This window comes from Pristiophorus japonicus, chromosome 26, assembly GCF_044704955.1.
Source record: "Pristiophorus japonicus isolate sPriJap1 chromosome 26, sPriJap1.hap1, whole genome shotgun sequence".
NCBI lineage: Eukaryota > Metazoa > Chordata > Chondrichthyes > Pristiophoridae > Pristiophorus > Pristiophorus japonicus.
Genome location: NC_092002.1, coordinates 3,252,194 through 3,360,105, shown reverse-complemented (window position 1 = coordinate 3,360,105; position 107,912 = coordinate 3,252,194). Strand labels below are relative to the sequence as shown.

At 49.0% G+C, this 107,912-nt stretch overlaps 4 protein-coding genes across 13 annotated transcripts in view; 1 reads left to right on the top strand and 3 right to left on the bottom strand.

Annotated features, from left to right (window-relative positions):
- The window catches only part of LOC139239121 (BRD4-interacting chromatin-remodeling complex-associated protein-like), a 111,216-nt gene extending 102,427 nt beyond the window's left edge, over window positions 1-8,789 (bottom strand). For 3 of the 4 annotated variants that reach the window (XM_070867660.1, XM_070867663.1, XM_070867666.1), the window contains exon 1: window positions 476-562. The gene's annotated coding sequence lies outside the window, so the exon portion shown is untranslated. Of the gene's footprint in view, window positions 1-475; window positions 563-8,769 lie in introns of those variants that run through there. The other variant, XM_070867661.1, reaches the window with a different exon arrangement.
- Window positions 8,790-26,836: 18,047 nt separating this feature from the next.
- LOC139239119 (zinc finger protein 541-like) lies at window positions 26,837-88,387 on the top strand. 6 transcript variants are annotated; one of them, XM_070867657.1, is made up of 18 exons: window positions 26,837-26,899; window positions 29,492-29,781; window positions 35,314-35,495; window positions 38,527-38,651; window positions 39,144-39,271; window positions 48,493-50,377; window positions 52,946-53,010; window positions 58,703-58,877; window positions 59,886-60,155; window positions 61,204-61,549; window positions 69,588-69,666; window positions 70,218-70,360; window positions 71,272-71,375; window positions 72,951-73,026; window positions 74,915-75,003; window positions 77,075-77,227; window positions 81,693-81,877; window positions 84,666-88,387. In XM_070867657.1, exons 3-18 carry the CDS (start codon window positions 35,426-35,428, stop codon window positions 84,847-84,849), a joined length of 4,077 nt encoding a protein of 1,358 aa, XP_070723758.1. In that variant the 5' UTR covers window positions 26,837-26,899; window positions 29,492-29,781; window positions 35,314-35,425; the 3' UTR covers window positions 84,850-88,387. The 6 variants fall into 6 exon arrangements, with proteins under 6 accessions (XP_070723758.1, XP_070723759.1, XP_070723757.1 ...); XM_070867658.1 differs by having other exon boundaries at window positions 35,314-35,732; window positions 48,493-49,729; XM_070867656.1 differs by having other exon boundaries at window positions 35,314-35,732; window positions 69,603-69,666.
- A 341-nt stretch (window positions 88,388-88,728) lies between these two features.
- On the bottom strand, window positions 88,729-93,463 carry erh (ERH mRNA splicing and mitosis factor). Its single transcript, XM_070867659.1, has 4 exons — window positions 93,390-93,463; window positions 91,260-91,347; window positions 89,703-89,823; window positions 88,729-89,459 (listed from the first exon to the last, which is right to left on the bottom strand). The coding sequence occupies exons 1-4, from the start codon at window positions 93,390-93,392 to the stop codon at window positions 89,357-89,359; spliced, it is 315 nt and encodes a 104-aa protein (XP_070723760.1). The 5' UTR covers window positions 93,393-93,463; the 3' UTR covers window positions 88,729-89,356.
- Window positions 93,464-101,890: 8,427 nt separating this feature from the next.
- Window positions 101,891-107,912, bottom strand: part of LOC139239054 (E3 SUMO-protein ligase ZBED1-like) — a 9,330-nt gene continuing 3,308 nt past the window's right edge. For both annotated transcript variants that reach the window (XM_070867561.1, XM_070867560.1), the window contains 2 exons: window positions 107,369-107,504; window positions 101,891-105,974 (listed from right to left, as the gene is read on the bottom strand). In XM_070867561.1, coding sequence (XP_070723662.1) covers window positions 104,005-105,974; window positions 107,369-107,504 — 2,106 coding nt within the window. In that variant the 3' untranslated portion in view covers window positions 101,891-104,004. The remainder of the gene's footprint in view (window positions 105,975-107,368; window positions 107,505-107,912) is intronic.

Sequence of the window (107,912 nt, the reverse complement as noted above, 5' to 3'; positions counted from 1 at the left end):
GGGGAAGAGCGAGGAGGGGGCGGGAGGAGGGCAGGAGGGGGAGTGCCCCCAATGAGCGGCTGAGCTAGCTGGGGCCATGGAACGCGGAGACATGTATCAAGGTTCTATCCGCATGTATCCCAATAAAGGAGCTACATTGTAGCCGGCCCTGGCCCGGGAGGGCAGCAGCGACGGGCTGTGTTTTCACACAATGCTGCGGGGTGGGGGTTAAATGAAGGAACATTAAAGGTGGTTTGGGGAGGGGGGGGGGAATAGAGTGGGTGTTTTTTTTTTAAAAAAGAGAAAAAGGATAATGGTAGATTTTTTCTGTGCCTGGGACTGTTGTTGTTTTTCTCTCTCGCTCCTTGTCTGTCTGTGGACGGGATTTCAGGGAATGGAGGGAGAGAGTGTGTGAAAGGGGCGGGTGGGTGAAGAGAGAAAATAAAAGAGGGGAAAGACATTGAGGAGAGATTAGTAATGCTGGAAAGGAACTCACCGTCATGAAGAGCGCCTGCCTAACGGGGTTTCCTCGCCATCACACCAGGGGCTAACATGACTGTAGGGAGGTCAACAACAACAGCTGTTCCTGGACTCTCCTGAGCAGAAATACCCAGAGCAAACCCCCAGCCCCCTCTCCCCCTCACATGGCAGCACAAAAATACCCCACTCCCACTGTTGCAAAAAATATCCCCTTGCTGCCCACTTGTATTTTAATTGCACTTTTCCCCCTCTTCCTGCACTCCCTCTCCTCCCCCTCGGCCTGATTTTAAAAGCCAGCCCTTGGTCCAAAGTGCGTGGGTTGCAAACTCCACGGTCCCCGCTCTTTGCTGATTTTCTTTCAATTTTATTTGCCTTTTTTTTTTCCCCCAAAAAATTAAAAGTCAAGGCAGATTTCTGGTCGCCGCCAAGCCAGGGGTCCTCCGGGTGCCAAATCAATAGCTGATGGCCGCCCCTGATTGGCCAACGGCGTCCTGGGATTGGCCAATGGCCTCCTCGGATTGGCTCCCGTCCGCCTCCCGTTGGCTGCTGAGCCAGCGGGCTGAGGGCGTCCTCCGATTGGCCAATGGCGTCCTCCGCTTGGCCGCTAGCCGCCTCTGATTGGCTGCTGATCCGAGACGCTGAATGCATCCCTCTTGTTGGTTGATGCTCAGCCCCCCTCTCCCAATTGGCCAATGGTCACCTTTCTTTAGCCAATAGTCACCTCCGATTGCCTGATGAGCCCGAGGCCGACGGCCGGCTTCCATTGGCTGACGCAAGTACAAGTGGTGCCCTGTCAATAAGCAGTGGGGCGTGGCCGCTGTGTCTGATTGGACGGTTGATACTGATTGACGGGCCCTGGATAATTATGCATGAGCAGTGGGCGGGGCGGGCAAAGTAGACAGGCACGCTGATTGGCTGTATTTGAAATCCTGGGTGTCCCAGGATTGGGCTGTGTCTAATTGTGTCTAAAGTGTAAAGCAAGTGGGAAAGAGACAGAACAGTAATACAGAGGCTGCCTGCAGCTAATGAGAGATCAGAGCAGTCCCTGTGCCCTCTCCCCTCCTGGGCTGCACTTCCTCCCTGCTCATAATGTCACTTCAAAGCTCATTAAACATACAGCAAAACCTGCACCTACCGCGGTGCCTTGTTACAGTTCAACACAGTTAACATCATGGATTATATCGAGTGTACGGCACAGAAAGGGGAATAGATAGGTGTTTCTGCGGCCGCAACCGAGACTCCAGGATGGTATGTTGCCTCCCTGGTGCAAGGGTCAAGGATGTCTCGGAGCGGGTGAAGGACATTCTAAAAAGGAAGGGTGAACAACCAGTTGTCGTGGTGCACATTGGTACCAACGACATAGGTAAAAAAAGGGATGAGGTCCTACGAAACGAATTTAAGGAGCTAGGAGCTAAATTAAAAACTAGGACCTCAAAAGTAGTAATCTCGGGATTGCTACCAGTGCCACGTGCTAGTCAGAGTAGGAATCGTAGGATAGCGCAGATGAATACGTGGCTTGAGCAGTGGTGCAGCAGGGAGGGATTCAAATTCCTGGGGCATTGGAACCGGTTCTGGGGGAGGTGGGACCAGTACAAACCGGACGGTCTGCACCTGGGCAGGACCGGAACCAATGTCCTAGGGGGAGTTGGGGAGGAGTTAAACTAATATGGCAGGGGGATGGGAACCAATGCAGGGAGACAAAGGGAAACAAAAAGGAGGCAAAAGCAAAAGACAGAAAGGAGATGAGGAAAAGTGGAGGGCAGAGAAACCCAAGGCAAAGAACAAAAAGGGCCACTGTACAGCAAAATTCTAAAAGGACAAAGGGTGTTAAAAAAACAAGCCTGAAGGCTTTGTGTCTTAATGCAAGGAGTATCTGCAATAAGGTGGATGAATTAACTGTGCAAATGGATGTTAACAAATATGATGTGATTGGGATTACGGAGACATGGCTCCAGGATGATCAGGGCTGGGAACTCAACATCCAGGGGTATTCAACATTCAGGAAGGATAGAATAAAAGGAAAAGGAGGTGGGGTAGCATTGCTGGTTAAAGAGGAGATTAATGCAATAGTTAGGAAAGACATTAGCTTGGATGATGTGGAATCTATATGGGTAGAGCTGCAGAACACCAAAGGGCAAAAAACGTTAGTGGGAGTTGTGTACAGACCTTCAAACAGTAGTAGTGATGTTGGGGAGCGCATCAAACAGGAAATTAGGGGTGCATGCAATAAAGGTGCAGCAGTTATAATGGGTGACTTTAATATGCACATAGATTGGGCTAGCCAAACTGGAAGCAATACGGTGGAGGAAGATTTCCTGGAGTGCATAAGGGATGGTTTTCTAGACCAATATGTCGAGGAACCAACTAGGGGGGAGGCCATCTTAGACTGGGTGTTGTGTAATGAGAGAGGATTAATTAGCAATCTCATTGTGCGAGGCCCCTTGGGGAAGAGTGACCATAATATGGTGGAATTCTGCATTAGGATGGAGAATGAAACAGTTAATTCAGGGACCATGGTCCAAAACTTAAAGAAGGGTAACTTTGAAGGTATGAGGCGGGAATTGGCTAGGATAGATTGGCGAATGATACTTAAGGGGTTGACTGTGGATGGGCAATGGCAGACATTTAGAGACCGCATGGATGAACTACAACAATTGTACATTCCTGTCTGGCGTAAAAATAAAAAAGGGAAGGTGGCTCAACCGTGGCTATCAAGGGAAATCAGGGATAGTATTAAAGCCAAGGAAGTGGCGTACAAATTGGCCAGAAATAGCAGGGAACCCGGGGACTGGGAGAAATTTAGATCTCAGCAGAGGAGGACAAAGGGTTTGATTAGGGCAGGGAAAATGGAGTACGAGAAGAAGCTTGCAGGGAACATTAAGGCGGCTTGCAAAAGTTTCTATAGATATGTAAAGAGAAAAAGGTTAGTAAAGACAAACGTCGGTCCCCTGCAGTCAGAATCAGGGGAAGTCATAATGGGGAACAAAGAAATGGCAGACCAATTGAACAAGTACTTTGGTTCGGTATTCACTAAGGAGGACACAAACAACCTTCCGGATATAAAAGGGGTCAGAGGGTCTATTAAGGAGGAGGAACTGAGGGAAATCCTTATTAGTCAGGAAATGGTGTTGGGGAAATTGATGGGATTGAAGGCCGATAAATCCCCACGACCTGATGGACTGCATCCCAGAGTACTTAAGGAGGTGGCCTTGGAAATAGCGGATGCATTGACAGTCATTTTCCAACATTCCATTGACTCTGGATCAGTTCCTATCGAGTGGAGGGTAGCCAATGTAACCCCACTTTTTAAAAAAGGAGGGAGAGAGAAAACAGGGAATTATAGTCCGGTCAGCCTGACATCGGTAGTGGGTAAAATGATGGAATCAATTATTAAGGATGTCATAGCAGCGCATTTGGAAAAAGGTGACATGATAGGTCCAAGTCAGCATGGATTTGTGAAAGGGAAATCATACTTGACAAACCTTCTGGAATTTTTTGAGGATGTTTCCAGTAAAGTGGACAAGGGAGAACCAGTTGATGTGGTATATTTGGACTTTCAGAAGGCTTTCGACAAGGTCCCACACAAGAGATTAATGTGCAAAGTTAAAGCACATGGGATTGGGGGTAGTGTGCTGACGTGGATTGAGAACTAGTTGGCAGACAGGAAGCAAAGAGTAGGAGTAAATGGGTACTTTTCAGAATGGCAGGCAGTGACTAGTGGGGTACCGCAAGGTTCTGTGCTGGGGCCCCTGCTGTTTACATTGTACATTAATGATTTAGACGAGGGGTTTAAATGTAGTATCTCCAAATTTGCGGATGACACTAAGTTGGGTGGCAGTGTGAGCTGCGAGGAGGATGCTATGAGGCTGCAGAGTGACTTGGATAGGTTAGGTGAGTGGGCAAATGCATGGCAGATGAAGTATAATGTGAATAAATGTGAGGTTATCCACTTTGGTGGTAAAAACAGAGAGACAGACTATTATCTGAATGGTGACAGATTAGGAAAAGGGGAGGTGCAATGAGACCTGGGTGTCATGGTACATCAGTCATTGAAGGTTGGCATGCAGGTACAGCAGGCGGTTAAGAAAGCAAATGGCATGTTGGCCTTCATAGCGAGGGGATTTGAGTACAGGGGCAGGGAGGTGTTGCTACAGTTGTACAGGGCCTTGGTGAGGCCACACCTGGAGTATTGTGTACAGTTTTAGTCTCCTAACTTGAGGAAGGACATTCTTGCTATTGAGGGAGTGCAGCGAAGATTCACCAGACTGATTCCCGGGATGGTGGGACTGACCTATCAAGAAAGACTGGATCAACTGGACTTGTATTCACTGGAGTTCAGAAGAATGAGAGGGGACCTCATAGAAACGTTTAAAATTCTGATGGGTTTAGACAGGTTAGATGCAGGAAGAATGTTCCCAATGTTGGGGAAGTCCAGAACCAGGGGTCACAGCCTAAGGATAAGGGGTAAGCCATTTAGGACCGAGATGAGGAGAAACTTCTTCACCCAGAGAGTGGTGAACCTGTGGAATTCTCTACCACAGAAAGTAGTTGAGGCCAATTCACTAAATATATTCAAAAGAGAGTTAGATGAAGTCCTTACTACTCGGGGGATCAAGAGGTATGGCGAGAAAGCAGGAATGGGGTACTGAAGTTGCATGTTCAGCCATGAACTCATTGAATGGCGGTGCAGGCTAGAAGGGCTGAATGGCCTACTCCTGCACCTATTTTCTATGAAACAGCCCAGCAAGTCCGTGCCAGTGTTTATGCTCCACACGAGCCTCCTCCCACCCCTCTTCATCTCACCCCATGAGCATATCTGCAATACACTTGGAGTCATCCTCGACTCCGAAACACTGCCTATGAAGATGATGATGAATACACTTGGGTAGGACAACGGAATGGTTCAGTAGCTCGGCCGTACATGCCAAGGCTTCCGATGAATCCCGTAGGTGCGGCCGTGATTGTCCCGATCCCGAACAGTGACTCAGCACACTACCCGTGTACCTGTGCGAATCACCGCCGCCGTTGCTGTGGATACAGACGTTTCTGCATGAGCATTAAAGGTAAAACATCGCAAAAATTCAGATTAGGTGTTACAAATTCTTAAACTTGTCCACTCGAAGGTTGAACACTTCGTGTCTTTCCGTGTCTGCCCCCCCAGTCATCAAGATCCACGGTGCGGCCCTGGACAACGTGGACCATTTCCCATACCTCAGGAGCCTCTTATCAACAAAGGCAGGCATTGACGGCGAGATCCAACACTGCCTCCAGTGCGCCAGTGCAGCCTTCGGCCGCCTGAGGAAAAGAGTGTTCGAAGACCAGACCCTCAAATCAGCCACCAAGCTCATGGTCTACAGGGCTGTAGTAATACCCACCCTACTGTATGGCTCAGAGACATGGACCATGTACAGTAGACTCCTCAAGTCACTGGAGAAATACCACCAATGATGTCTTTGCAAGATCCTACTGGGAGGACAGATTCACCAACATTAATGTCCAACATGCTGGCCAACATCCCCAGCATTGAAGCACTGACCACACTTGATCAGCTCCGCTGGGCAGGCCACATTGTCCGCATGCCAGACACAAGACTCCCAAAGCAAGCGCTCCTTCAGGGCAAAAGAGCCAAAGGTGGGAAGAGGAAATGTTACAAGGACACCCTCAAAGCCTCCCTGATAAAGTGCAACATCCCCACTGACACCTAGGAGTCCCTGGCCAAAGACCGCCCGAAGTAGAGGAAGTGCATCCGGGAGGGCGCTGAGCACCTTGAGTGTCATCACCGAGAGCATGCAAAAATCAAGCGCAGGCAGCGGAAAGAGCGTGCGGCAAACCAGTCCCACCCTCCCCTTCCCTCAACCACTGTCTGTCCTACCTGTGACAGCGACTGTGGTTTTCGTATTGGACTGTTCAGCCATCTCAGGACTCATTTTAAGAGTGAAAGCAAGTCTTCCTCGATTCCGAGGGACTGCCTATGATGATGATGACTTTCTGTGATCCCTGAAAATGCCTTTGTGATCCCATCCTCATCGCCATTATGTAATAATATCCCTCTATTCCCTTCTCCTTCATGTGTTTATCCAGCTTCCCCTTTAAATGCATCGATACTATTCGCCTCAACTCCTCCCTGTGGCAGTGAGTTCCACATTCTCACCACTCTCTGGGTAAAGAAGTTTCTCCTGAATTCCTTAATAGATTTATTCGTGACCAACGTTCCCGTGAAGTGGCGCAGTGGTCCGGAGGTCCCGCACAAGCCGGTCGCCGGCTTTCGAATGGTAAAACCCGTGCATCCGCGAAAATTTGAATGGTCCGCGCAGCCGGTTAAAGTGGCCGCACACCAAAAGAATAACAAGAGGGAACATTGTTAGTGGCTGTCTTGTATTTATGGCACCTAGTTTTGGTCTTCCCCACCAGTGGAAAAATCTTCTCTAACCTATCATAAGTGTAGTTAACCGTTCTGTTGACAGTTGCAGAAGCCATTTTGCACCAGGAACATGCATTTATCTCGTGCTTCACTCTCTGTAAACGTGAGCTCATCCAAATCGCTGTTAACCTGCAGGCTAACTCGCACCAAGTCCCGTTCACCCATCACCTCTGTGCTCGCTGACCTCCAGTGGCTCCCAGTCTGGCAACCAATCTTCCCTTTAATTTATTTTTGGGTGTGCGGAACACTAAAGGGAACATTGCTGACAACGCCACAATTTTAAAATGCCCATCCTCGTGTTCTCCTCGCCACCACCACTCCCCATCTCTGTAACCTCTTTCAGCTTACAACTCTCCGAGAAATCGGAGTTCCTACGATCCTGACCTCTTGTAAGACTCTGATTCCCATCGGCCCACCATTGGTGGCCGTGCCTTCAGCTGCCTGGGCCCCAAGCTCTGGAACTCCCTCCCTAAACCTCTCCATCTTTCCACAACTCCTCCTTTAAGACTCCTTAAAATCTACCTCTGTGGCCACCTGTCCTAATGTCTCCTTCTTTGGCTCGGTGTCAATTTTTGTCTCAAAACAGTCCTGTGAAGCAGCTCAGGATGGTTTACTACATAAATGATGGTGTTATATAAGTGCAAGTTGTTATCACATCATCGGGATCTTTCAAAGCATCTCAGAGTTAATTAGTCACTTTTGACGACAAACATAGCAGCCAATCTGCACACAGCAACATCGCATTAGCTGTAATGTGACGAAAGATCACTTTATCTATTTTGGTGGTATTTTTGGCCAAGATGCCTTGCTGTTCTTTGAACAACACTATTCACCTAATCACCGTTACAGGTAGAAGGAGCTTGGTTTCACATCTCATTCAAAAGCCAGCAGCTCCAGCAATACACTCCCTTACTGAAGTATCGACCTAGATTATCTGGTCGAGCTCTTGAGTAAGGCTTGGACCCACAACCTTCTGACTCAGAGGTTAGAGTGCTGCCAACTGAATCACAACAACAACTGGTATTTATATAGCACCTTTAATACAGTGAAACGTCCCAGGGAGCTTCACAGGAGTGCTACAAAACAATATTTGACACCGACCTGCATAAGGAGAAATTAGGGCAGATGGCCAAAAGCTTGGTCAAAGAGGTAGGTTTTATTGAGCATCTTAAAGGAGGAGAGAGAGGTAGAGAGGTGGAGAGGTTTAGGGAGGGAGTTCCAGAGCTTGGGGCCCAGGCAGCTGGAGGCACGGCCACCGATGGTGGAGCGAAGAAAATCGGAGAGGCGCAAGAGGACAGAATTAGAGGAGTGCAGAGATCTCAGAGGGTTGTAGGACTGGAGGAAATGACAGAGATAGGGAGGGGCGAGGCCATGGAGGGAGTTGAAAACAAATATGAGAATTTTAAAATCAAGGCATTGCCGGACCGAGAGCTAATGTAGGTCAGGGAGCACAGTGGCGATGGGTGAACCAGACTTGGTGTGAGTTAGGACACGGGCAGCCGAGGTTTGGATGACCTCAAGTTTACATAGTCACGGGCTAAGAAGGAAAAATAAACAGATAAATGGCACTATTTGCTCCCTACTCTCCGGAAGGGACTGTTTTATATGAGGCAGAGGTCCTCCCTCACTAGCATGGATGCACTGAGGGCATTGTACCAACTGACTGGGGGGGGGCACCAACATCAGTGTAGACTGAGATTTCACACTATTATCTATACAGCATTTGTGGGGGAGACAATTAGCGGATTTTCAAACTTCCCGTGCTCTGCGGTGTTGTCCCATCACTCAGTGTGTGCGCATTAAATTATGTCACAGGCCCTCACTCCGTGGGACAGGACTGGAGTCGGAATGAGAAAGAGCAAGATGATGAGGCGAGTTTTGTTACTTACGACTCTCTGCCATGGATGAATCAGAATGGGAGTTTTCTGCCAGCTTAGGAACAGGCCTGGCATCTGCACCCTCTCCTGACACTGTTACCTGCCTGGAGGCTTTTTGCAGCATCAATTTAAAACAGAAACATACCATCACCTGGAAGAAAACAGAACAGTGGTTATGTCACTGGACCAATAATCCAGAGGCCTGGACTAATGATCTGGAGACCAGAGTTCAAATCCCACCCCGGGCAGCTGGGGAATTTAAATTCAGTTAATTAAATAAATCTGGAACTAAAAAGCCAGTGACAGTAATGGTGACCATGAAACTAACAGATTGTCGTAAAAACCCAACTGCTTCACTAATGTCCTTTAGGGAAGGAAATCTGTCATCCTTACCTGGTCAGGCTGATACATGATTCCATGTGGTTGTGATTGATGCTTAACTGCCCTCGGAAGCCACTCAAGTTATACCAAATCGCTACAACAAAGTTAGCACTGTGGGAGTACCTTCCCCACATGGACTGCAGCAGTTCAAGAAGGTACTTTGCGGGTAATTCGGGATGGGCAATAAATGCTGGCCTTGCCAGCGACACCCACATCCTGTGAATAAATAAATAACATTATTCTTAAAGAAAATAGTATACAGTTTATTCCTTCTGCGAGCATGACTGATACTTTGAGCTTGGTGTATATTACAACGAACTAACCAGCTGAGCTAACTTGCCAATGCTCAAATGTATTGCGGCTAACAGTGGCACTTGTAGTGTTTGCTTGCAATGTACACAAGTATACACAAGATCAGCTGGGGCTCAGTGGGAGCACACTTGCCTCTGAATCAGAAGGTTGTTGGGTTCAAGTCCCACTCCAGAGACTTGAGCACAAAATCTGTCTGACACTCCCAGTGCATTGAATTACATCGAGTGTACAGCACAGAAACAGGTCATTTGACCCAGCGGGTCTATACATCTGTTTATGCTGCTAAGTTCCCGGTTGAATTTATTCATGACTATCTTATATTCAGGGCTCCTAAGTCAGTGCTGCACTATCAGATGTGCCTTCTTTCAGATGAGACATTATCCCGCAACCAATATCACTAAAATGTAATATCTGGTCATTAAGAACATAAGAATTAGGAGCCCCCCCAGACAGCAATGTGATAATAATTCAGGGTCGGCCATTTAGGACTGATGGAGAAATTTCTTCACTCAATCTTCGGAATTCTCTGGCCCACAGGACTATGGATCAATAAGATCATGGCTGATTTTCTACCTGAACTCCACTTTCCTGCACTATTCCCATATCCCTTGATTCCCTTAATATTAAAAAATCAACTCAGTGACTGAGCCTCCATAGTCCTGTGGGCCAGAGAATTCCAAAGATTGAGTGAAGAAATTTCTCCATCAGTCCTAAATGGCCGACGCTGAATTATTATCACATTGCTGTCTGTGGGAGCTTGCTGTGCTTAAATTGCCCGGTGTGCATCCTACGTTACAACAGTGACTACACTTCAAAATGATTTCATTGACTGTGAAGTGGTTTAGGACATTGAGTGCTATATAAATGAAAGTCTTTCTTTACTCTGCAGTGCTGCACTTCTGCAGAAAAAGGCATGATTGGTGATTCCAGGCTTAATGCAGCACGTAAAATATCTCATCAGTATGAGGCTCTATCAGTGTCAGCTATGGCTCAGTGGGCAGCTTTCTCGCCTCTGAGTCAGAAGGTTGCAGGTTCAAGACCCGCTCCAGAGACTCGAGCACAAAAATCTCGGCTGACACTCTACTGCCATGCTGAGGGAGTAATACACTATTGGAGGTGCCATCTTTCGGATGGGATGTTAAATCGAGGCCCCATCTGCCCTCTCAGGTGAATGTTAAAAGATCCCACAGCTACTATTTGAAGAAGAGCAGTGTCCTGGCCAATATTTATCCCTCAATCAACATCATTAAAACAGATGATCTGGTCATTATCACATTGCTGTTTGTGGAAGCTTGCTGTGTGCAAATTGACTCCCCCTGGTCTTCTTTAAAATAGTGCCATAGGATCTTTTACATCCACCTGAGAGGGCAGACGGAGCCTGGAGTTGTCTCATTTGAAAGACGGCACCTTCAATCCTTCAGCACTGCCCCTCCGACAGTGTGGCGCTCTCTCAGTACTGCCATTCCGACAGTGCGGCGTTCCCTCAGTACTGCCCCTCCGACAGTGTGGCGCTCTCTCAGTACTGCCCCTCCGACAGTGCGGCGCTCCCTCAGTACTGCCCCTCCGACAGTGCAGCGCTCCATCAGTACTGCCACTCCGACAGTGTGACGCTCCCTCAGTACTGCCCCTCCGACAGTGCGGCGCTCCCTCAGTACTGCCCCTCCGACAGTGCGGCGCTCCATCAGTACTGCCCCTCCGACAGTGCAGTGCTCCCTCAGTACTGCCCCTCCGACAGTGCAGTGCTCCCTCAGTACTGCCCCTCCGACAGTGCAGCGCTCCCTCAGCACTGCCCCTCCGACAGTGCAGTGCTCCCTCAGTACTGCCCCTCCGACAGTGCAGTGCTCCCTCAGTACTGCCCCTCCGACAGTGCAGTGCTCCCTCAGTACTGCCCCTCCGACAGTGCGGCGCTCCCTCAGTACTGCCCCTCCGATAGTGCAGTGCTCCCTCAGTACTGCCCCTCCGACAGTGCAGCGCTCCCTCAGTATTGCACTGGGAGCGTCAGCCTGGATTTTGTGCTCAAGTCTCTGGAGTGAGGCTTGAACCCATAATCTTCTAACTCAGAGGCGAAGGTGCTACCCACTGAGCCACGGCTAACACCTTTTTTTGTTCATTTATTGTCAGGATTTTCTGTCTTGCAACCAGAAATTGGTTTGCTGGTTTGGATCAGCAAATTTGTATGCAAGAATGTGAAAACCTTGGGCATGGATATTTTCCAGGGCTCACCATCTCTGCTGCTTTTCCAAGTTGCAATCACATTTTATTCTTGTATTGAGGCTTTTCTCTGGATAGTGTTCACCATTATTGCTGGCTCAGTCGCCAGGGAACGGGTTTGTAGACACTGAATGAACAACAGGCAAAGGAAGATGTAACGTAGAGCCCCCACTAGTGCTGCTCACCTAGTGCAACCGCTGATGTAAATACAATAAAAGGGTCATGTGACAAGTCACATGATGACAGTTTCCAGTAAGAGCCATCTTGTGTAATGTGTGTGTTTGTGATGTCGAAATAATATATCACAGAAAGAACTTAGATTTAAAGAAACAGAGGTCAACAATGTCTCTTGCATCTGGAGGCAGTTCCTATTCACTTCAGGGATTTATACAGCTCAAAGCATCGGGCTCCATCCACTTAGAAAGTGACATTTACAAGATGTTCGAGCAGGACTCAAGGATGACTCCCTACTGAGTAGAACAAACCCTCAACCCAATGCTTCATTGGAGATCAGGAACTGAAGCATGTAGGTGCCGAACCAATGCCACCTTGTTCTAGGCTGCAGACTATCTTTGGTCACACCGAGGCAAAGCTACAATAGGAACAGCTCAGGCCTTTCTCAGCAGCTCCCACCATATTGCTTCCAGTCCACCTTATCAATGGAACCCTACACCTGGAGCTTTGTCCCCATGGCCCACAATGGTGCATACCACGGAGACTGAGCGCCATATATACAATCTAAATCAACATTCCCATTGATTTTACAAAATCACACTTCCAGCAGGAAGCCAGGCCACCTGGAAGCTCCCATGATTTTCCGTCCATTATATTCCAGTGTGCAAGGCTGCCCGTTGGCAGTGTGCTTTGATAAAATTATCCCTAGCGTGTGCCATCACCGTGCACTGGCAAAGAAATGAGGCACCTTAAATTGTGTTCCGCATTCCCTTTGTGTCACATGATCACTAGACCTGAGTGAGTGAGGTCAACGGGAACTCATGCAGTGGTTCAACAAGGCCCACTATGGCCTTCTCAAGGGAAGTAGGGATAGGCAATGGGGGCGGAATTGCCCCGTTTTTTAGAGGCCCGTTAGCATCCTACTGGGGTGGAGGAGACTTTTCTGCTGGGGGAGGGGAGGCGCTACTGCCTCCCGGGAAATTGTCTGGGAGTTTGTGGAGACGTTGCCATGGCAGTGTCGTGCCCGTGGTTAGCTGCCCAGGCCGCTGCGCAACCGGCGGGCGATGGTGTGCGGCGACCCCTTACCGCCCCGCAGGGGAAATTGCCCCGCGGGCTGCGAGGTTGGCGCGAGTGGATGTCAATGCCAGGTTCGTGGGTTGGAAAGCTGGCCGACATCAGCTCTCGGGGCGCAACATAAGGGGAGGGCGCCAGCGCCCCGGGCCGCCATCTTTTTCAGATTGCCGGCTCGGCTCCAAGATGGTGGCCCTAGCGTGGTCCGAGCCGTCATTGGGCAGCCCGGCACACCGTCCCACGCTGCCCTGGTGGAGGCCATCAGAGGCATTGCAGAGTGCGCAGCAGCCCACCCCTTTAAGTAAAGAGGAGGGGCATTGGAGCATCCGCGTAGCGCTTGACTCACCTCCCCAGTCACACTGCGGGAGCCGCCCCCAAAGGAAATGGAGCACGCGAGATTGCGCTCCGCTTCCTTTGAGGGGCGGTAAGCCCAATTCAGCGGCGGAGGCGGCCCCAGATGCTTACCGCCCCCAATCGGGGCACTGGGCAAGTTCGCCCCCAATAAATGTTCCATGCCAGCATTGCTCACACCCCGAGAATAAATAACGGTTGAGGGATAAATATTGGCCGGGACACCACGAGAACTGCTCTCTTCCTCTTCCAATAGTGCCATGAGATCTTTTATGTCCGCTTGAGCAAAAGTCTGCATTTCCAGAAATGAACTACTCCCTCAGTGCTGCACAAAAGAGTCTGCCTTACATTGTAAAAATATTCGAATGAGGTTTGAACTCACGACCACCAGACTCAGAAGCAAGGATGCTATGATTGTGCCAAGAATGACACTTGTCAAGTAAATTTTTCTAACTAATTTAATTTACGCTAAACTTGTGTTTAAACCTTGAGCTAATTTACTTATCTTGCTTCTTCAGCTTCCCTGCCTCCGCTAGCCGCTGGAACTTCAGCAACTTTGAAAAGAAACTTCAAAATCAAGTAAAGATTTAGCAGACAAAAGCAAAATTATTAACGATTGAGCAGGTTATGTTAATCATAGAAATTTTTACGGCACAGAAGGAGGCCATTCGTGTCCGTACCGGCTGACAAAGACTTACCCAGCCTAATCCCACTTTCCAGCTCTCGGTCTGTAGGTTATGGTACTTTAAGTGCACATCCAAGTACTTTTTAAATGTGGTGAGGCATTCTGCCTCTACTACCCTTTCAGGCAGTGAGTTCCAGACTCCCACCACCCTCTGGGTGAAGAAATTTCCCCTCATATCTCCTCTGTACCTCCCCCCAATGAGACATCATTCGTCAGGAGACCCATGAGGCAGAGCATGTCTAGTGAAGTAAAGTCACGGGGTTAATAGTAATTGTCCTACTTCTACAATGTGTTAGGTTTAATCGTGATGCTGAAGATTAGGGATTGTTGAGGTACAAAACTCATGGGCAGCTAGGGTGCAGCATGTACCAGACTGATTCCTGGGTTGGAGGGATTGTCGTATGAGGAAAGATTAAGTAGACTAGGCCTACATTCTCTCGAGTTTAGAAGAATGAGAGGTGATCTCATTGAAACATACAAAATTCCTTACAGGGCTTGTCAGGGTAAATGTTTCTCCTGGCTGGGGAGTCTAGAACCAGGGCAATGTGGGATGGTGTGCCGAGCTGCACGATGACGGCCTGATCCACGCTAGGGCCGCCATCTTGGAACCGAGAGTCTCAGAATAAGGGTTGGCCATTTAGGACTGGGATGAGGAAAAATTTCTTCACTCAGAGGTTGGTGAATCTTTGGAATTCTCTGCCCCCGAGGGCTGTGGAGGCTCAGTCATTGAGTATATTCAAGGCTGAGATCGATAGATTTTTGGATATTAAAGGAATCAAGGGATATGGGGATAGTGTGGGAAAGTGGAGTTGAGGTCGAAGATCAGCCAAGATCTTATTGAATGGTGGAACAGGCTCAAGGGGCCGAATGGCCAACTCCTGCTCCTAATTCTTATGTTCTTATGTTTGTGACCAGTGCAGATTGTGATCAGACCTGAGCTTATGATTTGATGCTCCATAAAACCTACCCGTTTGACCAAGCTTTTGGTCACCTGCCCTAATATCTCCTTCTGTGGCTCGGTGTCAAATTTTCCTGTGAAGCGCCTTGGGATATTTTACTACGTTAAAGGCGCTATATAAATACAGGAAGTTGTAGGTTTATCCAGTTTTGCACGGTTTGCTTTTGTGTAGCAATCACCTCCTGCTCTAAGTTTATTTTGTTCTTGTGATCTCTCTTCTGCCTCCCCGACTGAATCAACTACCTTTAGAGAAAACTAGCAAATAAGTTGTGGCAGACTTGCACTAGCTCTGATATGCAATATGATGGCGAGGGTGCAGGGATGAATTCAGGGCCTCGAGTAAACTCTCCTTTAAGAACCATGCCATTCTGCAGCACCTGGTGTCGCTGCACTACAGGGTCATTCCACTTGCAGACTCCAAACTAAAGTTATAATATATATGTTAGGCACATGATCCTTTCACTATTGGGTCTAGGTTTGAATCCGATGCAAGCTAAATGGCCCATTGTATGAGGTAGCAGAGGGTGACACACCCTGGGAATTAAAGCCCAGCAAGATACAGCGGCAACAGGTGGAAGGCAACAGTGTAGATTTTCATCTCCTATAATTCATCCGCCGTCTGCCTCTCCCCAACAAGGGTTAGCCCATCAAAGGACCGCAGAGTGAAACAAACCCTACTGTCACTGTCCCAATTCTCAGATGAAATAACACTTTACGTCTGGGTTTCTTTCTGTGGCAGTGGCCTCAGCAAACTGTGTTGGTGTTAGCAAAGTGTTGGTCATTATTCTTAATTGGCTGCAATTCATGTAGCTTTAATTAAGTGTGATTTATTGATCCACAGAACAGTTCAAGGTCGCGGGAGATTTTCCTAAACCTACTTTAGATCTACATTTCATCTTGTTCTGACATGGTGCATTATCTTAAATCATTTATGACATATCACATAAATCGTCGGCTTCTCATTTCTCCTTGAGGTGTTTAGATTCAGAACAGCTTGTATTTTGCTACCATTCCTTTATGTCCTTCTGGTCAGTTCCTGCCTAGTTGGATAGCAAAATTGACCCCTCTTCCCCCCCCCCCCCACCCCCCGCGTCCCCCCCCTGCCCCCACCCCGTGCCATCGTCACCACTGATGGAAGAAGTTCAAAATGGCCTGGGACTCTCACCCACCAAAGTTTCCTCCTTCCTTGTAGGGAGAAAGAAATACTTGTGTCATGTATTCCACTGTCATTGTAACCCATGTATAAACTGACCTAAGTTGTACACCGTGAGAACACTGACCACTAGGTGGTGAACTTGTGGGAGACACTCCTAACCTGGACTTTCAGGTATAAAAGGGGAAGCTCCACCCACCTTCTTCACTTCAGTGCTGGCAAATAAAGGACAGGACACAGAGTGACCTTCTCTCAAGAATGGGCCTCGTGTGCATTTGTACTGTATAGTAAGGACATATTATTGGCGACGAGAAACTGGGATTTAAACCATGCGAGCATGGCCACTAGCAGCACAGAAGAGAGGTACTGTGTTGGTGATGATTGGGACGATTTTATTGAGAGACTACAGCAAAGTTTTGTCACTAAGGAATGGCTGGAACAGGATTCATCCGACAAACACAGGGCTCATCTCCTGACGGTTTGTGGATCCAGGACGTACTCCCTGATGACGGACCTTCTAGCGCCAGAGAAGCCGGTGGACAAGACTTTTAAAGACCTCAGATCGGGGAACACCTTAAACCGGCGAGCAGCATGCACATGGCGAGACACCGGTTTTACACGCACCGGCGGCGAGAAGGGCAAAGCGTTCCTGACTTCGTGGCAGACCTCCGGCGATTGGTGAGCCTATGGAAGTTCCCAGATGCATGCAGAGCGGAGACGCTGCGAGATTTTTTTATTGAGGGCATCGGGCACGCTGGGGTTTTCAGGAAACTGATTGAGACCAAAGACTTGACCCTGGAAACAACGGCTTTGATGGCCCAGACATTTATTTCAGGGGAGGAAGAGACCAGAATGATGTTTGACAAAAATCTTGGTTGAAATGCAACAAATGGACAGGGAGTCAACATTGTTAACGCGGTACACAGTTCTCCAGGCAGGCAGGGGCAATAGGACATGCCCGAGCATGTAGTCGAACCCAAAGGGGGAATTCAACAGAGACAATGGCTAGCTGAACGGCGATTCATGCCATCGCAAGGGACAATGCGGCCAGTAATGGGGCCATCAACACCTTCAATGGTGCGCTTAATGACAGATACAGAGAAAGTCAGAGACAATCGACTGGTAATGGACCTTTTGTTTCCAACAACGGCTCATGTTGGAGGTGTGGAGGCAAACACACAGCCAGAGCTTGCAGGTATCAGCAATATACCTGCAGAAACTGCAACGTCAGCGGTCACATGGCGCGTATGTGCAGGAAGCCTGCAGCCAGGTTGATGTACAAGGAGGACGGGCCCGATGTAAGCCCTACGAGGCCAAATAGACACTGGGGAAAATCGCTGGAAGCTGAAGTTCAGCGAGTTCATGTGGAGCACATATACAGTTCATACACCAGGACGCCACCGATAATGATGAAAGTGCTCCTCAATGGCATCCCAGTAGCAATGGAGCTAGGCACGGGGGGCCAGCCAGTCCCTGATGAGTATCAAACAGTTCGACAAGTTGTGGGCATCCAAGGCTAGGAGGCCAAAATTAGTGCCGATTGACGCACAGCTCCGGACATATACAAAGGAGATCATTCCGGTGCTATGCAGTGCCACATTAGTCGTGACCCACAAAGATTCGGAGAGCAGGTTGCCACTCTGGATTGTCCCGGGGGACGGTCCCGCACTGCTGGAGAGGAGTTGGCTTGCTGTCATGAACTGGAAATGGGGCGATGTCAATGCAATTTCTTCTGCGGAGCGAATATCATGCTCACAGGTCCTGGACAAATTTGACTCATTATTTCAACCCGGCATTGGCACTTTCATGGGAACCAAGGTAGTGATTCACATAAACTCGGATGCCAGGCCAGTACATCACAAGGCCAGAGCGGTGCCGTACGTGATGCGGGAAAAGAGAGAAGGTGAATTGGACCGCCTGCTGAGGGACGGCATCATCTCGCCAGTCGAATTCACTAACTGGGCGAGCCCGATCGTGCCGGTGCTCAAGGCGGATGGGTCGGTCAGGATATGTGGTGATTACAAGGCCACCATCAATCGGGTGTCACTCCAAGACCAGTACCCGCTACCGAGAGCGGAGGACCTCTTTGCAACGCTATCTGGTGGCAAACTTTTTTCAAAATTGGACCTGACCTGAGCTTACATGACCCAGGAGCTGGCGAGTGAGTCGAAGAAGCTGACCACTATCACGATACACAAGGGGTTGTTTGAGTACAACAGATGTCCGTTCAGGATTCGCTCAGCCGCCGCAATCTTTCAACGAAACATGGAAAGCCTCCTCAAGTCGATTCCAAGGACGGTGGTTTTTCAAGATCACGGGTTGTGATACTGAAGAACACCTCCACAACTTGGAGGAGGTACTATGCAGACTGGACCGGGAAGGTCTGTGACTGAAAAAGGCAAAGTGCATCTTCCTAGCTCCAGAGGTAGAATTCCTGGGGATGAGGGTAGCAGCAGATGGGATCAGACCTACTGCGCCCAAAACGGAAGCGATCCAGAGAGCACCCAGACCCCGTAACACGACGGAGCTGCATTCGTTCCTGGGGCTCCTGGACTATTTTGGTAACTTTCTTCCCAAATTGAACACGCTGTGAGAGCCACTACACGTGCTCCTACGCAAAGGTCGTGAATCGGTCTGGGGGGACAGATAGGAAAGGGCTTTGGATAGAGCAAGCAATTTGTTATGCTCCAACAATCTGTTAACGCTATATGACCCACGTAAGAAACTTGTTTTAACGTGCGATGCGTCGTCCTATGGGGTCGGGTGTGTGTTGCAGCATGTTAATGTCAAGGCTCAGTTACAGCCAGTAGCTTATGCCTCCAGAAGTCTGTCCCAGGCAGAAAGGGGCTACGGAATGGAAGAAAAGGAAGCGCTTGCATGTGTATATGCAGTAAAAAAAATGCACCAGTACCTGTTTGGCAGGAAATTTGAGCTGGAGACAGATCACAAACCCCTAACGTCCCTTTTGGCCGACAACAAGGCCAGAAATGCAAATGTGTCAGCCCGCATACAGAGGTGGGCACTCACGTTAGCTGCCTATGACTATATAATTCGGCACAGACCGGACACCGAAAACTGTGCCGATGCACTCAGCAGGCTCCCACTAGCCACCACCGAGGGGGCAACCGAGCATGCTGCTGAGATGGTCATGACTGTTGAAGCTTTCGAAAGCGAAGGCTCACCTGTGACAGCCCGTCAGCTCAAAGTCTGGACAAATACAGACCTGCTACTGTCTTTAGTCAAGAAATGTGTCCTGAATGGGGACTGGGCAGCCACGTACGGGGCATACCCTGAGGAATTTAAACCATTTCACAGGCGCAAGGATAAACTCTCGATTCAGGCCGATTGCCTACTGTGGGGAAACCGAGTAGTCATGCCCCAGATGGGCAGAGAGGTGTTCATCCGAGAACTCCACAATGAGCACCCGGGCATTGTCATGATGAAGGCAATTGCCAGGTCACACGTTTGGTGGCCAGGGATAGATGCAGACCTGGAACTTTGTGTTCGCAGGTGCAACACGTGTGCCCAGCTGGGCAATGCGCCCAGGGAAGCCCCCCTTAGCCCCTGGTCCTGGGCCGCCAAGCCATGGTCACGCATCCATGTGGACTATGCAGGTTCTTTCATGGGAAAATTTTTTTTGGCTGTAGTAGACGCCTATTCCAAATGGATCGAGTGTGACATTCTCAATTCAAGCACATCCTCTGCCACGGTAGAAAGTCTACGGGCAATGTTCGCTGCCCGTGGTCTACCGGACGTCTTGGTCAGCGACAATGGCCCGTGCTTTACAAGCATTGAATTCCAGGACTTCATGGCAGGAAATGGTATCAACCATGTCAGAACGGCACCGGTCAAGCTGGCCTCAAACGGCCAGGTGGAACGAGCAGTGCAGATAATCAAACAGGGAATGCTCAGAATCCAAGGGGGTTCCCTACAAAGCCGCTTATCACGCCTCCTGTTGGCCAATAGATCCCGACCACACTCGCTCACAGGGGTTCCACCCGCAGAGCTGCTAGTGAAAAGGACACCCCACCATGAAAGAAATTGTTGAGAGCAGGCGCTGGTCACAATGTGACTACCATGACAGGAATGCGAGGGTGCAATGTATTGATGTCAATGACCCTGTTTTTGTCCTCAACTACGCTGCAGGGCCCAAATGGCTCGCAGGCACTGTGATTGCTAAAGAGGGGAATAGGATTCTGGTAGTTAAATTTACCAATGGACAAATCAGCCGCAAACATGTGGATCAAACAAAAAGGAGGTTCAGCAACTCCATCGAAGAAACAGAGGAAGAACACGATGTAGAGTTCACTCCACCACACCGGAGGAGAGCCCAGTCACTGTGAGCAGTCTGGACAGACCTGAGGCACCGCAAATAGCAGACACTCAGGCCAGCGCCCAACAACCGGAGCCCCAACTCAGGCGCTCTACAAGGGAGCGTAAACCACCAGAGAGACTTAAGCTGTGATCCCAATAAGACTTTGGGGGGAGGTGATGTCATGTATTCCACTGTCATTGTAACCCATGTATAAACTGACCTAAGTTGTACACCGTGAGAACACTGACCACTAGGGGATGAACTTCTGGGAGACACTCCTAACTTGGACTTTCAGGTATAAAAGGGAAAGCTCCACCCACCTTGATCACTTCAGTGCTGGCAAATAAAGGTTACTGATCACAGAGTGACCTTCTCTCAAGTATGGGCCTCGCCCATTTGTACTGTATAGTAAGGACATATTAACTTGGGTTTCTACAGTGTCTTTCACAACCTCAGGACCTCCCAAAGCTCGTCACAGCCAATAAAGTACATTATGAAGTGTAGTCGCTGTTGTAATGTGGATAGCCAAGCTCCCACAAACAGCAATGTAATAATATCCAGATGATCCGTTTTAGTGATATTGATTGAGGGATAAATATTGGCCAACTCCCCTGCTCTTCTTTGAATAGTGCCATGAGATGTTTTACGTCCACTTGAGACAGCAGACGGGGCGTCGGTTTAACGTCTCATCTGAAAGACGGCACCTCCGACAGTGCTCCCTCAGCACTGCCCCTCCGACAGTGCAGCGCTCCCTCAGCACTGCCCCTCCGACAGTGCGGCACTCCCTCAGTACTGCCCCTCCGACAGTGCGGCGCTCCCTCAGTACTGCCCCTCCGACCGTGCAGCGCTCCCTCAGTACTGCCCTCCGACAGTGCGGCACTCCCTCAGTACTGCCCCTCCGACAGTGCGGCACTCCCTCAGTACTGCCCCTCCGACAGTGCAGCGCTCCCTCAGCACTGCATTGGCAGTGTCGGCCTGGATTTTGTGCTCAAGTCCCTGAAGTAGGGCTTGAAACCATAACCTTCCGACTCAGAGGCGAGGGTGCCACTCACTGAGCCACGGCTGTCACTGTGGGTGGAGCTGATGTCAGGTGTACATACTGCATCCCACACAAGAGATTGGTGTGTAAAATTAAAGCACATGGTATTGGGGCTAATGTACTGACGTGGCTAGAGAACTGGTTGGCAGACAGGAAGCAGAGAGTCGGGATAAACAGGTCCTTTTCAGACTGGCAGGCGGTGACCAGTGGGGTGCCACAGGGCTCAGTGCTGGGACTCCAGCTATTTCAATATACATCAATGATTTGGATGAGGGAATTGAATGTGATATCTCCAAGTTTGCAGGTGGCACTAAGCTGGGTGGCAGTGTGAGCTGTAAGGAGGATGCTAAGAGGCTGCAGGGTGACTTGGACAGGTTAGGTGAGTGGGCAAACGAGTGGCAGATGCAGTATAATATGGATAAATGTGAGGTTATCCACTTTGGTGGCAAAAACACGAAGACAGAATATTATCTGAATGGTGACAGATTAGGAAAAGAGGAGGTACAACGAGACCTGGGTGTCATGGTACATCAGTCATTGAAAGTTGGCATGCAGGTACAGCAGGCGGTGAAGAAGGCAAATGGTATGTTGGCCTTCATAGCTAGGGGATTTGAGTATAAGAGCAGGGAGGTCTTACTGCAGTTGTACGGGGCCTTAGTGAGGCCTCACCTGGAATATTGTGTTCAGTTTTGGTTTCCTAATCTGAGTAAGGACGTTCTTGCTATTGAGGGAGTGCAGTGAAGGTTCAACAGACTGATTCCCGGGATGGCAGGACTGACATATGAGGAGAGACTGGATCGACTGGGCCTGTATTCACTGGAGTTTAGAAGGATGAGAGGGGATCTGATAGAAACATAGAAAATTCTGTCGGAACTGGACAGGTTAGATTCGGGAAGAATGTTCCCAATGTTGGGGAAGTCCAGAACCAGGGGACATAGTCTAAGGATAAGTGGTAGGCCATTTAGGACTGAAATGTGGAGAAACTTCTTCACTCAAGAGAGTTGTTAACCTGTGGAATTCTCTACCGCAGAGAGTTGTTGATGCCAGTTCATTGGATATATTCAAGAGGGAGTTAGATATGGCCCTTATGGCTAAAGGGATCAAGGGGTATGGAGAGAAAGCAGGAACAGGGTACTGAGGTGAATGATCAGCCATGATCTTATTGAATGGTGATGCAGACTCGAAGGGCCGAATGGCCTACTCCTGCACCTATTTTCTATGTTTCTATGTTTCAATGATCGACTGGTAGAAATCACAACCCCAATTAGAGTTGCAACCCAGTGCACCACCAAACTGCCATTAAAAAGATATATGTTTAAAGCTACATTTACTTAATTCGTTAACTGTTGAGATGAAAACAAGTGCTGGATATAGTTCTATAGGCACTGACTCTCACTGGGGTACAGTTCCAAGGCACTGACTCTCACTGGGGTACAGTTCCACAGGCACTGTCTCTCACTGGGGTATAGTTCCACGGGAACTGACTCTCACTGGGGTACAGTTCCATGGGCACTGACTCTCACTGGGGTACAGTTCCATGGGCACTGGTTCTCACTGGGGTATAGTTCCACGGGCACTGACTCTCACTGGGGTACAGTTCCATGGGCACTGACTCTCACTGGGGTACAGTTCCACAGGCACTGTCTCCCACTGGGGTATAGTTCCATGGGCACTGACTCTCGCTGGGGTACAGTTCCATGGGCACTGACTCTCACTGGGGTACAGTTCCATGGGCACTGACTCTCACTGGGGTACAGTTCCACAGGCACTGTCTCCCACTGGGGTATAGTTCCATGGGCACTGACTCTCACTGGGGTACAGTTCCATGGGCACTGAGTCTCACTGAGGTACAGTTCCATGGGCACTGACTCTCACTGGGGTACAGTTCTATGGGCACTGAGTCTCACTGAGGTACAGTTTCATGGGCACTGACTCTCACTGGGGTACAGTTCCATGGGCACTGACTCTCACTGAGATACAGTTCCATGGGCACTGGTTCTCACTGGGGTATAGTTCCATGAGCACTGACTCTCACTGGGGTACAATTCCAATGGCATTGACTCTGGCTCCTGTCTATAACCCAAGTGGCCACTGTTCATGTGCAAACAAAGGTACGCAGGAATTGCTAGGGTCCATCTAGTTCGCCTTCTACAATCCTGGTAATCGCATGATACAACGATAATGGAGTTGATGACTAATCACGGCAATCAATCTCTATATCAAGGAGTCTACAACAGACCCAGACATGAGGTGAAGAAAACACAAAGTGCTGAAGAGCTTTGGGAATAGTTCTAAACTCATCTGTTTTTCCCAAGCATGCTATACTCACCACACATTATGTCTGAAAATACTCAAATTTACGATATCCTAAAATATTATTTTCTTAAAGAAATCTACCTGATTTTGCAGTTGAATGAATCAAGAACCTCGACTTTAGTCTCGAAAGGTGAATCTTGACAGGCTAAATGATGGCTATGTGTGGATTGAGAGTGCATTTGCACACAGGAAATTTCCCAAGCAGGAAACACTTATGGCCCCATTCCTCCCACCTTGTATTTTTTGAATAGATGCCCATAATAACAATCATAGAATAGTTACAGCACGAAAGAAAGCCATTCGGCCTGTTCAGCCCGTGCCGGCTCTCTGCTGCAAGAGCACCTCAGTAAGTCCCACTCCCCTGCCCTTTCCCCGTAGCCCTGCAAATATTTTTCTTTCAGGTACTTATCCAACTTCCTTTTGAAAGCCGTGATTGAGTCTGCCTCCACCACTCTTTTATGCACTGCATTCCAGAACCTAACCAAGAAATATTGGAATATTGTGTTCAGTTTTGGTCTCCTAATCTGAGGAAGGACGTTCTTGCTATTGAGGGAGTGCAGCGAAGGTTCACCAGACTGATTCCCGGGATGGCAGAACTGACATATGAAGAAAGACTGGATCGACTGGGCCTGTATTCACTGGAATTTAGAAGAATGAGAGGGGATCTCATAGAAACATATAAAATTCTGACGGGATTGGACAGGTTAGAGGCAGGAAGAATGTTCCCGATGTTGGGGAAGTCCAGAACCAGGGGTCACAGTTTAAGGATAAGGGGTAAGCCATTTAGGACTGAAATGAGGAGAAACTTCTTCACTCAGAGAGTTGTTAACCTGTGGAATCCCCTACCACAGAGAGTTGTTGATGCCAGTTCATTGGGTATATTCAAGAGGGAGTTAGATATGGCCCTTACGGCTAAAGGGATTAAGGGGTATGGAGAGAAAGCAGGAAAGGGGTACTGAGGGAATGATCAGCCATGATCTTATTGATTGGTGGTGCAGGCTCGAAGGGCCGAATGGCCTACTCCTGCATCTATTTTCTATGTTTCTATGAAAAGCGTGGAAATCACAACAGTACTGTATGTGAGCCGTGCTCACAACTAGTCTCTGGGCGACAAAAGACTTGCAACAATTGCTCAGAATGGTCCAGAGAATGCGCCCAATGACAATAATCCATCAGGTCAGTAGTTAATTGTTTGCCTGCCCAATTCCCCACTGCACTCAGACCCCTGGACTTCAACAATATCGCACTGTTAATTCTGTCCTACATTCGGAGTGATGCGCAAGTCCTTGCTTCACCATTGCCTGGATTGAAGCCCGTAATTTATTGCCACTGTACAGTATACTGTTTTACTAAATGAAGGTTGGTAAATTTTTTGATTTTGTATTATAGTGATAAATACAATCTTTCTCGACAGCAACTTGTATTTATGGAAACGTCCCAAGGCGCTTGCATAGGAGCGATTATCAGACAAAATGTGGCCACATAAGCAGATATTGGGACAGGCGACCAAAAGCTTGGTCAAAGAGGTAGTTTTTAAGAAGCATGAGAGAGGTAGAGTTTCGGCGAGTTTAGGGAGGGATTTCCAGAGCTTAGAGCCAAACAGGCACGGCCGCCGATGGTAGGGCGATCATAATCAGGGATGTGCACGAGGCCAGAATTCTCAGCAGTTCTAAAGTCATACTACATGAAATAGAACCTCCTTAGTTATAAAGCTTGTGATAGAAGCTCACAGGATATGGAATTTGTAACGTAAGATATTGGATTCAGGTTTAGTAACAGCCCTCACAGGATACAGGAGATTATGACAAAGTCTCTGATTATTCTGGATGGTGAATTGTAGTATTAATGTCTGAAGGTACACTTATTTCATTCAGAACAGGACTATGGCTCAACATGCCTTCAAGCACATGGCTCCTAAAGCCATGCTATAACTTCCAGTGCCTCTCAACACAAGGCTCCCAGCCCCTTTCAGTCCGACCACATGGCTCCCACCACAAATCTCATTCACTCCCACCACACGGTTCCAATTCCCGGATAGGACTCTGAGCCACTCCTGTTCTTCCACAAGGCTTACACAATTCCCGTTCCCTCCCACCACATGCTCCCCATTCCCTTCCACCAACATTCCCATTCCCTCCCACCAACCTTCCCATTCCCTCCCACCACATGCTCCCCATTCCCTCCCACAATTCCCATTCCCTCCCACCAACATTCCCATTCCCTCCCACCACATGCTCCCCATTCCCTCCCACAATTCCCATTCCCTCCCACCAACATTCCCATTCCCTCCCACCACATGCTCCCCATTCCCTCCCACCACATGTTCCCCATTCCCTCCCACAATTCCCATTCCCTCCCACCACATGCTCCCCATTCCCTCCCACCACATGTTCCCCATTCCCTCCCACAATTCCCATTCCCTCCCACCACATGTTCCCCATTCCCTCCCACAATTCCCATTCCCTCCCACCACATGCTCCCCATTCCCTCCCACAATTCCCATTCCCTCCCACCAACATTCCCATTCCCTCCCACCACATGCTCCTCATTCCCTCCCACAATTCCCATTCCCTCCCACCACATGCTCCCCATTCCCTCCCACAATTCCCATTCCAACCCACCACATGGTTTCCACTCCCTGAATCACGTGCTCCCTGTGTGCTCAGTCCATCACCCGTTCTGTGGGAGCACAACATATAAATCCCGTAGAAATTCGCTGTCCACTCCACCATATATTTAAAATATCGATTCGCCCCAAAATAAATTTTAATAATCTATATCAACGCATTGAAATAAATACAATTTTAATATCCTGTGCAAATATATTTTATAAAGGGTTGCCCGTTTCCCCCTATAAAGTCAAAAATGGAACATCCCTTGAGCGCGTGACCTGTTGCCACGCGCGGAGGAATACTTTTCAATGAGCTCGACATTTAGTTATTGACTTTTGTTCACGGATTCGATGACAATTCGATTGTCAGCCGCTGCAGGCGGGGTCCGGGGGGGGGGTCCGGGAGGGGGGGGGTTGTGAGGGTGACAGTTGGTGTTATGGGGGGTTTGGTGGCGGGACTATTTGCCGCGCGGGGCAGGGTGGGGCGGGGCGGAGGGTGCGGGCGGCGGGCCGCGGGCGCCAAGGAGTGATTGGGTCCGAGGTGGCGTCGACCGAAAAAGAGCGGGTGAGAAAATCAGCACTTTACACATTATAGTGCACAATATCCCGGGAATATACCCCTCACTGCACAATATCCCGGGAATATACCCCTCACTGCACAATATCCCGGGAATATACCCCTCATACTGCACAATATCCCGGGAATATACCCCTCACACGGCACAATATACCCTGTACACCCCTCAATATACCCTGTACACCCCTCACACGGCACAATATACCCTGTACACCCCTCACACGGCACAATATACCCTGTACACCCCTCAATATACCCTGTACACCCCTCACACGGCACAATATACCCTGTACATCCCTCACACGGCACAATATACCCTGTACATCCCTCAATATACCCTGTACACCCCTCACACTGCACAATATCCCCGGAATATACCCCTCACACTGCACAATATACCCTGTACACCCCTCACAGTGCACAATATACCCTGTACATCCCTCAAAGTGCACAAAATACCCTGTACACCCCTCACGCTGACCCCTCACGGTGCACAATATACCCTGTACACCCCTCACGGTGCACAATATACCCTGTACACCCCTCACGGTGCACAATATACCCTGTACACCCCTCAGAATGCACAATATACCCTGTACACCCCTCAGAATGCACAATATACCCTGTACATCCCTCAGAGTGCACAATATACCTTGTACACCCCTCACATACATCATAACACACCATAAACCCCTCACCCAGAGAAAGGGCGGGTGAGAAATCACGTTACAGCATTATAGTGCACACTATACCCCCTCACACACCCTTATACTGCACCTCGCACACCCTAGACCCCTCACATACTGCACACTACCCTCCACACACACCCTCACACCCAGCACAAACCCCCTCACCCAGAGAAAGAGCAGGTGAGAAAATCACCACATTACAGCACGGTGCAACCTGGGCATACCCTTCTACTGTAAAACACACCCACAAATAGAGTGGGTGAGAAAATTACCAGCTTACAGTGTACACTTCACCCTATACCCCCCTGCACCACACACACCCGGCCGAACCTTTCCCTGGTGTCCCAGTGGGCACCACGGAGGCCTCCCTAGACTTTGCAGCGTCCCTCTTTAACTGAAGGGGAAGGATGTTGCTACGCATCAGCACGACGTGACACATCCGCGACACGTTCCCGACCGAACCCGCCTCTACACCACCTCAAACAGCGTCCCAAAGCACTGGGAGGCGGAGTCACAGTTAAAGTGCCGCATTTTCCGCCTCTTCCCTATGACTCCCACCGGGGGGTAATTGAATTATCTGCCTGAAACGGAGCGGAGGGCAATTTTCCCCCTTGGTCTTTTTTATTGGAAGGAAAATTATATATTATTCTCACTTTTCTTTCCAGCCGGCACAAGTGATTGCTGCCAATCCTGGATTGGGAAATTTCCCCATACACAACACCAAAACTAACCCCCACACACATCTCCAACACACAACATGACAAGTCACACTGACATGTACTGTTGTTGTTTAAATTGTTCAGGCGCATCTATGAGGGAGGGGCAGAGAGCGATGGAGCGGAGGGAGAAGGATGGAGGGAAGGAGTGGGATAGAGGGAGGAGAGAATGGGTGAAGGAAGGAAGGGAGGGGGCGAGGACGATAAGGCAAGAGCAAAAGGAGGCGAGAAGGTACAGAGTCATTTAAAATAAAAAGTTAAAACAAAATAATCTTCGCTTGTGAGCAATTTAAAAAATAATCTTTATAAATAACTAAATTCATTCTTGGTAAAATCGCCTTTATTTTTTCTGATAAGATCTTTATGTGTTTAATATTTTTGTTATCACATATTTAAAAGGCAACATTGTACTTTTGAAAGAAGTATTGCTTCGAAAGTATTTAAAGTGAGGTAGTTTCTTCATTTTCTTGCAAGTTTAGTAAATGGGATGTGAATTGATTCAGACTGATAACAAAAAAAATACAATTATGTCAATAATACCTATTTAGATTTTTTACTTTTACCTTCTATTTTTGTTCATTCATTTCTTTTGGAATTTAGTTACATTTATTAACTATTTCATTTTTTCTCATTAGACTCTTTTGCCATTTAAATGAGTCTTGTCTTGTTTTGTGCAATTTAAATATTTTGTTATTTTTACGTTAATTCTCAGGATGTGGGCGCCAGCATTAATTCCCCATCCCCAGTTGTCCTGAGAAATGCAGTCCGTGTGCTGCGATATAATACAGCTTGAGAAGCTTGTTGGGTCACTGCAGAGGGCAATTAAGAGTCAGCCACGTTGCTGTGGGACCAGTGGTCACGTATGGGCAGATTTCCTTCCCTAAAGGACAATCTGACAGCTTCATGGTCACTTTTACTGATGTCAGCTTTTCATTTTCTGATTTAAAAGTAAAACTGAATTCAAATTCTCAAACTGCCACAATTTGATTTGGACTCGCATTCTCTGAATTATCAGTGATCTGATAATAATTGCTACTGACTTTTCTAAGAAATTTTGCTTGCGTTGCTTAACCTTTGGTCTTTTCTCTTTTATATTTCTCTCCTCATTTTCCTCTTCCCTCTCTTTCCCCACCCTTCTCTCCCTCCACTTCCCTTCCTCTCCATTCCCTTCCCAGTTTTCTTTCCTGGTCTCCTAAAGGAGCTGACTCTTGATGAGGCACAATGCAACCTGGGATACCTTGCCCAAATTGCCACTAGTAATGCTTGATCCTCAACATCTCAATACTTTCCACATCTGATACCCACACAGCAGCACTTTCCAGCCTGAATCACTGCAAATCTGATGTGGGGGCCAGGAGTTTCCTTCCAAGGAAGAATGAAAAATCCAAGGAAGCCTTGTTCTTGCACATCATCATCATCATAGGCAGTCCCTTGAAATCGAGGAAGACTCGCTTCCACTCTAAATGTGAGTTCTCAGGTGGTTGTGCAGTCCAATACGGGCATTACTGTCTCTGTCACAGGTGGGGCAGACAATGGTTGAGAGAAAGGGTGGGTGGGGAGTCTGGTTTGCCGCACGCTCCTTCCGCTGTCTGCACTTGATTTCCGCATGCTCTTGGCGACGAAACTCAAGGTGCTCAGCACCCTCCCAGATGCACTTCCTCCACTTTGGGCAGTCTTGGGCCAGGGATTCCCAGGTGCCGGTGGGGATGTTGCACTTTATCAAGGAGGCTTTGAGGGTGTCTTTGAAACGTTTTCTCTACCCGCCTGGGGCTCGCTTGCTGTGTCAGCTCGGAGTAGAGCGCTTACTTAGGGAGTCTCGTGTCGGGCATGCAGACGATGTGGCCTGCCCAGTAGAGCTGGTCGGGCGTGGTCAGTGCTTCAATGGTGGGGATGTTGGCCTGAGCGAGAACACTGATGTCGGTGCGTCTAGCCTCCCAGTGGATTTGCAGGATTTGCATGGCTCAGAGATGTGGCTATATACAGCAGACATCTCAAAGCGCTGGAGAAGTACCATCAGCGCTGCCTCCGTAAAGTCTTGCACAATGGTATCACACACACACAGTCTCTGCAAAAAAGTGGGCTCTTCTGTTGCTCAAGACTTTGACTTTTTACATGTAGATTGATAAGTGTGGTTCTGATTGTGGGCACCACCATAAGCAGAACTGTCATTTTCAGAGGAGGTGGATCAGCAGACAACGGGATGAGCGGGTGGTACCACCAAGAGAGCCATGGCATTGAGAGAGGAACAACAGCAAAGTAGTGAGTGTAACCTGGTAGCTTAAGCATCAAGATCAAGATGATTTTATTTTCAGAAGTATGGCTTGGTTTGTGGGGTTTCAGGCTTAATAATGCTGGAAAAACAAAACTTTATGATAAAATTAATAAATATGATATAGAGGTGAGGGAAGAAGACAAATGGGATGAAAATACTCGAGGTATGTCATGTAGGTGTTTTAAGAGCATAACTAGAGGCCATCAACATAAGATAGTCACCAATAAATCCAATAGGGAATTCAGAGAGCGGTGAGAATGTGGAACTTGCTGCCACAGGGAGTGGTTGAGGCGAATAGTATCGATGCATTTAAAGGGAGGCTACACAAGCATATGAGGGAGAAGGGAATAGAGGGTTATGCTGATAGATTTAGATGAGGAAAGACGAGAGGAGGCTCGAGTGGAGGCTGGTTGGGCTGAATGGCCTGTTTATGTGCCCTATATCCCATGTAATCCTGTGTAATTGTAGGAGCTGAGCTCAAGTCTCCATTAATGAAGTGTGGTGCAGAGTGCCACATGAGGGTTGCAACACTCTTGGGACTCAAATGAATTTCTGAACGTTCTGCCAAGTGAGAAGTATCTGAACATCAAGGCGCCTGCTTTTCATCTGATTTTGATGTTGACTTCCATGTTTGTGAGTGGAACTGTTTAATGTGGGAAACGCGGCAGCCAATTTGTGCACAGCAAGCTCCCACACACAGCAATGTGCTAATGATCAGATAATCTGTTTTTAGTGATGTTAATTGAGGGATAAATATTGGTCCCAGGACACCGGGGAGAACTCCCCTGCAAAATAGTGCCATGGGATCTTTTTCATCCACCTGAGAGAGCAGACCGGGCCTCGGTTTAACATCTTATCTGAAAGACAGGATACGCCAGAGGCCAGAATTGGAGGGACGAAGAGATCTCTGAGTTTTGCAGGACTCGTAAAGGTTACAGAGGTGGGGGGGGCGGGGGTGTGTGTTCATGGAAGGATTTTAACACAAGGATCAGAATTTTAAGATCATTAATTTATCTGGCCCCCAAACCTAGTATCAAACCTAAGCCGCCATCCTTCATGCGTGATCCCAGATAGTGATTGTCGGTAGCTATTTAGCATGGTCGGCATCATAGCTGGCTGTATTCTTGTCCTCCACACATTCTGACTTCCACACTTAGGAGTGGGATGGCTGGCTGATGTTGTTGTTCTTATAGCCCAAGATGCCAGAGGTTACTTGTAGGTCCAGTATAGATTAAATAGTCATGTATAAGATCGTGGAGGTCACTTCAGGGAGCAGCGAGAGCTGGCGCAGGAGGGCGACGACAGCGAAGAGTGACGTCATCAAGGTCCAGTTGGGTGATTGGAGCGTGGGCAGGTACAGCAGGAGCGGTGAGGTCGGGGCGACGGAGCGGCGAGAGACTGTGGAGGGATGTGATCGGGGCCCAGGAGAGGCGTGAGTTCGGGGCCAGGGGCCCAGGGGCAGCACGGGCCCAGCCCACACTGCGGTATGTGAGCGCACTGGGTCCGTGCAGCAGAGCTGGTCTCCAGTCATCTTGGATAACCCTTGCCACTGGACCAAGACCTAGCTCTGTCAAGCCCGTGTGGTGGCTGGTGTGCAATGACCACCAAACGTTAATAAAATCCACGCACAGGCATCTTCCGCCCTTCAGGATGTAGTTCAGGACCTGGAATATTAGATCCTTCATTGAAACACCTGTGAACTCATCCTTTTTTGGCGTGGAAGCAAGTCATACTCGCTTCGAGGGACTGCCTATGATGATGATGATTTTTCCCCCAATGTGAGAAAGCATAGATCAATTCTGACTGAAGCTCAGATTTCAGAGTTGTTCTGTGTACCTTGTGCAATGGAAGCATATTTTGTTGGTAGTTAGAGGGGAATATTACTGAATATACTAGTTTTGCTACTGGTGGTGGTTTTTCATTGTTGATGAGAATTTATTGAATTTTGTTTCACATTGATCATTGATGGGACTGTTGTAGTTCTTGGAAACTAATAATTAGAACCATTAATTTAAATAGAAAATGTTGTTGTTACAGCTCTACTTAAAAAAGTGTCCTAATTTCCACTGATAGATGTATCTATAGTAACACATACCTAGTACTATATTTTAATCTAAAGCACCTTAGCTGTAATGGTTTATTCGTGGACTGCAGATGCATGGTTCTCATGCTCGCTACAGCACTTCTGAACATAAATGACTCGACCTCTGTCGACAGGAACGAAGATCCACTTTTGGCATCTCTGTTCCAGGACCAGAGCTTTAACGTAAAAGGGCCTGAACACAGCTTTTTGTGAAATACAATTTTCTGTTTCTAGCTTTTCAGCTTTTAAAGATGTGGTATATATTCCTGGCAGCTAGTTAACGTAAGAATATAAGAAATAGGAGCAGGAGTCGGCCATTTTGTCCCCTCGAGCCTGCTCTGCCATTTAATAAGATCATGGCTGATCTTCTACCTCAACTCCAACTGCCCACCCGATCCCCACATCCCTTGATTCCCGGAATATCCAAAATATCGATCTCTGTCTGGAATATGCTCAACTCATTTGGTCAGGTCAGGTCAGTTCATTTTACTCATTTCCACACAATCCCTGTGTAGATGGGCCTGATGTGCAGGGAGCACACTAAGGTTGCAGGGCAAGATCTCTAGCAAGTCAGCAGCTCGCAATTAATGGTACACATTTACAATTTCCAAAGTAAAGGTTTCTGTTAGCACTAGAGTATAGCAACATTGATGGGCAAAAGCAGGACTGCTCTTTTCGAGGATATAATTCTGGAGCTGCTACTCCAGAAGTTGCTACAAAGAAGGGTTGTCCTCTTTAGATCAGACAAAAATCCAGTTGGTTGTTGATCAGTAGTTCATATATAAAATGAGGTGGGTTCACGTGTATGCTGTACTGAAAGGCAATGATAAAACTGTAAATTGAAAACAAGAGCTCCCTCTAGTGTAAGTCCTTTGTAATCTATTAGCATACAGGTATAGCAGAGAACAAGGCTATACAGTTAAGGGGTCAGTGCAAGAGAACAGAACATTTCTAAACAAGCAAGTGAGGGAAGATGAGGTGTTTTGTTTAAAGGTTGTTTATTTCCTCTATGATATTTTTGTAAACATTTATCTTCATGAAAAAGTACAGCCATACTTTATTAAATCAACATCTCTGCTTAATTGGCAGGAAAGAAAGAACTTGGATTTATATAATACCTTTCAAGGCCTTAAGTTGTCCCAAAGCACTTTACAGGCAATTAAGTACTTTTGAACTATAGTCACTGTTATAATGCAGGGAAGCGTGCCAGATAATTTGAGCACAGCAAGGTCCCACAAACAGCAATGAGATAATGACCAGATAATTTAGTGATGTTGGTTGAGGAATAAATATTGCCCGGGACACTGGCGAGAACTCCCCTGCACTGGTTTCTTTCTGTTCTGTTTCCCCCAACTGCTGTTGTCCAACGTACTTGAACGAGGAAATGATTTTACAATAAAGAATCTTTATTGGTTGTTTTGTTCCTCTGACTCCGGCCTTCTGTGAACCCCCCCTCCTTTTGGTCACAGAGCCTCGAGTCTCCTTGGTCCTCCTCTCTGGACTCCCTTCCTATGCTTCTCCACCTTTCTGTCCATCTTTAAAAACTCTCAAAACTCATCTCTTCGACCAACCTTTCCGGCACCCCTCCCTTGGCCAACTCCTATTTGTGAAGTGCCTCCGCACACTTCTCTGTCTTAAAGGTGGTACATTAAATGGGAATTCCTGCCCAGGCAATTCTGAGGCAGCTGTTGATTTGCTGGCAGGAGTTGATTTTTCCTCTCACTGTGTGCCTGTTATGTATGTAAACTTTATAATAGTGTAAGACTTGCCACCAGGGGACACACCTGTTGGAGACCCAAGGGTCACCTGCACACCCCGTGCAAGCAAGTATAAAAGGTTGTCTGCCATGCTGCTTCAGCACGCTGGAGTTTGATTAAAGAGACTAAGGTCACATCAGTTTGAGCTTACAGAATACAGTCTTGTGGAGTCATTCTGAACATAACAATGCCCGTGCCTGGTCTCTGCTCAGCATCTTCCAAGGGTAGAGCAGACACCACAAACTCATCGGCAATAGTGGGTTTAGCCCTATTTTTTTTACAACCCGGGAGCCTACAAATGAAATGTGATTGACATTATACACTGTAAACCCATTTATTTCTGTGAAGACTTAATGTGTTCTGCTTTTGTGGATTTTAATTAATCATAAAGATGATACTTGGTTGCAATAATTTGAAATCACAAGGACCATTGCAATTGTAGATTCTCTATATCAGGGTGGATGATGGAACGATTTTAGATAACGGTTTAGGGCTGTATCCACTCAGTGGGAGGGTGTGAGTTTGTGGCTGCAATTCTTCACCCAGCCAGCTCCCAATTTCACTTGACCTACCTGTAAAGGGGAGGTGCAGAGCAGAAGCAAGGCACTTCTCCACTTGGGCACGAGGAAGGAAATCAGAGGGTGAGTCATACTCTGATGCAAGTGCTAGCAAGCATTTTAAACCATGCTGTTTGCTTGTTTCATCAGAAACATGTGTGGCCTGGAGAGACATTTGTAGAAAAAGTTAAATACATTATAAGGAAAGAGGAATATAAAGGGAAAATTAGAAAATTAACTGTGTATAATTGCACCTTATTGACCTACCAGATTTCTGGAAATTAAATCTATCTCTAAACTCCTCTTTTATATTTGTATTTTATTAAAGCTGCAGCAATACACAAAGAGCAAAGAAGATGCTTCTGGTCAGGTTCATGCTGTGAAAATTAGTTACCTGCTGTTTAATTCTGCAGAGAGACTTTGCTGCCAAATCAGGAGCTATGGATTGCTACAGCTTCACCGATGAAAGCTCCCTCCAAACCGACATGCATCTGCCTTTGCTATCAGACAGTGAGTTGCCCATTGCAAGTAATAGCCAGAGACAAGAATTCATCCCAGACCCTGATGATATTATTTATGCAGGAATGACAAGTATAGAACTTGATTCTAACCTGGAGGCTGCAGAAATTCCTGGCGATCCATTTGCTGACAATTTAGATCTATCTCTGTATACTGTAGATAAAGGATGTGACTCCCCAAAGATTCCCAGTGACTCCACGGATACAGATTCTCCACCCATGTTGCTAGGTACTTGAATGTGCATGCGTTTTTTTTAAGTGCAGCAGTACTATTGTAACTATTTTGCTGCTGGGATAAATTTGTTTTCATTCTGGTTTGAAGTAAATCTCCAACCAAAATTACTAATGCAAAACTTATAAAATTCTGATAGGTAATAGATCTCATTAAAATTGTGTTGAGTTCTCTGATGGCCTGTTTGTTAAAGGAACTGCCTAATGGATTATTAGACCATGCAGATTAGAAGGTCCACACTCAATATCCTGTTTGTGCTAAGTTAGCCGGAGCAGCAGTACGCACTAACTTTCAGCATCCCCGCGCCAAGAAATGGAAAATTCTCCAGAGTTCCCAATCCCAATTGAATAAATTCTGCTGGAAAGTAAGAATGCGTGAATACTGGATATAAGACAGATCAGAACTTGCTTGTGATTCCCTCCTCAGTTGAATAGCCTGATAACATTCATTGTCTAGCCTTACACATAAAGAATAATACCAGAGGGCTGCCAGCACCCCTGTAACTGTCCATTACCACAAGTCAGTTCTTTCAAAAGAGCAGACCCAAGAATACGGGGAAGAATTAGGTACCTGGAATTTCCACAAGGGTTTTCTGATCTCCCTCCACAGTCTCGGCAGAAATCCATGAAAAATGGCGGAAGCGGCTGTTGATGCTGTTTCTCCAGGGTTGCCGGCTGAAATTATGACGGGAGATCAGAAAACTCCTGCGGAAAGCCTATCACATAATGTTTAAAAGTTTAACATTATAAATATATGCTCCACATTTATCTTCAGGTGTGGATCCTTGCCAAAAATAGTGGTCTACCTTTCACAAGACATCCAAACTGACCCAGCGCATGGTAAACCGACAGTATTACCCACTACTTAGAATAAATAATTTCCGGTACCATAGGAAATAGTTTCAACCTCTACTTTGTGTGTTTTATTTTGCTCTCCTTATTTAGCCTTGCTAAGCCAGGCACTCTTCTAAAGTGTGGGCGCTGGGGTTTCGATTCTGCTGATTTCGGGGCGGTAATGGCGGTGGGGCGGTAAAGTTTGTGCCCGGGAACAAATTGCGCCTCAGTCAGCAAAATTAATCAGCTGGGCCCTGAGTGTGGGGCGGGGTGCTAAGGGAGGCGTTACACACCTCTCTTAGGGCGCTAGGCCGGTTGAGCAAGTGAAAATCCCGAGCTAAACAGCCGGCCTCGGACGCTCTAAGAGGCCTGGGGGTGGGGGGGTTAAAAAAAACCCCTGAAAAATCCACCAAAAACATTCCCAATAAATAACTCACGCCACCAAAGCATAAATCGCAAAAAAAACCCAATCACACTTACCTGAGGTCGACATTACTTACCTCACAGCGGCCACTACTGCTAGGAACGCCAGCTTTCCTATGGGTCGGGCGGCAGCCAAAACTTGAGCCAGTGTCGCAACCCCACTGGCGTTGCATACTGGCTCGCCTCTTGCGGGCGGCAATGCTCCGTGCCCCGTCGGGCACCGAAAATCCTGGCGGGGTGCTGGAAGCTGGTCACTTGCCCGGAAGTGCTTACCGCCGCCATTGCTGTCCCTCCGGAGTGCTAACAAGGGCGGCAGAAGACCAAAAATCCAGCTCAAGGTGTTTTATTCATTCCCAGTGTCTGTAGGAGATGCATGAATGCAACTTGAATGACTTATCCCTCCCGCCTCTTGTGCTCCCACTCAGAGGCTCTCCATAATAGTACGGCTGAAATCAAAAACTAGCATGGTAGGTAATAGAGACTGCTGCCCATAATGCACAAGTGGTTTGTTAACACAGGTAAGGCAGTGTTCCTGCCTGGGAGGTTCCTGAAAGTCTGGTGTTTTTTCATTTGCTCTATTATCAGAATGCTGGTGCTGAAAAAGTTGCCCTTCCTACTTGCGCGTTTTATTATATAAGCAGCCAACACAGATTTTGTGACATAGTTTGTAGTACTGCTGCTAGATGCTGTGTGAAAATATTTTATGTAATGTAATGTTCCCTGCACTGAATGAATACAACTAAATCTATGCTTAAATATAATTTGCGATGTTTATGCTTTCACAGTACATACTATTTTGTTTTCCTCCATTTCTCTCTCCTCTTCTAAAGGTTGGGGTTTAGTTCCACAAGCGGTAGTTGTCTGGTGGTACCTCATAATTGGCCATTCTTTGTGTGTTCATTATCAAAAATAGGGGTCCCATTCCCCCGTCTTTCTCCCAGTTCCTGGCAGAGGAAATAATACTTGTAACACGACGCACAGATCCTGGTTGGGAAACTTCTGCTTGTAACAGAGAGCATTTAAATTAAATGAAGTGATAACACCTTCCATGCCACTTTCTGGGGTTTCTGCCAGGCAGATGCCTGCTCTGAAGACCACCCATGGAACCTGGGGCGGCCACTTTAGATTGAAGGATCTGTGCGAGGCAGCTAGCAATCTCCTGGGACCTCGGGCAAGTTTAATTTTTGATTTCTTCTATGCAGAGGGCGGCACCACAGCACTGGAGGTCATTTGCATTCTCTTTCCGACAAAATGAAAAGCACACTGCTCGACTTAGGCTGGAGTGAGGGGAGAAATAAGTTCAGCCCTGATTTATCTTGTTTGACAATTGAGCTTGTGCTCCTGCCCATTCTTGATAAAGGGCCTTTTAAACACAGGAAATGGTTTAATAGTACATCGAATATAAGCACAGAAACAGACCATTCGGCCCAACTAGTCTGCTGGTTTATAATTTAAATACATATTTCACCTGTAAATAGTTGAAACGGCAACAAAAAAGGAACTGAAATATTGCTGTTTCTCTCATCAACTTATAGGTATTAGTCCTCTCCCGCAAAAACATACTCCTGAGAAAGGCACAAGTAAAAGTGAAGGGAAATACGGAGGTCTGCAGAAAAGAAGGCGTCTCTCCACAAGGCATTCTCCACAGCAAGCATTCCAGGTTAGCACTGTTATTCCAGTAAGCCTGGCGTAAGAGACCCAACAACAGCTGCTTCGAGCAGGGCTGGATTTCATCTGGTTGCTGCCTCTGTTTTCGCCCCCGGAGGGGCGGCGGCGGCGGCGGCGAGCTCTTCCGGGCGTGCGGCCATCTTCCAGCGCCTCGCTGGGATTTTCAGTGCCGCTTTCAACGGGGTGCGGAGCATTACTGCCCGGAAGAGGCGAGCCGGTGTGCAACGCCCCTGGTTGCGACGCCGGCTCAATTTTGGGCTGCCATCCGACGCGTAGCGCTCCGTCGACCTCAGGTAAGTAAGATTAGATAACTCAGCACAGATCGGCGATGAAACGTTCTCGGTCTGTAAGGCTCAGGTGATGCATTTACCAACTAAGCCATTGGACAGGGAAAGGGGGCTTTTTGAACATGTATTTGAATGGGAAGTTACATATTCAGTAATGAGTTCAGGTAATTAACTTATTTCTATACTTTGTTGTCTAGGAGTGCAGCCAATGTGGAAAGTCATTCAGCAGTGCCAGTGCCCTGAGCAAACACTACCTGACGCATAGTCATGAACGTCGGCATGTCTGCAGGATCTGCAATAAGGCCTTTAAGAGACAGGACCACTTGTATGTGAACATTATTTAACTCAGGAATTCAAGTTACTTAGTTATTAAACAAAGTACACATCCCTCGTTCACACAGAATGAAACTAAATGCGCCATTTATTTTTATTCATTCCACATCAGATGCAGGTTATATTTGTGGGATGAAATTAGGCACTTCCAGTGTTCATGTAGTTAGCGGGCTGTGAGCATGTGAGAGTAATAGCTTCTGCATCACCCCACAAACAGCTTCGAACCAGCAGTGCCCCACAGACAGTGTCTGACCACCAGCGCCCCACAATCAGTGTCTGATCACCAGCGCCCCACAATCAGTGTCTGATTACCATCGCCCCACAGACAGTGTCTGATCACCAGCGCCCCACAATCAGTGTCTGACCACCATTGCCCCACAGACAGTGTCTGATCACCAGCGCCCCACAATCAGTGTCTGATCACCAGCGCCCCACAATCAGTGTCTGACCACCATTGCCCCACAGACAGTGTCTGACCACCAGCGCCCCACAGACAGTGTCTGACCACCAGCGCCCCACAGACAGTGTCTGATCACCAGCGCCCCACAATCAGTGTCTGACCACCATTGCCCCACAGACAGTGTCTGACCACCATTGCCCCACAGACAGTGTCTGACCACCATCGCCCCACAGACAGTGTCTGATCACCAGCGCCCCACAGACAGTGTCTGATCACCAGCGCCCCACAGACAGTGTCTGATCACCATCGCCCCACAGACAGTGTCTGACCACCATCGCCCCACAGACAGTGTCTGATCACCAGCGCCCCACAGACAGTGTCTGATCACCATCGCCCCACAGACAGTGTCTGATCACCATCGCCCCACAGACAGTGTCTGATCACCATCGCCCCACAGACAGTGTCTGATCACCATCGCCCCACAACAGTGTCTGATCACCATCGCCCCACAGACAGTGTCTGATCACCATCGCCCCACAACAGTGTCTGATCACCATCGCCCCACAGACAGTGTCTGATCACCATCGCCCCACAACAGTGTCTGATCACCATCGCCCCACAGACAGTGTCTGATCACCATCGCCCCACAACAGTGTCTGACCACCAGCGCCCCACAGACAGTGTCTGATCACCAGCGCCCCACAGACAGTGTCTGATCACCATCGCCCCACAGACAGTGTCTGACCACCATCGCCCCACAGACAGTGTCTGATCACCAGCGCCCCACAGACAGTGTCTGATCACCATCGCCCCACAGACAGTGTCTGATCACCATCGCCCCACAGACAGTGTCTGACCACCATCGCCCCACAGACAGTGTCTGACCACCATCGCCCCACAGACAGTGTCTGATCACCATCGCCCCACAGACAGTGTCTGATCACCAGCGCCCCACAGACAGTGTCTGATCACCATCGCCCCAGACAGTGTCTGATCACCATCGCCCCACAGACAGTGTCTGACCACCATCGCCCCACAGACAGTGTCTGATCACCAGCGCCCCACAGACAGTGTCTGATCACCATCGCCCCACAGATAGTGTCTGATCACCAGCGCCTCACAGACAGTGTCTGATCACCATTGCCCCACAGCCAGTGTCTGATCACCATTGCCCCACAGACAGTGTCTGACCACCAGCGCCCCACAGACAGTGTCTGACCACCAGCGCCCCACAGACAGTGTCTGATCACCATCGCCCCACAGACAGTGTCTGATCACCATCGCCCCACAGTGTCTGACCACCAGCGCCCCACGGACAGTGTCTGATCACCAGCGCCCCACAGACAGTGTCTGATCACCAGCGCCCCACAGACAGTGTCTGATCACCATCGCCCCACAGACAGTGTCTGATCACCATCGCCCCACAGACAGTATCTGATCACCATCGCCCCACAGACAGTGTCTGATCACCATCGCCCCACAGACAGTGTCTGATCACCATCGCCCCACAGACAGCGTCTGATCACCATCGCCCCACAGACAGCGTCTGATCACCATCGCCCCACAGACAGTGTCTGATCACCATCGCCCCACAGACAGTGTCTGATCACCAGCGCCCCATAGACAGTGTCTGACCACCAGCGTCCCACAGACAGTGTCTGATCACCATCGCCCCACAGACAGTGTCTGATCACCATCGCCCCACAGACAGTTTCTGACCACCATTGCCCCACAGACAGTGTCTGACAACTAGCGCCCCACAAACAGTGTCTGACCACCAGCGCCCCACAGACAGTGTCTGATCACCAGCGCCCCACAGACAGTGTCTGACCACCAGCGCCCCACAGACAGTGTCTGACCACCAGCGCCCCACAGACAGTGTCTGATCACCAGCGCCCCACAGACAGTGTCTGATCACCAGCGCCCCACAGACAGTGTCTGTCCACCAGCGCCCCATAGACAGTGTCTGATCACCATTGCCCCACAGACAGTGTCTGATCACCATTGCCCCACAGACAGTGTCTGATCACCATTGCCCCACAGACAGTGTCTGATCACCAGCGCCCCACAGACAGTGTCTGATCACCATCGCCCCACAGACAGTGTCTGATCACCAGCGCCCCACAGACAGTGTCTGATCACCATTGCCCCACAGACAGTGTCTGATCACCATTGCCCCACAGACAGTGTCTGATCACCAGCGCCCCACAGACAGTGTCTGTCCACCAGCGCCCCACAGACAGTGTCTGATCACCATCGCCCCACAGACAGTGTCTGATCACCAGCGCCCCACAGACAGTGTCTGATCACCAGCGCCCCACAGACAGTGTCTGTCCACCAGCGCCCCACAGACAGTGTCTGATCACCATTGCCCCACAGACAGTGTCTGATCACCATTGCCCCACAGACAGTGTCTGATCACCATTGCCCCACAGACAGTGTCTGATCACCATTGCCCCACAGACAGTGTCTGATCACCAGCGCCCCACAGACAGTGTCTGATCACCATCGCCCCACAGACAGTGTCTGATCACCAGCGCCCCACAGACAGTGTCTGATCACCATAGCCCCACAGACAGTGTCTGATCACCATTGCCCCACAGACAGTGTCTGATCACCAGCGCCCCACAGACAGTGTCTGTCCACCAGCACCCCACAGACAGTGTCTGATCACCATCGCCCCACAGACAGTGTCTGATCACCATCGCCCCACAGACAGTGTCTGATCACCAGCGCCCCACAGACAGTGTCTGATCACCAGCGCCCCACAGACAGTGTCTGATCACCATCGCCCCACAGACAGTGTCTGACCACCATCGCCCCACAGACAGTGTCTGATCACCATCGCCCCACAGACAGTGTCTGACCACCATCGCCCCACAGACAGTGTCTGACCACCATCGCCCCACAGACAGTGTCTGACCACCATCGCCCCACAGACAGTGTCTGATCACCATCGCCCCACAGACAGTGTCTGATCACCATCGCCCCACAGACAGTGTCTGATCACCAGCGCCCCACAGACAGTGTCTGATCACCAGCGCCCCACAGACAGTGTCTGACCACCAGCGCCCCACAGACAGTGTCTGACCACCAGCGCCCCACAGACAGTGTCTGACCACCAGCGCCCCACAGACAGTGTCTGACCACCAGCGCCCCACAGACAGTGTCTGATCACCATCGCCCCACAGACAGTGTCTGACCACCATCGCCCCACAGACAGTGTCTGATCACCATCGCCCCACAGACAGTGTCTGATCACCAGCGCCCCACAGACAGTGTCTGATCACCATCGCCCCACAGACAGTGTCTGACCACCATTGCCCCACAGACAGTGTCTGATCACCAGCGCCCCACAGACGGTGTCTGACCACCATTGCCCCACAGACAGTGTCTGTCCACCAGCGCCCCACAGACAGTGTCTGATCACCATTGCCCCACAGACAGTGTCTGATCACCATAGCCCCACAGACAGTGTCTGATCACCATCGCCCCACAGACAGTGTCTGATCACCAGCGCCCCACAGACAGTGTCTGTCCACCAGCGCCCCACAGACAGTGTCTGATCACCATCGCCCCACAGACAGTGTCTGATCACCAGCGCCCCACAGACAGTGTCTGATCACCAGCGCCCCACAGACAGTGTCTGATCACCATCGCCCCACAGACAGTGTCCGACCACCATCGCCCCACAGACAGTGTCCGACCACCATCGCCCCACAGACAGTGTCTGATCACCATCGCCCCACAGACAGTGTCTGATCACCATCGCCCCACAGACAGTGTCTGACCACCATCGCCCCACAGACAGTGTCTGACCACCAGCGCCCCACAGACAGTGTCTGACCACCAGCGCCCCACAGACAGTGTCTGATCACCATCGCCCCACAGACAGTGTCTGATCACCATCGCCCCACAGACAGTGTCAGATCACCAGCGCCCCACAGACAGTGTCAGATCACCAGCGCCCCACAGACAGTGTCTGACCACCAGCGCCCCACAGACAGTGTCTGACCACCAGCGCCCCACAGACAGTGTCTGATCACCATCGCCCCACAGACAGTGTCTGATCACCAGAGCCCCAAAGACATTGACCACCAGCGCCCCACAGACAGTGTCTGACCACCATCGCCCCACAGACAGTGTCTGACCACCAGCGCCCCACAGACAGTGTCTGACCACCAGCGCCCCACAGACAGTGTCTGATCACCATCGCCCCACAGACAGTGTCTGATCACCATCGCCCCACAGACAGTGTCTGATCACCAGCGCCCCACAGACAGTGTCTGACCAACAGCGCCCCACAGACAGTGTCTGACCACCAGCGCCCCACAGACAGTGTCTGATCACCATCGCCCCACAGACAGTGTCTGACCACCATCGCCCCACAGACAGTGTCTGATCACCATCGCCCCACAGACAGTGTCTGATCACCAGCGCCCCACAGACAGTGTCTGATCACCATCGCCCCACAGACAGTGTCTGACCACCATTGCCCCACAGACAGTGTCTGATCACCAGCGCCCCACAGATAGTGTCTGACCACCATTGCCCCACAGACAGTGTCTGTCCACCAGCGCCCCACAGACAGTGTCTGATCACCATTGCCCCACAGACAGTGTCTGATCACCATTGCCCCACAGACAGTGTCTGATCACCAGCGCCCCACAGACAGTGTCTGATCACCAGCGCCCCACAGACAGTGTCTGATCACCAGCGCCCCACAGACAGTGTCTGATCACCAGCGCCCCACAGACAGTGTCTGATCACCAGCGCCCCACAGACAGTGTCTGATCACCAGCGCCCCACAGACAGTGTCTGATCACCATAGCCCCACAGACAGTGTCTGATCACCATTGCCCCACAGACAGTGTCTGATCACCAGCGCCCCACAGACAGTGTCTGTCCACCAGCGCCCCACAGACAGTGTCTGATCACCATCGCCCCACAGACAGTGTCTGATCACCATCGCCCCACAGACAGTGTCTGATCACCAGCGCCCCACAGACAGTGTCTGATCACCAGCGCCCCACAGTCAGTGTCTGATCACCATCGCCCCACAGACAGTGTCTGATCACCATCGCCCCACAGACAGTGTCTGACCACCATCGCCCCACAGACAGTGTCTGATCACCATCGCCCCACAGACAGTGTCTGATCACCATCGCCCCACAGACAGTGTCTGACCACCAGCGCCCCACAGACAGTGTCTGACCACCATCGCCCCACAGACAGTGTCTGACCACCATCGCCCCACAGACAGTGTCTGACCACCAGCGCCCCACAGACAGTGTCTGATCACCATCGCCCCACAGACAGTGTCTGATCACCAGCGCCCCACAGACAGTGTCTGATCACCAGCGCCCCACAGACAGTGTCTGACCACCAGCGCCCCACAGACAGTGTCTGACCACCAGCGCCCCACAGACAGTGTCTGACCACCAGCGCCCCACAGACAGTGTCTGATCACCAGCGCCCCACAGACATTGTCTGATCACCAGCGCCCCACAGACAGTGTCTGATCACCATCGCCCCACAGACAGTGTCTGACCACCAGCGCCCCACAGACAGTGTCTGACCACCATCGCCCCACAGACAGTGTCTGATCACCAGCGCCCCACAGACGGTGTCTGATCACCAGCGCCCCACAGACAGTGTCTGATCACCACCGCCCCACAGACAGTGTCTGACCACCATTGCCCCACAGACAGTGTCTGATCACCAGCGCCCCACAGACAGTGTCTGACCACCATTGCCCCACAGACAGTGTCTGTCCACCAGAGCCCCACAGACAGTGTCTGATCACCATTGCCCCACAGACAGTGTCTGATCACCATTGCCCCACAGACAGTGTCTGATCACCATTGCCCCACAGACAGTGTCTGATCACCAGCGCCCCACAGACAGTGTCTGATCACCATCGCCCCACAGACAGTGTCTGATCACCAGCGCCCCACAGACAGTGTCTGATCACCATCGCCCCACAGACAGTGTCTGATCACCATCGCCCCACAGACAGTGTCTGTCCACCAGCGCCCCACAGACAGTGTCTGATCACCATCGCCCCACAGACAGTGTCTGATCACCAGCGCCCCACAGACAGTGTCTGATCACCAGCGCCCCACAGACAGTGTCTGATCACCAGCGCCCCACAGACAGTGTCTGATCACCATCGCCCCACAGACAGTGTCTGATCACCATCGCCCCACAGACAGTGTCTGACCACCATCGCCCCACAGACAGTGTCTGATCACCATCGCCCCACAGACAGTGTCTGACCACCATCGCCCCACAGACAGTGTCTGACCACCATCGCCCCACAGACAGTGTCTGACCACCATCGCCCCACAGACAGTGTCTGACCACCATCGCCCCACAGACAGTGTCTGACCACCATCGCCCCACAGACAGTGTCTGACCACCATCGCCCCACAGACAGTGTCTGACCACCAGCGCCCCACAGACAGTGTCTGATCACCATCGCCCCACAGACAGTGTCTGATCACCAGCGCCCCACAGACAGTGTCTGACCACCATCGCCCCACAGACAGTGTCTGACCACCAGCGCCCCACAGACAGTGTCTGATCACCAGCGCCCCACAGACAGTGTCTGATCACCATCGCCCCACAGACAGTGTCTGATCACCAGCGCCCCACAGACATTGTCTGATCACCAGCGCCCCACAGACAGTGTCTGATCACCATCGCCCCACAGACAGTGTCTGACCACCAGCGCCCCACAGACAGTGTCTGACCACCAGCGCCCCACAGACAGTGTCTGACCACCATCGCCTCACAGACAGTGTCTGATCACCATCGCCGCACAGACAGTGTCTGATCACCATCGCCCCACAGACAGTGTCTGACCACCATCGCCCCACAGACAGTTTCTGACCACCAGCGCCCCACAGACAGTGTCTGACCACCAGCGCCCCACAGACAGTGTCTGACCACCATCGCCCCACAGACAGTGTCTGACCACCAGCGCCCCACAGACAGTGTCTGATCACCATCGCCCCACAGACAGTGTCTGATCACCATTGCCCCACAGACAGTGTCTGATCACCAGCGCCCCACAGACAGTGTCTGACCACCATCGCCCCACAGACAGTGTCTGATCACCAGCGCCCCACAGACAGTGTCTGACCACCAGCGCCCCACAGACAGTGTCTGACCACCATCGCCCCACAGACAGTGTCTGATCATCATCGCCGCACAGACAGTGTCTGATCACCATCGCCCCACAGACAGTGTCTGATCACCATCGCCCCACAGACAGTGTCTGATCACCAGCGCCCCACAGACAGTGTCTGATCACCATCGCCCCACAGACAGTGTCTGACCACCATCGCCCCACAGACAGTGTCTGACCACCATCGCCCCACAGACAGTGTCTGACCACCAGCGCCCCACAGACAGTGTCTGACCACCAGCGCCCCACAGACAGTGTCTGACCACCAGCGCCCCACAGACAGTGTCTGATCACCAGCGCCCCACAGACAGTGTCTGATCACCATCGCCCCACAGACAGTGTCTGATCACCATCGCCCCACAGACAGTGTCTGATCACCATTGCCCCACAGACAGTGTCTGATCACCAGCACCCCACAGACAGTGTCTGACCACCATCGCCCCACAGACAGCGTCTGATCACCAGCGCCCCACAGACAGTGTCTGATCACCAGCGCCCCACAGACAGTGTCTGATTACCATTGCCCCACAGACAGTGTCTGACCACCAGCGCCCCACAGACAGTGTCTGATCACCATCGCCCCACAGACAGTGTCTGATCACCATCGCCCCACAGACAGTGTCTGATCACCATCGCCCCACAGACAGTGTCTGATCACCATCGCCCCACAGACAGTGTCTGATCACCAGCGCCCCACAGACAGTGTCTGATCACCAGCGCCCCACAGACAGCCATGAGACGATTGACCAGTTAATCTGTATTTATGGGTCTTGGTTGAATGTGGAATGTTGACCTGAATCACCAGAACAAAAAACACCGGGGACTAAATGGGGGTGGTGCTAATTTGAAAATTGTTACCCATATCTAAAGTCCTTCCCGAATACTAAATGTGTATGTGAATTAATTCTGAGGATGGGTGTCGTAATATCAAGTTCCTGAGACTGGACTTGCCGCATTGGAAAGATTTATTATTGATCCGTTAAAGGAGTTGTTGGTGTTAGTGGCAAGCATTTACTCATAGATTACTTCCGACAGTTTATTTTTAAAGTATTAGTTTTAAGTTACTCGACCATAGGCCAACACCCCAAATTCTCAGTTGGGACTAAATAAAAAGGCTATTGATCGCTTTCTAAACAGACTGATTCCACTGATAGCATTGTTACTCAGTTACACAGTCTACACCATTTAACCTCTGGAGCCTGGGTTTGAATTTAGGCCAGATTGATACGATCAAAGTGTCCTCACCCCAGTGGCTATAAGAATTCCACATGAGATATGTTTGAGATTGTCTGATCATAGTTGCTTGTTGGCCAGGCCCATAATTGAAATCACACAGAAGTTAGGTGGTCAGCAGATTGTAGAATGCATGAGTGAAGGCAAGAGATAAACTAGATGTAGGTTTACGGCTAATTTCAACGAATGATCCAGGGATAGGCAAGAGTACTTGATTGTTCTTCAAACATCTGCCTGATGATTATGATACTGACTTAATACTTATAGGTTAGTTGTACAATGGATGATAATAGGGTTACAATGTATTGTCATATTACTAGTTAACGAATGTTAGAAGCAAAATGTAGGTGCACTCAGTGAAACATTTTATTCTGCACTCTCTCCTTAGGTCTGGGCATTTGCTAACACACCAAAAAAATAAACCTTATGTTTGTATGGAGCATGGCTGCGACAAGAGCTATTGTGACTCACGATCCTTGCGACGTCACTACGAAGTCCAGCATGGCTTGTATTGTCAGAGGGAGCCCTTTTCTGACAGCAGCTCCAAAGATCTGGATTCGACAGAGAGCATGCTGTACCCACAGAGTGGACATACTCAGACTCTTCAGTGTGAAGCAGCTATGGCACAGAGGCCCATGCCACAAGCTGAGTCTCTTTCTCAAAGATCCTCTCTGCCCAACAGAGAACTGCTGAGGCCGCTAAACAGCAGCGCAAGCCGAAAAATACCCTGTGAAACTGGAACCAGTGGAGGCAGTATTACGTTGCACTATCCCACACAAACCCACGCTACAGCAAGTCCAAGTATTTGTTTGTCTGAACGGTCAGGCACCGTTAGACAAGCCAAATATAGCATACTGCAAAGAGAGCATTCTTCTGGTTTAAACTGTAACACGACTGACCCATTCAACAGAGTAAACCCTTCTCATTTTTCTGTAACAAACCCCAGTGTCTCTTGTGTAGAAAGTTTAGACTCTTATGTTATGGATTCAGTGATTCCCAGTAGACCCTCACAGCCTGCCCAATATGCTTTGGAGTCGTCAAGACCTGCAAGTTGGCCGCAAGCTGTGAGCACAAATCACACATTATCAAGAAACGAAACTATTGCTACCAGACAGCAAACGGGTCAAGATCTTATGTGGACCAACAATTTGGCAACTTACAGCGGCAGTAAAGGAAGTTATTCTTATATTGTCCCCAATTCCCAACCTTCTGAAGAAGTTTCTGCCACTTTTTCAAGTGGTGCTTTGCACAAGCTTGACTCATTTGCCCAGGCCTTCACAAGACAGAATTTGGATATCCAGTCAAATCCCTCTATTGCAAAGACCCAGGGTGAAAATTCAGCAGTGTCTGAATTTGATGCTTGCGGAAATGTCTTCAGGCAGCTTTTGAGTTACAAAGCGAATTTAAACCAGTGGCAAGCCTTTCCTGAGCAGAAACATCAAATACTGCAGGAACAGTACTCTCTGCACCAGCAACATCAACAACAGATAGCAACCTCACTCTTTACACAGGTCTACATGGGAGATCAGGAGGCCTCCCCAATGCAGAACCAAGAACATTTTCAAAACCATATGCTCCAGCTGATCTCTGATACCCAATACAATCTGTCTCAATCCCAAAATTCGGTAAGTCAATCAAAGGTAATAGTTACCCAGTCCCAGCATGTACTTTCCCAGAAAATTCCATCCCAGACCCAGAATAATGGATCCCAATCGCATCAGCCCTCAGAATTAGTGCAAGATTTCCAGCATTCCTTGAGACAGGAAACCACTTCTCCATTTTTACAGTTTCAAACCTCAAAACAGTGCCAGCTCTCCAAGAACATCCTCCCTTGTTATCCACTACAGACAACAGGCACAGAGCAGCAGGCAGGAACTGGTTTGCCGCCTGCGTTAAGGGCTGTCTCAGAATGTCACAAGAAATCCAAGAAGAGTCCATTCAAAGCACAACGCCCTCCTCAGTCAGTGAGTGAAGAAGAGGTTGTTCAGAATCAGCTCCAGTCACAGTCAGAGCAGTTGGAGGGTTGGTCACTTCTGCCCTGTAACAACAAGAGAGGCAGAATCTCTAATAAGGATGTGTGCATAAAGCATTACGCTGTTGCAGGTAAACCCAGTAAGAGTGTGTCAGTCTCTCGAAAGGAGCGACAGAAGTTAGATCCCAATTGCACTGCTCCTCCTAGTCAGGTGGCTATGAACTCCTTTTCTGTTCAGAATTCTTTGACGAGGAGTATGGAAGACTGTCTTCAGAAAGCATCTTTTCATGATAGTGTCCAGGTAATTAACTTAATTTCTCCTTAGGCTTTCCATTTTTCCTGCCTTTTACTCGCCTCCTCTCCTGACTCTTACTAGAGTGCAGTTCTACAGGTGGCGGCAGCCCTCCAGTACCTAGTCCCAAGTATTCCACTATTCATGGGTAAGCCTCGACAACGAATGCTGGCAGGCAGTTTGACTGTGGGGACCTCAATCGACCCTGATCCTATTTCCCCCCCCCCCCGACATCCACACATTGCAGCAGGAGCAGGAACCCTGGCTGATATTTCCTCTTCCTAGCCAAGGACACTGAGAGCAGTGCCGAGAAATTTGCCTCCTTTGCGCCTCTCATTAGCGCCTCTAGGGGGTGGGGGGTTGATAACGGGGTGCTATCGGCTTTGCGACCGGGTGTGGCGAGAGTACCGATGCCCGCGAAATTCCCGTCAAGGTTTGCGGTGGTAACCCCAAGCTCCACGATCTCCTGCGTTCAGAAATCACGACGTCATCTGGCTGCGTAGTGCCCCGCACCCGAACTTCGGTTCCTTTCCTAGCACCATTGCCGGGCGACAACACCGACAGCTGCAGGAGGTGTTGCTAGGGAGGCCGGGCGCTTGGGAAGTGGTAATTAAAGGGGATGATGGTTGCGTGAAAGCATTTTTTTTCCTAATGCCTAACCTCCATTTCTGAGCATTTTGTTCGGCTGCGATCTGCTGGAGTGCTTGGGGCTGATCGTGCCAGATCGCGGCTGCTGTCAGCGATGATCGACCTCGTTTCAATGCAGAGCCTTAAGCGATGGTCCACCTCTTGCTGGCTTTAGTGCTCCAAGAGAAGTGGTCGCGCTTGATTTAGTGCCCCATTTTCTTCCTGGAGCGCTAAACCGGAAGTTCCCTTCGGAGTGTCCCTCACATAGCGCCCAGTGATACTTTTGCGCTACCCAAAGTTTACCACCCAAACGGGGCGCTACATAATTTCTATCCCCTGGTGTAGTGCTCCAACTGTAGTCCCAGGTGAGATTAGTGAATGCAGCACAGAACGGGAATTGAACCTGAGATTGGTAACCGCACCGAGCATTGCATGGCCATAAGGGGGAAGCTTTCTTGGGCTTTCTGACATTTGTTGCTATGGTAACTGTTAGCCAGTGGAGCTGAAATTCCGTATGGGCATAATGCCATCACGTGAGCTTCTGCACTGCCGCGCACAGAGGGAAGTTCCACGGTGCTAGTATGCTCCCAGTGCAATATTTATCCTCTGTTGGGAGTACAGAGGCCTGGGAGTGGGATATCCTGGGTGGGAGCATAAATAGGCAGTTACAGCTCCTCAAAGTGGCAAAGTTTGAATTAGGACATTTTCTGTTGAGTTTTGTGCTGGTATGAGGTAGGGTCTGTAATGCCCAGGGGGTAGGGAGGACAGCCTGTGTCGGGTGAATGGCAGCAATACAGCAGGACTGTTGAAATCAAACAAAAAGAGACAAATCGATTCGAGCCAAAGAAACCCGCAATAGTGCAACACTGAACAAATAAACCCCTGCCCACAAATAAGAACTAATCTCCCCAAAAGTTGATGGGCAGTTTTAAAACTATTTCTGGTGGCTGTGTGCCTGCAGGAGTGTGCTTTACTCCGGCTTTTATAAGCGCACAGCGCTGACCTCCTGCCAGTGGGGCAACACATCGGAGATCCGGAGCGGCAAGGGCACAAACCAATGGCCTCATGAGGCTTCCAGCACGGAGCAGCGCAAAGCCTCCTATCGCTCCAGCTCATGCCTGTTGGAAAACGCATGGTAAGCACACAGAGCCAAACCCACTCTGCATCCAGACCACAAGAGTTTGAATTTCAGTCCTTCTGTTCTAACCAAATTCTGATTTGTTTTTGTTTTGTAATATCTTCATTCTCTGAGAGACAGGATTGGTGGAAACCAACACCCAGGCCATCCTAACAGGGCATGAGGTGACTCGCGTATGATTTTCCATCCCTTTTAGGCAAGCTGAATGTTTCCCTACGTCCGAGATCAGAAGCTGACAACATAGAGGCACCACTGTCAGAGCAAACCCATAGTGCGTTTCTGTGGGACACAACATTTTAGAGCATAATCAGTGGGGGTTTTTAACCACGAGTACTGTATGTATTTTGTAAAAATGTTGAAACTTTACTTTGCGGGGAGCCCCTGGAAATACTGACATGCTCCTGGTCCTGGGGACTCATTACAAATTTCGCCATGCCCTCAGCAATCTGCTGCCCTAAATTCCCAAAGACTTGTCAGCTGCCTGAAGGAAAACAATGAAAGGGACACAATATGCTGCAAAGTGAAGAAAGACAGAAAATACAGAATTTGCAAGACTCTGTGCCTGGAGTGTGCAGTACACCTGGCCCCAGGTGGACAGAAATCTGATCATCCCAGGCCTCTTGGGGATCACACGCCCCAACTTGAATACTTGCAGAATAAGAAGTACTGAACAGTACTTTAAGTTGAGTAACATAAACCACATGTTTAATGTTTTTCGATTCTATGTTCTGCAAAACCCTCGATCTGAAACATTCCAGCCTGTAAAACTCTCACAACTGTTGTCCTGTATGTAATGAGCTTTGACTTTTCAGGGTGAAGATATTTACAGCCTTTCCAGCATTCCACAAGAGGGAGATGGATCTTCACCAGTGTTGTGGTATGATTTTCTTTTGTAGAAAATATGTAGAGAGAATGCACATCTCCTTCTGCTGTTAGTTTGTTTGATTTGGCGGGGAGGTTGGGTACATGGTAGCACAGTGGCAGTCCAGTGCTATTGAGTAGTGGGATCTACCCTGTGTCCCTGCACAACGAGTTGTTGATTTCAGTGCTGCCACTGTGGTGATTTTGAGTAACGGGCAGTCGGTTCCCCACAGGGCACTCTCTCATTCTGTCTGATATCTAGTCAGAGATATTAAGGGAATCAAGGGATATGGGGATAGTGCAGGAAAGTAAGAGATGAGGTAGAAGATCAGCCATGATCTCACTGAATGGTGGAGCAGGCTCGAAAGGCCGAATGGCCTACTCCTGCTCCTAATTCTTATGTTCAGAGGCCTGGGAGTAGACCACCATCCTGTCCTCTGGTGAGAAATAGTATGAGGTGGTGAGAATGGACCATGAGGGACAGCAGAGGAGAAGGATAATAAAAATGCACTAATAAAAAGATTAATAATGTAGCGTGATTTCAGAGTGCCAAATTTCCTTGACTAGCACTGTCGGGGATAATTTGGGCAGAGTGCACCCTGAATGAATGCCTCTAATACCAAGACCTCTTGGGTCTAATTTAAAGAATTCTGGCGCATGCGGAGGCACATTATTTAGTGCAAGCCCACAGCTTGGAGCAAGTCCAGGTACCTCTGGGCCCCAAAGGTAGCAACAACATTAAAGGGGCTGGTGCAGGAGGACCCCTGTCTCTTTGCATTTTGTCCGAAGCCTAGGAACTTGTACAACTATTGATTTTAGAATACTGAGATGAGAGGGAACCAAGCGTAGATTTTTTGCTTTCAATGTTACTAATGAAGTGTTTTTTTAAATACCAGTATGTGATTACAGTATTCCTGTAAAATCATTTTCCCCAGATACACTTTCCCAGAAGCTGCTGTGCAATTGTGTGGAGCTGAAGTAATGAAATGCACCTAAACATACTGCAGGAAGCAGTAGTGCCAGGTTTTATATGGACAGTTAGCCCTGATCTGCACCTGACGCCATTAGATAAAATCTGCGTGTAGACCCATTTGTTACCCATCTACATGTAAATTACATTGCTGCAGCCTCTTGAAGTGCATTCAGGGATGGACACCAGGAACGCTGAAACAAAAGTTCACGGGCACCGATGCAGAACGGGGGAAAGAGATTAGTGCTCAATTGTCTTTGATACGTCCTTACTATACAGTATAAATACACACGAGGCCCATGCTTGAGAGAAGGTCAGTCTGTGACCTGTTCTTTATTCCTTAGCACTCAAAGTGATGAAGGTGGGTGGAGCTTCTCCTTTTATATCTGAAGGTCCAGTTTAGGAGTGTCTCCCACCTAGTGGTCATTGTTCTCACAGTGTACAACTTAGGTCAGATTATACATGGGTTACAATGCTGGTTGAATACATGACACCACCTCCCCCCCCAAAGTCTTATGGGATCACAGGTTGAGTCTCTCTGGTGGTTTACGCTCCCTTGTAGAGTGCCTGAGTTGGGGCTCAAGTTGTTGGGCGCTGGCCTAAGTGTCTGCTGTTTGTGGTGCCTCAGGCCTATCCAGACTACCCACAGTGATTGGGCTCTCCTCCCTTTGGTTCCGGTGTTCGGTCACCTGTGGTGGAGTGAACTCTACATCGTGTTCTTCCTCTGCTTCTTCTATGGGGTTGCTGAACCTCCTTTTTGTTTGATCCATGTGTTTGCGGCAGATTTGTCCATTGGTAAGTTTAACTACCAGAATCCTATTTCCCTCTTTGGCAATCACAGTGCCTGCGAGCCATTTTGGCCCTGCAGCGTAGTTGAGGACAAAAACAGGGTCATTTACATCAATACATCGTGCCCTCGCATTCCTGTCATGGTAGTCATATTGTGGCTGGCGCCTGCTCTCGACAATTTATTTCATGGTGGAGTGTATAAGGGATAACCGGGTTTTGAGCGTCCTTTTCATTAGCAGCTCTGCGGGTGGAACCCCTGTGAGCAAGTGTAGTCGGGATCTATAGGCCAACAGGAGGCGTGATAAGCGTCTTTGTAGGGAACCCCCTTGGATTCTGAGCATTCCCTTTTTGATTATCTGTACTGCTCGTTCTGACATGGTTAATTCCATTGCCTGCCATGAAGTCCTGGAACTCAGTGCTTGTGAAGCACGGGCCATTGTCGCTGACCAAGACGTCCGGTAGACCGTGGGCGGCGAACATTGCCCGTAGACTTTCTACCGTGGCAGAGGATGTGCTTGAATTTAAAATGTCACACTCGATCCATTTGGAGTAGGCGTCTACTACAACCAAAAACATTTTTCCTATGAAAGGACCTGCGTAGTCCACATGGATGCGTGACCAAGGCTTGGCGGGCCATGGCCTGGGGCTAAGGGGGCTTCCCTGGGCGCATTGCCCAGCTGGGCACACGTGTTGCACCTGCGAACACAAAGTTCCAGATCTGCATCTATCCCTGGCCACCAAACGAGTGACCTGACAATTGCCTTCATCATGACAATGCCCGGGTGCTCATTGTGGAGTTCTCTGATGAATACCTCTCTGCCCATCTGGGGCATGACTACGCGGTTTCCCCACAGTAGGCAATCTGCCTGAATCGAGAGTTCATCCCTGCGCCTGTGAAATGGTTTAAATTCCTCAGGGCATGCCCTGTACGTGGCTGCCCAGTCCCCATTCAGGACACATTTCTTGACTAGAGACGATAGCGGGTCTCTATTTGTCCAGACTTTAATCTGACGGGCTGTCACGGGTGAGCTTTCGTTTCCGAAAGCTTCAACAGCCATGACATCTCAGCAGCAGTGGTGGCTAGTGGGAGCCTGCTGAGTGCATCGGCGCAGTTTTCGGTGCCCGGTCTGTGCCGAATTGTATAGTCATAGGCGGCGAACGTGAGTGCCCACCTCTGTATGCGGGCCGATGCGTTTGCATTTATGGCTTTGTTGTCGGCCAAAAGGGACGTTAGGGGTTTGTGATCTGTCTCCAGCTCAAATTTCCTGCCAAACAGGTACTGGTGCATTTTCTTTACCGCATATACACATGCGAGCGCCTCCTTTTCTACCATCCCGTAACTCCTTTCTGCCTGGGACAGACTCCTGGAGGCATAAGCTACCGGCTGTAACTGACCCTTGACATTGACATGCTGCAACACACACCCGACACCATAGGACGACGCATCGCACGTTAACACAAGTTTCTTACATGGGTCATATAGTGTTAATAGAGTGTTGGAACATAACATTGCGTGTCTATTAAAAGCCCTTTCCTGGCTGTCCCCCCAGACCCATTCGCGACCTTTGCGTAGGAGCACGTGTAGCGGCTCTAACAGCGTGCTCAATTTGGGAAGAAAGTTACCAAAATAGTTCAGGAGCCCCAGGAACGAACGCAGCTCCGTCGTGTTACGGGGTCTGGGTGCTCTCTGGATCGTTTCGTCTTGGACGCAGTAGGGCTGCTACCCTCATCCCCAGGAATTCTACCTCTGGAGCTTGGAAGACGCACTTCGCCTTTTTCAGTCGCAGCCCTACCCGGTCCAGTCTGCGTAGCACCTCCTCCAGGTTGTGGAGGTGTTCTTCAGTATTGTAACCCGTGATGAGGATGTCGTCCTGAAAAACCACCGTCCCTGGAATCGACTTAAGGAGGCTTTCCATATTTCGTTGGAAGATCGTGGCGGCCGAGCGAATCCCGAACGGACATCTGTTGAACTCAAACAACCCCTTGTGTGTCGTGATGGTGGTCAGCTTCTTCGACTCACTCGCCAGCTCCTGGGTCATGTCCTTGTCCCTTGCAATGGCGTGAATCGCCATTCAGCTTGCCATTGTCTCTGTCGAACTCCCCCTCTGGGTTCGACGACATGTTGGGGCATGCCCGATTGCCCCTGTCTGCCTGGAGAACTGTGTGCTGCTTTAACAATGTTGAATCTCTGTCCCAACCATTCCTTAACACAGTACCTCTCGTCTGTTCTGCTAGTGGCCATGCTCGCGTGGTTTAAATCCCAGTTTCTTGTCGCCATTGATACGTCCTTACTATACAGTATAAATGCACACGAGGTCCATGCTTGCGAGAAGATCAGTCTGTGACCTGTCCTTTATTCCTTAGCACTCAAAGTGATGAAGGTGGGTGGAGCTTCCCCTTTTGTACCTGAAGGCCCAGGTTAGGAGTGTCTCCTACCTAGTGGTCATTGTTCTCACAGTGTACAACTTAGGTCAGATTATACATGGGTTACAATGCTGGTTGAATACATGACAGTCTTCCTCCCTTTTCTGGGCGCAGTTTGGGAACAGAGCAGTGGAAAATCTACCCTCTGGTCTCCGTCTCACGAATCGGCCTCCAACAGGTCTGCAACGAGACTGATCACAATATAAATTGGGGGAATTGGAGGTTATTTCAGTCTCACTAATGGCCCAATTAACAAGATGAGATGGCCGTAGGTAATTTCTCTTGCCACAACTAAGGAAAAATTAGAAAGAAAGAGACTTGCATGGTACAACACATTTCTCAGAAACACGCCACAAGTGTCACATTGAATGAATTCCTTTGAAGTGCAGTTACTGCTATGTAGGCACATGTGGCAGCCATTTTGCACACATTGGTACATCAGTCATTGAAGGTTGGCATGCAGGTACAGCAGGCGGTTAAGAAAGCAAATGGCATGTTGGCCTTCATAGCGAGGGGATTTGAATACAGGGGCAGGGAGGTGTTGCTACAGTTGTACAGGGCCTTGGTGAGGCCACACCTGGAGTATTGTGTACAGTTTTGGTCTCCTAACTTGAGGAAGGACATTCTTGCTATTGAGGGAGTGCAGCGAAGGTTCACCAGACTGATTCCCGGGATGGCGGGACTGACCTATCAAGAAAGATTGGATCAACTGGGCTTGTATTCACTGGAGTTCAGAAGAATGAGAGGGGACCTCATAGAAACGTTTAAAATTCTGACGGGTTTAGACAGGTTAGATGCAGAAAGAATGTTCCCAATGTTGGGGAAGTCCAGAACCAGGGGTCACAGTCTGAGGATAAGGGGTAAGCCATTTAGGACCGAGATGAGGAGAAACTTCTTCACCCAGAGAGTGGTGAACCTGTGGAATTCTCTACCACAGAAAGTAGTTGAGGCCAATTCACTAAATATATTCAAAAGGGAGTTAGATGAAGTCCTTACTACTCGGGGGATCAAGGGTTATGGCGAGAAAGCAGGAAGGGGGTACTGAAGTTTCATGTTCAGCCATGAACTCATTGAATGGCGGTGCAGGCTAGAAGGGCTGAATGGCCTGCTCCTGCACCTATTTTCTATGTTTCTATTCCTATTATTGACTTATTCATTGATCCAGCTGTTTAAATTTTACAGATTAATTTGTTATTTGGGATTGAGTTTGGGTAATTATTATTGGTTCTCCCTCTCTCTCTGGCTGTGTGTGTGATCTTCAGAACAGCTTTTGTTCCACACCCAATAACTGAGTTTGCTTCAAGTGCAGCACACCAATCGGCTTCTGCACGAGAAAGGTAGTTTTAATATTTCGGGTTTAATCCTTCATCAGACCTGGCTGTTTCTCGTTTAGAGTTACACCCAAAACGTTAGCCTTTTTTTCACATGCTGATCGACGTGTTGTGCATTTCAAACATTGTATTTGAGACTTCCAGCGTTAACATGTTTCCTTATTTCTTGATTATACCTAATCTTCAATCCACAGCACGGATTTGGTGAGTAGCAGCACTTCCCAGAATTTAGAAGAAAATGCAGAAAACTTCAGATGCGCGAGGTGCCAAGGCGTTTTCCATTTTCTAAAGGGTCTAAATTGCCACAATTGTCCACTAGAAGGAATGGGAAAACAGTATTCGTTAGAAGATGGCGTTAAGTCACAGAAGGTTAGGAAAAGAAAGACTTGCATTTCTATAGTGCCTTTCACGACCACCGGCATCCCAAAGCGCATTACAGCCAATGAAGTACTTTTTGAAGTGTAGTCACTGTTGTAATGGTAGCCTAATGGTTATGCTACTGGACCAGCAGCCCAGATAGCTGTGAGTTCAGATTTCACCATGGGAAGTTTATGAAATTGGTACTCAGAAAAATGGCCACAAAAGTTGCTAAGATTATTATAAAAACCCACCTGTGCAAAGGGACCAATCTGGTTTTTGCTGCTATTTCTTCTGTGGCTGGGGTCCACAATTTTAAAAAAATTTGTTCCGGGATGTGGGCGTCGCTGGCAAGGCCGGCATTTATTGCCCATCTCTAATTGCCCCTTGAGAAGGTGGTGGTGAACCGCCTTCTTGAACACCTGCAGTCCGTGTGGTGAAGGTGCTCCCACAGTGCTGTTAGGGAGGGAGTTCCAGGATTTTGACAAAGGAACGGCGATATATTTCCCAGTCGGGATGGTGTGTGACTGGGAGGGGAACGTGGAGGTGGTGGTGTTCCCTTGCGCCTGCTGCCCTTGTCCTTCTAGAGGTCGCGGGTTTGGGAGGTGCTGCCGAAGAATCTGTAGCGAGGTGCTGCGGTGCATCTTGTGGACGGTACACGCTGCAGCCACGGAGTGAATGCTGAAGGTGGTGGATTGGCTGCCATTCTGGAAGCCATTACACCTCAACTCACTCCGTGTTCTGGGCTCCACTGATATATTGGCTGAGCTTTCACCTCTTACAACGTGTTGGAAACAGCAATGGCCCGGTGCAACCATCGCTATCCACCATAAGGTGGGAAATCGCTGAGTCATTTCAGCCCGCCCCCACCCCTAGTATATTAATTAATTGAAGTATGTATATATATTTATATGTGCATATATATATATAGATAGCAGTAGATTTTATTTTATCAGCTTGAACCATTATAACAGGCTATTTTGTAATCGCTGGAAGTAACAGTTACAATTCTAACTTTAGGTGACTGATAATGGAATTGAGAAAATGGAGCATGGTGGATTGTTTTTTCAATATCTAGAGGATAAACTCAGTGCTCTTCTACTAAAGAAGCCATTGGAGGAGAGTGTGCCGATGCCTCTAGTGATCCCAGTCTCTGTACCTGTAACATCTGCTGGTTCCACCAAAGCTAGCAAAGTTGGGAAATCAGAACGCTCACCGATTGCACCAAGGAAGTTGGCCACAAACAGACTGACTGATTTAGCCATGTCCTCAAATGACAACTCTGCTCAGGTGAGAATGCTCTTGCAAAGGTAACCGTAGTGCAGTGCATGGCAGCACATAAACAGCTAACAGATTTTGAGTGTCAACCCAAGCAGCACGTAACTTTGAATGAAAACAGAGGTTGCTGGAAACGAGCAGCAGGTTCGTCAATATCTGATGCAGGAAGATGGATCTACGTTTCAGACGAGACCTTCCATTCGAACTTGTGGCTTTTCTTATCTCTGAGTGACTCAAGCCTGTGCCTAATGCAGTGCATAAGAACAAGTGCTTCATTCACTGCTCACCCAGAGTCTTTTTCTTATCAGGCTAGAAGTTATGTGATGACGTATTAATATTTGTATGCTGACATCACACAGTATAATTTCTAGGGTACAATGTGTCCTTTATGTACCACTGAAACAAAAAACATATTACGCTTATTTCAACCGGTGTTTTTATGGTATTTCAAAGCTTTTTGGAAGGAATTCCCACCCCTCGCAAACTCTTGTTTTATTTTCCTTTTGGTTTAATTTGGACATTGTGAAAAAGAATATCGCTCGGAGTGTAAAACCGTTGGCCAATTCGCTATTGCTCATTTTGCACTACCCCTACTGTATTTTTAGCATTCGCTGTCCACATGGTCAACGTTATCCCTTTTCCTTTTATACTGGGGGTTTTCGGTTTTTGGATTTTTGGTAACCATAACAATGAGGGGAGATTTGAGGGGGGGGGGGTGCCCTATGAGAAGAGATTGAGTTGACGAGGCCGATATTCTCAAGAGTTTAGAAGAATGAGAGGTGATCTCATTGAAACATACAAAATTCTTACAGGGCTTGACAGGGTAGATGCAGGGAGGATGTTTCCCCAATGAGAGAACTCCTTTGCTCTTCTTCAAATAGTGGCCATGAGATCTTTTATGCCTACCTGAGCGGGTAGACAGGGCCACAGTTTAACGTCTCATCTGAAAGACTGCATCTCCCGACTATGCAGCACACTCTCAGTATTGCACAAAAATGTATATTACTTCAGAGAGCTATATTTTGAAATGTCCATTACTTCCGAGATTTCTATTTTGCAGGTGACTGAAACTGGCAAACAAGCAAACGTGAACTGTAGAGGCCACGCCAAAAAACAGCGAAGGAAACGATCTCGTCCAGAGCCCCTGTTTATCCCATCCCCATCCTCAAACCAGACTGGGGTGCTGCCGGGGATGGTGTTGTACCAGAGCCATATGCGTTCCCCTGTTTGCTTAGCCGATCACCTTCTAGAGAACAACTTGCAACCTCCCCCATACACGCCACCCCCAATGCTGAGTCCCATCCGTCATGGCTCAGGACTTTACTTCAACAGGATCTGTTGTTTGCCAGGGAGCAAGGCACCACACAACACATACACTCCTAAAGGAATCCTGGGCAGTGTTATAGGTAAACTGCTTTTTTTAATGCTTTACTAACTTTGTCTTTACAAAAGGCTTAAACTTGTGTTCCAGCCAGTTAACTTCCTCTGGTAGCACACTGCTTAAAATGTTTATGTAAATTTTATTTGTACTATTTTAATGCAGTTGCTAACTCATTTAAAATAAATGATGATCATGTTAAAATAAAAGGTTTACTGATTGCATTCAAACAAGCCACAAAAGAATTTTACATGAATATGTAAGCAGTGTCTACTAGAGGAAGTTAAATCCATCCCAGTGTAACTATTTGTACAGCGCTTTTTTTGATAGACATACGTCTGTCAAGCCCCGCCCCCTGTCAATTCTACCACCCCCTTCCCGGCCCCGAATCATTCCCGCCACGTGGTGCCGAGAAGCGGGACCTGAGGCCTCGACTCTCTCACCCTGAACTCTCTCTACCCCGACTCTCTCACCCTGAACTCTCTCTACCCCGACTCTCTCACCCTGAACTCTCTCCACCCGTACTCTTTCACCCTGAACTCTCTCTACCCCGACTCTCTCACCCTGAACTCTCTCTACCCCGACTCTCTCACCCTGAACTCTCTCCACCCCGACTCTCTCACCCTGAACTCTCTCCACCCCGACTCTCTCACCCTGAACTCTCTCCACCCCAACTCTCTCACCCTGAACTCTCTCCACCCGTACTCTTTCACCCTGAACTCTCTCTACCCCGACTCTCTCACCCTGAACTCTCTCTACCCCGACTCTCTCACCCTGAACTCTCTCCACCCCAACTCTCTCACCCTGAACTCTCTCCACCCGTACTCTTTCACCCTGAACTCTCTCTACCACGACTCTCTCACCCTGAACTCTCTCCACCCCGACTCTCTCACCCTGAACTCTCTCTACCCGACTCTCTCACCCTGAACTCTCTCCACCCGTACTCTCTCACCCTGAACTCTCTCCACCCCGACTCTCTCACCCTGAACTCTCTCTACCCCGACTCTCTCACCCTGAACTCTCTCTAACCCGACTCTCTCACCCTGAACTCTCTCTACCCCGACTCTCTCACCCTGAACTCTCTCCACCCGTACTCTCTCACCCTGAACTCTCTCTACCCCGACTCTCTCACCCTGAACTCTCTCCACCCCGACTCTCTCACCCTGAACTCTCTCTACCCCGACTCTCTCACCCTGAACTCTCTCCACCCCGACTCTCTCACCCTGAACTCTTTCGACCCCGACTCTCTCACCCTGAACTCTCTCCACCCGTACTCTCTCACCCTGAACTCTCTCTACCCCGACTCTCTCACCCTGAACTCTCTCTAACCCGACTCTCTCACCCTGAACTCTCTCTACCCCGACTCTTTCCCGGCGGCCGTTGTGCTGAGAGCGGTGGCCGAGAAGGAGGAAGAGGGAGAGAGAGGCTGGGGGGGACAGTGAGACTGGAGGAGAGAATGGCTGGGGAGGACAGTGAGAGGCTGGGGGACAGTGAGAGAGAGGCTGGGGGGAGAGTGAGTGAGAGAGACTGGGAGGGGAGAGACACAGGTGCAGGGGGTGGCAGGGGAATCAGAGGGGAGAGAGAGAACTCAGTGAAGACAGATCACGTTCTTCCAACCCTCTACAAGGGACATCTTTGGAGTGGATGATATCCAGAAGTCACGGCACTGTCACTATTCACTTCATACCCAATAAACCTGTTAACAATCCGAACGCAATGTTTGCCCCATCTATGTTGGGGGGGGGGGGGGCGAGGATGTAGGATGTACTTGGTCTGCGGTAAGGCACTTCAGCTGTGGGAGGCAAGCACTTGCGCTGGGGTACGGGACATCGGCTGGGGGAGGGATGTACTTGGACTGGGGTAAGGCATTTTGGCTGGCCCTTGGTGTCTTCTGGGGAGCTCTGTCCTCTGTCACTTCAGGAAGTCAAAGTGGACCGAGTTACAATTTGTAAAGTCAGTGAGACCTTGGGATGGGCGGTTCCAGTTACACATTCCTGTGAAACTTCAGGGTGTGGTTTATCCTCCAAGGGGACCAATCATAGACAAAGGGTGAGGCATGGTGGCCATTTTTGCAGTACAAATAAGCACATCCTTAAATCCCTGGGTGGTTATTCCTGAGGTCTCGTCAGATACACTGCAAAACCATTTAGGAAAAGCAGGGTCCCTTATAAATTTACACTTTTTTAAAGTGTATTTTAGAATTGTTGACTGAGGGATTTCAGTAGTGGGGAATGGAACACTTTTGCACATCAGGTATCCATTGTCAGGTTTATGCACTTCAGGGCAGGTATAGCACAGGTTAGATACAGGATATAGTGTCAGGGCAGGTATAGCACGGGTTAGATACAGGGTACAGTGTCAGGGCAGGTATAGCACAGGTTAGATACAGGGTATAGTGTCAGGGCAGGTATATTAGCTTGGATGACGTGGAATCTATATGGGTAGAGCTGCAGAACACCAAAGGGCAAAAAACGTTAGTGGGAGTTGTGTACAGACCTCCAAACAGTAGTAGTGATGTTGGGGAGGGTATCAAACATGGAATTAGGGGTGCATGCTATAAGGGTGCAACAGTTATAATGGGTGACTTTAATATGCACATAGATTGGGCTAACCAAACTGGAAGCAATACGGTGGAGGAGGATTTCCTGGAGTGCATAAGGGATGGTTTTTTAGACCAATATGTCGAGGAACCAACTAGGGGGGAGGCCATCTTAGACTGGGTGTTATGTAATGAGAGAGGATTAATTAGCAATCTCGTTGTGCGAGGCCCCTTGGGGAAGAGTGACCATAATATGGTGGAATTCTGCATTGGGATGGAGAATGAAACAGTTAATTCAGAGACCATGGTCCAGAACTTAAAGAAGGCTAACTTTGAAGGTATGAGGCGTGAATTGGCTGGGATGGATTGGCGAATGATACTTAAGGGGTTGACTGTGGATGGGCAATGGCAGACATTTAGAAACCGCATGGATGAACTACAACAATTGTACATTCCTGTCTGGCATAAAAATAAAAAAGGGAAGGTGGCTCAACCGTGGCTATCAAGGGAAATCAGGGATAGTATTAAAGCCAAGGAAGTGGCATACAAATTGGCCAGAAATAGCAGCGAACCTGGGGACTGGGAGAAATTTAGAACTCAGCAGAGGAGGACAAAGGGTTTGATTAGGGCAGGGAAAATGGAGTATGAGAAGAAGCTTGCAGGGAACATTAAGACGGATTGCAAAAGTTTCTATAGATATGTAAAGAGAAAAAGGTTAGTAAAGACAAACGAAGGTCCCCTGCAGTCAGAATCAGGGGAAGTCATAACGGGCAACAAAGAAATGGCGGACCAATTGAACAAGTACTTTGGTTCGGTATTCACGAAGGAGGACACGAACAACCTTCCGGTTATAAAAGGGGTCGGGGGGTCTAGTAAGGAGGAGGAACTGAGGGAAATCCTTATTAGCCGGGAAATTGTGTTGGGGAAATTGATGGGATTGAAGGCCGATAAATCCCCAGGGCCTGATGGACTGCATCCCAGAGTACTTAAGGAGGTGGCCTTGGAAATAGTGGATGCGTTGACAGTCATTTTCCAACATTCCATTGACTCTGGATCAGTTCCTATAGAGTGGAGGGTAGCCAATGTAACCCCACTTTTTAAAAAAGGAGGGAGAGAGAAAACAGGGAATTATAGACCGGTTAGCCTGACATCGGTAGTGGGTAAAATGATGGAATCAATTATTAAGGATGTCATAGCAGTGCATTTGGAAAGAGGTGACATGATAGGTCCAAGTCAGCATGGATTTGTGAAAGGGAAATCATGCTTGACAAATCTTCTGGAATTTTTTGAGGATGTTTCCAGTAGAGTGGATAAGGGAGAACCAGTTGATGTGGTATATTTGGACTTTCAGAAGGCGTTCGACAAGGTCCCACACAAGAGATTGATGTGCAAAGTTAGAGCACATGGGATTGGGGGTAGTGTACTGACATGGATTGAGAACTGGTTGGCAGACAGGAAGCAAAGAGTAGGAGTAAATGGGTACTTTTCAGAATGGCAGGCAGTGACTAGTGGGGTACCGCAAGGTTCTGTGCTGGGGCCCCAGCTGTTAATGATTTAGATGAGGGGATTAAATGTAGTATCTCCAAATTTGCGGATGACACTAAGTTGGGTGGCAGTTTGAGCTGCGAGGAGGATGCTGTGAGGCTGCAGAGCGACTTGGATAGGTTAGGTGAGTGGGCAAATGCATGGCAGATGAAGTATAATGTGGATAAATGTGAGGTTATCCACTTTGGTGGTAAAAACAGAGAGACAGACTATTATCTGAATGGTGACAGATTAGGAAAAGGGGAGGTGCAAAGAGACCTGGGTGTCATGGTACATCAGTCATTGAAGGTTGGCATGCAGGTGCAGCAGGCGGTTAAGAAAGCAAATGGCATGTTGGCCTTCATAGCAAGGGGATTTGAGTACAGGGGCAGGGAGGTGTTGCTACAGTTGTACAGGGCATTGGTGAGGCCACACCTGGAGTATTGTGTACAATTTTGGTCTCCTAACCTGAGGAAGGACATTCTTGCTATTGAGGGAGTGTAGCGAAGGTTCACCAGACTGATTCCCGGGATGGCGGGACTGACCTATCAAGAAAGACTGGATCAACTGGGCTTGTATTCACTGGAGTTCAGAAGAATGAGAGGGGACCTCATAGAAACATTTAAAATTCTGACGGGGTTAGACAGGTTAGATGCAGGAAGAATGTTCCCAATGTTGGGGAAGTCCAGAACCAGAGGTCACAGTCTAAGGATAAGGGGTAAGCCATTTAGGACCGAGATGCGGAGGAACTTCTTCACCCAGAGAGTGGTGAACCTGTGGAATTCTCTACCACAGAAAGTTGTTGAGGCCAATTCACTAAATATATTCAAAAAGGAGTTAGATGAGGTCCTTACTACTCGGGGGATCAAGGGGTATGGCGAGAAAGCAGGAATGGGGTACTGAAGTTGAATGTTCAGCCATGAACTCATTGAATGGCGGTGCAGGCTAGAAGGGCCGAATGGCCTACTCGTGCACCTATTTTCTATGTTTCTATAGCACGGGTTAGATACAGGGTATAGTGTCAGGACAGGTATAGCATGGGTTAGATGCAGGGTACAGTGTCAGGGCAAGTATAGCACGGGTTAGATACAGGGTACAGTGTCAGGGCAAGTATAGCACGGGTTAGATACAAGGTACAGTGTCACGGCAGGTATAGCACGGGTTAGATACATGGTACAGTGTCAGGGCAGGTATAGCACGGGTTAGATACAGGGTATAGTGTCAGGACAGGTATAACACGGGTTAGATACAGGGTACAGTGTCAGGACAGGTATAGCACAGGTTAGATACAGGATACAGTGTCACGGCAGGTATAGCACGGCTTAGATACAGGGTACAGTGTCACGGCAGGTATAGCACGGGTTAGATACAGGGTACAGTGTCAGGGCAGGTATAGCACGGGTTAGATACAGGGTACAGTGTCACGGCAGGTATAGCACGGGTTAGATACAGGGTATAGTGTCAGGGCAGGTATAGCACGGGTTAGATACAGGGTACAGTGTCAGGGCAGATATAGCACGGGTTAGATACAGGGTACAGTGTCAGGGCAGGTATCGCACGAGTTAGATACAGGGTATAGTGTCAGGGCAGGTATAGCACGGGTTAGATACAGGATACAGTGTCAGGGCAGGTATAGCATGGGTTAGATACAGGATACAGTGTCAGGGCAGATATAGCACGGGTTAGATACAGGGTACAGTGTCAGGACAGGTATAGCACGGGTTAGATACAGGGTATAGTGTCAGGGCAGGTATAGCACGGGTTAGATACAGGGTATAGTGTCAGGGCAGGTATAGCACGGGTTAGATACAGGGTATAGTGTCAGGGCAGGTATAGCACGGGTTAGATACAGGGTACAGTGTCAGGGCAGATATAGCACGGGTTAGATACAGGGTACAGTGTCAGGGCAGGTATCGCACGAGTTAGATACAGGATACAGTGTCAGGGCAGGTATAGCACGGGTTAGATACAGGATACAGTGTCAGGGCAGGTATAGCATGGGTTAGATACAGGATACAGTGTCAGGGCAGGTATAGCACGGGTTAGATACAGGATACAGTGTCAGGACAGGTATAGCACGGGTTAGATACAGTGTCAGGACAGGTATAGCACGGGTTAGATACAGGATACAGTGTCAGGACAGGTATAGCACGGGTTAGATACAGGGTATATTGCCCTCTAATTTGCCTCACAAAAATATATCTTGATCCCAACATGAGAAGAGCACGCCCTACTGCACTAGTGGGACATTACCATTATCCTTAATTTAGGAGTATAATTTTCTGTTAATTATTGGCAGATTATGCACAGTTTTGTGCCATGTAGTCTCACTAACTTAGTACTGGTGCTGACATAAGTGTCCCAAATGAAATACATTTTTGCAGGTTCACTCCAGTTGCTACTGGGCTTGGCCACATTTCAACCCTAAATTGGCAGTTTCACTCAAGAGAGGCCACATGATGGCTATTGTGGGAAATGAAAAAATATCACTCTGTTGCAGGTTTGGGGGGCGTCTAATGAGATTGGGCCTGGGGCACCTTTTGGGGTGGGAACTTTACTTTGCATCAAAACTGTGCTATATCTGACCTCGGGGAGCTTGATTCTGATGCAGGATGCCCAAAACGGAAACGTGTTCCATTCACCAGTGCTAACATCCTTCAACCAAATGATCATAAAAATTCACGTTAAAAAAATGTAAAAAAAATAAATTCTCACAGAAAACAATTAAGGTAACTTGGTGAGACACATTGTTGGATAGCAGAAGGCTTTCGACAAGGTCCCACACAGGAGATTAATGTGCAAAGTTAAAGCACATGGGATTGGGGGTAGTGTGCTGACATGGATTGAGAACTGGTTGGCAGACAGGAAGCAAAGAGTAGGAGTAAATGGGTACTTTTCAGAATGGCAGGCAGTGACTAGTGGGGTACCGCAAGGTTCTGTGCTGGGGCCCCAGCTGTTTACATTGTACATTAATGATTTGGACGAGGAGATTAAATGTAGTATCTCCAAATTTGCGGATGACACTAAATTGGGTGGCAGTGTGAGCTGCGAGGAGGATGCTATGAGGCTGCAGAGTGACTTGGATAGGTTAGGTGAGTGGGCAGATGCATGGCAGATGAAGTATAATGTGGATAAATGTGAGGTTGTCCACTTTGGTGGTAAAAACAGAGAGACAGACTATTATCTGAATGGTGACAGATTAGGAAAAGGGGAGGTGCAATGAGACCTGGGTGTCATGGTACATCAGTCATTGAAGGTTGGCATGCAGGTACAGCAGGCGGTTAAGAAAGCAAGTGGTATGTTGGCCTTCATAGCGAGGGGATTTGAGTACAGGGGCAGGGAAGTGTTACTACAGTTGTACAGGGCCTTGGTGAGGCCACACCTGGAGTATTGTGTACAGTTTTGGTCTCCTAACTTGAGGAAGGACATTCTTGCTATTGAGGGAGTGCAGCGAAGGTTCACCAGACTGATTCCCGGGATGGCGGGACTGATATATCAAGAAAGACTGGATCAACTGGGCTTGTATTCACTGGAGTTCAGAAGAATGAGAGGGGATCTCATAGAAACGTTTAAAATTCTGACGGGTTTAGACAGGTTAGATGCAGGAAGAATGTTCCCAATGTTGGGGAAGTCCAGAACCAGTGGTCACAGTCTAAGGATAAGGTGTAAGCCATTTAGGACAGATATGAGGAGAAACTTCTTCACCCAGAGAGTGGTGAACCTGTGGAATTCTCTACCACAGGAAGTTGTTGAGGCCAATTCACTAAATATATTCAAAAAGGAGTTAGATGTAGTCCTTACTACTAGGGGGATCAAGGGGTATGGCGAGAAAGCAGGAATGGGGTACTGAAGTTGCATGTTCAGCCATGAACTCATTGAATGGCGGTGCAGGCTTGAAGGGCCGAATGGCCTACTCCTGCACCTATTTTCTGTGTTTCTATATCCATTGTCCTGTTGAATTTCTTTGTGTGTAAAAGTAAGTTTTCTATGATTCTTTATCTAGTTCTGTCCTTTCCAGATGGTGTAGATGGAATTTGTGGCTTCTCTGTGGTGAAGGATGATTCTGTTGTCACCATTGAACCGTAAGTTATATAATTTCAGTCCACTTTATCAGCATTGTTTATCCAGAAGATAGCCCTTATGTTAATTTGTTCCTTTGGAGTGAGCACATTTATTGTATTATGTTAGATCAACATCAGTAGACAAGGTGGTCAAAATTGGTTTGGGTTCCCACTGGCTGCTGTTGATTACACTGCTGGAGCTTTGCTGTAACATGTGTATATGTGGATGACTGGTAAGGCAGGATCAGGCGTAGGTGTGATTACCTCCACCCGCCTTCCAGCCGGATAGATTGCTCACATGCGCTATGCTAGTTTACACACGAAGAATGGCCAGCTGATGATAGTGAACAAATATATACTGCCTTCCAAAAGGTACTCGAGCGATGGCCATAGTAACATGTCCCTGGATTGTTCCTTCCCGTGGAATCTCCTCACAGGCAAGCCAGCTGAGATTAGGATCTTTGTCTATGAAGGATTGTGAGTTCTGCATTCTCAGACATTGGACTTTTCGGTATCTTGTCTTCCTACGTATTTGCCATTAACTCTTGTGCATAATGTGCAACTTGCTTTAGGCACATTAACATTGGGACGCGGTTCCAGGCAGAGATTCCATTGCTGCAAGACAAGTCATTGATTGATGACAGTATTCACCAAGCAGACCTAGTATGGAAACCATGGGACGACATTGAAACCAATAAAGTCACTCAGGCAAGAGGTGAGCTTGTCCATGGGATTTTTTTTCTTTTGGGTAATTATCGCCTCATGGTGTATTTTTTATAAATTATTTGAGCAACATAGAGTGAGTGGATGCCAAGGTTCGGGAGTCATTTAAGGAGGTAGGTGCTGTGTTCATGGGTTCTATGGAATGCTGAGATCTGTACTTTGTGATATCACTGCTGAATGTAATTAGATTACTTGCTGCAAAATATGAAAACACTTCAGGCCTGATAATGTTCCAGTTTAGAGAGTGCCCATTTCTGCATTATGAACTGCTGTAAATTATTCTTTTGCAAGTAAGTGTGCATTTAAAGAGCTCATTAGCAGCTTACAAGTGTTATGATTTAACAAATCACAAATTGCTTCATTTATGCCAAGGGAGATCTTGGTGGAATTTTCCATTAATTTATAATCTATGAGGGAAAATCCCACCATTTAATTGCAACAAGAACAGAGAATTTGATAGCAAGAAATCTTTCTCCTTCTAGAATTTTTTTCCATTTTAATTGTTTTGCCAGGGTTGCTGCCTGTCTGGTTTAGGACTTGGAAGTCTGCTTTTTAAAATAGAATTCTATTTTCCCACCTATTCCTGGATCTTATAAACCATTGGCATTTAAAAAAAAATCATCGCTTTGGATTTGTTAATAGGAACTTAGGGAACTTTGAAGCAATTTCCAAACATAGGCAGTGTAAGGGAAAGTAAAAATCAATCCAAGTTCCTGTTCCTGATCACCATTCAGTGATATCTGCTGGAGTGTATATACACATCTGTGGATGTTGGAGTTGACGTCTTTGATAGAAGATGGGAGTATATGGGAGTGGGGGGACGACAAAGCATGCTACTGCATTTTACTACTAAAAAGTACAGTTGCTTATGGTGACCCTTTTCTGTTACTTATTTTCCTGCAGTGACGGACCTGTTGAACTTAGCTTGTTCCAGTGTGCTGCCAGGAGGAGGTACCAATCTGGAACTAGCTCTGCATTGCCTACACGACACTCAGGGAGATATTTTGGTAACTGGTCATGTTGTTTTGAAAGTGCATAGTGTTTGTTCTGAACTTCCATAATTGGGGCTTTGTTCCATTCCTTGCTCTGCATCTTCTACATTCGGCGCCATTTACCTTTACCCTGCTGAAACCCTCATTTACGTAGGATTACACAGGATATACTGCACAGAAACAGGCCCTTCGGCCCAACCAGTCCTCCCCTTAAATGCATCTATACTATTCGCTTCAACCCCTCCCTGTGGCAGCGAGTTCCACATTCTCACCACTCTCTGGGTAAAGAAATTTCTAACGAATTCCCTATTGGATTTCTTGGTGACTATCTTATATTGATGGCCTCTAGTTATGCTCTTCCCCACAAGTGGTAACATTCTCTCTATATTCGCTCTATCAAAACCTTTCATCATTTTAAAGACCTCTATTAGGTCATCCCTCAGCCTTCTTTATTCAAGAGAAAAGAGACTCAGCCTGTTCATCCTTTCCTGATATGTATACCCTCGCATTTCTGGTATCATCCTCGTAAATCTTCTCTGCACCCTCTCCAGTGCCTCTATGTTCTTTTTATAATATGGTGACCAGAACTGTACGCAGTACTCCCAAGTGTGGTCTAACTAAGGTTCGATACAGGTTTAGCATCATTTTCCTACATTTCAATTCTATACCTATAGAAGTAAACCCTGTTGCTTGGTTTGCTTTGAGGGATAAATATTGGTCAGGACACTGGGGATAATGCCCCTGCTCTTCTTCAAAATAGTGCCATGGGATATTTTATGTCCACCTGAGAGAGCAGGCGAGGCCTCGGATTAACGTTTCATCCGAAAGACAGTGTAGCACTCCCTCAGCACTGCACTGAGAGTGTCAGCCTAGATTTATGTGCTCAAGTCTCTGGAGTGGTACCTGAACCCACAACCTTCTGACTCAGGCGAGAGAGCTGCCCACTGAGCCATGGCTGACACATGCTACTAATGTGCTTATAGAAAGTAAGAGGGCAGTGAAGGTAGAGGTCCACTAAGAGATAAAGATAATAAATATAGGTGGGTGTATTATAATTAGACACAAATATCATACTGCCGTATTCTGTTACTTGTGTCTTAGCAACGCTAGGGGCAAGGGGTGCTTCTGTCTCCCTGGAATGTTCCCCTGACTCCACAATAGTTACGACTCCCCCCCGCCCCCCCATTCCCATCCCGTTACCCCTCCTAGCCTCAGGCCTCTTGGTTGGGGGCATATACTACTTGCACAGTACCAAGTCTGGGCCGAGACTTAATTCCTACCTCAATATGCTTAAAATAGCAAGTCACAGCTCCCATCCCTGTAACTACAACCCCCTGCTTCAAGTGTTGCACAGCAAAATGTGTGCATTTAGCAGAATTCGGTTGCATTTAGTAATTACAGCGTGGAAATTGCACTGTTACCATAAAAATGCTTAAGGTGGTTATATCAAATTTCTTCATCCGATATTTTAAGATGCATTAACCTTCTTAAAATAGCACCAGAGGAATTTGATCAAAATGTGTCAACGCTGCACAGCACAGTTTCCAGGTTCCTGTTTTTTCCACCTCCTTTTAATCTTTTTTTTTGTAGGCTGCACTGGATATGTTACTAATGAAAGGTGCGAGGCGAGATCCTTGTCACCCTCTGGGAGATTACCACTACACCGGTAAGAGCAAAGCCACTTCGCGGAAGATCGATTGAACATTCAGGTGGTTCAGTGTCTCTAATGGTACAGCATTGTGCTCACGACCAAAGGGTCACAGCCTTGGCTAATATCTAAATCCACGTGATCTTATTGACCAAGTTTAGTTTGTAGCCAGCTAGAGTGCTAGCGGGTACGGGAAAACCCTCAAACTTTGGCTTCAAAGATTCTTTGTCAGTGATACCTTTAATAGAGAACTGGGTCCGTACCTGTTGAGAGGGGATGAATGTATAAAGCTATTAGCAGATCTTACAAACTGCTTGAGAGTAGGAAGACAGTCCATGTCCTCTTGATTGGCCGAATGTTTTTTTCTCACTCCACATGGTCCAAACCTGGACATTTCATCCCCTTCTCGGTTGTTATTAATTGAATGGGAAGAATTTCAGATATTGGAAACTGGCTGATTTGATCTCTAGTATGAACGATTGACTGTAAGAATGATTAATTATTTCCCTCCTTTTTTCTAAGCAGTTTCTTCTCTACTCATTTAAAGGCTCACTGTGCGATCGCAGTCAAAGCGGTGGACACACAATTTGCTCCCCAACCATTACTAATGGCACCCTGTGCTGGAGCTCCATTGCTCGCCCGCTCCCTGGCACCCTGTGCCGGAGCTCCATTGCTCTCACACTCCCTGGCACCCTGTGCCGGAGCTCCATTGCTCTCACACTCCCTGGCACCCTGTGCCAGAGCTCCATTGTGCTTTGCCACCATGGCAACTTCTGGCAATTCGAGATTTATGGCAGGCAGTACCAAATCAATGAACCAGGAGACCAGACACATCCTTTGTCTGACAGGTTCAGTTGGGCTGCTTGCTTTTTTTTATTCGTTCCTGGGATGTGACCATCGCTGGCAAGGCCGGCATTTATTGCCTCTTGAGAAGGTGGTGGTGAGCCACCTTCTTGAACCGCTGCAGTCCGTGTGGTGAAGGTGCTCCCACAATGCTGTTAGGGAGGGAGTTCCAGGATTTTGACCCAGTGACGATGAAGGAACGGCCGATATATTTCCAAGTCAGGATGCTGTGTGACTTGGAGGGGAACGTGGAGGTGGTGGTGTTCCCATGGACCTGCTGCCCTTGTCCTTCTAGGTGATAGAGATCGTGGGTTTGGGAGATGCTGCCGAAGAAGCCTTGGTGAGTTGCTGCAGTGCATCTTGTAGATGGTGCACACTGCAGCCAGGGGGCGCCGGTGGTGGAGGGAGTGAGTGTTGAAGGTGGTGGATGGAGTGCCAATTAAGCGGGCTGCTTTGTCCTGGATGGTGTCGAGTTACTTGAGTGTTGTTGGAGCTGCACTCATCCAGGCAAGTGGAGAGTATTCCATCACACTCCTGACTTGTGGCTTGTAGGTGGTGCTTCTGTCTGTTCTTTGTGGTACATTCGTGCTGCAGGTGATATAGTTAAGTGTTAGATGTCACTAGTAATGGCCAGGCCTATTAAAAAGATTATATATCCTTCTGCTCCACGGGAGGTTTCTGTCCTCCCTGAGCTCACCTTAGGACACCTGCATTACAGTGTGACAGTTGTACCGCCCCAGTCAAACTCCCCACCTGCCACTGTAACCCTCCATAAATAAACAGCTGAAAATGAAAACTGAAAGTAAGAAATCTGCAGTGAAAACAGAAAATGATGCAAATAACAGAAAGTCAGTCAGCAACTGAACGGGCCTCAAGTGGAACACTTCTTCAGAACACAGTGACGAAGAGTCTCACTGAGATTTAATGACTTTCCCTCTCACATGCTGACTGGCCTGCTGTGTAGTTCCATCTCTTTCTGTTCCCTTTTCAGACTTGTAACGTTTGCGGTTTTTCAGTCTGTCTCTATGCTGTGAATTCTTCAGTGCGTATCTTTTGAATTTAGGTACTGAGAAGTGGACTGCTGCAGAGAAAAAGATGTTCAATAAAGCAATTTGTCTTCACAACAAGGATTTCTTTCTCATGCAAAAGATGGTAAGAGATAATCAAATAGCAACGCCAGTGTATAAAAGGCAGTTAACTTCGGCCAGAATTGATTCTATGTATAACATGAACATTTTTGGGGGTAATTTCCCCTTCACTGCTTGGGCAGTAAACTGGTGGGGTGGATCACCTGCCTGTTACAGAACCCCCCCCCCTAATTGTCATTCCCCACGCTGTCGGCCTTCTAGTTTCCTGAGCTACGCTGCCATCTTAATCTCAATTTGTACGGAATATTGGCGTCCTGTCCAAAGTAATTTCACTTAGAATCTTTACAGTTCGTAAACAGGGAGGAAAGTTTCCCCCTATCGATCTGGACAGGATGGAAACTCAGGTCGCAGAAGAGAAAGAGCCCTGTTCTGATTGACTGCATCACTCAGTCCCTGGTCCTGAAACATTTTTCAGCCAGCACTACAAAACTGGCACTTTATTAGCAGTGTGTGATCTATTTACAACAGCACTATGGAGTTTGCAAGAGTTTAATGGAAGATGGTGCAGTTAAGACAGCGGAGCCAAAATTGCCCACCGCTGGAAACGGGACGCACCTACCCTGTTACTGTTAATTTTACCGGCGCGGTTGATGCGATGGTCTCTTGAGCGAAATTCCGCTCTTTGGCTTTTTTTCCCGGCGGGCCAGAAGGTGGAAGTAGGGTGGTAAACGGAAGTTCGGAGTCTAGAGGAACAGATGTTGGGGGCGAGCAGAGTGTCTGCCGCTGTCAGTCATCAGCGTAGCACTGGTGACGTCATCATGGCACCATGTCACCTCGGCTCCTTCATTTAAAGCGGAGAGCCCGCGCGATTTTTAAAGTTCTGTCCACTGGGCCACCAGGGAGGGTTTCGGCTGGGCCAGCAGCCTGGCACCCAAGAGGGGGTGCCAGGCTACCTGTTGGCGGCCCGGCCAAACCCGGGGGCATAACTGTCAGCCCGACGTAGCAGTCGGTCGACAAAAAAAAAACATAGCGGCAGTGTGTCCTCCCCTTTAATGGGAGCCGCACCACCATTGTACAAGGTCTATAACCTCACTGCACCGGCAGAAAAAGCAGCTTTTGGCACCGCTCAGCGGGGTCAAGATTTTTTTGGTGGAATTTCACCATGGGGGGGGGGGGGGGGAATCACCGGCAATGCCGCTCTGATGACGCACTTAGGATGGATCGTCACTATTAGAATTCCTTGCAGTGCTCCACAGTAATAAGTCAGTTTGCTGCTACCACCTAGTGACAAAAGAGAAAATGACTGCAGCTGGTGGGATTTCAGTGAGGCTGCAGACAATCTTTAGAGGACTGGCTAAAGAATGACTTTACATTTGTGGAACTCGGGTTTAAATCCAGCCCAGACTGACGGAATGGAAGTGTCTGCACAAATAGGCTTGGCTGAAGAAGGCCCTTCGGTTTATTTTATCACATCCTTCCAATCCAGCCATCTTCCTGCTAGCTGGAAGGAGCGTTAATGAAATGAGTTAGGGGCTGTCGCACTCTAGTTCCTGCAACTGTGAGCTCACTGCACACACCGGTGTTCTCCTCAAAGAGGCCATCGCGAGGGCTGATGTCTACACAACTATTAGAAGCTGCTGTTTTAAAGTGGTGGGGTGGAGGGTGTTGTAGGGGAAGCTTAATTCTATATCTAATGTTTTAAGATTGGGAGTTTTTGATGAGATTGGGACAGACTAGCCAGTAGGCATTGAAATACTATTACAGAATACCTTTATTAAAACTTGAGCAGTGAGAAGCCGCCAGAGCTGAGACTGTCCAGCTTAAACACCAGTGGGTGGCTGCACTGACTGCAATAACATCCCTCAACCTGATCAACTCCAAAACAATTTTTTAAAAGTTAAATAAATGAATGATTTAAAAATGGAATATTATGAGGTGGCCTTGGTATAGATTACAGGTCCGATTTTACAAATGACCCTGACCATTGGGAACCTCACACTCTGCCATATTGGGAAACCCTAGGGGCCCTGTGTGTGCTGCCCAGGCGAGACCTCCCCACTCGCAGCACACACTCGCAAACTCGGCCCTGACAAGAGAAAAGGACTATTGCATTCATGGGACCTGCTGTTTTACAGATAAAACACAAGACTGTGGCACAGTGTGTGGAATATTACTACACTTGGAAGAAGCAGCTAAAATTTGAGTGGAAAAGAACACACTTGCTTGAGGAAGAGGAGATAAAACGTGAGGCAGACAGTCCCGGAGATGGAAAAGAAATAAAAAAGCTGGTTAGAAATGCTGCTATTTACATTCAGGCCAGTGAAGGGGAATATAAACTGCTTTTATATAAAGAAACAGCTGGAAATGCACAGCAGGTCTGTCAGCGTTTTGGTATTGCAGGCACATTGTCGTACTCAAAACGCTACCCCATCTTTTCTCTGCAAAGGCGAATGGATCTGCTGCGCATTTCGAGCAATTACTGTTTATTGCTATTTGCAGATTGGCTCTTTTATTAGTTAGAGGTTTTATAAAATGGCCATGGCAATACGGGTCGCACAGCACGGGGAAGCAATGAGATGCAAGTATCAAATTAGAGCAATGCCTCTGTAGGGAGCCATTGAGTAAAAGCCACGGGCTGCTAAACACAGAGGGAGGGATGTTGTCACAGCTGCTGACCCTGGAGTGAAATGCTAACCCCGGGGTGCTTGTAGTCTGTTCAAGTGTCTGTTAGAAGAGGGAAGGTGCACAAATGGTTTTGATTGATCCACTTTATGCAGAGCGTGGTGAATGGGACTGTTACCCAGAGTGGCAGTGGAGGCAAATAATGTGAGAATATTATGAGAGAATTGGAGATATAATTGAGGGAGAAAGCGATTGAAAGGTGATTGTTTCTGGAACTGACTCGATCGACTGCAGCGTCCTGTACTGTCCGATGTTCATAGAAACATAGAAGTTTACAGCGCAGAAGGCCATTTCGGCCCATCGTGTCCACGCCGGCCCTTGGTCAGCAGTCCTAAAAATTACATACAAACCTATGAACAATGACGGAAAGGCAAAGAGCACCCAGCCCAACCAGTCTGCCTCACACAACTGCGACACCCCTTATACTGAAACATTCTACACTCCACCCCAACCGGAACCATATGACCTCCTGGGAGAGGCAAAAACCAAATAAAACCCAAGCCAATTTAGGGAGAAAAAAATCTGGGAAAATTCCTCTCCGACCCATCCAGGTGATCGGCACTAGTCCAGGAGATCACCTTGGCTGTATTCTATTCCCTGCAGTACTTACCATTATATCTGCGCATCCAACAAAAGGTCATGGTATTGGGGGTAATGTATTGAGGTAGATAGAGAACTGGTTGGCAAACAGGAAGCAGAGAGTTGGAATAAACGGGTCCTTTTCAGAATGGCAGGCAGTGACCAGTGGGGTGCTGCAGAATTCAGTGCTGGGACCCTAGCTATTTACAATATACATCAATGATTTAGATGAAGGAATTGAATGTAATATCTCCAAGTTTGCAGATGACGCTAAGCTGGGTGGCTGTGTGAGCTGTGAGGAGGATGCTAAAAGGCTGCAGGGTGACTGTATAATGTGGATAAATGTGAGGTTATCCACTTTGGTAGCAAAAACAGGAAGACAGAATATTATCTGAATGGTGACAGATTAGGAAAAGGGGAGTTGCAACGAGACCTGGCTGTCATAGTACATCAGTCATTGAAGTTTGGCATGCAGTTACAGCAGGCGGTGAAGAAGGCAAATGGCATGTTGGCCTTCATAGCTAGAGGATTTGAGTATAGGAGCAGGGAAGTCTTACTGCAGTTATAGAGAGCCTTGGTGAGGCCACACCTGGAATATTGTGTTCAGTTTTAGCCTCCTAATCTGAGGAAGGATGTTCTTGCTATTGAGGGAGTACAGCAAAGGTTCACCAGATTGATTCCCGGGATGGCAGGACTGACATATGAGGAGAGACTGAATCAACTGGGCTTGTAAACAATGGAGTTTAGAAGAATGAGAGGGGATCTCATAGAAACATAAAATTCTGATGGGATTGGACAGGTTAGAGGCAGGAAGAATGTTCCCATTGCTGGGAAGTTCCAGAACCAGGGGTCACAATCTAAGGATAAGGGGTAAGCCATTTGGACCGAGATGAGGAGAAACTTCTTCACTCAGAGAATGGTTAACCTGTGGAATTCTCTACCGCAGAAAGTTGTTGAGGCCAGTTTGTTAGATATATTCAAAAGGGAGTTAGATATGGCCCTTACAGCCAAAGGGATCATGTGGTATGGAGAGAAAGCAGGAAAGGGATACTGAGGTTGAATAATCAGCCATGATCTTATTGAATAGTGGTGCAGGCTCTAAGGGCCGAATGGTCTGCTCCTGCACCTAATTTCTATGTTTCTATGTCATCCAGTCTACTCCCAATTACCAGCTCTAGGTCCGTAACCCTGCAGATTACTGCACTTTAAGTGCCCATCTCTTAAAAGTGGTGAGGGTTTCTGCATCCACCACTCTTTCAGGCAATGAGATCCCCACAACCCTCTGCGTAAAGAAGCCCCCCTCAAATCCCCTCTAAACCTTCCACCACCCACCTTAAAACTATGCCCCCTCGTTATTGACCCCTCCACCAATGGAAATAGACCTTTACTATCCACTATGTCCAGGCCCCTCAATATTTTGTACACCTCAATGAGGTCTCCTCTCAACCTCCTCTGTTCCAATGAGAACAAACCCAGCCTATCCAATCTGTCCTCATAACTAAGATTCTCCATTCCAGGCAGCATCCTAGTAAATCTCCTCTGCACCCTCTCTAGTGCATTCACGTCCTTCCTATAATACGAAGACCAGAACTGCACGCAGTACTCCAGCTGTGGCCTAACCAAAGTATTATACAATTTAAGCATAACCTCCCTGCTCTTCTATTCTATGCCTCGGCCATTAAAGGCAAGCATTCCGTATGCCTTCTTAACCACCTTATCCACCTGGCCTGCTACTTTCAGGGATCTGTGGACAAGCACTCCAAAGTCCCTTTGTTCATCTATACTATTAAGTGACCGACCGCTTAATGTGTATACCCTTTCCTTATTAACCCACCCAAAGTGCAGTACCTCACACTTCTTTGAATTAAATTCCATTTGCCACTGCTCTGCCCACCTGACCAGTAGATTGATATCCTCCTGCAGCCCATGACTTTCCTCTTCATTATCAACCACACAGCTAATGTTAGTGTCATCTGCAAAGTTCTTAATCATACTCCCTATATTCAAATCTAAATCGTTGATATATATCATAAAAAGCAAGGGACCCAGTACTGAGCCCTGTGGAACCCCACTGGAAACATCCTTACAGTCACAAAAACATCCATCAATCATTACGCTTTGCTTCCTACCTCCAAGCCAATTTTGGATCCAACTTGCCACTTTGCCCTGGATCCCATGGGCTTTAACCTTCATGACCAGTCTACCATGTGGGACCTTATCAAAAGCCTTGCTAAAGTCCATATATACAACATCATACGCACTACCCTCATCGACCCTCTTGGTTACCTCCTCAAAAAATTCAATCAGGTTAGTCAAACACGATCTTCCCTTAACAAATCCGTGCCGACTGTCCCTAATTAATCCTTGCCTTTCCAAATGCAGATTTATCCTGTCTTTCAGGATTTTTTCCAATAATTTTCCCACCACTGAGGTTAGGCTGACAGGCCTGTAATTACTTGGCCTATCCCTTTCTCCTTTCTTAAACAAGGGTACTACATTAGCAGTCCTCCAATCCTCTGGCACCATGCCCAGATCCAAAGAGGACTGGAAAATGATGGTCAAGGCCTCTGCTATTTCCTCTTTTACTTCGCTCCTCAACCTGGGATACACTTCATCCGGACCTGGGGACTTATCTACTTTCAAAGCTGCTAGACCCCTTAATACTTCCTCTCACTATATTTATTTCATCCAGAATATCACACTCCTCCTCGATAGCAGTATCTGCATTGTCCCTTTCCTTTGTGAAAACAGATGCAAAGTATTCGTTAAGAATCCTCCCAACATGTTCCGCCTGTACACAAAGATTATCCTCATGGTCCCCAAAACTAAATCCAAGACCGCTCCCTCTCGTGTTGGGCTTGCTACATAATGACTAAAAAAGTTTTCTTGAATGTAGTTCAAGAATTCCGCACCCTCTATACCCTTCACACTAAATTTGTTCCGATCAATATTTGGATAGTTAAAATCCCCTATTACTACCCTATGGTTTTTGGACTTCACAGCAATTTGCCGACATATTTGCTCCTCTATCTTCCTCCCACTGTTTGGGGGTCTATAATACACGGCCAGCAGTGTGATCGCCCCTTTTTTATTTTTCAATTCGACCCATATGGCCTTATTTGATGATCCCTCGAACATATCATCCCTTATTTAATCAGTACCGCAACTCCCCCCCCCCCCTTTTTACCTCCCTCGCTATCTTGTCTAAAAACCTGTAGCCAGGAATATTGATCTGCCAAACCTGCTCCTCTTTCAGCTATGTTTCTATAATGGCTACAATGTCATACTCCCAAGTGTCTACCTGTGCTCTTAGCTCATCTGCCTTATTCACTATACTCCTTGCATTAAAGTATATACCATTCAGCACAGGAAGACCTCCTTGTTATGTAAGAAAGTAGTTCTAGTAACAGTGTTATCAAATGTAATCATTGGTCATAATGTTTTATCAAAAAAACTTGTGGATAAATACTTTCGACTTATTTCCTCCCTCAGTTGTTCTTAGCCTCACAGAATGTGAGCGTTGCTTCCCAGACCAGTGCGAACCGGGAAAAGCCAAAGAAGAAAATCGCACGGGCTAAGACCAACCCTTCTCCATCACTTCACTGTCAGACGGGAGCCCAGGACAAGAGTCAGAAGAAATTCACCCTGGGGAATTTCCCGTGTAAAGAATGTACAAAGTAGGTCACACTGTAAGCGGTGGGATCTGGGTTGTGCAAGCTAGTAATTGCTGTTAGGGGAGATGCGTAGCCACACTATAAAATGCCGAGCGAGTATCCCCTTTAAGCAGAGTGCATCGTGAAGGGTTAGTCGTACAGTCGTTAATGTTTGGGGAGTGAAGAATGGCCAGGTCCCAGCTGTTGCGATTTTCAACCCGCTCTGGCTTCTTAAAGGCTGCACTCTAATTCCCATGCACTGCTGCAAATTAATCCCCTTTTACACTTGTTAAGCTGATCCAGAAAATTCTCGTGTGCACAAACTCATATTCCATTGAGATAAAAGCACTGCAACTCACCGTGTGGAATGTCTAGGCCACTATCTCTCCTGACAGCATGAATTGCACTTCTCAACATGACCGAACAATTAGAACAAACTTCAAAACACTTTGACTAATTAGGATGAGTTTACATGATTAAATGGTGGAATTTGTTTCCACAGCTGTTTGTTTTCCCTTTACTGCCTCCTGCTGCGTACTAGCTCAGACTAGGGCGAGAGGAAGTATGGGCGAGGGGGCTCGTGTGGAGCTTAACCATCGGCACAGACCAGTTGGGACCTGTTTCTGTGCCGTAAATACTATTTAATGTGGAAGGTTAAGCGGGGCCTCCACCTGCCAGTTCAGTTGGGAGGTGAAAGATCCTGTGGCACTATTCCTCAGTGACCTTCCCTCCACCAATCGCAAGATAAAACTAATTAACTGGTTGCTCATCGTGTTACTGTTTGTGGCATCTTGCTGTGCACAAAGTGGCTGCTGCATTTGCCTTCATAACAAGTCGCTATAGTTCCGTCATTTATTCTTTGTGAAGCACTTTGAGACTTTTCTGAGATTCAGGATGAGGTGCTATATACATTCAGGATGGCCTGTACCATTCAGACTGCGTTGGACATTTCCCCCCAAAGTTACATCCAATTATAACTTTCCCAATTGGTGCCACATCAGCCAAGATTTACTTGATTTCAGATATCTTAACACGCGTTTGGAGTTTATGAAGAGAGGGTAAATACAGTGGCCATGGTGAGCATGATGGAGAATAGGGCGGTTACAACGCAGTGGCTTTTTTGACACAAATTATGCAATTGCATGCTTATATAACAAGAATATTTTGCAAACTAAATGTTAGGCAGTTGCATTGTCTGCTTAGCTACTTTTTAGTGGTAAAATGTTGGCAAATTACACCATTTGAAATAGGTGTTGAGTGTATTTCTGCTAATGTATTAAATTAGAACTGTTCCTTGCTATAGCACCTCATTATATGATTTGATAGGACTCAAGTGCTTTTACATTCTTCTGCCATTGGCTGCATTTAGAAATGTGAACAGTTGGACTCAACTTGTTCCAATGGCAGCAGAATCCTGTTTTTCAAATCCCTCCGTGGCCTCGCCCTTCCCTATCTCTGTAATCTCCTCCAGCCCCCCCCCCCCCCGAGATGTCTGCACTCCTAATTCTGCCCTCCTGAGCATCCCTGATTATAATCGCTCAACCATCTGTTGCCTGGGCCCCAAGCTCCAGAACTCCCTCCTTAAACCTCACCGCCTCTCTACCTCTTTCCTCCTTCAAGACGCTCCTTAAAACCTCCCCCTTTGACCAAGCTTTTGGTCATCTGCCCTAATTTTTCCTTATGCAGCTCAGTGTTAAATATTTTGTCTCAGAATATTCCTCTGAAGCACCTTGGGACGGTTCACTATGTTAAAGGCACTATATAAATATAAGTTGTTGTTGATGTTGTTGCTGCCACTGGGTTTGCTCACCCACTGCCTGCCAGGCACATGATGAAGAGCAGCGCCATGATGGGAAAGTAACTGGGCAGACCAGGGTATGGGTATAAGAACATAAGAAATACGAGTAGGCCATACAGCCCCTTGAGCCTGCTCCGCCATTCAATAAGATCATGGCTGATCCGATCATGGATTCAGGTCCACTTCCCCGCCCACTCCCCATAACCTTTTATTCCCTTATTGTTTAAGAAACTGTCTATTTCTGTCTTAAATTTATTCAATGTCCCAGCTTCCACAGCTCTCTGAGGCTGCGAATTCCACAGATTTACAACCCTCAGAAGAAATTTCTTATCTGTTTTAAATGAGCGGCCCCTTATTCTAAGATCATGCCCCCTAGTTCTAGTCTCTCTGCATCCACTTTTTCAAGCCCCCTCATAATCTTATACGTTTCAATAAAATCACCTCTCATTCTTCTGAATTCCAATGAGTAGAGGCCCAACCTCCTCAACCTTTCTTCATAAGTCAACCCCCTCATCCCCGGAATCAACCGAGTGAACCTTCTCTGAACTGCCTCCAAAGCAAGTATATCCTTTCGTAAATATGGAAACCAAAACTGCACGCAGTACTCCAGGTGTGGCCTCACCAATACCCTGTATAACTGTAGCAAGACCTCCCTGCTTTTATACTCCATCCCCTTTGCAATAAAGGCCGAGATTCCATGGGCCTTCCTGATCACGTGCTGGACCTGTATAACCCCTCTCTTTGTAAAGGACCACTTGAGGATTGCTGCGAGAACAGCAACTTGCAGTGACAAGAAACCTTGTGGTGTCAGACCTGAGCTGCCTTCCTACAGCTGTGCTTGTATCTACAGGGTCGCAGTTGCCTGAACGCGCTGAGGTCTGCCCACTTCTGTTATCGGCAGAGTTGCTTTTTGGTTACTTTGGATGGCAAGTAACCACAATAACTGGCTTATAAACGAAGAATAACCCGTCATATCACAGATATTAATCCTTATTATGCACACGTGTATTTCAGAGTGTTTGACAAGGTGAAAAGTCGAAATGCTCACATGAAATGCCACAGGCAACAGGAAGAGCAAGAAAGACAGGCAGAGATGAAGCGATCCAGGATACGTTTAAAAGTTGAAATAAAGGAGGAACCAGGGGAGACTGTCCTGGTCTTCAACCCAAACAATCTTCAGAACATTACCACACCATAAAGAGCTTCCCAGCATCGCATGATCAGCAGAGGTAGATGCAAGGCTATGGGGAGAGAGCAGGGCAGTAGTCTGAGTTTCGGGTTGTACAAAGAGTTGGCACAGACATTCTGGGCCAAATAACCTCCTCTCAGCTGTAAATATCTCTGGTTCTAGGTATTTTGATTTGTTTGTCTGGGGTGCATTGCCGTCCATGACGTTATCTTGTACAGTCTAAAAGGCATGATGCACAAAAAAATAATCTGGAGTCTGCAGAAAAAAATGCTGACAATTTAATTTTAAATCTTACATTGAATACCGTTTTCAAGATGAATACCAGTCCTGATCTAGGTGCTTGGGGTAAGGCACAGGATTTACTGGTGGGATAGAGAAAAAGACAGGTTCAGTAATGCCATGTTAACCCTGCCAGCGTATACCTGTACTGCCGACACGGAGGGGCTACGTTGGCAGCAAAACACTCCCCATAATGACCGTGGTAAATAACATTCCTGGGACAAAACTACTGTATTTTACTCATCATTGGAGCATGTTCTATTGCCGCCCAATGAACCAGCACATGAACAGGTTGAAGCTGGGGAAGGCCCTGGATTTTAAACTAAAATAAGTGATCAAAGTCAGCAAAGCAATAGGGACCTGGAGCAAACCAAAACAGGGAGAAAAATAGACGGTAAATGAAAGTCCCTTCTAAAACAGAATATATAGGATAATGGTTAAATTTTGGAAGTTTACAAACAGCCAATTATTACCATGTGCAACCTTTTGTTTAATTTCGGTAGTTCACCAATAAAATACAAAGTAGGTGCTCCCTTTTAAAGGGGCACAACCATTAAAACTGTAACTTAAACAAACTTAAAGGAAATTTAACAAATTAAATCAAAATTCTATATGGGGCAGGTGATGAATCAATCCAGTCCTCACAGGTCGCAGAAAGCCCCAAGCGTGCTCCACCTCCACCTCCAGCGAACATAGCCACGGAAGAGAGGGGCAGTCGGGCCGAACAAACCCCTCGACCGCCCGCTGCCTGGACCTGTTAATGGCCACCGTGGCCAGGCCGAGGAGCAGTCCCATGAGGAGGCCCTCCAACCTGCCCGCACCGGGTGCCCAACAATCAGGAGTGTGGGACTAGTACCCTATGCACTGCCCGAGCTTATCTGTAACTATGTGTTATAAAAAGGTTTTGTGTTATTTTCATCCTGAATGCGCTGAGATCTGCACTAGAAGGTAAGCAGGTGAGCTGTTGGTAGGCTTCTGCCAGTGTCCCGTGTAACCAGCTGATTTATGAGAGGAACCTGAGGTGACTCAACTTCAAACCTTTCCTTCTCTCCTCGAGTGAACTCCTTGCCAGAGGGCACAGCCAAGATCTTCCACTCTGGCCCAGTGCTTCCCAGGGCAGCTTTTGTTTTCCCCTCCTTCAAATCTGCGGGTACGTTTCCTGTTCCTCTTCCCCGGTCTCTACCGGGCCACACGCACCAACTGCAACCAAGCGGACGGGCTGGGAAACAATCTGTTCCAGGCTCGCGCCCAGTGTTGCGAGGAGGTGCGCGAGTGTTTCAGGAGCAAACCTCCCAGTGAGAACAGGGCCTGGGCTTCATTTGGTGGTTGCCTGCTCGGCCACGTTGGGGATGGAAGCTGTACCCACACTGCTGCTCCAACACAGTCAGCTGTCCACGCACGCAGGAGTGACTAGATAGTGAGCAGCAATTATGGACAATACTTACCTCTCCAGGTGCTGAGGATAATTGTAGCATTCCAATTGTAGCCCTGCCCGGAAAACTGCTTGATTTTATTGGCTAGCTTTGCATTTTTAACACTTTGGTGATATTTTTAGTTTGCTCGTGGTGATGTAAAAGATAATTGCTGCAGTCAGACGTGCAAACCATTTTATATAGCGTTTTAAGATGAAGATTTTTGCAGGAAGTTTGAAGGGTTTTATACAGGAAGCGGAGCTGGGTCAATGGGAGGCTGGTCAATATCGCAGCCACTTCAGGCAGGGGCAGCAGGGGCTTTTTAACTGCAGACAATCACCGAGATGCCTTTATGCCAAGTCTCTGGGTAGGATTTAGACGTGCAGACTATTTTAAAGTGTTTTAAGATGGCTGGACCTGAAAGGGCATCAAACTTTGTGCCCGAGAATTGGGTCTGCATCTAGGAGTGGGAATGACTCAACATGCAGCCAAAGCCCAACCTGCCTTATTATTAATTTGTTATTTGGGGAAGATCGCTACTGTATGGTGCGTAAGTAAATTAAAAACCCCAAAGATTATAAATTGGTTTATAATTTCATTACGCTGTAAGAAATCTATCAGAAAGGGGTCATGAAGGAGAATTTATTTTTAAGTGTATTTATGGGCGGGGGCAAGTACTTTAGATTGAAAGTAACCCCCAAGTATTTTAACTTCACAAGAGCATCTCCGACCGAGTATTATGTCTTACTGTTTCCTCACCCCCATCCATGCAGGCTGAGAGACTGCAGAATTCATGTCACATTTAGATTGCTTTGTGCTAAAAATTTCCATCCACTAGGAACAAGACTCAATCTGCCCCAAAATGCATTTAAATTGGACCTTTAAGAAGCCAAGCAAACACTGAAAAGCTGAAATAAAACCAGTACGCGCTGCAATTACACATGTAGAGAGACGGGATAAATGTTGGGGTGTATACCTCTGGGACCTGGTAACGTTACACATGTTGCCAGGACACGTTGTGCAGTTGCAGCATTATCAGTAAATTAAGACCCTCCAGCCAGCCAGTGTGGATTGTCTACACCGGACTAAAGTCCAGGTCTTGCTTTGATCCATGAGATTGGGAATGCATTCAGCACCAGAGCTTACTCGATTATAGACATGGTCTATAATAAAATGTGGGGGCTCTTTAAACGGCACAATGAAATCATTGAGTTGGGCACAGGAAAGTATCAAAAACATAACCATTCTTGTTTGACAGGCGAGGTGAGGAGTGTGGTCTAATCAGTTTTCTTCACAAATTCACTCAAACTAATAAAGATTTATTTTAAATAAACCCAAACTCAGACTCAGCTAGTCTGGAAGATCTAAAATGGAACAGGTTTGCTTTACCCATCAGTTGTATCCCTTAATTTTGTGTTTGTATATTGCTGTATATTTTGCTTAAGCTACAAATCCAAAAGGTGGCTCATAGGTTACTAGAAAATTGCAGTGAGAATGGATGTAGTTTTTAACATTTTTTTTGCTGATAAGTGCAGTTTTCATTTGTATATAAGAAAGAATTTGTACAAGTACTGCACACTCGTGTGTGTTTCTACATTTCTGTTGGAGAAGCTGGTAATACAAGGGAGCGGAGATGCCCTCTCTGATACAATTACCTCAATTCCTCCTCAAAGCAGTGTTATTCAGCAGCACTGAAGTGTTGCAATTTCATCGAGTTGGGGTTTTGTTTGTGTGGAAAAAAAATCTTTTGAACAATTAGGTGAAAACCCACCAATGCTGTAAGCACAAGGCCCTGTAGAGTTAAGCTTTTTTTGAAAGTATGCAGGATTGTTTCAATAAATGTGACGTTGACTGTTGGGGGAGTATTATTTCAGCTTTGTGCAAACGCGCGTGTGGGGAAAGGGGGAATTCCAGCCAGTTACACAACTTCAGCAAAACACACAATTAACTAGGTCTGAAAACAGAAAACGCCAGACATACTCAGCAGTCAGTCAGCATCTCATGCGTGAAACCACAACAGTAATGTTCGCATTCAGGTGCTGAGTGGCCTTATGCATTGCCAACAATTAAAAAAATCATTCCGATCTCTATAGTTGATCAATTCTTATTGGCCCAAAGACCCCCTCCAGCCCCACGCAATGCAACTTCCCATTCTGACAGCAATGTATTAATGAAGCTGATGAAATTAAAAAGCAGATTAATATTAAAAACAAACCTTTAATCTGCAAAAACCATAACAGGAACCAAAATAAGCAACAAAAAAAACCTACTGGGTGACCAGAACGTAAATCCTGCAGAAACTGCTCTGCACAAACACAACATGCCAGTAAAGAAGTTTAATTTTTTTTTAGAAAAATGTTTAACCCAAAGAGCTTTTCTTCCAAGATGGTCTGTTCAGTCCTTACTCTATCAACAGGACAGATTACAGAAAGGGTGTTTGTAAAACCAAGAAAATCTCAGGTCTGAACACTGACAAGCCCAGCACAGATATGTTGTGTCAGGGTCCATCCATGAAAGACAGAAAGCAGCCAGGCATATTTCAGACATCAATATCTGCATCTAAGATGGCCATAAGGGCAAGGTAGGCCCTTCATTCTATTCAATATGATTTCTGTTTTAAAACACCAATGCATGATTTTATAAAAAGGAACAAGCTTTCTAATGGGGGGAGGGGAGAACAAGAAATCCAAACTTATTTCTACAAAATTACTGACAGATCTAGAAGTAGTACACTCGGGCGCTCCCAAGACCATCTGAGCTTTAAAAAAAAAGAGGTCGGTGCAACCAGGCTCGTAGAGCATTGATCTGCTGAACCGGGGGAGCAGTTATTTCCCCGCTTGCTGGGCTTGCCGACGCAGGAGGATATAGATCTTCTCCTTCAGCCAGTCCTTGTTGTAAGGTTGGTAAGTCTGCGTATCTGCCCGATAACTGGAGAACAAAAAAAAAGGGGGTTTAAAAGCTTCATCATTCAATGCCACTAAAACAAGATTTTCCATCTTTCCCAGCCCTCCCCGAGTCAGCAGCTCCCAACTGTGGCTGAATACAAACTTGAGTGATTTACAATCAAGTCCCATGAGTAGCCACACTGCATTGTCGGTGAAAGCCCAACAGGCCCGAGCGGCTGAACGGCCTATTCCTGTTCCCATGTGCAGAGGAAGTAACAGTACTTACACAAGGCAGCTGAGGTCAGCAAGGTCATCGATAAAGTCAAAGAGTTGGCTAATGTCGTACGTGATGGATGGACTGTTTGGGTTCATCCTCTTCAGATGCTCTTCAAACATTTTGCAGACACCTGGGGAGGCACAAATGCAAACTCTGGGTGAGCACAATATATAACTTTAGTTTGGAGTCTGCAAGTGGAATGACCCTGTAGTGCAGCGACACCAGGTGCTGCAGAATGGCATGGTTCTTAAAGGAGAGTTTACTAGAGGCCCTGAATTCACCCTCGCCATCATATTGCATATCAGAGCTAGTGCAAGTCTGCCACAACTTATTTGCTAGTTTTCTCTAAAGGTAGTTGATTCAGTTGGGGTGGCAGAAGAGAGGCCACAAGAACAAAATAAACTTAGAGCAGGAGGTGATTGCTACACAAAAGCAAACCGTGCAAAACTGGATAAACCTACAACTTCCTGTATTTATATAGCGCCTTTAACATAGTAAAATATCCCAAGGCGCTTCATAGGAGCGTTATCAAACAAAATTTGACACCGAGCCACACAAGGAGATATTAGGGCAGGTGACCAAAAGCTTGGTCAAACGGGTAGGTTTTATGGAGCATCAAAGCAGTAGCTCAGGTCTGATCACAATCTGCACTGGTCACAAACATAAGAATTTGGAGCAGGAGTCGGCCATTCGGCCCCTCGAGCCTACTCTGCCATTCAATATCATGGCTGATCATCGACCTCAATTCCATTTTCCAGCACTATCCCCATATCCCTGAATTCCCTTAATATCCCAAATGAATGCTCAACGACTGAGCCTCGACTGCCCTCTAGGGTAGAGAATGCCAGAGATTCACCACCCTCTGAGTGAAGAAATTTCCCCTCATTTCAGTCCTAAATGGCCGACCCCTTATCCTGAGACTGTGACCCCTGGTTCTAGGCTACTCAGACCGGGGGAAACATCCTGCATCGACCCTGTAAGAATTTTGTATGCTTCAATGAGATCACCTATCATTTTTCTAAATTCTAGAGATATAGGCCTAGTCTACTCAATCTCCCCCCCACCCCAGGAATCAGTCTGGTGAACCTTTGTTGCACTCCCTCTATGGCAAGTATATTCCTTAGGTAAGGAGATCAATAATTCAGTCGAGGAGGTACAAGTGGTCTCAGCAACTGCTGGGAGAGAAGGCAGCCAGGCACCCTGCCACTGCTCACTATAGAGTGACTGACTGGACATGGATATTGGGAGCAAGAGGTCTCCATATCAGGACAGCCTCTTGACAAATGTGCCAACTCACACATTACAAATGGACAACCGACCTGTGGAACCCCCGCCACAGCGAGAGCAGAAATAAGGAGGAAATAAATTAGCAAATGCAAAGCATGCTGTCAGACTTTGGTGAAAGATGGAAGGGTCCATGCTGGTTAAACCAAGACACTACCTGACCCAAAACAAAATTTCCTGATTCTAACGAGACAAATGGGACCAGAAGATATAATAGACCCACAGATACATTTTAAAATGGTAAAGGCGTCGAGTGTATAAAGTCTGATTGCAGGGCCGTACCTTCCATACATTCATTGACAGATTCATAGTCAGCATAGGTCCTTCCCTCTGGTCGCTTTGTGGGCTGCACCAGCAGAATAGTGTGCGACTGAAATAAAAACAGGAAAGATAAAGGAGACAGGAGTATTAATGAAAAGCTGCGGGGACAGCAGGAGGCCACTTGGCCCATTGAGCCAGCACGGCCAGTATCAGCAGCAGCAATCCCAATTCCCTGCCCTTTCCCCATTCCGTCTCACGTGGCTGCTCCCGAGTGTTCTTCCCACACAGCCAAAACATTTCCCTGGGTTTGTTTTTAATAACGGTGCGTTTAATTTTTAAGATGCCGTCTCTCAGTTCTGGGTTTTCCCCTGTTGGAGGGAAGGATCTGCACCTTCACCCTGCAAAGCCCCGTCAACATATTAAACCCCCAAAGTACAACAATTTGCTTTTACACAGCAGCTTTAACGTAGTAAAACATCGCATGGCACGTCACAGGAGCATCAGCCAACAAATCATAGAATGGTTACAGCACAGGAGGCCGCCATTCAACCCATGCCGGCTCTCTGCTCATCCCACTCCCCCGCTCTTTCCCCGGAACGCTTCAGGTATTTATCCAATTCCTTTGGTTTGACTTCAATTCTTAAGATTACACGGGATATACAGCACAGGAACAGGCCATTGGGCCCAACCAGTCCATGCCGGCGTTTATGCTCCACTCGAGCCTCCTCCCGTCTTTCCTCATCTAAATCTATCAGCATAACCCTCTATTCCCTTCTCCCTCATGTGTTTATCCAGCCTCCCCTTAAATGCATCGATATTATTCGCCTCAACCCCTCCCTGTGGCAGTGAGTTCCACATTCTCACCGCTCTCTGGATAAAGAAGTTTCTCCTGAATGCCTCATTGGGTTTCTTGGCGATTGTCTTATATTGATGGCCTCTCTGTCGTATCGCAGTTTCTTGTGTTGGAGGGAAGGTTCTGCACCGGTTACCAGGAGAATCCCTGCCAACATTTTAAAGCCCCAAGATACAGTAAGTTTGTATTTATACAGCTCTGTTAACATAGTAAAATGTCCAAAGGCATTTCACGGGAGCATTATGGCCTCACCCCTCCCCGAGCTCTAATCTCCTCCAGCCCTACAACCACACCCTGTCCTTCCGATCTCTGCCCTCCCGAGCATTCCCCGATTCCCATCGCTCCACCATCGGTGGCCGTGCCTTCAGCTCTGGAACTCCCTCCCTCAACCTCTCCGCCCCTTAAAACTGACCTCCTTGACCAAGCTTTGGGTCACCTGTCCCAACGTCTCACGTGGCTCGGTGTTCGGCCGGGACTAACAATCCGGGGTCGCGAGTTCCCCCCCCCCCCCCCCCCCGGGGCAGCCAGGGGGGGAACTTAAATTTAGCTAACTGAATAAATCTGGAATAAAAAGCCGGTGTCGGTGAAACCAGCAAACCCCCCCCCCCTCGGGGAGAGAAATCTGCCGCCCTGACCCGGCCCGGCCGGAGTGTGACTCCAGGCCCTCAGCGATGTGGCTGACCATTCGCTGCCCCCTGGAGTGGCCCAGAGAGGGGCAGCCCAATCCCCGGGCCCCAGGGCAGCCCAATCCCCGGGGCAGGGCAGCACAATCCCCGGGCCCCAGGGCAGCACAATCCCCGGGCCCCAGGGCAGCACAATCCCCGGGCCCCAGGGCAGCACAATCCCCGGGCCCCAGGGCAGCCCAATCCCCGGGCCCCAGGGCAGCCCAATCCCCGGGCCCCAATCCAGGCCACGGGCCCGAGGCCCCAATCCCCGGGCCCCAGAGCAGGCCCCAGGATGGGCCCGGGACGGGACGGGAAGGCCGGCCCTCGATTGCCGGTGAGGTGAACGGATCGAACAAACACCACTCGCCGGCTCACGCTGCCGGGGGGCGGGGGGCGGGGTGCCCCGGGCCCGGGCCCTCTCTCTCCCGGTCGGTTTCAGGAGGCAGCGAGGCCCCGGGCAGAGCGCGGTCGGCGGACATTCAGCGCGAGGCCGGGGATGTGGGCCTAGGCCCGGGCCCCCCTCACTCACTCACTATCCTTCCCTCTCTCTATCTATCTCCCCCTCTCCCTCTCTCTCTCTCTCTCTCTATCTCTATCACTTTCTCTCTATTTATTTATTTATTTTTTTCTCACCATTTTTTTTTCCGCCGTTTTTTCGCCTCACCGAGAAATAAAAAATGGAAGCCGGAAGCTGCGACCTTTTACCCGGAAACGCGCTGACGTCAGGCCAAAAGTTCAAAAAAAGTTTTAACTTTATATTAAACAAACTTTAATATTTCACAGAAACTTTAGCAACATTTATTACAAGCCGTTGCAAGTTTTGAGGAAATTTAGACAATAATCTGGGACTAAATTAATTGCGATCTGGAAAATCATCGGCTAACAAATGAAAGTAGACAGGGATTTGTTAAAGGCAGATTGTGTTTGGTTAACTTGGTTGAGTTCTTTGATGAAGTAACAGACAGAGTAGGTCAGTTGATGTACATGGACTTTCAAAAGGTGTTTGACAAAGTACCACATAATAGACGTGTTAGCAAAGTTAAAGCCCGTGGGGTTAAAGAATCGGTGGTAGCACGGATACAAAACTTGGCTGAGGGACAGAAAGCAGAGAGTATTGGTGTACAGTTGTTTCAGACAGGAGGCAGTACACAGTGGTCTTTCCCAAGGGTCAGTATTAGGACAGTTACTCTTTTTGAGATATATTAATGGCCTGGATTGGGTATACAGGGCATATTTTCAAAGTTGCAGCTGACACGAAACACGGAAAGGTACATAGTGAGGGCTTTAGGAGGATATAGGCAGACCAGTGAAATGGGCCCGTGGCCTGCCCTGCCCCGGGGATTGGGCTGCCCTGGGGCCCGGGGATTGGGCTGCCCCTCTCTGGGCCACTCCAGGAGGCAGCGAATGGTCAGCCACATCGCTGAGGGTCTGGAGTCACACACCGGCCGGGCCGGGTCAGGGCGGCAGATTTCTCTCCCCGAGGGGTGGGTTTTGCCTCAATCCGCTGGTTTCACCGACACTGGCTTTTTATTCCAGATTTATTCAGTTACCTAAATTTAAATTCCCCCCTGGCTGCCCAGTGGGGGGGGGTGGAACTCGCGTCTCCGGATTGTTAGTCCCGGCCGAACACCGAGCCACATGAGACGTTTTCACTGGTGAAATTTTATGAAGAGAAGTGATGTATTTTGGAAGGAATAATGTGGACAGGCAAAATAAACAAGATGGTACATTTTTAAAGGTGTGCAGAAACGGAGAGACCGAGGATTTCACAGATACCAATCTTTGAAGGTGGCCGGGCAAGTTTAGAAGGCACACGGGATCCTGGACTAAACCTTTATAAATCACAGGTTAGGCCCCAGCGGGAGTATTGTGTCCAATTCTGGGCAGCGCACTTTAGGAAGGATGTCAAGGCCTTGGAGAGGGTGCAGAGGACATTGACCAGAATGGTCCCGGGGATGAGGGACTCCAGTTATGTGGAGAGACTGAAGAAACTGAGGTTGTTCACCTTACAGCAGAGAAGGTTAAGGGAAGATTTCATAGAGGTGTTCAGTTTCGATAGAGTAAATAAGGAGAAACAGTTCCCAGTGGCAGGAGGGTCAGTAACCAGAGGACACAGATTTAAGAACCCGAGGGGAGATGAGAATTTATTTTTATGCAGCGAGTTGGTCTGATCCTGAAAAATGTGCAGGGCTATGGAGAAAGAGCAGAGGGAGTGGGACCAACCGGATAACTCCTTCAGAGAGCTGGCACAGGCACAATGAGCCGAATGGTCTCCTCCTGCTATGTAAGATACTACAACAAACTTGGAATGACTTGGGTATATTGGGTGGAGTCACCCTTTTGTTCTGCTCCAGGGAAGCTGAGACCCAGGAGAGGAGGCGGAGGAGGGTTAACTCCTGATTCGCCATCCTACTGCACCACCAACTCCTGGCCAGCTGAAGGGAATCAGTCTGTGGGGATGGATTGATGCCCAGCCTGAGCCAGTGACATTCTCTGTTTATTTCCACCTCCGTAACATCGCCCGTCTCCACCCCTGCCTCAGCTCATCCGCTGCTGAAGCCCTCATCCGTGCCTCTGTTACCTCCAGACTCGACTGTTCCAACGCACTCCTGGCTGGCCTCCCACATTCTACCCTACGTAAACTAGAGGTGATCCAAAACTCAGCTGCCCCGTGTCCCAACTCGCACCGAGTCCCGCTCACCCATCACCCCCTGTGCTCACTGCCCGTGTCCTAACTCGCACCGAGTCCCGCTCACCCATCACCCCCTGTGCTCGCTGACCTACATTGGCTCCCAGTTAAGCAACGCCTCGATTTTAAAATTCTCATCCGTTTACGAATCCCTCCATGGCCCTTGCCCCTCCCTATCTCTGTAATCTCCTCCAGCCCCACAACCACCCCCCCCCCCCCCCCCCGCCCCCCGAGATATCTGCACTCCTCTAATTCTGCCCTCTTGAGCATCCCTGATTATAATCGCTCCACCATTGGTGGCTGTGTCTTCAGCTGCCTGGGCCCCAAGCTCTGGAACTCCCTCCCTAAACCTCTCCGCCTCTCTACCTCTTTCCTCCTTCAAGACGCTCCTTAAAACCTCCCCCTTTGACCTAGCTTTTGGTCACCACGCTAATTCCTACTTATGCAGCTCGGTGTCATAATACTCCTGTGAAGCACCTTGGGACGTTTCACTACTTTAAAGGCGCTATATAAATACAGGTGGTTGTTGTTAAGATCTGACAGTCTCACTGAACCATTTAATTTATATTGCCTCTCCACATTATTCCTTCCAAAATAATTCACTTCTCTGCATTAAATTTCATCTGCCATATGTCTAGCCATTTCACTGGTCTGCCGAAATGCTCCTAAAGTCCTCACTATTTACTACATTTCTGAGTTTCTTATCAACTGCAAACTTTGAAATGATGCCCTGTACACCCAATCCAGGTCATTAATATATATCAGAAGCAGCAGTGGTCCTTATTTTGTTCTGAGACGTGGGTGTCGCTGGCAAGGCCAGCATTTGTAGCCCTTCCCTAATTGCCCTGGAGAAGGTGGGAAACAGCACTATACTTCCCTCCAGTCTGAAAAACCGTTCACACTACTCTCTTTCTGTCCCTTCGCCAATTTTGTATCCGCTGTCTCTTTAATCTCACGGGCTTTACACGGAGATCTGGTTAGGATCGGAGGGTTTCTGTCCCTGGGGCTTTAATGCAAGTCTGTGACACTGGCAGCAGACCCCACGAGCTGGGGTGAGGTTGAGATATCTCGTTGAACAAATGACTTACCCTATTTAATGCCTGCAGACTGAGTCAAGCACTCGGGTACGTGAGCTGGTAGTTGTCACGAGATCTTCATCAAACACATTTTTACACAAACACACAGCGGAGGCTGCATTCCTGTTCACCTTTATTCAACAGCTGTGGCTCAGTGGGTCGCACTCTCACCTCAGGGTCAGAAGGTCGTGGGTTTAAGTCCCACTCCAGAGATTTGAACACAAATTCTAGTCTGACACTCTTGTGCAGTGCTGAGGCAGTGCCGCACTGTCGGAGGGGCAGTACTGAGGGAGTGCTGCACTGTCGGAGGGGCAGTACTGAGGGAGTGCCGCACTGTCGGAGGGGCAGTACTGAGGGAGTGCCGCACTGTCGGAGGGGCAGTGCTGAGGGAGCGCTGCACTGTCGGAGGGGCAGTACTGAGGGAGTGCCGCACTGTCGGAGGGGCAGTGCTGAGGGAGCGCCGCACTGTCGGAGGGGCAGTACTGAGGGAGTGCTGCACTGTCGGAGGGGCAGTACTGAGGGAGTGCCGCACTGTCGGAGGGGCAGTACTGAGGGAGTGCCGCACTGTCGGAGGGGCAGTACTGAGGGAGTGCTGCACTGTCGGAGGGGCAGTGCTGAGGGAGCGCCGCACTGTCGGAGGGGCAGTACTGAGGGAGTGCCGCACTGTCGGAGGGGCAGTACTGAGGGAGTGCCGCACTGTCGGAGGGGCAGTGCTGAGGGAGCGCTGCACTGTCGGAGGGGCAGTACTGAGGGAGTGCTGCACTGTCGGAGGGGCAGTGCTGAGGGAGCGCCACACTGTCGGAGGGGCAGTACTGAGGGAGTGCTGCACTGTCGGAGGGGCAGTGCTGAGGGAGCGCCGCACTGTCGGAGGGGCAGTACTGAGGGAGCGCCGCACTGTCGGAGGGGCAGTACTGAGGGAGTGCTACATTGTCGGAGGGGCAGTACTGAGGGAACACCGCACTGTCGGAGGGGCAGTGCTGAGGGAGCGCCGCACTGTCGGAGGGGCAGTATTGAGGGAACGCCGCACTGTCGGAGGGGCAGTACTGAGGGAGCGCCGCACTTTCGGAGGGGCAGTACTGAGGGAACGCCGCACTGTCGGAGGGGCAGTACTGAGGGAACGCCGCACTGTCGGAGGGGCAGTGCTGAGGGAGCGCCGCACTGTCGGAGGGGCAGTATTGAGGGAACGCCGCACTGTCGGAGGGGCAGTACTGAGGGAACGCCGCACTGTCGGAGGGGCAATACTGAGGGAACGCCGCACTGTCGGAGGGGCAGTACTGAGGGAGCGCCGCACTGTCGGAGGGGCAGTACTGAGGGAGCGCTGCACTGTCGGAGGGGCAGTACTGAGGGAGCGCTGCACTGTCGGAGGTGCTGTCTTTCGGATGAGACGTTAAACCGAGGCCCCATCTGTTCTCTCAGGTGGACGTAAAAGATCCCATGGCACTATTTCGAAGAAGAGCAGGTGTCCTGCCCAATATTTATCTGTCAACCAATAGATGATCTGGGTCATTATCACATTGCTATGTGTGGGAGCTTGCTGTGCGCAAATTGGCTGCTGCGTTTCGCGCATTACAACAGTGACCACACTCCAAAAAGTACTTCATTGGCTGTAAAGTGCTTTGGGACGTTCGGTGGTCATGAAAGGCGCTATAGAAATACAATTTGTTCTTTTAAGAATCACCTGTGTGAACCGCCGATTTAATCAGTAATGGAAGTAGAGAGACTATTCCGTGCAGTCCGGTTTTGTGATTTCCTTTTATTGAACAGTCAAGGCTGCCCGAGCAGCTGCAGTGTGGAGCAGTCTAATGGCTCAGTGGATTAATACACCGCCCAGAGTTAAACAGGCCATCCCATGGGTTCCCGGGTCAATCCCAGCTCCGTGTCTGCACCAAGTGAGGAAGTGGTTGGGGAGCAGGTGACTGCCTCTTGAACGATTGGAACACCCACCCACTGCCCATTCACGCTGGTTATTCTTACAAAAAGGTAGCACTCGATACAGTACGTTCGGTTAAACCAGCTGCCAATGCTTAGTGGCTTCAGCATTACCTGCAGGCCGGTGTACCACCCTCTGTGCCCTCCCATTGGTGGGGCTGGGAGAACACGCTGCTTTTGGGCAAAGCCAGATCTTATGGGGACCAGGAGTCGCCCTTTCAGCCGTTCCACCATTTCCTTAATCTTGGAAGCTCTTTATTTCTCAATCCCAATTTCCCACCTTTTCTCTTGATCCCTGAATAACCTTTTTCTCCCAAACAAGACTCATTCTCCCTTTAAATACCCCAATAGATTCGGTGTCGATGGAGTTTTGGGACAATTTCACATTCTCCCCTGCCTTTGTGTGAAGATGTTTCCGCTGGATCCACTTGTAACCAATTAGTGCCCTGTGAAATGGTGGGCTCGCCCCTCCCTATCCTGCCACCGTTACTTTATATACCTCAGTCGAGTCACCCATTAACCTCGCCTTCACTTACACATTTCCCGCCCTCAGAGGTCCATCCCTATATCCTGCTGGACGAATGAGCGATGGATCCACTTGGGATTAATGGTCGGTCGGGACTGGTGCTGTGCCGGGTCTCTGCCGTGAGGCGCTGAGATGAGGCGGGCGCAGTCTGGGTGTGGAAAGGGCTCCACCCGTCAGTCTCTGCCGTCTCTCTCTCAATCGCAGCAATTGTTGAGAAGACCGTGACCTGCAGCCAGTGTCCAGCGGTGGGGGGGGGGGGGGGCGAGGGGGTGACCCCTTCCCAGGTAGCTCTCATGGCCGAGCAAAGAGAAAGTGCCAGCACGATGGGCTGAATGGCCTCCTTCTGTGCTGTATCGTTCGTTCGTTCAGGTGGCCAGAAATAGCAACGAACCCAGGGACTGGGAGAAATTTAGAACTCAGCAGAGGAGGACAAAGGGTTTGATTAGGGCAGGGGAAATAGAGTACGAGAGGAAGCTTGCAGGGAACATTAAGGCGGATTACAAAAGTTTCTATAGGTATGTAAAGAGAAAAAGGTTAGTAAAGACAAACGTAGGTCCCCTGCAGTCAGAATCAGGGGAAGTCATAACGGGGAACAAAGAAATGGCAGACCAATTGAACAAGTACTTTGGTTCGGTATTCACTAAGGAGGATACAAACAACTTTCCGGATATAAAAGGGGTGAGAGGGTCTAGTAAGGAGGAACTGAGGGAAATCCTTATTAGTCGGGAAATTGTGTTGGGGAAATTGATGGGATTGAAGGCCGATAAATCCCCAGGGCCTGATGGTCTGCATCCCAGAGTACTTAAGGAGGTGGCCTTGGAAATAGCGGATGCATTAACAGTCATTTTCCAACATTCCATTGACTCTGGATCAGTTCCTATGGAGTGGAGGGTAGCCAATGTAACCCCACTTTTTAAAAAAGGAGGGAGAGAGAAATCAGGGAATTATAGACCGGTCAGCCTGACATCGGTAGTGGATAAAATGATGGAATCAATTATTAAGGATGTCATAGCAGCGCATTTGGAAAGAGGTGACATGATAGGTCCAAGTCAGCATGGATTTGTGAAAGGGAAATCATGCTTGACAAATCTTCTGGAATTTTTTTGAGGATGTTTCCAGTAGAGTGGACAAGGGAGAACCAGTTGATGTGGTGTATTTGGACTTTCAGAAGGCTTTCGACAAAGTCCCACACAAGAGATTAACGTGCAAAGTTAAAGCACATGGGATTGGGGGTAGTGTGCTGACATGGATTGAGAACTGGTTGTCAGACAGGAAGCAAAGAGTAGGAGTAAATGGGTACTTTTCAGAATGGCAGGCAGTGACTAGTGGGGTATCGCAAGGTTCTGTGCTGGGGCCTAGCTGTTTACATTGTACATTAATGATTTAGACGAGGGGGTTAAATGTAGTATCTCCAAATTTGCGGATGACACTAAGTTGGGTGGCAGTGTGAGCTGCGAGGAGGATGCTATGAGGCTGCAGAGTGACTTGGATAGGTTAGGTGAGTGGGCAAATGCATGGCAGATGAAGTATAATGTGGATAAATGTGAGATTATCCACTTTGGTGGCAAAAACAGAGAGACAGACTATTATCTGAATGGTGACAGATTAGGAAAAGGGGAGGTGCAACGAGACCTGGATGTCATGGTACATCAGTCATTGAAGGTTGGCATGCAGGTACAGCAGGCGGTTAAGAAAGCAAATGGCATGTTGGCCTTCATAGCGAGGGGATTTGAGTACAGGGGCAGGGAGGTGTTACTACAGTTGTACAGGACCTTGGTGAGGCCACACCTGAAGTATTGTGTACAGTTTTGGTCTCCTAACTTGAGGAAGGACATTCTTGCTATTGAGGGAGTGCAGCGAAGGTTCACCAGACTGACTCCCGGGATGGCGGGACTGACATATCAAGAAAGACTGGATCAACTGGGCTTGTATTCACTGGAGTTCAGAAGAATGAGAGGGGACCTCATAGAAACGTTTAAAATTCTGACAGGTTTGGACAGGTTAGATGCAGGAAGAATGTTCCCAATGTTGGGGAAGTCCAGAACCAGGGGTCATAGTCTAAGGATAAGGGGTAAGCCATTTAGGACCGAGATAAGGAGAAACTTCTTCACCCAGAGAGTGGTGAACCTGTGGAATTCTCTACCACAGAAAGTTGTTGAGGCCAATTCGCTAAATATATTCAAAAAGGAGTTAGATGTAGTCCTTACTACTCGGGGGATCAAGGGGTATGGCGAGAAAGCAGGAATGGGGTACTGAAGTTGCATGTTCAGCCATGAACTCATTGAATGGCGGTGCATGCTCGAAGGGCCGAATGGCCTACTCCTGCACCTATTTTCTATATTTCTACGTGAGACGTTAAACTGAGGCGCTGTCTGCTCTCTCAGGTGGATGTAAAAGATCCCATGGCACTATTTCGAAGAAGAGCAGGGGAGTTCTCCCCGGTGTCCTGGGGCCAATATTTATCCCACAATAAACATCACTAAAACAGATTATCTGGTCATTATCACATTGCTGATTGTGGGAGCTTGCTGTGTGCAAATTGGCTGCTGCGTTTCCCACAATACAACAGTGACTACAAAAAGTACTTCATTGGCTGTAAAGCGTTTTGGGACGTCCAGTGGTCGTGAAAGGCGCTATAGTCTTTCTTTTTTTTCATCCCTGGTCAGACCCTGGCCCCTCCTCTGGTCAGACCCTGGCCCCTCCTCTGGTCAGACCCTGGCCCCTCCTCTGGTCAGACCCTGGCCCTTCCCCTGGTCAGACCCTGGCCCTTCCCCTGGTCAGTCCCTGGCCCCTCCCCTGGTCAGTCCCTGGCCCCTCCCCTGGTCAGACCCTGGCCCCTCCCTGGTCAGACCCTGGCCCCTCCCCTGGTCAGACCCTGGCCAGACCCTGGCCCCTCCCCTGGTCAGTCCTTGGCCCCTCCCCTGGTTTGTGGCTGGGCCAGTGGGACGGAGAACACGGACCTCAATAAGCTAATCGCTGACACACGTTCTTTACCGGGATAAAGTGGAGGGTTGCCATGCCTTCCTGTGACAGTGCGTAGGGTCACAGTGTTCAGGAGACACCGACCTTTCTGAGCCGAGGCTACAGCCCCTCCCTGCCTTGGAGCGAGGGGGGAACACAGGAACAGTGGGAGGCCAGACAGCCCCTCGAGCCTGTCTGCCATTCAATAAGACCATGATTGATCTGCAACCTAACTCCATATACCCGCCTTTGCCCCATATCCCTTTGATACTTTTGGTGAACAGAAAGCTATCAATCTCTGATTTAAAATTAACAATCGATCTAGCATCAATTGCTGTTTGCGGAAGAGAGTTCTAAACTTCTACCTCTCTGTGGAGCAGAAATGTTTCCTAACTTCACTCCTGATTTTTAGGCTATGTCCCCTCGTCCTAGACTCCCAACCAGGGGCGGCGATGATTGTTCAGAAGCCAGTGTCACAGGGGGGCAGTGCCTGGTGACTGTACAGTCTGAGAGCCCTGGGCACACCTTCCTCGGCAGCACGAAGCAGGTACATCAGCCACGGGGAACATGGCACAAAACACAAGGGTCGTTGTTGATCTCCGCCTGTTTTGCAGGGAGCAGGATTAATCTACACTTTGCCCACCAGACTCTCATCGCCACTCCAGCACAGCTTTGGAACAATTCTCCACCAAACATCACAAAATCCACTTGACAGGCTTTGAATCACGAGGCAAGCAAGCGATGGAGATACTGTGTCATCGAGTCACCGTATAAAGAGCAAACAGCCACAGCTCCACCGGGCACGTGGCTCAGCTTTATTTTGTTTATTAGTTTGTATGAGAATTTCCTTCTCCGTCCCTGAAACACAATGTGTGGCGAGCGAGCGGACAGTCAGTAGTGTCTGTGGGACTGGGTAGCGGTCCACTTATTCAGCAGTTCTTTCATACACGACGAGCAGGTGAGTTCTCCCCGGTGTCCTGGGGCCAATATTTATCCCTCAATCAACATCACTAAAACAGATTATCTGGTCATTATCACATTGCTGTGTGTGGGAGCTTGCTGTGCGCAAATTGGCTGCCGCGTTTCCCACATTACAACAGTGACTACACTCCAAAAGTACTTCATTGGCTTTGAGACATCCGGTGCCTCGTGAAAGGCGCTATATAAATGCAAGTCTGTCTTTTATTTGAAGCTTTGATGATTTTGCGGCTCCCGGGAACACTCAGGGGTCAGTGTGGACGAGGGAGTCCATTCAGCCCATCCGATTCTATCCAGCTGTTCCTTAAATGGCCTCAGCTGCCCTGCCGGGTTCCAGCTACAGATCTGGGCAAAGAGACAACTTCCCCCAAAGTCTTGCCTTTTGTAACCCAACGGAAACAGAAGCTGCCTTGCCGGGCATGGCTCGCGGTGGGCTGTCCCGACAAAGGCCCTCGGGACCAGGGCGCGTTGCGTACGGCAAATCCCGATCACCATTCGACACTGGACCCGAGCCGTTCATCTCACTGCTGCTTGTGGGATCTTGCTGTTCACACATTGGCCGCATTACAATGACACTGTACATAACAACAAGTCACGACACTTCAGAAAGTACTTCATGCTTTGGGACGTCCCGGGGACACGACAGGCGCTATAGAAATGCAGGTTCTTTCAGTGAACTTATCGAGGGCTTTGGAGAAGCCACTTGTTAAAATCCACTGAAGAGACATTGGAAGGTTTTATCCGGGGGTGAGCCCTGGTCTGTGCTGGGCTGTCTGATCGCAGGCTGGAGGGGGGCGATGTGGGGAGGGGGGTTCCATTCTGGTTTATCTAGGGGAGAGAGGAGCCAGGTTTCCAGCTTCCAATCGCAGGACAAGCTGGGGCTCAGCTGTGATGCCTGCCTTGGCCGATCGGCCGGCACTCTGGCCGGTGAAGTACGGCCGGGTTACGGGAGAGCGGCCGGAGCCTGTGGGGAACTGAAAGGTCATCGCGAGTCAGCTCCTGGGGAGGGAGGTCGAAACAAGCCCCCAATTTATAAACAAGACGAGGAGAGAGAGACGACGAAATGAATACGTCCCAGGGCAGGGGCCCTCACTGCCTGAACCTCTTCAGCGACTCCACGTAATCGAAGTTTTTGTGCAGGAAGACGACCTGGTCGACGAGGTCCGGTGGCAGAGGAGGCCTGGTGTGGTTGGGGAGGGCGCCGGGGCTGAAGAACGGCGCGGTGGCAGACACCGAGGTGGCAGGGATGGCCAGGTAGCGGCGAGCCAGCGCGGCCACTGCCGGGAAGCGGTGCTCGTTGCCACGCCACCAGTTGAAGGGGTCGGTGTGCCGTCTGCGCAGGGGCTCGGACAGGTAGCCCTCCAGCTGCTGGTGGATCTCGGGCAGACTCTCGGAGGGGTCCTCGCCGAACAGCAGGTCGTACTGGCACTGGCCGGGGTCCCGGCCCCCCTGCCGCTTGCTGCCGCGCTCACCGTCGGAGGACGAGGAGGAGGAGGGGCTGGGCGAGCGGGGCCTGCAGGCGCTGCCCGACAGCATGTTCTTCACCTTGTTGTGCACCTCGTCCCGCGCCTCGGGGTTGAGGAAGCGCAGGTCCTTGAAGCGCGGGTCGAGGAAGGAGGCAACGATGGCAGGGTTTTCCAGCAGCTCCTGCTCCTCGGGCAGGTGCCAGCGTTTGCCGATCTCGGCCCGGATCTTGGTGCTCACCATCTTGACGATGCAGCCGGGGTCGCCGTGGTGGTGCATGAGGGCCGTCATCACCCCGTGGAGGCAGGGCATCAGCGAGGAGACGGAGGCGTTCTGCTCCTCGCCCAGGAAGGACGAGGCCACCTTCAGGGTCCTGAGGATGGGCAGCAAGTCCTGCAGCAACTTCCACTGCTGGTCGGACAGGTTCTGGATGGTGGGGTTGGCAGCGGGGTCATCCTCCAGCACCGCGCCCAGGGCCCTCCGCGCCTCCAGCAGCTGCTCGCACATGTCGAAGGTACTGCTCCAGCGACTGGCCGTGTCCATGACCAGGAGGCCGGGCCGCTGCCTGTCCCTCGCGGCCAGCTGGCCACTGAGCTGGGCAGCTGCCCGGGCGCTGTGCTGGAAGTAGCTGACCAGCCGGCGGGCAGCGGCCAGGGCCTGGGGCACCGGCTCCACCTGCAGCCCCAGCTTGACACACAGCTGCAGGGTGCGGGACGCGCAGCACAGGCTGCACCATCCGAAACGGTCCTGCAGCGAGCGGGCACAGCCCAGCAACCCGCCCGCGCTGTCGTGGACCACGCAGCTGACTGCCGTGCTGGGCAGGCCGAAGTGGCTCAGGGCCGAGCGCAGCAGCTCGCCGGTCAGCTCGGGGGCCGGGGTGGGCTGCGGGCTGGTCCGGAGGACGCAGCGAGCCGGCCTCCAGCCGCAGTCGATGAAGTGCGCCACCACGGTCAGGTAGCCCTGCTTGTCCGGCGAGGTCCAGGTGTCGGTGGAGAGGGTCAGGGACACTGCCGAGCGCAGGCCGCGTTCCAGCTGCAGCTTGGCCAGGCCGTACTTGTGCCTGAGGCCGGTGGCGAGGTGAGCGCTCGACGGCATCGGGTACGCGGGCTCCAGGAAGCCCAGCAGCCGCTTGAAGCCCTCATGGCCGACGAGAGACAGGGGCTGCAGGTCGCGGAACACCAGGCCCAGGATCAGGTCGCTGATCACTTCCTCCCGGTTCTCCGCGCAGGGCTTGGGCTCGTGCAACGCCAGGTCCGAGATGCTCGGCGCCTTGTTCTTGTTGGCGTTGGGGTCCTGGCCCGCGGACTCGGAGGACGAGGACCCTTCCTCCAGGCACTGGCACAGGTCCAGCTCGCTCAGGTTGTGCTTGCGCCTCAGGTGCTCGCGCAGGCTGGTGGCACTGCTATGGTAGCAGAGCTGTGTCCGGCACAGGCTGCACTCCACGCATCGCTCGTTCAGCTTCTTGAAGAAGTTCCAGGCCCGTGACTTGTCCCGGCCGCTGACGGGCGAGCTGCGCCTGTAGTTGGGCTCGGTCCCCTTCCGCCTCCGGGACCCCCCGTTGCCCCCGTGATACCTCAGGACCATGGAGAGCTCGTCTGTGGAAAACACACAAACCATCAGGTCCAGCTCACAGAATCAGAACATCGAGTGTTACGGCACAGACACAGACCGATCGGTCCCACCGCTCCGTGCCGGGGTTTATGTCCCACCGCTCCGTGCCGGGGTTTATGTCCCACCGCTCCGTGCCGGGGTTTATGTCCCACCGCTCCGTGCCGGGGTTTATGTCCCACCGCTCCGTGCCGGGGTTTATGCCCCACCGCTCCGTGCCGGGGTTTATGTCCCACCGCTCCGTGCCGGGGTTTATGTCCCACCGCTCCGTGCCGGGGTTTATGCCCCACGGTCCGTGCCGGGGTTTATGCTCCACACCAGCCCCCTCCCACCCCTCTCCATCTCACCCCATCACCATATCCCTCGATTCCTTTCTCCCTCATGTGTTTATCCAGCCTCCCCTTAAATACATCGATACTATTCGCCTCAACCCCTCCCTGTGGCAGCGAGTTCCACATTCTCACCGCTCTCTGGGTAAAGGAGTTTCTCCTGAATTCCCTGTTGGATTTATTAGTGACTGTCTGATATTGATCCTGATTTTCAAACCCCTCCCTGGCCCTCGCCCCTCCCTATCTCTGTAATCCCTTCCAGCCCCACAACCCCCCCGAGATCTCTGCGCTCCTCTAATTCTGCCCCCCTGACCATCCCTGATTATAATCGCTCCACCATCGGTGGCCGTGCCTTCTGTTGCCTGGGCCCCAAGCTCTGGAACTCCCTCCCTAAACCTCTCCGCCTCTCTCCCTCCTTAAAACCTACCTCTTTGACCAAGCTTTTGGTCACCTAATTTCTCCTTATGTGGCTCGGTGTCAAATCTTTTTATCACACAACACACCTGTGAAGCGCCCTGGGATGTTTCACTATGTTAAAGGCGCTATATAAATACAATGTTGTTGTTGATGACCCTGAGTTCTTGTCTCCCTCACAAGCGGACACATCTTCTCCACGTCTACGCTATCGCAACCCCTTCATAACCTTGAAGACCGTGATCAGGCCATCCCCTCGGCCTTCTCTTTCCTAGAGGAACGAGTCCCGGTCTGTTCAGCAAAGTAGGCCATTGGGCCCATCGAGCCCGTGCCGGCTCTGTGACAGAGCCATCCATCAGTCCCACTCCTCCCGCTCTTTCTCCACAGTCCCGCAAATGTTTCCCCATCAAGTATTTATCCAATTTCCTTTTGAAAGTTACTGCTGAATCTGCTCCCACCGCCCTTTCAGGCAGCGTGTTCCCGATCACAACAGTAATCCTGTAGAACTGACTACACACACTCCCAGTGTCCCCGTGGATTCAGCAACACTCTGACGTTTAAAGCAACAAAACGAAAAAGACCAAGAGTGCGTCCAGCAAACACGGCCGAGATTTACTGTAACCGTGCAGTGACTATACCTTCAGCCAGTGCTGCGTGGGACTCTCTGCCCCCCGCAAAGGAGTGGATCTCCGGGTCCTCGTCCTCCTCCAGTCGGGCCGCACACTCGCGCAGCATTTCCGAGATCCTCTTGCTGCTATGCGTCGTGATCGTTACCTCGAGGGAATGAAGGGACAGCGTTAATCATTGGCTCAAAGCCCATCTGGTGAGGGGGAGAAAGGAGTGGCGGAGGGGAGGGGGATGGAGAGAGAGAGGGAGGGAGGGGGGAGAGAGAGAGGGAGGGAGGGGGGAGAGAGAGAGGGAGGGAGGGGAGAGAGAGAGGGAGGGAGGGGGGAGAGAGAGAGGGAGGGATGGGGAGAGAGAGAGGGAGGGATGGGGAGAGAGAGAGAGAGGGAGGGAGGGGAGAGAGAGGGAGGGGGGGGGAGGGGGATGGAGAGAGAGAGGGAGGGAGGGGGGAGAGAGAGGGGAGGGAGGGGGGAGAGAGAGAGGGAGGGAGGGGGGAGAGAGAGAGGGAGGGAGGGGGGGAGAGAGAGGGAGGGAGGGGGGAGAGAGGGAGGGAGGGGG

Coding starts and splice junctions, on each gene's coding strand:
- LOC139239119 (XM_070867653.1), top strand. CDS start 35,426: ATGGATTGCTACAGCTTCACCGATGAAAGCTCCCTCCAAACCGACATG. Junction 58,878..59,885: donor ATGGCGTTAAGTCACAGAAG/GTTAGGAAAAGA, acceptor TTCTAACTTTAG/GTGACTGATAATGGAATTGA. Junction 61,550..69,587: donor AATCCTGGGCAGTGTTATAG/GTAAACTGCTTT, acceptor TTCTTTATCTAG/TTCTGTCCTTTCCAGATGGT.
- erh (XM_070867659.1), bottom strand. Junction 89,824..91,259: donor TGTCAATGAATGTATGGAAG/GTACGGCCCTGC, acceptor GTGCCTCCCCAG/GTGTCTGCAAAATGTTTGAA. Junction 89,460..89,702: donor GCTGACCTCAGCTGCCTTGT/GTAAGTACTGTT, acceptor TTTGTTCTCCAG/TTATCGGGCAGATACGCAGA.